This window comes from Schistocerca americana, chromosome 1 (assembly GCF_021461395.2).
Source record: "Schistocerca americana isolate TAMUIC-IGC-003095 chromosome 1, iqSchAmer2.1, whole genome shotgun sequence".
In the NCBI taxonomy this organism is placed as follows: domain Eukaryota; kingdom Metazoa; phylum Arthropoda; class Insecta; order Orthoptera; family Acrididae; genus Schistocerca; species Schistocerca americana.
Genome location: NC_060119.1, coordinates 50511899 through 50656077, shown reverse-complemented (window position 1 = coordinate 50656077; position 144179 = coordinate 50511899). Strand labels below are relative to the sequence as shown.

General features: G+C 41.7%; 1 protein-coding gene across 1 annotated transcript; it reads left to right on the top strand.

Annotated features, from left to right (window-relative positions):
• The first annotated feature begins 57512 nt into the window (after nucleotides 1-57512).
• Nucleotides 57513-133184, top strand: LOC124596497 (extensin-like). The gene is made up of 5 exons (XM_047135694.1): nucleotides 57513-57538; nucleotides 77741-77861; nucleotides 79502-79690; nucleotides 110041-110229; nucleotides 133050-133184. Exons 1-5 carry the CDS (start codon nucleotides 57513-57515, stop codon nucleotides 133182-133184), a joined length of 660 nt encoding a protein of 219 aa, XP_046991650.1.
• Nucleotides 133185-144179: the final 10995 nt, after the last annotated feature.

Below are 144179 nucleotides of genomic sequence, written 5' to 3'. Positions count from 1 at the left end.
TCACCCTCTCTGAAGGTGGTAGGGAGGGCAAAACCCAATTGTCGAAGCAGGTGATGGAAGCGGACTCCAGGGGGCAGCAGGGCAGACAGATACAACCCATACTGACGGTCGAGAGAATCGGCGAAGGAGGACTGATAATAGGGCTGGTCGGGCATTGACAATAGCTGGCAGGGATACTGACAAAGCAGTACGTCGCGCCAGTAGGTCAATGGTAATTCGGCAGCTTCAGCATAAAGACTCTCGACGGGACTAGTGTAGAAGGCTCCGGTCGCAAGACGTAACCCCCGATGGTGGATGGAGTTGAGACGGCGTAAGAGGGATGGCCGAGCAGACAAGTAGACGAGGCTCCCATAATCCAGCTTTGATCGGACTATGGGCCAATACAAGTGAAGCAGGACAGTGCGATCCGCTCCCCAAGATGAATCACTAAGCACTCTGAGGACATTAAGGAACGTGTACAATGGGCAGCCAAATAAGAGACGTGTGGAGACCAACGAAGTTTCCTGTCCAATGTGAGCCCTAGAAACTTAGTTGTTTCCACAAAAGGGAGAACAACGGGACCGAGATGTAAGGACGGCAGAAGGAACGCTCTATATCGCCAAAAATTGATACAAACCGTCTTCTCTTCAGAGAAACGGAAGCCATTTGCCACACTCCATGAGTATAGGCTGTCTAGACAACGCTGAAGGCAGCGCTCCAGGAGGCATGTTCTCTGGGCACTGCAGTAGATAGCGAAGTCATCGACAAAGAGAGAGCCCGAGACATTAGGTGCAATGCAATCCATAATTGGATTGATCGCGATGGCAAAAAGGGCTACACTCAAGATGGAGCCCTGAGGCACTCCGTTCTCCTGGAGGAAGACGTCAGACAATACGGAACCCACACGTACACTTAACTTTCGATCTGTTAAAAAGGAATCAATAAAAAGGGGCAGGCGACCGCGTAGACCCCACCTGTGCATAGTGCAGAGGATACCTCCTCTCCAACAGGTATCATAAGCCTTCTCCAAATCGAAGAACACAGCTACCGTTTGGCGCTTTCGCAACAAGTTGTTCATGATGAATGTCGACAAGGTCAACAGCGGAGCGGCGGTGACGAAAGCCGCATTGAACATTGGTAAGTAGCAGTCGAGATTCAAGAATCCAAACTAACCGAGCGTTAACCATGCGCTCCATCACGTTACAGACACAGCTTGTAAGAGAAATGGGGTGGTAACTAGAAGGAAGGTGTCTATCCTTCCCAGGTTTGGGTATAGGAACAACGATGGTGTCACGCCAACGCATGGGGACTTGACCTTCGGTCCAGACGCGATTGTAGGTACGAAGAAGGAAGCTTTTGCCTGCCGGAGAAAGGTGTGCCAGCATCTGAACGTGAATGGCATCTGGCCCCGGAGCTGAGCAACGGGACAGTGCAAGTGCACGTTCGAGTTCCCGCATAGTAAAGGGGGCACTATAAGTTTCCAGATTCTGCGAGTGAAAGGAAGGTTGCCGAGCCTCTTCTGCCTCTTTCCTGGGAAGGAAGGCAGGGTGGTAATGGGCGGAGCTTGAAACCTCCGCGAAAAAGTGGCCGAAGGCGTTGGAGACAGCCACAGGATCAACAAGGACCTCATTACCTGAGGTCAGGCCAGGTACCGAGGAGTGGGCCTTAATGCCCGACAGCCGGCGCAGGCCACCCCAGACGATAGAAGAGGGAGTAAAACTGTTAAAGGAGCTGATGAAAGAGGCCCAACAAGCTTTTTTGCTGTCTTTGATGACTCTACGGCATTGCGCTCGGAGTCGTTAGTATCCAATACAATTCGCCAACGTAGGATGGCGGCGAAAGGTGCGTAAAACACGTCGTCCAGCACGTGACGTGAAGAAGAGGTAGTACGAGGATTGGAACGTTCGGCAGCATTGATGATAACAGCCGTGAAGTATTCAACCTGACTGTCACAACTGAGAAAATCGTGGTCCGGAAAGGTCGCCAGGGAGGAGTAAAGTCCCCAGTCAGCTTTCGGTATGTTCCTGCTCGAAGGACGTGGGGATGGGGTGTGGTGCAGGAGACGAACGACACAGGGGAAGTGGTCGCTCAAATTGGTGTCAGAAAGGACATACCACTCGAATCGACAGGCAAGAGTGGTAGAACAGATCTAGAGGTCCAAGTGGGAGTAGGTATGAGTAGAGTCCGAGAGGAAAGTCGGGGCGCCAGTATTGAGGCAGACAAGATTGAGATGGTTGAAGACATCCGCCAAGAGGGAGCTTCTCTGACAGGATGCAGGAGAGCCCCAAAGGGGACGATGGGCATTGAAGTCGCCAAACAATAAAAACGGCGGAGGAAGCTGAACAATCAGGTGCATCATGTCAGCCCGACTAACTGCGGATGACGATGGAGTGTAGACAGTGCAAACAGAAAAAGTAAAGGCACAAAGAGTAATATGGACAGCTATTGCATGGAGTGGGGTGGTCAATGGGATGGGATGGTAATAGACATCGTCCCGAACGAGCAACATGACCCCACCATGAGCTGGAATACCGTCCACAGGGGTGAGGTCATAGCACTCCGAGGTATAGTGGGTAAAAGCAATACGGTCAGTTGGGCGCAACTTGGTTTCCAGGAGACCAAGGACGAGCGGACAGTGCAGGCAGAGGAGCAGTTGTAATTCCTCCCGATTAGATCGAATACCTCTTATGTTCCAATGTAACAAAGCCATCGCTAGTCAGAAAAAAGGGGGAATGAAACGGGGGAAGAGCTGGTCACCTCGACGGCCGCAGAGGGCCAGGTTATGAGGGAACAACGCTACAACCGGCGGGAGGCGGATCCTGTTCCATCGAGTCGTCGCCAGCTGCGGCCGCTGTCCTGGGTTGCGTAGGAGGGGCAGTATCATTCGCCGACGAGAGGCCAGCTGAGCGCCTGGCAGCAGAGCGTCCCAGCCAAACTGAGGACGGCTGGGAGCAGCGACTCATGGATGGAGCGTCAGACGAAACGCGCCGGGGTGGAGAGGGGGATAAAGACTTCTTCTTGGAGGCCTTCTTGGAAGTCTGATGAGGCACGGGGATGGTATGCTGGACCCGAAGAAGGTCCTCACGCGCGGGCTCCATTTTGGAATGCCGGACCTTGGAAGCCGGGGTCTGGAACATTTGCCCGATGGACGCCTGAGAAGAGGATCGCTTCTCAGGTGGTGGAGGGGGAGGAGGAGGAGGAGGAGGAGGAAGGGTGGCCCCTGGGGCAGAGGGGGCAGGGGCCACGAGGGAGGATGATTTGGAAGGGAGGGATTTGGGAGGCGGAGGCATAAACCCCAGATGGGGTGAGGAGGTGGAGGGGGGACAGGATAGGGGTGAGGATACTGTGCAAGGAGGCAACACGACTGAGGCCAACGATATTGCCAACGTCACGGGATGGAGGTGGTCATACTTCTTCCTGGCCTCAGAAAAAGAGAGATGATCCAAAGTTTTTAATTCTTGAATCTTCTTCTCCATCTGATACGCGGGGCAGTCTATAGATCTAGGTGAGTGGATGCCAGGACAATTGATGCACCGAGGTGGTGGAGTGCATGTATGTTCCTCACGAAGAGGACGTCCACAATCGCCACAAAGGGGCTCAGCCTCACACCGTGACGACATGTGCCCAAAGTGCAAACACCGAAAGCAGCGCATAGGAGGTGGGACGTAAGGTGGCACGTCGCACCGGTAGCACATCACCTTTACCTTCTCCGGGAGAATGTCCCCCTCGAATGCGAGGATAAAGGCCCCGGTGTCGATGCAACAGTTTTTGGGGCCGCCCTGGACTCGCCGCACGAAATGCACGCCTCAGCACTCCAGGTTGGCCCTGAGCTCCTCATCAGATTGCAGCAGGAGGTCCTCATGAAAAATAACCCCCTGCATCCTATTCAGTGCCAGATGCGGGACAATGGATACTGGGATGTCCCCTAGTCAGTCACATGCTGGAGTGCCGCCGACTGTGTGGCGGAGGTGGTCTTTATATGAACGGACCCCGAACGCATTTTACTGAGAGCCTCGATTTCCCCAAAGATGTCCTAGATGTGCTGGACAAAGAATATGGGCTTGGAGGTGGCGAACGTCCCCCCCATCGGTCCGAGAACAGACTAAATAGTGGGGGAAGTATATCGCCCCAAGCCGGCGAGCCTGTCCTTCCTCCCAGGGAGTGGCCAAGGGGGAAAGGGCAGGAGTACCAGAACCAGAGACAGTACCTTTCTTTTCAAAAGACTCGGCCGCAGATCGACCTGATACATTTTGACATTTCATCTACAAAACATCCGCCCCAATACCACCCACTCCAACCAGGGGCTCTCCCCACGGGCGCCACCCAGCCTCAACAAGGGCCACCTGGCAGGATGACCATTGCTGGGAGTCCTGATGCCCCAAGGAGACGGGCATCTACTCCTTGGCCGACGTGGGGAGGGTGCAGTTCAGGTATCGGCAGTACGATCCCTGTGTTGTCAGGGGGCTACAACCTAGAGGGTACATGACGACCCCACCACAATGGGCTGGCTACCGTGCTGGATTTCGGGTGCCATGGAAAGTCCATCATGATCGTAGGTGCAAATGGGGACGCACTATGGGCATAACTTGTGCAACCCATCAGGTGTTTAGGCCAAATTTGAGGAATAGTGGGTGTGGTTACAATGCAGTTACAATGCTGAGTGCCAAGGTCTTAGTGCACTGAGGACCAGTGATACACCACGTAAGGTGTCCTTCCCCAAAAGGCTCGTACTTCTGTAGAATTTGGAAAATGGAGGTCAAACCCCAAGGGGGACCATCACATGGAAGGCCGAAATGGTTGAAACTCCTTTTAGTCGCCTCTCACGACAGGCAGGAATACCTCGGGCCTATTCTTACCGCACACCCACAGGGGGAAGACTACTTGATTGTGGGAAGTTATTACTATGTGCAGTAGCACACCAGATGTCATTCAGATTTTGGGTAAAGAGAGATTTTGCATAGATCTGCATATCCACAGTTGGAATAATGGAAGGAAATGGCAGTAAGTATCTGCTTCTCTAGCCAAACGGTCAGCCAGTCCATTCCCTGGGTTGCTCAAATGACTTGGAACCCAGAGAAAGACATCTGAACAGGTGGCACACTCGTGGGCCAAGAGAAGGGCACGTATAGCAGAGACCGAAGGATGAGGTCGATGGCCAGCAGGCTGCTCGTTGGATCTGAACAGATTAAAACACTGTGGAGTGAGGCCTGAGATAAAAAAGGAGGGCTCTGTGAATTTCCAGAAACTCTGCTGTGAACACACTAATTGATCCTGACAAAAAATGGTGTTCTAAGGCAGTAGGAGACATGAAAGTGTATCCCACCTTATCTACTGCCTTAGAACTATCAGTGTGAAAAATTGTGGCACCCTAGAACACTCCAAGGATGGCACATACAAGACGGTGGAGAATTAAAGAGTTGACACGAATCTTAGGACCCTGGAATAGATCAGTCATAATTCATGGTCTAGTTACCATCCATGGGTGGGAGGGGTATGGGAGGAAAGATGTGAAGTACATTACAGCGAGTGGAGACGGGGATCCCGACATAAGGAAGTGATACGCATGCCAACCGGCAATCCCACACAAGAACGGGTGTCAGGAGGGAGACAGTCCTCAATGGCGAAGAGTACAGGATACATCGGATGGTCAGGGAATTGGCGAATGATGACTGATTAAGAAAGTAGTAGTTTGCTCAGTCATGTGTGTAGAGGGGGAATCCCCACTTCTGTGAGGAGACTATCAATGGGACTACTGAGAAAGCCAGCAATAGCCAGATGAACCCCACAATGGTGAAGAGGGTCAAGCAGTTTCAAAGTGGAAGGAGCTGCTGAGCCATAAACCTGACCACCACAACAGTCTGGAGAAGACCAGGCCACAGTAAAGATGGAGAAAAGTGACACAGTCTGCACCCCAAGATGCAAGGGCCAGGAGGTGGAGAGCATTAAGCTTCCATATACATACAGTATTTAGGTGGCAAATGAAGGGCAGCCATGTCAGCTGGTTATCAAAAGTAAGGCCCAAGAAACAGGACTGTGCTACAACATCGAGAAGCTGTTCACCTAAATAAAATTCTGAGTTGGGGTGTACTGTGAATCAGCGATAAAAATGCATTACCCACATTTTTTTGGGAGAATCCTGGAACCAATAGGAGGTGGCCCATGCAGAGGCCCATGGGATGGCATCTTAGAGCAGACACTCACCAGATGCTACTTACTGGGAGCTGCATCATATGCAAAAATCATCGACGTACAATGCCAGAGTAACCAGAGGCCCAATAGGGGTCACAAGCCCGTGGACTGCTAGGAGGAAGAGTGTGACACTTACCACAGAACCATGTGGGATACCATTCTGCAGAATTCCAGGGGTGCTGAGGGAAGTTCCAACTTGGAACCGGAAGAGCCGCTCAGAGGAAAACTCATGGATAAAAATCTGAAGGGGCACATGGAAGCCTCAGTCATGGTTGGTAACTAAAATGTGATGGCACCAAGCCATGTTGTGTGCCACATGTAGGTAAAAAGAAGACCACAACTAGGCACTGGTGGTGAGTAAAAGCCTGTTGCGTAACTTTTTCCAACCCAAGTAAATGATCAGTTGGAGATCATTTCACTTGGAAGCCACAGAGATATAGGGACAAAAGGCCCGGAGATTCTAGTACACAACATAATGTGTAGCTAACTATCCTCTTGAGTAGTTTACGTAGTACATTTGTCTGGTTAATTGGGTGGTAGCTGTCGAGGCCATTGGGTTCTTTCTGGCCTTAAGGACAAGGAGAACTATAATGTTTCATCATTGTGACAGAAAAGCAGCTGTGAACCTAATGCAGTTGAAGATAATAGACCATCTGGTTGCGGACAGAATATGGGCCAGCTGCCATGTCCCATGAAGAGGTAAGAGCCTGCTTGACTATAGCGCTCACTTAGTGTTGTGTGTTATGAACAGATTGGTTTGGCGAAGGGGGGGGGGGGGGCATAGTGAACACTGCATTTCTGCTGGAGAAATGTAGGAGGACAGGAAGACGATGCCAATACCGTCCCAAAGTGTCGTGTAGCAAGGTGTTCTGCGAGGACCGATGGATCAGTGCACAAATCACCGTTAAGGTTAAGGCAATGGAATACTGACTGTCGCTGGCAGCCAAGAACAGTACGGAGCTTGGACTGAACCTGCAATGAAGAGGCGTATGTCCCCGTAGGGGCACATATTTCTCCCAGCATTCCTTTTTACACTACTTAATAAGGTAATGAGCCTTCGCATGAACACACTTAAAAGCGAAGAGGTTCGTCTTTGAAATGTGTTGCTTAAAATGCTGCAGTGCATGTCAGCAGTTATAGACAGTGACTGTGACATCCTTGGCCCACCAAAGTACCCATCAACGATGAGGGGACATGTTGATGGGGGGGGGGGGGGGGGGGGGGGGGCGGCAGCAGTGTGAAGAACAGTGGCAGAGATGCCTTGCAGACCGCATCAATGCAATTCGACAGGGAGGTGTAGAGGTGCACAGCAGATGTATACAAAGGGCAATTGGCCCTGCGGAATTCGTAACTTGGGGGCCTGTCTGCCTGGCGGCAGCAGGGGAACAATAGAACCACTGGAAAGTGGTCACTGTCACAAACATCATCATGGGCTGACAAATGTAGGGAAGCAATGAGAGCAGGAGAGGTGATCGTGAGATTGATAGTGGTAAAGGTGCCATTAAGAGCATTGAATTGGGTAGGGGATCCCTCATTGAGGAGAGACAAATTCAGGTCCGTAATAAGCTGGTCAATTAGGAGACCCCTACCCATTGAAGTGTCACTCTCCCACACTGGGTGGTGGCTATTGAAGTCCCAAGGATGAGAAACGGGGTGTGAATTGCTGGATTAAGGTAGACAGTGCAAAGTAAGGAATTATTGTACCTGGAGGGAGGTCGACACTGCAAATGGTGATTGCCAGAGACATATGCACTCTAAACACTATAGCTTCCAGGTAGGTACTTAGTGGGATCCGGTGACTACGACATTGGAGTGAACCAAAGTGCAGATCCCACCAGATGCTTCCCTGGGGCCAGTACATTTCCGACAGAAGGTTGCATTTCTGGTAGGTGAGGATAGTAACTTTGGCAATTTCAGTGGATGACTGTGTGGCCAGAATCCAGATTACACAAAAAAAAAAAAAAAATGAGGATACCATGTCACTTGGTCAGTGGCCTTCACCTACAAGGGTGAGGTGACATCCGTAAATAAGATAAGATCTCAGGCACAGGTTGCAAGGCAGGAGGTGGCATTACTGGGGACAGCGGTTGGGGGGTGGGGGCACCTTGTCTTAGGATTTATGTTTCTTCCTGTCCGTTTTCTCCTCCTCCTATTCCTATTTCAGAGCTGGAGGAGGGTAGAGCACAGAGGGAGTACAGGTGACTGAAAGAGAGCGGGTGACCTTTGGATGAACAAACGCACTGTGAGTGATGGTAGGAGTCTTCCAGCCTGAACTGAGCTGGGCAAAGGGGCCTTGTAAGGGAGCCCAATCACTGGCAGGTGCCAGAGAAGGGGCGCACTTCTTCAGCTGGAGAGAGGGAGCAGACCCAGACAGGAGGTTGTGGCAACTGCATGGGTAGGGGGAGGGAGAGGGATAGGTGGATGGGGCTGGGCAAGGGACAGGTAGCAGGAGGAAATGAAGTAAAAGAGAGATAAGTTGAAGATAGTGACACTGGATGGAGTATCTCATACTTTTGGTAACCCTCAGTATAAGACAGGCAATTCGATGACTTGTATTCTTGGATCTCCTTCCTCTCTTATACGCCGGGCAAATTTGGCGAGTGAGGGGAGTGGCTTTCAGTACATTTGTCACACACAGGTGTCAGAACACAGGGGCTTCCCTCATGGAATGGTTGTCCACAGTGAGTGTACAGAGGGTCTACCATTCACCAGGAAAACATATGCCCAAATTGCAGCCACCAGAAGCACCGCATAGGTGGTGGGGTGTATGGCTTCACATCACAACTTCGGCACATAACCTTGACTTTCTCTGGGAGGGTATCCCCCAAAAAAGCTAGAATGAAGGCACCAGTATGGATGCGGTTGTCTTTGTGGCCCTTCTCCACATGCCAAACCAAATTCACACCTCTCCAGATTAGCCCAGAGTTCCTAATCCTTTTGCAGGGTGAGATCCCAATGAAAAATCACTCTCTACACCATATTCAGAGATTAGTGAGGGATAAAAGAAACTGGGACATTGCCAATATGATCACAGGTGCAAAGAGCTGCCGATTGGGTGGCAGAAGATGCTCTGATCAAGAAAGTTTTCCTCAATATTTTCCACAAAAACAATGGCATTGTGGCAATGAATGTGTCCCTGTCTGTCCTCGTACAGATGAGGTAATGGGGGAAGTGTATCATACAAAGATGGCTAGCCTGGCCATCCTCCCATGGTGTAGCCAGGGAAGCCGAGGTTGCTGGGTAACATGAAGCACCATTCAATGATTGTTCACCATTCAAAGAAGCAGCCGTTTGAGATCGGCCAGATCTTTGCAGCTCCATACGCTTCATGCATCAAGCATCCCCCAAATACCAGCCATTCTGACCATGGGCTCTCCCGAAGGGTGCCACCCACCCAAACCAAGGGCCATCTACCACGGTGGCTATAGGTGGGAGTTCTGATGCTCCAAGAAGACAAGCAACCACTCCTTGGCATACATGGGGAGTGAACAATTCAGGAATCAGGAGAGTGATTCCTGTGTTGTCAGGGATCTCAGCCAGATGGGTACATAACAGACCCATCACACAGACTGGCTATGTGTGCTGGTGACCTAGCTGGGTTGAAGGGGGCAACAGGGGGAAGGCAAGAGGAATCCACACTGCAGATGCCAGGGAGCGAGTTGTTCCCCAAATGGCTCACATTAAACAAAAACAGGAAATTTTGAAGTGGAGGTGAAACTCAATAGGGGACGTAAAAACCAAGAAACATGAATGAACAGGCAGAGGAAAGCAAATTGTAAACAATAAAGGAAACCAGGTGGATAGCCATGTCAAGATGAATCAGAGCACCAAGAAAGGGGTAGGAGAGGGTAACTGAGAGTGAGCAAGGATAGGGAGGGAGGGCAGGGTGACAAATGCGGACAGTAAGGAAGAATTGGCTGCATTAGCTCAGAGCCACATGTGCACCACGCATGAACTAACACGAAGGAACCGTAACCCCCTTGGGAAGGGGGTGGGGGGTATGGCTATTGTCTGCCTAGAGGGAATCAGAATGTAAAGTAGTGCAGGCATTTTAGTGACATTTTTGAGTCTTGTGGTAAATAATTATGAATTACAGGACACTGCTAAATAACCATTTGATACAGTTTGCAACACATACAATAACCCTAGACTGATTGCATCAGCACATCTGAAGAAGCTGTTACCATTTCTGTCAGCAACTGGGGAAGGTGCAAGTGAACTTAATGCACTACTTCAAGCAATATTCATGTGCTGATGGCATTACAACTAAATGTATCCTTTCAAGATGTAATTACATCACTGCTCTTTATAGAAAAAAGTTGACCAGTCTGTAACAACAAAATTTAAAACCCACCTGAGTTTCAATAGCTTTCTGACATTAGAATGGAGATGTGCTTTTCTCAAAAATAAATGCAAATCTGAAATTATCAAGGCTACAGTACTACCATGACACAGCACATATGGGAACAAACAGCGGACCACCTGCAATGTCAAGCACTTAGGGTGTTTGAGATGAATCTAGTCGCTGCTAGTGTTGCGTATGTCATGCGTCACTTGACTCAAGCTTTGCAGAAGTGCAGCAAATTCAGGCAAGCCACGTGTAGTGAACACAAACCTATAGTGATGCCGAACAAATTGTTCAACAATTGTTCAAAGGGTGATTGTAGGGCTTCTAGTTGCACTTATGTATGCCGTCATGCTTGTCAAAAAGGGCACCACACATTGCTACACACAGAAATAAAACACACAAGATGGAACAAGGAAGGATTGTCCTAGTGACATGAAACCCAAAAAATGGTATACATCCATCAAGTACATTGCATTACTGCTCACTTATAATCATCCGAGACAAACAAGTGCTGCTTACAACAGCGACAACATGGTTGATAGATAGTAGTGCCTCTGACTTCACGGATGGCACAGTAGAGTATACATTCAAGGAACAGGTGGAATCATATCAGAAACAAAGCAGCACGTCTCTGTTTAAGTTGACTTCTGTATAAACCTCTTCATTTCACCTTCTGTCTGGGATCAAGACAAGATGTCAGTTACCTTCAGCAAAATTAAACAGTGTGTTGGATTTGACACATATAAAACTTATCGATCTAGAATTTTGGTCACCTGGCAAGATCGACAAGTTGCTGGGAGCAAAAGTTTCTCTGTACATTCAGAAGGCGAGGACTATCTCCATAAGAACTGATCATCCAGTGCTTTAAGAGACAGAACTGTGTTGGATTATGTATGTGAAGGAGTATCAAATGGTAGAGCACAAAATGTTTTCAAGGTGGCCATTCATATTACGCTTTGTGAAAACTGACACCGACTTTCTTGAACAAACTGTGGAAGACAGAAGGATTAAATCATGTCTGAGTCGTAGCAACACTTGCACATGTGTGTTGGTTTGGTGGGTCCTGAAGAACGATTGGCGTGTGGACATGTGGCTGGCAAGTTGTTGCTTTTGGCAGACTCCCACTGTCCGGTGCAGGTCCCGAGATGCTGCTGAAGGTTGAATCAGTCATAAGGCCAGATAGCGGTGAGCTGCATGAAGACATACGGACATTGCAAGCAACCAGATTGGCAAGTAACTGGCTTACTCTGCAAGCTTAAATTTTATGGCTCCTCAATGATCACCTGAGTGTGTAGGATGCAATAATACCCTGGCTGGAATCCTGCAATGTATGGCTCCTTCACAACTGAGTGGAGTAAAGTGTTGTTCTTTTATATTTGTGTTATCTAAAATTGCATCTGTTACATTAATGCACCTATGAGTGACTGAGTGCATGCTCATCAGTCAGTGTTATTAATTACAATTTGTGTTCCAGGTAATATGTCATGCAAGTGTAAGAGTATTCCCTGTTGTAAGTCTCATGAAGGGAATCAATTGTAACGTGATCTATGTCAGAGGCAAAGTGATCTTGGTACATGTGTACACTTGAGTTATCTTATCAGCAGGTGCTGATATTTTCAATTCTGAATAACAGAAATTTTAAACAATGTCAATTACATTGCTAGTCACTTGTGCGTTTTGTTCACATTTTCTACTTCCTGCCCCTTCTTGTGTGAAGCTTTATTTGTGCAGAATTCTGTTCCCATTGATGTGTGTTGGCAGGGTAGCTTTGGCAGGAAATGTGTTCTTGTTCCCTGTGTCCAGAGCAGAGGCATGTTTGCCTTTTGCTATGGTGGCACCTCTGTTGTCGCACGGCGTCTGAGTTGACTGGCAGTCTGCTGCCCCTACCAGTCACTCGAGTGAAGCGAAGTTGCTCATCTGACATGCTCGATGTCAGAGTGCCACAATTTGGTCAGGAACCAGTAGTCTGTTCAATTCGGTGATTTTATTGAGCTCAGGAGGATAAGGTACATTTATAGAGTCTGAGGTTCCTGCTCATTATGACTAACTACTCGCTTAAATGTTGCATCCTTATTACCAATTCTAAATACATTAAGTTTAAAACCTGTTAGTTACCAGTGTAAACTGTCGACATTTACCTTGGTGCATAGTCATTAGCTAACTCCACTTGGGGAATTTGGCTGCTCATTCCTAGTTGACTGTGATAGCTCTCTGCTCTAGCTCTCAGCCTGCTCTGAATTTTTGACAAATGTATGTTTATTAAATGTCTTTTACTTCTCCCAGCACAACCTGTGATATATGAGCTATCAAATATGATGTTAGGTTTATTGAATTACTAAGCGACACAAGTTAAACATATGATACCCAAAGAAAAGAAGACCTCTCTATGAAGTGCACGAAAAATCTATTTAATGGTTCAGATAGTATTCTAATTAGATTTTTTTCAAGTTCATCTGGCTATGATAATAGCAAGAAGAGTGACTCCATTATCAGTTTACAAAGGTAATTGGCATGTAACTGCAATAACTAAATATTTTAGACAACTGTAGGTGGTAATTATCATGTTTACTGAATATCAACTGTGGTGTAACCGATCTCTTGGTTAATGTTACATATTTCTCAATGTCTATAGTACCAATGAATGATGGTTACTGCCAGAAAGTCATATTCCAGGTCAAATAGTGGGTTTAAACTTTTATTCACTTTCAGAATTTTTTCTCTTGCATGAAATCTGCTGCAAATACATGAACAATTTCTGCAGAGTGTGACAATGATAGTTCCTTCATCAGGCTTCAATGTACCTGCTGATTTGACTGGTTCATTCCATGCTATCTCATTCTTGTCCAGTGAAGTGCCATGCCCTAGATCTGTTGCACCCATTAGCCAGTATGCGAGTATTCTTTGAAAAATTTTTGTGACTGTTCAGTAGGTAATTACATTGTAATAATAGACCTGAGTTACCAGTGCAAATGGAGTTGCGAAGGTTGTGGTGTCAGGAAAGATTGGAGTGAAAAAAATAATAAGTATGAAGTGAAGATATATAGGATATGTAGAAAGGAGTTGATTAATTAAAATGGGGTGTGCAGGGCAGCCCACAGAAGGGCTAAAACCCATGGGCTAATGAAAACTGTGAGCACCCTGGAATGAAGCCAGGAAACAGAGGGGAGGGGGGGGGGGGGGGGGGGGTTCATTACATGCCAAAAAGCTAAACTTCTTTGCTGCTGGTGAAACTCACCCTCTCTCTGACAGTCTCAGTTGTGCTTCCTCTACTTTCACTCACCTGAGCTATAGGACGTTGGGCTTCGTCGGCAACAGGGCCTGATTGACAAAAAAGGAAATTGTGTGTTAATATAAAAAACACTTAATCTGCAAAAGTCAAACAAACAGTTAATAAATGAAGACTGTTTCAACATGACATTACAAAGAACAGAATCAATTATTTCTATCTTTTAGAGTGCCTAGTGATCAGTGAATAACTGAGCATCTAATCTAGTCAATTATGTACGACAGTGAAAATTACTAACCGAGTTCCACAAAGCCGGAACTTTATTCCAGTTGCAAGCTGGCTATCTGAATACTGCCAGGGGCAAATAAACTTTTATTGTCAACATTTCAAATAATTATTGATGAAATTTTATGATGTAAAATCCTGTAGTAATCTGCTTATTAAAATATACAATTTTATGTTACAGGGTTAACTCACTGTGGCAAGTTTAACGGTTAGGAACTGTGTGTATGACTGTATATGCAGCCTCACTCACTGCAAGCGTATGCTGACATTCTACTCATACAGTATTTGACTATGAGAGCACTTGGTGACTTGCAGAAAACTTCACCAAGAATTTCAAATTATCATTAACTTTTCTCAGGGATACCCCACATAAGGTAACAGCAAAAATGTTATCACCTACCACATTTTTGCTGTTCATGCAGTAAAATTGCACATCAAACACATACAATGTAATCCTCCTTTCTTTACTTACAGATGGATACACATAGCCAGGAGACTGTGTAGCAGATGATGTGGGTTGTTTCTCAGGTTCATTCTTCGTAAAGGTGAGGCAGGAAGAAATTTTATGAGTATGGGAACAGGATGGAGTAGAAGACATCATAGGAATGAGGTGGAAGTGTACCATTTGACTGGTACTTCACAATGCTGTCTTGAGACATTCAACAGAGCGCTGCCTGTTGCTCGCATGTTAATAAACCTGAAACAAACTCAGAGCAGATCATCTTGCCCGTGACAGCCATTGCATAGTTTCTGTATAGGGACCACATGACACTGGACAATTTTCCAGTATTCCTGTGCTCTTCACAGCCTTGATAGACCACTGCACAATGGCTCACCAGCCAACCCAAGTCCCAGACTTGACATCGTCTATCTAATTCTGAGTGCCATGTCTATATTAGTAAGAATGCAGCCCACAATATTGGCATCATTAGTGCAACCTACTCTTTAGATACCTACAACAGTGCCTATCAGTTGTTACAAACAGAGTGCTGAACTAGAGTTTCAAGAAATGTTCTCATATTATCAAACATCTTTCATTGGATCAGGGCATTCTTTACCTTGCCTTGCTTTAACATTCACAACTATTCCTCTGAGCACAGCAACATTGGAATCTAGGACATCATCAGTGCAGCTTGCAGTGCTCAGCTTAGCTCATATTAGTGACAACCTTACAGCATAACAGGACTATTGTGATGTTTTTTTGCACTAGGAAGCCATTTAACATGCCGAACATTATAATGTGCCTTCTGTGTTGCAATGAAGTTCTGATGTTCATGACAACCTGAGCACATTTCTCACCTTGTGCATGGATCATCCACAATAGGTGGGATGAATGACCATGAGAGTGGGTGGCAGATGGGGCAATGCAGTTCCCTACTGGACTCCCTGTAGAGAGGTGAGGCAGGAAGACAAACACATTGGTCTGGGAAAAGACTGTAGTGAAAGTCTTAATGGGAAATATATTAAGAGCAAAGGGACAGTGATACTGTACGTACATTATCTTCGGATACTTATTAGAAATTCTCTCCAAATGCGTGTGCACATTTCTCCTATGTGTTTCAGTTGTTTCTACTGCACTATTTTCTCCTAGCCTCTTAATTTCAGAGGTAATCAGCTCTCATATGTCATAAAGTAAAGCATAGAAACCTTATTCTTGCTGACTATTCTTCATAAATCCCCCTCTCTCCCAGTATTCAAAACACAGCTCCATAAATAATTGTAAACACTTAAATTATGCCAAGAAACTACTAAGACAGCGAAGACAAAATAAGGAAAACAATGCAATTGTCTCCAGTACACCATCTCATGAGGAGGAAGAAAAATAGTACATCGAAAAACGGTATCTGTACATTTGTGATGGCTAATCTCCAACTACAGTCAGGATTTTGACAGAGTCAGGTTTAATAGATACTTGCATTAATTAGCAAAGTTGTTTTGTAAGCTCTATTACTGCAATGCCAGCCATGTCATCCAGCCATAGATACTTAGCCTTAGCTGTGGTAGCTATTATAAATGTAAAAACGTAGCTTTGAATATAAAAGGAGTGATCAAAACACTAATTTTTCTGAACACACTAGTTACAAGACACAGACATCACTTCTCTTCAAGAATAAGTTATTAGTGAAAATATATGTCTAATAGTATATACCTAGCAAATAATGTCATAAAGATAAGTAATATCTTCACTGACTTTGCCACCCACAAAAAAGCAAAATCCTGGAAGTTATTTCTACAAAAGGAGTTCAGAAGACTTCTTGTGTTGGTGATATGAGTAGCACTGGAATGGAGACAAGGAAGGGTCTGAATGGGTGAGAAATTTGACTAATGAAGGTTAAAGCAAGGAGGGTTACAGGAACGTTGGATATACTGCAGGGAGAGTTCCTGGCCACAGTTTATCACTGGTCATTCTTGCAGAAAAACAGCTCGTTTCTTGTCATTCCCATGCTGAAATCAGCAAATTGGTTGCAGCTCAGCTTGTATATCACATGACTGGTTTCCCAGATATCCCTGCCTTTGGTGGGATATAAGATGTTTGTGACCAGACTGGAGTGGTGGTGGTGGAAAGATGTATGGGACAGGTCTTGCATTTACTTCTATTACAGTGATATGAGCCGTGAAGTAAGGGTTTGTGAGCAGGGATTGTGCTGGGATGGACGAGTATATTGTGTAGGTTTGGTGGACAGAGGAATACCACTGTGGGACGGGTGTGAAGGATAGTAGGCAGGACATTTCTGATTTCAGAGCACAATGACAGTTTGTAGGAACCCTGGCAGAGGATGTAATTCAGTTGTTCCAGTCCTGGGTGGTACTGAGTTACGAGGGGAATAATCCTCTGTGGCCAGATTGTGTGACTTTGGGGGTCATGGGAAACTGCAAAGATAAGACACAGAAGATTTGTTTTTGTACAAGGTTTGGAGGATAATTATTGTCTGAACACTTCATTGAGACCCCCGGTATATTTCGAGGGGGGCCCCTCATCACTGCAGATGTGGCAACCATGGGTGGATAGGCTGTATGGGAGGGACTTCTTGGTATGGACTGGGTGGTAGTTGTCAAAATGAAGGTATTACTTGCAGTTAGTTAGTTTGATATAGGCACAAACAGTGATGTAGCCGTCTTTGAAGTGTACATCAACACCTACGAAGGTGGCTTGTTGGCTTGAGAAGGTCCTGGTGAAGCAAAGGAGGAGAAGCTGTTGAGGTTCTGGAGGAATGCGTATAGGGTGTCCTCACTCTCGCTCCAGATCACAAAGATGTCTTCAATGAATCTGAATGAGGGGAGGGGTTTTAGGATTCTGGGTGTTTAGGAAGAACTTTTAACCCATACTTAATCACTCATATCCCTGTAATAGACCTAGATGCAAGACCTGTCCCATACATCCTACCACCACCACCACCACCACCACCACCACCACCACCACCACCACCACCACCTACGCCAGCCTGGTCACAAAGGTCACTTACCCCATTGAAGGCAGCGCTACCTGTGAAACCAGTCATGTGCTATATAAGCTAAGATGCAGCCATTGTGCTGCATTATATGTGGGCATGACAACAAACAAACTGTCTGTCCACATAAATGGCCACATACAAACTGTGGCAAGAAACAAGTTGATACCCTGCTGCTAAGCATGCTGCCCAACTTGACATCCTTCATTTCAACTCTACTATATAGTGAGTAGCGACTCTGTTTCATAATATTCTTTGTTTCAATTCACTTCTTCAGTTTTATGAGTCATTCACCTCAGTTGCGTCTAATTCTATTTCGTGTTTAATTTTAAATGAGCTATTTCTTCTTTACAATTTAATTATTTGATAGATTAAAAAATCTACTTGCCAAGCAGCAGCAGAAACAAACAAACACACACACACACACACACACACACACACACACACACACACACACACACACACACACACACACACACACACACACACACACACGAAAGAATGTGATGGGTGATTAGATGTTTTTATCTATCCAATTAACTTACACTGTTTGACAAGAGTGTGAACTTAGCAAGGGCTCATCACATGGGCATGCTACTGTTTTCTTTCTGTGAAATTATCATAATTAATTACAGTGGAAATTGCAAATACATTTTTAAATGTTATTCAAATCTGTAGATAATAGCAAAATCCAATTCTGACTGAAAATGTGTGTTGGTACCAGTAGCATGGATTCAGAAAATGTGCTTTGAAAAAAAGAAAAAAATACCTATTGGAGGTAGCAAATTTAGTTTTCAGTGTCAGTTCTGTAATTAGGAAGCCTGTCTTTCCATACTATGAAAAGGAATGTTGCTACTCACCATGTAGCGGAGATGCTGAGTCGCAGATAGACGCAACAGAGAGACTATTGTTGATGAAGGTCTTAATGGCAGTCTTTTTGTTGTGCCTATCTGCAACTCAGCATCTCTGCTATATGGTGAGTAGCAACCTCCCTTCCCATAATACTGTTACATTCCATCCTGAATTTTTCCTCTATCAACACTCTCATAGAAAAACACTTATGTATTTTTATGCCTGAAATGAAATAAGAAAATTTTACACAAGATTCTAATTTACCTGATGCTTTGTTCCTGTGGGAAGAAATACAGATGAAGCAAAAGCATCTAAAATCAGAGTGATGAACATTACCTTTTGTACAGAAAATGAAGCATTAGCAGACACTGTATTATTGATAAGTAATGTTTATTACATCCCTGTCCTCTACTCAATGAGAAGATTATGCACTTCAGTGTCCACATGTTCCACAATACAGGTTAACTTTCCATGCAACATGCAACCGAAGGTAGTGCACTCAATAGTGTCTCAACAATACGCTTTTTTAAACTACCACATTCTCTGATTCAACCTACTACATCACCAACAACAAAAAAACAAACTCTAGTTCCACCAGCAGTATCTCATGCAACACATAGTACCATAGGGCAAACAACTGGTAAAATGCCCCTATTGGAGCACATGTAAGATGAATATTTTCCTCTTTAAAATACTGACAGTAGAGTGAGGAACCAGCTGCCCCAGTCTACATTTTGCCTTCCTCACCAAACGTTTTTGCAATGTGAACATATTCCCACTGTTTTAACACGCAATTACCTAAATTCATTCATCCGGTCTCTCCCTCTAGTGAAGCCTTCATGCTCACCACCTCCCCCTCACTGTCACTGTCACTGTCTATGTATATGGCTCTCCCCCACTGTCTCATTTTTCTCCCACTGATTTACAGTATATCCCACTGACAATGTCACCTCTCTCAATTACACTGTCTGTTTTTGTCTTTCTTTGATAAGTTCACTGACTCCACAACTCCTTAACAGCTCAAAAATAATTGTGGGGCATCCAAGTTAGTTGTTTTTCCTTATACACTAGAGTGTAAGACCTCAGACCAAAATTTTCTCTCTCCCACACTTGTGTGTTCATGTATACCAAGAAGCTGATTTATGGTGTCCCTAAGTCTTCCTTTTTGTCTACACAGGCTCCTATCTCTTTTCCTCCCACTGATTCTATCTTCACAAATCTCTCCTCCTCTTTTACTGACACTGTCTCACTGACTACCAGTATCTCATTTACCTTTCTTTTTAAAGAAATTTCCATGATTTGAATATTACTTGTTCATTTGTTTACACAGTCATGATTTCAACTTTATACCCATTCTGAAGATCATGTTGAAAAATTAAGATTGTTTGACCAGTCTGTGAGTTACTGAAAAAATATACTTTTGGTCTTGTAAGGTGTGTTCTATTGCAGGATATGAGTATGTGTGAAAGATATGTGATGTGGCTGATATTGTGCACAGTTGAAAACTATAAATGGGTCTATAAAGTTAGAAACATGTTTTTTTTTCAATAACAGAACAACACAGCATGACATACATATTAACATTTCAACAGGCATTCAAGAATGGCTATGAAGCCAATGGCATTATTGTGCAAAATAAAAGCACACTCTTAAGTCAATTGATGGAAATTGGTTTTAAAACATCCCCTACCCCCACAATTGTGTCCCTCATGCTCATTCCCTCATTGTGGAGCATTTGAATGCAATGGAGAAGGTTCAACAATGAAGAATATGAGAACCACAAGCCAAATCAGAAAAATTACTGGTTGGCCTTATGTGCATCATCCACTTGCTTGTCATCGATTAGTGTGTGAACACCACTGATCATTCCTATCCTGCACCATTACTGATGACTAGAAAATGTGTCTTTGTGCTAATTTAAGGGAAGGAATAGAATGGAATGCTTTTGTCTAAACAAGGCAGCAATGCTACAAAACCACGTGATTTCTACTGTTGTGGATTAAGAAAGTTACCCCAACATTGGCAGACTGCAGTGATTAGTGGAGCAGATTATATTATTTATGATGACTTAAGTCTCCATTATGTATAGTGTGTGTTTTTTGAACTTGCAGAAAACATTACAGTCTTATGCACCAGCCTAAGATGTTCTGTTTGTCATGAAAGAGTTACTATGGAAATAAGCAGTGAAAGGCTAAGCCTTGAATAACATTTGCCACACTCCGTCCCTTTCTCAATCAGATAGATTTTCTTAAACCTGCAGGACAACTCTGTGCGGAGTTGTGGTGGACACATTGAGTGAGAATGTCAGTGAGGGGATGGGGTGGAGTGGCACAGGATGTAATATAGAAGGCACAGGGACAGATACAGGGATATGGACGGAGCTATGCTTGAGGAAGGCAGCACACGGGTAATGAGTAATGAGGGAGGGAGGATTGTGGAAGTTAAGGATGAGTTAAGGGGAACTCCCATATGTTTAAATTAGGGAAGTTGATATGGGAGTGGACGGGGTGACAGAATTGGAGATGGGTATCGAGTATGCAGTACACAGTTTGTGAAGCTACAACCAAGTCAGGCATTTTGTACTCAGTAGCATATTGTCAATGCGTAGTCAATAACCCTCATGGCAGGTTAGGGATAACTGGGGCACCCAGGCTATTTCACACGTCACATCAGTGAGGTTGCAAAATACTGATTCAGGAGAGAAGAAGGATTACAGGGACAATATTCTTCATTTCGAGACATGATGATGAGGTTTCAAATCACTGGACATGAATGTGGTTAACTTGATCCAGTCCCCAATAAGATTGGCAATTTTCCTCTTCAAGAAGCTCAACTATGCTGAGTGATTGTTTTATACATAAATATATTTATCTCAAGGTGATAATTTTAATATGAGCCACGACTACGGAATAAGGGGACTGTGATCTTAACATTGCTAATTATTGTAGTGTGCCAATTTGTAATGTTAGCTCACCTTTACAATGACTTATTTTAAAATGTCAATTTGGTACTTAGAAATTTGTCTTCTTTCTCTTTCATCACATTTCCCTCACAATCTACCACCGCATACATTTTAAACACAACTGCACATTTGTGACCAATCTTTTGTAGTTACAAAGGCACTGCCAATTTTCAGTATGAATTACGTACCATGTAATTAGCATCCAGTGTCAAATTCAAGCATAAAATTTTGAACAACTGTTTCACTGAAATACTTTAGCAAGAAAAATATGGAAAAAATACCGCATAAGAAAATATTAAAGCGATAACTTTAGCATGTAATTAAGCTACTGAAGAAAGCAAAAATCTCACCTGCCAGTACCTCCTCTGGGTGTACCTCTTCCTGTTCCTGCAAAAAAAAATTAAAAAGCTGAATAACTTTACATGAACTGAATTTAAGCATAAATGAAACACCTTCAAATGTGTCAGTGGTATGTCATCTCACTGCACATGCTCATCTCAGTGTTAGTAAGTTGGTAAATTATATAATGACAGATTACGAATCAGGTGCAGTGACAAGTAGATACATGTGAAATTTTATTAAAGTGCAATTGACGAAAACTGCATAATAATACAAATGAAGAATCACAAAATATTTCTATTTCAATTGAGCATAACTGTCTGAATTCACTAGAGCTGCCAGCTGCCACTTACAGCCACTGCCACAGTGCAGGACTAAGGAGCCCACAAAACACAAGTCAACATGGTGGGAATGTAGACTACAGCTGCTAGATCCATGAAGGCTGGTGCAAGGATAATGCCAGTGACTGAAATAGAAGTACAGAATAGTTTGCTGGAAAGAACACCCCTCAAATATGACCTGGTGGAGTAGTCTGAAGGATCATGGAAGGGGAAGTGAATAACAGACCATTATAAAATTACAGATCATAGAGATAGTGATAGGGTTTATTATGCCTATATCTGCTGCTACCAGGACAGAAATTTGAAATTGATTCTTGGTCCCAGAGAGCAACCTGAGGTTGCAACACAACAGAAGAGGGAGTGGAACAGTTAAAAGAACTAGTTAATTTAATCCAGCCAATTTCTTGCTATCCTGAAGGGTGTGACGACACTGTTCAAGCAACAGTTTGCAATGTCTGCAGTTTGCTTTCATAGAATGTTAAAAACATGTAGAGCACATCTCTGCATATGAGTTGAGTCACAACATGGCTCAGTCAAACAAGGGTCTGGGACACAGCACAGTAAAGATGAAGTGTGAGAATGGAACATTGTGTGGTGTTAATGATAGAATTTTTAAGATTTTCTACTTGGGCATCACAACTGGGGAAACAATATTTCCTGAAAGGTGCCAGGGAACAGCAAATCTCTAGAAATCCTTAGAAAGCTGCCATTTGGGTTGGCACGTAGGTGGGGTAGGAGTCAGAAAATGGATAGCTAATGGGAAATGGTCGCTTGAGTGCATAACAAAGACAATGATGAGATGATGGGTAAATTGGGCAGTGCACAAGAGGTCCAGATGGGGGTAGGAGTGCATGGAGTGTGAAAGGCAGGTGGATACTCCAACAATAAAGCAAATGAGGTTATGGTGACTGAGAAGGTCAGCCAAGAGGCACCTCTCCAACAGGTTCTGGGAGAGTCCCAAAGGGAATGGTGTGCATTACAGTCAACGAGCAGCCAAAAGGGGTGAGGGAGTTGGCCAGTAAGCATGAAGACTGTCCAGCGACACAGACTGAGTGAGGTATGCAAACAGTACATATGGAAAAGTTTAGGATAGGAAGTAAAATGCAGACTGGAATAGCTTGAAGCTGGGTTTCCAAGAAGACTATGAACATCATCCTTGATGAGCAGTATCACTCCACCCAATTACATTGAATCGGTCCTTGGATGATGCTGTGAGGTTAGGGGGATGTCACAGTAGACTGGAAATACGTGCGAGAGCTCAAAGCAGGTCATGAGGATTCAATTTTGTTTCCTGGAGGCAGAGAACAAGCAGAGGCTGTGATTACAAGAGCAGCCATAAATCCTCTTTGTTGGATCAAAGGCAGCAAACATTCCATTGGTGGATTGTCATGATTAGGAGAGGGGAGAAGGGAAAAATGCAGGGGTGTCACCTCAATGACTATTGAGTGGCAGCTTTTGAAGGCTCACTGCTACAGGGCAGAAGGGCTGGAGAATCAGCCTCTGTAAGATCTACAGAGGTGTTGGCATTCTCATTCTGTCTGTCCTTGAGGTCCATAGCAGAAAGACGCCTGGAGATGCATACCAGCTACAAGGTGGTCAGTCAGCAAAGGGTATCATTTGGCCACACCATCGAGGAGGAACTGTGAGCCAATACAGAAGCACATTGTTTGCCTTTGTTTGATTTCTTGGATCCTTTCTGGTTGGCATAGGAAGACTGAAATGTTTGTTGGCTGAAGGGACATAGAAAGTCTTTGTGGGAGTATTCATTCCATCCCTCCTGGGCTTTCAGTTGTGTAGCAGGTGACTTTGTCCCATGAGACAAAAGTTTGAGGCTTCTTGCACAGCTGGTGAGGAGGAGTAGGAGTAGGAGTAGGAGTAGGAGTAGGACGACGACGACGACACAGCTGCTATGACACTGGGTGATTCAACAACCACAGTGCTGTATTTCACATCACACATCTGGATGTCCACATCCTTCATGGAGTGAGATGTAACAGCAATGGTACTGTAACTGCCTGATGGTAGAACACAGGGTCACTGACTAGCCAACAATTTGCGAGTGATCTGGTAAGGCATCTTTTTCCTTGATCCAGACCTCCTGGACACCCAGTCATTGAGATACACGCGATAATCTCGGAAGGAGGTGGCATGATCACCATTGCAACTTGTGCAGCAGAGAGGGCAAGGTAGCCAAGTTACACAGTTGGCTGGGCGTTGCCATGACATTTGACTGTGGTCATAATGATGACACTGGTAGCAGTGCATTGGGTTTGGTGGTGTGCCATTTATGCAGACAGTAACTGCTTGTTTGTCTTGCCCTCCTAGAATGCAGTACAGTGGTTGGCTACGGCCTAGCATTTAGATCACATGACGTGTTTCACAGGTTGCCCACCACTGAAGGGATAGGTAATGTTTCTAGCTGGACTTCAGTAGGTGGAGTTGGTGGAGGGAGGATGTGTGGGATGTGTCTGCATCTAGATCTATTAGAAGGGTATGAGATAGGAGCTGCTGAAAAACACACAGTATTTGCGTGTTACAGAATATCAGTGAGGGCCCCAACCAACAAAAAGCATGAAATTGCACAGTGGGTACCAGCAATCAAACTCTGTTATATACACTGGTGCATGACATACAATAAATGGTTCCTTGAGAGATTGAATACCTAGCACCAATTTCGTATAACTCCAGACTTGCAGTACCTGAAAGAGCCTGCACAATATGTCATCGAAATATTGTGCATAAAATGTTGAAAACTCAGCAGGACTCCTGGAAGCACAGAACTAAACACTGACAAGGCTTCTCCATTAGACATTTTGAGGTACGGGCTAAGAGATGTTTATCTAAATATCAAAATTTTCTTGCAATATTTACGACACTCCTACTTGGCCTGGACAAGAGGAGGGGTTAGGCTTTGGCAATTCTGCCAAGGCTGCCAGACTACATTGATATGCAGGTCTGTAAATTAAGAACCACCACAAAAATTCAAGGCCTTTTAGAATTTCCACAAATGTAGCTGAAAGTAATTTAAGAAGGAGACGAACTGCTAATGGACCTCCTCAGACAAATGAGAATTGTCCAAATGATGGAGGGAGATATTTTTATTGTAACTACTACAATGTTGAAACCAAACTGGCCTCAAACTGCCCAGTGATTTCTTAACATATTCGGAGAAACAGCACATGTAACGAATGTTTTGTCAATTCTGTGGCTCAAAGAATATGTTTTTCACCTGTCTGCCACATATTTTTCTGTGCTCATTAAGGGCTTGAAGCCAAAATCATGATAGCAATGAAATGAACAGAAAGTAAAGAAATTCATAAATCAAGTAGTATATCACCCACCTCACAGAAGAACCAACACATTTGAGGTCAATCATTTTGTGTCAAAGCTGTCTCTTGAAATTGATGTCAACCCACCTCAGGAAGCTCCCAAGGGAAGCTAAAACATGGATATCTCACAACAAAATGTCAGAAAAAAAAATCAGTTAGGTCATGTACCTATTTCACAAGGAAGTACAATGGAAGTTATGAATTTGAAAGTAGTAAGGAAAGGTGACTTTGAAGTAAAACTTCTGTCTAACAAAGAACAAAGAAACTCACAAAGGTTACTAAAACATAATGCAGATAGACTCACTAACTAAGGAATCAGTTTAAGGCTATCAACATGAAATTAAAGTGACTAAGCATGGCAGCTTGCAAAAAGATATTCACAGCACCAAAAATAATTCAATGATAAAAAATAAAGGTAAAATGTGGTGGAATGAAATATGCAAAGAAACCATACCAGAGATGGATAAAAGATGAATAAGGCAAAAATGCTGAAAGAAAATTCTAGATCATGATCAATCTAAACAACAAAGAAAGAAAACTACCAGATTAATCAGAAATACCAAATAAAGCTTTGAGAAAGAGAAACTTTTGCAAATAGACAGAAATAAATCCCCTGTTTTTTATATCAAACTGTGAAGAACAAATTGAAGAGGTTTCAAACCGCAAATATGTTTCTAAAATAAAAACGGCCAAATTGGGTTAAATAATGCTTTCAAGATCTTTCATGACTTTCAAATCTCAGTTAGTAATGAAAATTGTGAAGAAGATTTACCACAAGCTATACAACAAACTGAAGAAGGAATTAACACCCTCAGAAATAAGAAAGATTGTGGAGAAGATTGTATTTTAGCTGAACTTTTGATATGGTCCTTGCCAAATAAGGCAAATTAGCTAAATTTACTCTTTGATGAAATCTGAAAAACATAAAAAAAAATATCCCAGAGGAGTGGAAAGTTACCTTGATACATCCACTGCATAAGAAAGATAATAAACAGGATGGAAACAACTACATAGTAACCTCTCTACTGTCAGTAGCAGCTAAGTATTTTCCAAAATTTTATCAAGCAGAATAAAAAACAACACTAGACAGCCATTAATGTGAATATCAAGCTTGCTTTAGATGAAGGGAAGGTCATGATCAGATCAAATATTTAATCTCAAGTCACTAATTCATCACCAATTACTAAATTCAAAAGATATTGTATTATGTTTGTGGAAAACAAGAAGGTTTTTGATTATGTTGACAGAAAAACTACAGATAAAATAATTTGAGGATTTGGTATAAGGTCTAAACTGACAAACCTAATCCATGAAACACTTACAGATGCCACTCTGTAAAGTAAATCTTATGGGAGAAATTTCACAGCCTTCAAAATAAAAACACATGTACCACAAGGTGACGGCCTGTACCCATCATTTTAATACTGTATTAGGGAAAATTGTAAGAATTTCTTACAAAGGATGTATTGAACTCAGCATTTTTCCAATAAGATTAGGAGGAGGAAGAAAAAGGGTCGAAATCAATTTGGAGGTGATTTTGTTATACCTGCCGAAAATGTGGCATCTGCTGTAACACAAACGAATTTCCTTGAGGAAATAGCCAGTAGAAGTGGCTTAAGGATTTCTACAGCATGAGGGGGGAGGAGGGGGGGATGTTAAGAATGCTAGAAAATCCTTTAAAACTGATGTGGTCCAAATAGATAGGTTCACTGTTAAGTTGATACATTATTGTCGCTCTAACCAACACAGGTTCCACGTCTCAAACTTGGCCCTGGACTGACTGTCTCAGGACCAGAAATCAGGCCCTTATACATTACCACAATGATAGGTACTGAAACTACACATTGTTTGAAGTTTAATTTACAGAGATTACAATTAAATCTTAACTCGTTAAATTGACTGATTACATCGAAAAATTCCGTCTTTTTAACAATTTCTTCTACTACAAGAGTTAGACAGAATTATTTGTTTAAATAATCAAATTGACAAATTAATGTATGCAAACAATACTTTGGACAAAGCTATTAATTACTTTGGGATTAAATAACAGATAATTTTGCCAACATGTTTCTGAATAGAGCCAAATAGATACTTTAAGATTACTAGTATTTTGTCTCCCAAATGTTTATAATTAGTACAGAATTTAGATTTGTTTATACATCAACAACAGAATTTAAGTTATGAAACAATTACTGATTTCACCTAATAATTGAAGATACCAACAAGGAATAGTCAAAATAAACTGGGAATTCAATTACATACATAAAATTAAGCACAAAATTTGATCTGATGTTAAGTTCTTTAAAACTGAGGGCCAATGTTTCTCTCTTATGAAAATGCAGATTATATTGACATATGTTAATAGTACTTAATTCAAAAGTGACAAAATGAATTTTAAGGAGGCAGATGGCAAAACAAGAATGGGAGTAAAACTATCCCAGCTTGCTTCATCACAAACACAAGACAGTAGATTTACAAATAAGATTTTTAAATAGCTGTGGGATAAGCAGTACAGAAATAGCTGGGTCAGTGAAGTAAAAAAAAAAAAAAATTAGAAAAAACTATATAAGGACAGAAGATGCTAACAGAGAAATCTTTCAGGAAGAAGTATTGAAAATAAAATTATTCCGAGGCAGGGTAGCTAAAAAGACTGGTTCAAAATGGTCTGCAAAGAGACAGAATATAGTGAACAAATGAAATCATAATGGAAGAAAAGGAAATAACAAACCGTGAGGATCTAAAATTGGAATGTGTTCCTCAGATGAACTATTCACAGGAGAAAAAAATAAATAAATAAAAAGTTTATCCATGAACTTTATACAAACAGGCTTTTTCTGTTTGTCAGTCACTGTTTTCTTTTCATTTCAAATAACATATTTCAGTCACAAGATGTCCTGTGTGTATTCCAGAAAGCCAAAAAGTTATAAAAGTAAGAAGATTATAGGTGATAAGAAATTTGCACTGTGCCAAATTTGTTCAAGAAAAGTTCTGTGCCAAACTTGAATGAAACAGCATGCATATTCAGTCAAAATCTGCACACCAAGTAGGAAGAAACATTCTTTAAGCCAGGGGAGGTGCAATTTTGGAATTAAGCAGAAGTATCATTCTGGGCACCATAATAGGAGAGCATCTGCAGCATATGTGAAAAGTAGCAAGGATGAACTTAGCACAAGAAGGGAACAAATGGCTACACCATACTTAATAGGGCTCTGTGAAGTTTATGTCTATGTGCTGGAGGGACTTTATATTTAGGCTCATCAGATAAAATGTCCAGGGAATCTGCTGATTTGATGAAGTTATTTAACACATCACAATGACTACAGAATTTAAGACATTTTTGGCCTTACCTCTGTTTGACCTACACAGCTCTATCATCATCTAGTGGAACAAAGGGATGATACTTTTTCAATGTTCTTAGAATTTACCTAACTTTCACCTGCAATAAAAATAGGAACTTGGAAAAACTGTCTCTTAAATGAGTAATGATGCTTTTTCTGCTGCCAACCTTGAGGGATTTCAATAGTTCCCAGGAGCTTGCTTTGTCTGTATCCATGTGCAGCCTAAAGTCACACTGATACTGGTATAAATATCCATAGAATTTAAGAAGTATCAGTTCACCCTCCCTTTTCCTTTGTATAGTTTGCACATTACAATGTCCTGAGGATGAGGGTACTGAATAGGTTTCAAGCCTAACCTTATTCAACTCCTGGGAGAGAACATCTTCTCAACATACATCATTAAAAGCTTTAAAAATGCATATTTTACTGTAATTGCTAGGATATTTCGGATGTTCTCAATGTATTGTGAGAAAATTTAGTGCACCATTGGGCATCCACTCACTGGAGGGAATATGTAACATCATGAGACTCAAAGCGCTTCTCGAATTTTCACGGATCATCCACCTGCTGTTCAATCACCAATACAAAACTGTCGTCTGTACTAGTATAATGTTTAATGAACAAAGTTTATGGCTCCGTGTTTATATATTTACATGTTATCTTTGGGAGCGAATTCAGCTGTCACAAAACACATTCATTGAGGCCAACGTACCTCGTAAGAGTGGTGTGCGTTTTCTGTATTATATCTATTGTTCCTAATTTATATAAATGGTATGCCCTCTGTTTGCTGATGACACTAGCTTGGTAGTAAAGAATGTTTTGTGGAATGTTGGTATTGTTTCAAGTAGTGCAGTTTGAGATATAGGTTCATGGCTTGTAGAAAATAAACTAATGCTAAATCACAGCAAAAATAAGTTTTTACAATTTCTAACAAAAAATTCAACAAAACCAGCCATTTTAATTTCACAGAATGGCTGTATGATTAGTGAAACTTAACAGTTCAGATTTCTATATGTTCAGATGGATAGTGAACTGTTGTGGAAAACTCGTGTTCAGGATCTTGTTCAAAGACTTAATGCTGGCATTTTTACTATTTGAATGGTATATGAAGTAAATGACAGTGTGACACAAAAATTAGTATACTTTGTTTATTATCATTCACTTATGAAGTATGGTGGTATATTTTGGGGTAATTCTTCCATTTCCCAAAGGATGTTTCGGCTCAGAAATGGGTGGTTCAGGCATTAAGTTGTATAAGCTCATGTTACTCCTGCTGACCCATGTTAATTAGTCTGGGTAATCTGACATAGGCCTCTCAATAAACACACATTCTTTGCTGTCGTTTCTTGTTAACAGTGTCAGCTTACTCCCAAGAATTAGCAGCTTTCACTCAGTTAACACTAGGAAGAAATCCAATCTGCCTATGGGGCACACTTTCTTGACTCTTGAGCAGAAAGGCGTGCAGTACACTGCGGCATCCATTTGCAGTAAGTTACCACAGGAATTCAAACCTCTTAGCAGTAATCCATGTAGTTTCAAATCAAAATTGAAGAGTTTCCTATCGTGTTGATGATTTCCTTGAAAAATTAAGCTGATTCCTGTGTTACATTCTTGATTGCATTTACATAAACTTATAGCTCCTCTTTTTTGGTTTCTTAAACATTTTATTTTATCTGGCATATTCCATGACCTTTAAGATTTGTACCAAATATTGGTCCTAGAAAACAAGGTGTATGAAAATTAAAGCACTTACTGGACGAAAGACTGTTTGCCACGGTCAATGCAAGATCTGAAACACCATCACAAGAGTTATCATTTGATTTTGTTTCAGGTACCAAGACCTATCTTAATATCACTGACAGCAAATCCCAAAGGACAAAAATAGCTAAACAGTTACTTTTACATCACACTGCACAATTTGTGACACATGTGTTTAAGTACATTAAGGTAGTTCCATTGAATTACTAACCAACACGTGTCAAACACAACAACCACTAAGACAAGTAGATCTCCCGAAGTAGTCTCTTGGTACTTATTTAGCAACCAGGAAAGTATTATCAGAAGACTTCAGGAAGTTTGTCATGCCATGATTATATGGAGGAGAATGAGTCACTTATCACTTGTGTTTATGATATTTGCTCAAAAATGAGAAAAACTCACTTCCAAACAGCAATAAGTAAGTATTTTAGACAACAGTAAGTGGTAGTTGTCATTCTGAAAGAATGTTAATTGTCATATTTAATGAGTAACAACTATGATATGACCTATTGATTTGGTAAATTGTTTACCTCACCATGTCTATAGTACTGATGAATAGTGGTCACCACCATAAAGTCTTTTTTAGTTCAAATGGCGGCTTTAAACTTTTATACACTTTAGGAGCTTTCTGTGCTGCACATGAGAACTGGTGCAGATTGATGTAGGATTTCTGCAGGGTGAGATGACAATAGTTGCTTTGTCGTTCTTCACAGTACATGATGATTTGAGTGGTTTACTCCCTACTGATGATATCTCTCCTTGGGTTAATTCCTTACTGTTTCATTCTGGTTCAGCATTGTGGATTCCCCCTAAATCTGTGAGCACTGTGACAACTACCATTACACAGGAGAACAAAGATGAAGTTGAGCTGTCATTAAGATTCTGCATACTAACCAATGACACACGACTTAACATTAATTATTAAAGAGAGTTACTTGTTTTAAATTAAGAGCCAGTATATGATTGGTCTTTGAGAAATGTTTTGGATCATTCAGCAGATAATTTAGACTTGAGATAGCATTTCAGTTTCCATTGGAAAAGAAGTTGTGATGTTTGTGGTGTCAGGAAACAAACTGGCATGGGAGATGTAATGAGAATGAAATGGAAATGAATAGGATATGAAGGAAGTAGTTTTTTTTTATTTAAGTAAGTGTGTAGAGTGCGTGGCAGTACAGAAGAGGAGGAAGTATTGTAATGGCTAAAAGGCCAAATGTAATGAACTTTGTGAGCACCTGAAAGGAGGCCAGGAAGTAGTGTGGTGTTAATTACAGGCCACAAAATCGAACTTTCTGCTACTGGTGAAACATACCATGGCTCCATCAGTTGTACCGGTGCTCTTTCCACTTTCACTCTCCTCAGCAATAGAAGATAGAACGCTTTGAATTGTACCTGATTGACAGAAAACATTTTGAGTTAATATAAAAAACTATCTGCAAAAGTAAAACAAATAATTGATTAACTAATAGTGTTTCAACATGGAATGATGATGAACAGAATCAATTATTTCAGTCTTGTAGAGTGCCTACTAATCAGTGAATAACTGAGCATCTAATCTACTCAATTATGTACAACAGTGAACATTAAAAAACCCTGTCTTTCTGGAACTCAGTTAGTGAAGTTGCAGGCTGCTATCTGAAGACAATCAGGGGAAAATAAACTTTCATTGTCAACACTTCACATAATTGCTGATCAAAATTTAAAATGCTGTAATAATCTGCTACTTAAAACATATAATCTTATGTTACATGGTTAACACACTGTGGCAAGTTTAACAGTTAGGAACTGTGTCTATGCCTGTATATGCAGCTTCACTCATTGCAGGCATATACCGACATTATATTCATCTGGTATTTGACAATGAGAGCACTTAGTGACTTCCAAAAAACTTCACCCATAATTTCAAATTATCATGAATCTTTCTCAGAGAGATCCCACAGAAAGCAATAGCAAAAATGCTTACCAATTACTATATTTTCATTGTTCTACTTTAAAATTGCCACATCAAATGCATACAATGTAACACGCCTTTCTTTACTTACAGATGGATACAAGTAGCCAGGAGAATGAGTGGCAGATGAGGTGGGGTACTTCTCAGGAGGATTCTTTGTAGAAGTGAGTCAGAAAGGAAAGATGATGAGTATGGCAACAGAATGGAGAAGGAGACATAACAGGAATGAGGTTGAAATGTGTGGTGTAGCATCTGGCTGGTGCTTCACAATCCCGCCTTATGCCCCACAATGGAGGGCTTTCAGTTGCTGGCATGCTAACAGGGCTGAAACTGAAACTCACACTCAGTGCAGCTCATCTTTCCCATGACAGCCACTGCATAGTTTCCACATTTGAGCCATGTGACACTGGGCTTTACAGCATTTCTCCATTGCACAGACTTTGTAGGTCAATTCACAGTGGCTCACTTGCCATTCAAAGTTCCAGACTCGATATCAAGTATCTGCTTCTGAGTGCCATGACTATATTAACAAGAATGCAGCCCACAATATTGGCATTGCCAGTCCAACCTACACTGTAGGTGCCTACAGGAGTGTTTCTGACTTATTACAGACAGAGGGCTCAAGTGAAAGCTTAAAGAATAGTTTTCATTTTAGCGACATCTTTTAGTGGATCAGGGCGTTCTCTACCTTGCCTTCACCAGAGAGCTGTTTCATTTGCTGCATGTTGGCATGTGCAATCTGTGTCGCAATGAAAAACTATTCATTTTGGCTATTCAGGAACATCTCTCTTTTTGGCTTTTTTTATTACTTTTTTGTCTCTGGAAACTTCTTACCAGTGTCTTGTGTTTCATTAGGTAGAGTTCATCTCTGTGTTCAAGTGCTTCTTGACAATGGTTGAATGGTTTTGCTCTATGTTCAAAAAACATTCTTCACATTTCCTTTGGGTTGCAGATGACTCTGCACAATTATTCTCCCATGTTCTGTGATTATTTGCCTTATAATTACTTGTTCTAACTTGTCTCTGTCTTGTGTCACTTCATTCCTTCATTCTCATGTTTTTCTGCCTGCACCGTTCCACCACACCGTTCCTCCCTAATGATGTCCTAGCCATTTCCTGTATTTTTCTTCCAGGTGTGCCTCCTGGATGGCATTGTTATCTCCTCCATGGGGATGAGAGTTGTCATATTTTTGCTGTTGTGACAGTATCAATTTTTCCTCTGAGTGCAACATCATTGGAATCTAGGACATCACCAGCGTAGCTTGCAGTGCTCAACTTACACCTTACAGAGTTCGTCTCATATTAGTGAGAACCTGAAAGTGTATCAGCACTGTTTTTAGCTTGCTTTCACTGGAAATCTGTTGCACTTGCCCAACATCATCATGCGTCTTCTTTGTAGCAATGAGGTTCTTATGTTTGTGACAAACTCAGCACATTTCTCTCCTTGTGCATAGATCATCCACAATAGGTGAAATGTATGACCACGAGTGTGGGTGGTAGATGGGGCAAGAGAGTTCCCTGCTGGACTCCCTGTAAAGAGGTGAGGCAGGAACACAAACAGATTGGTCTGGGAACAGACTGTAGTGAAAGTACTGATGGGAAATATTTTATGAGCAAGGCACTGGCACCAGAGATAAATCAAGAGAACAAGATGTTAAGATAAGTTTAGTGTTTAGTAAGAAATTACATTTACTCTACATTCTATCTCAATGAGTATTTTTTCTGTATCACCAATAATTCCTGACTATGCTATGTTTCATGTCAAACTTTCTGTAAGATAAAAATTAAATTGAATTAGTATAACAACAAAAAATAATCCATTTTTACAACATAATGTAATTGGATAGGAAAAAATCTACTCACCAAGCAGTTTTGTTTTGTTTGTTTCATTTGGCTTTAGGACACAAAAAACAACTGGGGTCATGCGCACCCAAGTCAAGACTATAGACCACGAACACAGAGAGAAGTTAAACAACTTCACATCTGTCCCAATTGACAGAACAGGAGACAGCTAAAACCAGGCACATGGAAACAAGGCAAAAAAAAAAAAAAAAAAAAAAAAAAAACATACAGAAATGGAGGTCCGAAACTAAAAATTAATTGGCCTTCATCATAGTGCTTCGGCGGATGAAAAGTAAAACGCAGTTGACAGCTCTCGCATCATTCTCTAAAATGGCTGATAAATCAGATGGCAAACCCAGGCTGGAATGTAAATTGTTAAAAAGGGCATTCCAGCAGGAAGTGGTGGACAGTTAAAATTTGGGGGTGATGAGAACAAAGTGGTGGGGTAGCTCCACTTAGCAAATGACAATGGCTAAAAAGGCTGTGCCCAATATGCAGCCCAATTAAAATAATCTCCACGGCAGTCATTCAAGGCACTGGCAGAGGCTTAATAAGCCAAAGCTTATTCTTGTGAAGGGATGAACACTGACAATGCCAAAGGGACAGCACCTCCTGACAGGTGGCAATACAGAGATCATTGGAAAGAATATAGGTAATTGCAGGCTGAGGTACAAGGACTGCAACCTTGGCAGCAGCATCAGCAACCTTGTTTCCTGGCAGACTGACATGACCAGGGACCCACAGGAACATGACACTGGTTCCACCAATAGTGAGCAAGTGACAGTTTACCTGGAACTGCTGCACTAAGAGATGAGCAGTGTACAGTGCACATAGACTTTGGAAGGCAGTGAGTGAGTCTGAGTGAAGGACACAATTGTGAAGGCTGTGTCCCCTATGTAATCCGTGGCCTGATACAAGGCAAAAAGTTTGGCTGTAAATACTGAGGAGTGTGCCGGCAGCCGATATCAAAAGACACGGGTGCCAATGACGAAGGCATACCTGACCCCATGATTAGTCTGAGACCCATCAGTGTATACAAAAGTACTATAGCGACATTCCATTCAAAGGTCATGAAACTGAAGGCAACAGATCAAGGCTGGAGTAGGGTTCTTTGGAAATGAAGGAAGGCCGAGATTAACATGGGCCACTTTGCAAAGGAAAGGTGATGAACAGTTCATACCCACTAGGAAAGTTGCCGGTAGTGTGAAGTTAAATCGCCATAGCATGTGGCGAAAGTGGACTCCAGGAGGTAACAGAAGAGGGACGAGTCCCGTACTGATGATCAAAGGTATCATTGAAGAAGGATGCATAGGCAGAGTGGCCATGCTTGGCAGACAAATGGCATGCATAATTGCTGAGGAGAAAGTAATGACAGTAGGACAGTTGTAGTTCAACATTGTCAGCATACAGACCCTAAACTGGGCTGGTGTAAAAGGTGTCCTTGGCCAAACAGACGCCATGATGGTGGATAGTGTTGAGACAGCATAAGAGGGATGGGTGTGCAAACTCCTAAACAAAGCACCCATAGTCGCATTTTGAATGGACAAGGGTCCGCAACAAACTGAGGAGAGTGGTTTGATCGGCACCCCACGAAGTATCATTGAGGACATGTAGGAGACTGGGGAACCTCGTACAGCTGCGGGCTGCCAGGTAAGACACATGGGAGGATCAATAGAGTTTCCTATTGATCATGAGCCTCAAAAATTTTGTAGTTTCAATGAATGGAAGAGCAACAGGACGAAGGTGTAGAGATGGTGGGAGAAATCATTTTTGCTGCCAGAAATTCATACAGATGGTTTTATCAGGGGAAAAGCGTAAGCCATTGTCAATGCTCCAGTAGTAAAGACTATCAAGACAGTGCTGAAGACACTGCTCAGTGAGACAGGTCTATGGAGAACTGCAATAGATGGCAAAGTCGACTACAAAAAGAGAACTGGAGATGCCTGGCGGGATACGGGCCATTGCAGGGTTAATGGTGATAAGAAAGAGGATGACACTCGGGGTGGAATACTGAGGCACACCATTTTCCTGGATAAAGATGTCCAACAAGGCAGAACCCACATGCAACTTGAAAACTCAGTCTTGTAAAAATACCTGAAGAAATCAGGGTTGGTGCCTACGGAAGCCCAACATTTTATGAGTACAGAGGATACCAGTTCTCTAGCAGGTGTTTTAGGCCTTCTCCAAATCAAAAAACACAGCCCAGTCTAGGATTTTCACAGAAAACCATTCATAAAATGGGTGGACAACGTAATGAGATGGTCAACTGCAGAACGCCACACTCTAAATCCACACTGAGCATCCATCAGTAAATTGTGAGATTCAAGCCACCACACGAGCCAGTCATGAATCATCCAAATTCCATCACCTTGAAAATGCATCTGGTACGATATATGGGGGTGAGGTGGGGGGGGGGGGGGGGGTAGCCAGAAGGGAGGTTTTTAGTGGAAAGCACTTGCCCACAAGAGAAAGGTGCTGCAACATCTGAATGTGGATGGTGTCTGGCCCTGAGGTGGAGGATCAGGATGAGCTGAGAGTATGATCTAGCTCTGTCATATTGAAGACAGGTTTGTAGCACTCACTCATGATTCCGAGAAGGGAAGTGTCTCACCTGAGCCCCCTCCAATTGTTTCTGATGGAGGAAGGTAGGGTGGTGGTAGGAAGAGCTGGAAACTTCTGCAAAATGGCATCCCAAGGTGTTGAAGATAGCAATAGCGTCCACAATGAGATCATCAGCTACTGTTAAACCAGAAAACTGGGAATGGATCTTTGTTCCAGAGAGCCGTCTGATGTTGGCCCACATGACACAGCAATGTGTGGTACTGATAAAAGAACTAGTGAATGAAATCCAGCTAGCTCTTTTGCTATCCTGAAGAACAAGATGACTCTTTGCATGCATGTGTTTATAATGAATGAAGTTTTCCAGACTAGGGTGGGGGTTAAAAATGTGGAGAGCACATCTACATGTGCAAACTGCATCGCAGCATGCCTCAGTCCATTAAGGGACTGGGACACGACATGGTAGAGAGGAAGTGTGGGGGATGGAACGTTCTTCAGCAGTAAGGATAACATATCCCAGTAAGGATAACATATCCCACAAATGTGGGATATTCGACCTAGTCATCAAAACTGGGAAATCTCATTCCTTGAAGGTTGCCAGGGAGGAAGGGAGGAGTAAAGCTGGCAGTTAGCCCTAGAAAGCTGTGATGGGGAAGCTGGGCAGTGTAGAAGGATAGGTCCAAATGGGAATAGGTGTGCGAGGAGTTGGACAGGGAAGTGGGTGCTCCAGTATTAAGGCACAGGAGAGGTTAAGTTCGTTAAGCAGGTCAGCCAAGATGGCACCTCTCTGACAGGTCCTGGGGAACCCCAAAAGGGATGATTTGCATTAAAGTCACCAAGCAGCAAAAGTGGGGAAGGTAGCGGCCAATAGTGACATACCCTATCATGTATTTAAGTGCCTGCCTCTCACTCAATGAAGCAGTCCGATATCCGCCTAAGTCTCTCGATATCTGGCTTACAGACATCACGTTTACTTGGCTTACTTCCATGTACCAGTGAACATTGTTGATTTTGTGAGGTTTTCACTTGTGACCCCGTTGCTTATTGCTTGTTGTTCTTGGTGTCTTTCTCTGTCATCTGTCGTCATGCTTGTCCTTCCTGTCCCATTCCCCCATTTTGTTTGTTCACGGGCTGCTCCCTTTCAGTTCCACCGCACTTTCCTTCACGGCCAATGCCACAACCACCCTCGTGAGTTGTTGTGACCCAGCCAACAGAGGCCAGTTATGTTGGGACTCCTCTTTGCCTGATGTGTCTATGGCATCTGTGTCTCCAGTCGCCGGTCGGGCGGTCCACTTCCATCTTGCCCACAGTCCTTTACCACACATTCTCGAGCTGAATGTTCCCACTACTCAAAAACGTGTATGCTGTGTGACAACGAGGGCCACATCCAATCGGCTTGTCGCAGTTGCTCGACCCGCTTCAGTCCTGCCCCTCCTGGGCTTCAACATACCATACATGCTCTGCAATCGATTGTCCCACTGGATGACCCATCGGTGCGGTAGCTTTTAGCTTTTCCTCACATTCAGCCTTTTCACGGAGGATGACATTTTCAGGTCAACACTGTGGCCACTGTCTCCATGATTAATATGGCAACATACATGCGACTGGGTTCTCTTGAGTTGTCACCTACCTCTCGGCAGTTGGTCACCTCCAGAGATGGTTCAATTCCCCTTCATGGGCAGTTCATTGTCCAGGCAATTTACAAACACGTTCCCCAGCTCCTTACCCTATTTGTCGTCTACTATCCATTGGCTTCGAATTTTGTTGACCTGGATGCATTTCAACTGTTTAACTTCTCAATTTCTGATGAAGTTGAGGTCGTTTCCACAGCTGTTCTTTTTCAGGACCTGGGCAATCTGTGCTCAGCTTCTGTGCCATTGTTTGTCACTGATCTCTGATGTGATTCAGATTTTCAGGCACACATCACACTTCGGCTGGAAGTGCAGCCTCACTTTTTCTGGGCCCCACCCCTTCCGGTCAAGTAGGAACTGTATCGGCTCCAGGTTACTGGCATTCTGGAGCCTGTGACTTGTAGTGCCTGGGCGAAACCTTTGGTGGTCATACAGAAACCCAATGGGTCCCTTCGGCTGAGTGGGGACATTGCGCTACTGTCAATGCTCAGTCCCTCATAGACACTTACCCCATTCCCTGACAGGAAGACCTTCTCACCAAGTTTGCCGAGGGAGAGAACTTTTCAAAGATCGACCTGGCTGAGGCATACCACCAGTTACCCTCAGATGCCAATTCCTGGAACATCATGATTATCAACATGCCTTTCTGATTGTACAAGTACAAGCACCTACCATTTGTTGACTATTCGGTGCCAGCCATTTTCCAGCAGTTCCTGGAGCAGCTTAGGCAGCCCTGCAGGAATTGTCTGAATGACGTCTTGGGTACAGGTCATTCCCGCCAGGAACACTTGCAAAACCTCAGTGCCTTACTTCACACTCAGCAGTCTGCAGGTTTACGCTGTCAGCTAGACATGTGATGTTTTTCTTTCAACCAGAAGTGGAATACTTAGGCCACTGGCTTAGCAAAGATGGCATTTGCCCTTCAGGTCAATGTTGTGGCCATTGAAGGCCCCCCCTCATCCCAAGGACTTATCTGAACTCCAGGTGTTTTTGGGCAAGGTTACTTGTCACTTGAAGCTCTTACCCCAGACTGCCTCTGTAGCTCAACCCCTAATTCACTTGTGTCACAAAGGGGTACATTTTGATTGTGACCAGGCTTTTCTCTGTTTAAAGGTGATGCTTAACTCTGCCCCTTGCCTTACTTCCTTCTTTACGGACCACCCCTTGGTTGTGGCAGCTGATGCATCAGCATACGGCATTGGGGCCCCCCCCTCATGCATCAGAATGTCAATGGCTCTGAACAGCCCATCACTTATGATCCTAAGATGTTTACCCCAGCACAACACAACTACTCCCAGATTGGAAGGAGGCCCTGGGAATAGTGTTCGGCGTCCAAAAGTTTCACAACTATCTCTTTGGAGCAAAGTTAACTTTCCTAACAGACCATAAACCCTTAGTTATGCTTTTTGGGCTCCACTCCCACATTCCAGAGTGGACGGCTCATCGTATCCAGCACTGGGCATTATTTTTATGGAATTACATTTACACCATCCAGTATAAGCCAACCGCCTATGATGCTAATGCAGACGCTTTGTCACATCTCCCAGCAGGTCCTGAAATTGTGTTTGACGAACAGATGGTCCTCTGTTTCCACATTGATTCCACCCACCAGGACATGCTGAATGCTCTGCTTCTTATGGCTGCTCACATTGCCACAGCTACATGCCGAGACCCTGTCTTGTGGCAGGTCCTCCGCTATGCGGTCCACTGGTAGCCCATCTATATTACTCATTGGATGTGGACCAACTTCAGCCCCTGGCACCCACTGTACCACAGTCTCTCCACGGTCGATGATGTCCTCCTGTTAGCCATGGCGTCTGATCCCATCAGGTGGACATCCCTCCAGATTTGTGGCATCAAGTGCTCAGTTTGTTACACTGTGGGCACTGGGGTATGTCCCACATGAAATTTTTGGCTCGTTCACACATGCATTGGCCAGACATCAATGATGATGTTGACCGGCTCATCCGTGGGTGCACTTTGCGTGCGCGTCACCAGGCAAGCCCCTCCTCAGTCATTTGCACCCTGGCTTGTACATCACCAGCCATGGCATCGCACCCATCTTGATTCTGAGTGCCCGTTTTTGGGGTCTGTGTGGTTACTTATCATTGACACCTACTCCAAATACCCATATGTTGACCGTGTGGCGGCCACCGCCAAGGAGGCCACACTCGTGGCCCTGGCCCAGGTTCTCACCACTGAAGGCCAATGGTATCAAACATATCCTCCAATGGTGCAGCAGAGAGGCTTGGCCACACGTTTATACAGCTGACAAAGGCAGTCTGAACATCTCCAACCACATCGGCCCTCACCCTGTTCTTGAGCACCTATCACACCACGCCAATTGACGGACGTAGTTCAGAGGAAATCCTCCATGGGTGACAGCCACAGACCCTGCTGCATTTGCTGATGCCATCCTCTTCCTGCCCCCGCTCTTGTCCCTCTCAGCATTACGGCCCCAGCACAGTAGTGTGGGCCTGCGTTTACAGGAGCAAGGCGGGTTGGACACCTGCCAGTCATCGCAACCCATGGGTGGTATGTGACATCAGTGCACACGCTGAAAGGGTTGGAGTGCCGCAATCATAACCAGCTCCGCCCACGTTCCCCTGCGGGACTCCCGCACCAACTCCTCAACCACTACCTCCTTCAGGTACACATGTGGTCCTTGAGTCACCACCACTGCCCCAATTGTTGCCTCCCTGCCAGCCTGACACCAGCCCTCCCCGCCCCCAGGTGGATCGGCATCTCCCTCAGCTGCCATGGCCTCTGGGTTGGCCATCATGAACACCTCAGTTGTCCTTTCCATGTACGAGTGGCCTTTGTCGATTTATGAGGTTTTCACTTGTGACACCGTTGCTTATTGCTTGTTGTTGGTCTTTGTGTCTCAGTATCTTGCTCAGTCATCTGTCGTTGCGTCTGTTTTTCCTTTCCTGTTCATCTGTCTTGTTTGTTTGCAGACTGCTCCCATTCGGTACCACTGCACTTTCATTGACAGCATACCTGCAGCCATTCCAGTCATGGTTACAACAGGGAAGATCAAAGCAAATCAGTAAGAAATTTGAAAGCTCAAAGCGGTCATGAGGGCACAATTTCGTTTCCTGAAAGCAGAGTACAAGGGGGTGCTTCAACACTAAAAACAGTCGCAAATCCTCATTGTGGGACTGAAGGTGGTGAATGTTTCATTGGAGAACAGTCATGATGAACAGACGTTGGGGTGTCACCTCGGCAGATGCTGAGTGACAGCCTAGGAAGAGGTGCTACTACAGAGTGCAGACACAGGAGGATCCTGCTCCATGGAGTCAGACAGAAACATCAGATCGCTTGTGCGGGCTGTCTGTGGAGTCCAGTGCCGAAAAACAGTTTTTAGTTAACATCGGCATCATGGTGGCTGGCCGGGCTAAGGTATTACGTGCCGACACCATCAAAGAGGATCTTCAGGGTGGCAAAAGGAGGACTGTTTGCCTTTGGAGGACTTCTTTGAGCCCTCCCAGTTGATGACTCCAGTGTTGTTTGGCTGGAGGGACAGAGTAAGTCTTCATGGGAGTACTCCTTCTGGCCTTTCCGGCCTACAGGTTGTGTAGCTGGTTGCTTGGACCCTTGAGGCAAGAGTTCGACGGTTTCTTGCAAAGCAGGACGGAGGGGTGGCGATGCTACCTTGACACTGGGCAATTTCATGTCCTCAGAGTTGAATTGGAGGTTGTATGTCAGCCTGGCCACGTCTTTCATGGAGTAAGGGGTAACAAAAACAGAAATAGATGCCAGACAGGAGAACACACGGTTTGTGACTACCCAGTAACTGGATAAGGCACCTTTTCCTTCAACTGGATCTCTCGAACAACGTGCACACCAAGATTCACTGGTCACTCCTAAGATGAATTCGCATGGCCGCATTTGCAGTTGATACAGCAGGGAGATAGAGGTGGACGATCACCCTCGTGCGCATCCCTACCACAGGTGACATGTGGCTGGTGTTGACAAGATGTTATAGAGTGGTTAAAATGATGACATTGGTAGCAGCACATTGGGTTTGGAATGTATGGCAATTTGGAAAGTTTACTGCTCAAGCACACACCCCACCCTGAGACTGGCCTACAGCAGGAGGAACGAGAGAATCCGACCTGTCAACACGGGGCTGGGAATTATGAGTCACCCAGTTACCTGTTATGCACAGATGCATGGGCCAGCCTTTAGGAGCACACAGGGAGCAAGAAGAGAAAAAGAGGACCCTCGAACACAGAAGCGGAGGAACAAGAGAAGGGGAACAGAGAAAGGAAAATGGAGCGGAAGACAAAGGTGAGATGTTTGTACATCAGTGACAGAATGCTGGACATTCCCAAGAATACCCCAGACATGTTCCCCAAGGGGAAAAAGAAGAGCAAGATGATTGACATACAACACAAAAGGGAAAAGGTACTGCAAAGCCTGGGGCCCCATGGTAGCCAAGAATGAACCCACCAAGGAATGGCGTGCCCCCGGAGGGGTGGGGGGGCAGTGTTACCAAGCTACCAACTGGTGGCATGAGAAAAACACACACACACACACACACACACACACACACACACACACACACACACACACACACACACACACACGTTTAACTTATACAAACATTTGGACCCACTCCACTTACATTACATTGCTAATAAAATTGGTTTGCTATATTTTTAGGTGGGGCTCATGTGCCTTGCCCCATGGCCACCCCTCACTCTCCGCAGTCCTGGTAGCAATGGCTGAGCAGTTTCTCAAAACCGCACACTCCTGTTGTCAACACTAAACAATACTGAAGGTCACGTAATGAGCAATGTCCACTGGACAGTGGACAACTGGAAGCAGGGGACTAGGAGTGAAGTGACAAATCATTCTATATTCCATGGCAATGTGACTGAAGGATTTGGGTTAGCTGAATGCTGGCTGAACTTTACCTGCCATCATCTTTAGTACCAACAATCATGTGAAGAGGAGGCAGTGTTACAGTATGCAATTCCTCATTGTTAACTTCTTGTCCTCTTATTGCACTTTAAAAAATGCTAAATTCAGAAGGACAATTATGTATTTGACGGTAGTGTACTGTCTACAGCAAAGGAAGTGTTCAGACACAAAGACTGACAATCAGCTCAACAATGCCGCCTGTCACTGAGCAGCATTGTGAGGCGAAGGTTTATGGACAATGACATTCCTGAAGTGAACTTGGGTGCCAATGTTCCAACCTGAAAGCAACGGATCATCTTTGGGACGAGTCATAATGGTGACATCATTCCAAACCTGATGTCCAACATCTCTACCTTCTTTGGGTTTAGCTCTCGAGGAAGAATGGGCTGCCATTCCTTCACAGAGGTTCAGACATCTCAATGGAAGTACAAACAGAAGAGTTCAAGCCACCGTAAAGGAGAAGGGTGGACACACTCCATCTTAATGTCCACTAATAGTTGTCCTGATACATTTGATTCACAAGCCTCCCACTGTGGGCTCTCACTACTACTCACCCACTGAGTGCCTGGCACCTCCAGCTCTCGCTTCTTTACTGGGTACGGCATCTTCCTCGAGTTGCCGCCGTCTTCCAGCAGCTGCAACTGTACACACAAAGAGGAAAGCATCTCTTAATAACTTTATTTACTGCTTTAGTGATGTGCTCCTTCTACAATTCCACATTATGGCTGCAATGACTGGAACATATGTTAATTTTAACACACACTGTTGACATACTGAGCCTCTAATCAATCTCAGAAGACATTACAAAGAAACAGAAAGCCACATTCATGGTCTGTGTAAAAAGGAAACTTTTAGACAGTGTCAATTAGCACACAACTTTCATGGAATATGCTTGTACATACCACTTCAAAGGAGTGATGCCTTCTTAATGAATGACATTTTAAAAAATGTCATTAATACAGTATGAAAATAATAACATAAAACAACCTGTCATATCATTCATTAGATTTATTTTCATTTTCTATATGGTGAATTTTCGACGTGGAACAATATGCACCTTCAGCACTGGAGAGTTTTAACAGCAGCTTTCAGTGAGAAACTATGTGCTTGGCTGTGTAAATAGGTACTCCGTGGGTCACCACATTGTCCTGCTGATGCATAGGCTTCCAAAGGGAAGTTATTTCAATAAATTATACATGAAGTGAGACACAGAAGAGGAATGTTGGAATTATAACAATTCTCTCTTTTATACTGAATGAATGAAAGTGGTCTTTTAGGGTGTGTGTATGTGTGTGTTCTATGACTGTTAAAAAACAACAACAACAACAACAACAACAACTACTACTACTACTACTACTACTACTACTACAATACCAATAATGTCTGCAGGAAAGATGAGTTGGAGAATCTTTGTTATCCTTCCAAACTCTGTGTCAGACATTTAAAAATTCTATAAAGGGCTGCCATGCTCCAATGTATTTACATCACAGATGAAAATGGTAAAATAAGTCCAAGCAATAACCACACCTGTAAATTACTAATAAAGTACTTTTATCAACTCTTGAACTGTAAACAACTAAATTGTTCCATCATCTTTCGGGACAGCGACAATTCTTCTTGTAATATTTAAGCTAGAAACCTCCCAGCAGTCTTCAAGGCGAGTCGGAGACTGAGTTCATAGCATTTGCGCATGCCTATTTATATGGAGAGTCATGTGATACAAAGCTGCTGAGGATTAAAAGCGCATGCGTCAAAGATATCAAAGTCGCAGCTACTGCACTAGTCAAAGTTAAGATTTATATAGCAAAGATAAACATATAAGCACAGAGTGCAAACAAAATAGTGCTGCTGCGAATCCACCGTGCTTGTAAATAAATAATTAATTTTTAAAAGAGGTAACATCTGTCAGAAGTGAAGATGCAGAAATTCTTTCTGAACAAAGGTGTGAAATAAGTGGTTTCCAAGCATTGTCAAGATGAAATCCTTCGTCATGGTTTAGCAGGTTGTCGGCTAGTTGTATTTCTACAGCTTCCTTAACAACTGAGTCCCAGAAAGATGAAGCAGTAGTTAAAATCTTAACATCTATATAATCCATGGCATGGCCAGTAGAAATGCAATGTTCAGTAACTGCCGATTTGTTGGACTGAAGAACACGTGTGTACCGCAGGTGTTCGACGCATCGTTCCTGTACAGTGCATGTGGTAGCCCTATGTAACATTTTCCACACTCACAAGGGATTTCATAAACTCCCACCTTTTGCAAGAGCAGATCATCCATAACAGATCCCAACAAGGCTGCAGTCTTAGCGGGTGGGCGGAATATCACATCCACTTTATGTTTCTTCAAGATTCTAGCAATTTTAGAAGAAATATCACCCATGTATGGGAGAAAGGCTGTAGATTTCACTTCACTTTCCACTTCCTCATTATTTTCCTGTGATTTTTCTGCAGTTTTTATTTGCAGGGCTTTCTTAATCTGCTGTTGCGAATAGCCATTTCTCTGAAATATCGCAAGAAGAATTGTTGAGCTGAGGTCATCCAACAATCTTCACAATTTTAAACCCATATCTGAACCAAAACAAATTTAAATAGTTGTTTCTCAGGGCAGCATTCTGGGCCCACTGTTATTTCTAGTTTATATCAATGACATACAGGCTCCAGACAGCCCAGCCAAAATTCTACTATTTAAAGATGACACGAGTATCATAATTAGTGATAAAAAAGAATCACTGTGTACTACAGCAGAAAAAATGCTCTCATACATACAGTCATGGTTTTATTCAAAAAGGGCTATCATGCTCCAATGTATTTACATCAGAGACAAAAATGGTAAAATAGGTCTAAGCAATAACCACACATGTAAATTACTAAGAAAGTACTTTGATCAATTCTTGAACTGTAGATAACTGAAGTGTTAGCTAGAATTTCCAGATATTTGATGAAAACATGGAAGCAGATCTACCACCTACAGCAAACAAACAAACAAAAACCCTGAAAAACAACAAAGCCAGTGGAGAAGAAATAAAATCATGTCAACCATAACTGGTGTCAAGCAGAAATGACAACTAACCCTCAGATTATGTCTGAAGAAATATGGGAAACAAAAGATTCCAGAAGACTGGAAAGTGGCTCCTATCCATCCTGTGCACAAAAAAGTCATAGGCATTATCTAAATAATTGCACAGGTATATATCTGTTGCCAGTGGGCTGTATTATATTTTTAACAATATTACTAAACAAGGTAGAAGTAACACTTGACAGCCATTTGGGAGAATATCAGAGTGGATTTAGAAAGATCGAATCTGGCTCAGAACAGAATTTCAACTTTTAGTCCATACGAATTTTAAGACATAGTTTTAACATTTACAGGTTTTAGAAAAGCATTTGATTGACAGGTAAACAGTGGGTAAAGTGACTCAAGAACTTGGCATTACACTAAACTAGCAAACCTTATTCGTGAAACACCCACACACTGAAGCATAAGTAAAGTTTTGGTGTGAAACACCTAAGGCACTCAAAATAACAGGTGAAATGCAGGGTGACAACATGTTTCCACACCACCTCAACTGCATCTTAGAGGAAATAGTAAGATAACTGAAACAAAAGGCAAAGAACATAAGCTGTCACAATGAGACTGGAGACTTCAGGAAAAAGAGATACTGAAATTCAGTGTCTAGTATTTGCAAATGATTATGCCATTCTTTATAAAAATATAACAAATTCGGAAATACAAATCAACCTCTTAGATGGAATACGTAACAAAGCAGCTTTAAAAGTTTCTGTAGGAAAAATCCTAGTAACAGATAATGAACAGATAAAGAGGGTTTATAAATTTAAATATTTGGGTAGAAAGATTCAAGGCAATGGCTTCAAAAATATTTGCTGTAGTCAAAATAGAATGTAAAATGGAGAAAGCATATGATATAAACATGAACATTTACAACAAGATGTGTGTGTCTAAAAATTTGAAAATACAGCACTACAGCACTGTAGTAAAACCAGAATGTCTCTATGCAAGTGAATGTTTAATGTTGAATTATGAGTTATACAAACTTCAAGTCCTAGAATTAAGAATCATTTGAAAAGTACTCAGACTGCTAGGAAATCCATGAGTATGAATATTAAGAAGTAATGAAGTATATTACAGCATAGGAAAAACAATTGAAATGCTGCAGAAGAGCTGACTATTATTTTTTGGACATTTATACAGAGTGAACAGCAACAGGTTAACCAAACAGATTGTTAAGCATCTTTGGGACAAGATGTCAACAACAGGACAGATTCAAGTAGTTAGGAAAGATTTGGAAAGAAATACAAGAAAAAGACCCAGCAGAATGATAGGATTGCAAGAAGAGAGTGTTGCAAATGGAAGCATTCCAAGGCAGGAAGAAGAAGAGGAAGACAGGGTCAGAATGGTCTGAGGAAGAAAAAAGGATAGATAGTGAAGACGAAGGAAACCTGGAAGAAGAACAAAGGAGGAAGCATTGAAATTAGTATGTGGTCATTAGATACCCCAAACAGAAAAACAAAAAGAAGAAGAATGTCTGTGATGTCATTAATATAAAACATCAATATCAAGGGCCCCACACACTTCCTTGGAGCACATCTACAGTTACATCTACAATGTTCCATACAGTTCTATGCAGTGTCCTATGTACCGATATATCTTCAGCCTTGTCACGAAGCTCATTTCATTTGTACATATTTTTTATTTAAACCACCCACCATCAATGCATTATGATGTTGGTACATCATTAGAACATTAAATGTTGGGAGCAAAAACAGAGAGACGTCTTAAGTGAACACTGTGCACTGTGTTATGGTTACTTATGCAGCCGATACCAATAATGTAAGAGTGAGCACACAATGTATGCTTTAAGTCAGCCTTTCCCATCATTGTGTTTTGTGTTGTTGGGGGCATTACATGTGATCTAAGACAAGTTCATATGCCTAGGGATCAAAGGATACAGTTGTCTTTTCCACCATTTTTACGAAGTACATTACCTTGTTCTCACTTAATGTGGACACATTCTTTTAGGTAAATTGTCATTCTATGAATATTATGTTGACACAAAGCACTGCTACATTTTAATTTATAATGGCTAAGTTGGCAAAATGAGAACAGTGGAGTTTATGAATATGTGGTTTCAATGGTAACGTTTTCACCATGTATGGGGATAATGCCATGGGACAGAGCATGGCAAGGAAAGATTTTATAATTTAAAGGATGATTGTTTTGACATTACTGACCCTCCATTTTCAGAAAGACCTTCAACATTTGATGAAGATCATCTGGATGCATTAATCCACGATGATGCACATCATTGAACTCAAGAACCAGAAAATGTGATGAAGTATGACCATTCCGTCACTGTGCAGCATTTGAACACGAAGGAGAAGGTTCAACAATAAATCATACGGGTACCACATGCCAAACCATATAAATCAGTGGTTGGCCGTATGTACATTACCCTCTTGCTTGTTCTTGATTAGTAGGTGAATACCACTGACCATTTCTAACCTGTATTGTTACTGATGACTAGAAATTTTGTTTTTATGCTAATGTAAGAGAAAGAACGGAAAGGAATGCTTTAGTCCAAACAGAATAGCAGTGCCACATAGACATTTGAGCATCCACACAAGATAATGTTATGGATATTGTGCAGAGGTACGGTGTTAGAATATTGCTGCAGGGTGTGGGAGCCTTACCAGGTGGGATTGACGGAGGACATCGAAAGGGTGCAAAAAAAGGGCAGCTCGTTTTGTATTATCACATAATAGGGGAGAGAGTATAGCAGACATGATGTGCGAGTTGGGATGGAAGTCATTAAAACAAAGACGTTTTTCATTGCGGCGAGATCTATTTATGAATTTTCAATCACCAACTTTCTCTTCTGAAAGCGAAAATATTTTGTTGAGACCAATCTACATAGGTAGGAACGATCATCAAAATAAAATAAGAGAAATCAGAGCTCCAATAGAAAGGTTTAGGTGTTCGTTTTTGCCATGCGCGGTTCAGGAGTGGAATGGTAGAGAGATAGTATGATTGTGGTTGGATGAACCCTTTGCCAAGCACTTAAATGTGAATTGCAGAGTAATCATGTAGATGTAGATGTAGGTGACCATGTGGTGTACTACGAGTTGCTTGCATAAGGTGCAACTTTCCTGTTGGTATTTTTTGTCAACAACAGACATCTTGCAGATATAGTTCCAGAAAAACATCCAGGAAGACTGTGTGAAGTGGTGCTATTCCACAGTAACAGTCACCAGCATTCTGCTAGACTGGCAACAAACACTATAGAACAACTGGGTTGAGAAGTCATTTTGCACCCACCTTTTTCATCTGATCTTGCACCCTCAGATTTCATCTTCTATGCTCTCTGTTCAGTGATCTTGACATACTTCCTTTAGGGTCAAAATACTCTTTGAACATGGCTCTTTGCTACAAAACCACATGATTTCTACAGTTGTGGATCCAGAAAGTTATCCCAACAGACTGAAGTGAACAGCGAAACAAATTATATTATTTATGATGATTTAAGTCTCCAGTATGTATAGTCTGAGTTGTTTTAACTTGTAGGAAACACTACAGTGTTATGCATCAGCCTAAGACGTTCGATTGGCCATGAAAGGGTTAATCTGGAAATAAGCAGTAAAAGGCTAAGCCAGGAATTACATTGTTGCGTTCTGTCCCTCTGCCAACCAGATAAATTGTCATAAACCTGCAGGCCAACTGCGTGAGGAGTTGTGGTGGACAGATTTAATGCAAATGTCATAGAGGGGATGGGGTGGCAGAGGGTGTAACAGAGGAGGTACAGGTACAGGTACAGGTACAGGTACAGGTACAGGTACAGGTACAGAGCTAGGCACGGGAAAGGGCAGTGTAGGGGTGGCTAGTACTGAGGGAAGGATTGTGAAACTTAAGTTAAGGGGAACTCCAAAATTTTCAAATTAGGGAAGCTGGTATGGGAGTAGAGGGGGCAAGAGGAGTATGAGATGGGTCTCGAGAATGCAGTACACAAGTTGTGAAGCCACCAACAAGTCAGCCACCTTGTACTCAGTAGCATGTTGTCACCGGGTAGTCAACAACACTCTTGGCAGGCGGGGGATTGAGATTAACTGTGGCACCCAGATGGATCAGGCTATTTCACACATCAGTCAGGTGGCAAAATTCATTACTACTTATCGTAGTGTGCCTATTTGTAATGTTTGCTTAACATTACAATGACAAATTTCTAAATGTCAATTTGGTACTTAAAAATTTGTCTTTTTTCTCTTTGACCACATTTCCCTCACAATTTACCACAGTACACATTTTCAATGCAACTGCACATTTGTAACCAATCTTTCGTAGTTACAATAACACCGCCAATTTTCAGTATGAATTATGTATGACATAATTAACATCCAGTGTTAAGTTATAGTATAGAGTTTTTAAAAACTGTTTCACAAAAATTATTTAGCACACCACCAATGGAATATTAATGTCAAAGAAAAAGATGAAAAATAAAGTACCACATAATAAAATATTAAAGTCGTAACTTTAATGTGTAATTAAGCTACTGAAGAAAGCAAATATCTCACCTGCCAACAGCTCCTCCATCCTCAACTTCTGCGGCATCTGCAAAAATATTAAGAAGCTGAATAACTTTACATCAACAGAATTTGAGTGTAAATCAAACATCTTGATATGTGGCAGTGGTTGTCTTCTCACTGCACATGCTCATTTTAATGTCAAGAAGTTGCTAAATTAAAATAGTGATGGAGATAAGGAATCAGGTGCTGTGGCATGTACATACATGTGGAATTTTATAAAAGTGAGATTGATGAAAACTGCATAATGATCCAAGTGAAGAACCACAAAATATTTTAATTTTAATTGTCTGAATTCATTACAGCTGCCATATACAGCCACTGTCACAGAGAAGGGCAAAGGTGCCCACAAAAAGCAAGGCAACATTGGTGTTTGGAGGCTGGTGTAAGGACACTGCCAGTGACCGAAATAATGGTACAGCTTAGTTTGCTGGAATGAACACCCCTCATGAAAGGGGAAAGGAATAACAGACCATTATAAAATTACAGACTGTCACAGTTAGGAGATAGAGAAATTATGTCATGTACAATTCTGATAGTGTCTCCATTGGATTTCAAGTTACTGAGAACCAGCAGATTCCAAAGCGTTGAGCCACAGCAGTTCACGTAGTACACGTCGCAAATGACATGCCATGTAGTGTAGCAGAGTTGTGGCAGCTTACAACTATGTGACTCACTTTCTTTTGTATTAGTAGTGTGATGTTGATAGGAAGCCATAAAGGCCACATGAATACCGAGAATCCTGATCGAAACACTTTAAACTATCTGCAAGTACTGTAATGACTGCATACCTACAAAACTGGAGGACACTGGCCTCAACAATACATTATGATTTTATGAGCTTTGTCTATTTAGGGGTGTACTAACCTGTTCCAGAGTGTTGTTGTGTTAGAGTAATTCTTCATCAAAGTTCATATTTTGGATTCCAACATGCTAATAGCTGCCCCAGAGGTAAGGAGGCTTAATGTGTCGAGGGTATGCCCACAGATACTTAACATGCGTGGCCAGCACATAAGTTTTCATTTCAATTGAGTCACACTACCCTGTTAGGGAGCTTCTTACAGATGCAAGCAGTTTGTTCAAGGTACATTGTTGGTTACGGTTTGGATAGTTATTTTCTATGTATTTTGTGTTTATTAGCACATGCTCAGTTAGCCCCCAAACTACACTGAATAGCTCTTGTTGTTCACACTGCTACAGCAGACTGCAATGTGATTGAAATATAGCACTGTAGGCATCCAAATCGCTATTGATGGCATTCTCCCGTAAAAATGCATCAGTGGCAACTGGCATCAGTGTATCAGCCTCACTGATTTGTACCTGCACACACAGAACAAGTGAGACTTGTGTGTTTCATAGTGAATGACTAGGTGGAAGCCACTTCATACTGTGGACAGTGTTAAGGTGATATGCAGAAAAGTATATCTAATTTACAAAGAAGATAGTGTAGGTGTCTTGAAGTGTACTATGTGACATTGGTAGCAATGATATACGGCATCATAAATCACAAATACTGTAACAGCCTAGCACATATTCATAGCAACACTGCAGAGAGCAACAATGACAGCATGAAGAACCAGCATAAAGGTGTGGGAGTTTAAACAATTGGAAAATTTTATATCCAGCAACTAAAGGAACTATATGCCAATTTGGATACACAGCTTAACCAACAAAACTATCATCAACAAGTGTGGTACTCAGTACTGATGACTTAACATCAGGCATTCCTGTCAGGGACTGCTGTTACAACTTTTACAAGAAACTAATGTAACATTTACACAAAATCCAACTGCAGTGCAAATTTGGATTCCTCGACATGCATAAGGCAAGTCCTACATCACTTGGATAGGAAAGGAAATTTCAAAACTGAAGTCTTTAAAGTAATCTGTAAGAGCACAGTTTGACAGAACTACAGGCAATGCATCATTATCCCATTTTGGTATATTCGAACATTTAATTGGGAAGCTGTTAGAGCAGTTGCTGTGGACAATTTTGAAGCAACTTTGTATTTTGGCCATGCATATCTCTGTGGTCATGGCTAACAGGGATGGAAGCTGATATTATGACAGCAGCAACACAATGTGACTAATGTGAACACATCCAATAAAGAGGAAACTGCAAATAAGAATTTTTTGTCGAGTAGTGACTTGAGTAAGAGCATAATTGGACTGGGGCAGCCCAACAACTAGGGTCCCAATGGCAGTCAAAACAAAGGAAATACAAGAAATTAAAATGGAAACAAAAAGTGGAAAAATAGGTAAAAACATCTGACTAAACACGTCCACAAATGTCCATAGCTCATTGAGGGGCTACGGCAGTGGTCTGGAATTAGTCCTCTGAAAGTGAACTAAATGGATTTTGGTCCACTCAGCTTGTGTCAGTTGCTAACAGGATGCGGCTTAAATTCCAGCACTGCAGCACCTTTGAGAAACAAGTACTTTTATTCACTCTGTGAAGGCAGTACAGAATTCTCTGACCAGTCATTTGCACAGAAGTTGCTGGTGATGACTGCACTGAAGTCATTCCATGTGGTACTGTGTTACAATCATTACTATATGCCTCCTACCAGATTTAAACACATGATAATGAATTTAATAATGGTTACCGAGAGCCAAGGATGCTTGCACAAGGTAGACCAGAGTGGAGAACTGCATCAAACCCCATTCGGACTGACAACAACAACAAGAACAAGAACAAGAACAAGAACAACTGCAGTCCATAAACTGAGTGAGTATGAGCCTAACACCAAGTGGTGCTTACTTTACAAACTGATTTTCTGCTACATCAGTTCCATACTGACTTCCCTCCTACCTCCCTCCCACCCACCCTACCTCCCTCCTTTCGCACTGCAGTTCTGCAAGTATGAAATGTCTGAGATGACTGGCAGTATAGTTACTTCCCACTAACCAAATCTATCACTCTTACTGAAGGGTGCAGTGATGTAAGACAGATTGTGATTTAGTAAGCAAATTGAGTGCACGGTCTTGCTATTGTTAGGTAGCACTGATTGGGACAAATGACTGACAGTCGAGATCAGATGGCCTCTAACAAAAGCTGTGTTTAGTCAGGCTGTGGAGGATGCATGGGGAAATTACATGATGCAGTGTCCACAGTTGCATTTTTCCTCCATTACATGAAGGAAGAACAATCCGTGGACAAAGTTCATTGCTGTAGCCCAGGATTCAGACAAGAAATAAACACGTTTTGTCCAACAGAAATTAAATGTCATATTGTTTCTCATTCTACATACAGCATGAGGAAACACATGTACTCCATCAAATAAATGCCCTGTTTTCTTATTTGGTCATGAGAGACTTTCCAATTTGTAATTTGCCTGAGTGTGTGTGTGTGTGTGTGTGTGTGTGTGTGTGTGTGTGAGAGAGAGAGAGAGAGAGAGAGAGAGAGAGAGAGAGAGAGAGAGAGAGAGAGAGAGAGAGAGAGAGAGAGAGAGAGAGGTATTTTGCACATTTTTGGCCGAGTCTGATAGGTGGCAATAGAGTGGGAGAGAGATCAATTTGACATAACAAAAAATAGCCCTAAAAAGGGGCACTCTTGATTTATTCATTTAATGTATATAGGCAGAGAGCAAGTAAAGAGAATGTAATACTCAAAATATTAAATTAAAATAAATTTATTTCAGGTACAAGGATAATGCCAACTAGAACTAGCTCAAATTTCCTTCTCTCATCTATGATATTTTTCCGTCACCAAGAGATTTTGTGCTGGCTCTCACTGGCAGAACACTGCACAGCAGAACAAGGAAAGGAAGTAAAATGTTCTCAGTCCATAACATTTTATCCAGAATGCCCCATTATTTCTGACTTCAGTCATTCACCCTGGCAATGAATCTGTGAGGCATTGGACCCATTTGTCAGAAGAGGCAACCCCACCGAGGCTTCAAAAAAAGCAGTCCAAAAGAGCATCAGCCATAAATGGTGTGTTTCACAGCCAGTTCTCTGTGTGTTCCTGCTACTTACACATACATAATTTCCATTGTGTTCAAGTGAGCAGTCTCTCACAGCCAGTCCATTACATTAATGTCTATCTTGGACAGCTGCAGTTGAATGAGCATACCTATACACATGTGAATATTCTTCCTGTAGCATGAGATTCCCTCCACAATATAGCATTCACACTAAATGCAGCACCACTTTCTTCAAAATGTGGGCATACGGCCCTCTACTGAGGAAGCATTCATGCTCCTCTCGGGGGAAACCAACGCCCCCTACGGGGGAAACCAACGCCCCCTATGGGGGAAACCAACGCCCCCTACGGGGGAAACCAACGCCCCCAGGAAACTGACAATCGGCTAGTACTACCTGTTGTCACCACTTATTTGCCATTATGTCTGGACCCTCGCGGCTGCTAATGTACTGTTTGGTCTTGGTAAGACAACTTATCTGTGAAAAGTACATTTTTACACATTGCATTCAGATGGAGCTCTGTGGCTGCCATCCAGTGTAACACATTTCCTCACTGAGTTCCTGTTTTATAGTGGATCATTGTGCGTGCAGTACAGCTTTCCTTGGTCCTCAACTAACTGCATCATTAGAACTGGGAAGTTGGTCACTCACTACAACTGCTTCGTATCTAGGGGAGGGATTAGTTGGCTCTTACAGGCAAGCTATGTGTTATCCTGCTGTGTGCTCAGTATCTTGAGCCAGGCATTCTGCTGATAGTGCCTCCTTCAACAAAATTCTTTAAAATTCTGTTTACAGTAGGGGTAGACTTCTGACATTCCAAAGATTCATCAATCACACAGGTTGATATTTTATCCAAAGTTCCCAATACTCAGGCAACTTCCATTCCCATAGTCACCCTTGGGGTGAATTTGTATAGCTTTAAAAATGCACGTTACTACCCCTTAACATTTGTCATGTCAACACAGGATACATAGAAATTCACGACTCTGCCAGATATGTGACAAGAATGGATGGAAAGCCAAATCATCTGCATACTGCAGACGTTTGCTGAACCCTGCACAGCTTACACTGAGGACAGGCCACATATTTGAACAAAATGTCCTTAAACATTTTTGCCATTTATCAGCATGACAAGAGAGGAATCAGCATTTGACTAATGTGCCATTTCTGATGACTAACACCTCTGACAATACCTCAGTAACAGTCATCCACTCACAAGCAGCACCACAGGAACATCACAGTCAAGCAAACATTAATGGTTTGAGTTGGAGCCAGGGCATGGGTAACAACAACCAAAGGTGTATTCATTTATTTCTTATGTCTGTTACTTGTAATTAGGGTCTCAGTGATGTTCTAAGACCTTCCATGACATCTTCCACTGATCTGTGCTGGCTGGGCTGTTTTGAGGGAAGAGACCAAACTGCGAGGTCATCGGTCTCATCAGTTTAGGGAAGGATGGGGAAGGAAGTCGGCCGTGCCCTTTCATAGGAACCATCTCGTCATTTGCCTGGAGCGATTTAGGGAAATTGCGCTGATCTGTGCCCGCAACTATTGCTGCTATGATGGTCTAACACAAGACTGCAACTCACCTCGCCATCATCTTCCTTATCTTCCCCTTCTCCCCATTCCCTTTTTCGAGCACGATATGCAGTACACTAGGACTCCCATATAAGACAAACATTGTGTGATGAAAACCTGAATAGTATTGTAAACCCCGTGAAGAAATTTGATCTCTTTATGCTGTAGAAATGTTTGTGGAAGTGCACTTCACAATGTTGATATTGTGCTGGACTATATACAAGCACTGTAATGGAAAGTGAAGTTATAGTTTGGCACATGTGACAGATGAGATCTGATGGAATATGATCAAATGTTTTGTTGCAGCACTTGGCTTACCTAGGCCTGCAACTGGATGATACTGTGAATCATTAGTTTTACTGTTTCTATTCTTTGCCATGAGATCTGGTTTGTGTTCAAATAATTATATCAAACTTGGCACCCATTCTACATCTACATCAGTAAAGGCACATAAGTGAGTACTTAAGATGCCAGCATCCGAGTTCAAATGCATCTGGAAGCTTTTAATTGTTGGCATTCTTTTTTCTGGTAGTTCATAATAGATCTAATAGATTATAGTTAATATTCTCTGACAAGTAGCTGACCCAGTAATGTTGATAACTAATTTGATAATGCTGCCTGCCCATTCATTAGAGCTTTAATGGCTGTATGTAGGTGCAAAAGTACATCATTATTTGTTCACACTTTGTCAAAGTACTCTGGGAAATTTTAACCACTGCTTTAAACATTTAAGGATGGTAAGTATTAAGTGTGGTTGTAGTAGTGTGTAACATTTCTTATCATGAACTGTTCAAGGTATCATGTTTCATTCTGTCTTTTAAGAAGAGCTCTTCAAATGTTGCTTTTGTTGTTGGTTATTTTCTCTATCATAAAACATTATAACTTTCATGACTTTAGCTACAGGTAGTTTAATAAATGTATCTGAAACAGAGTGAAGCCCATACGCAACAAGAGCAGCTATTTCATTACTCAGACACACAATTCCATTATTTGCATAAATGTCCAAAAAATCTGTCTCTCTTTCTAGCGAATTTGCAAAAACAATTAAAAAATGGAAATGTGTAACTTTGAACTCTGCACCTTCAAGTTACCATGCAATGCTTCTCTCATTTCACCATGGAGAATGGATTTGGGAAGAGCAGGTAATTTTGAGGCCTTAACCTTCATTCCAAAACATGCAGAGATATATTTTCAAGCTGCAAAATGAAGAATATGAGTGGCAGTGGAATACAAAAAACTTGTTTGTAAAACTGGTCTTCCATTCTTAGTTGCTTGAATGGTAGACAGTGAGCACTTAGAATCTGAATGCCAATAAATATACTAAGGCTAAGAGTGTGCTTATGTCAGTGATTTGAACCTTCTGAGAGTCAGGTCCATAACCTATGCAGTTAAGTAAGCGATCACTAGCATATGGGGCATACATGAATACTGAGTATCAGACACCTCACATTTACCACACCAATGACACTCATCTCCCCAAGATCAATCCCTGGTCTGGTTTTTACGGCACTATTGCCAAATGGTCTGATCTTTCCTGGCTTTTGTCTAATAAGGCACAATTGTTTGTTTGCTGATGAGTGTACACTGACCCCTACCTCAGCACCTCAATGCCCCAAGCCATCGCAATTTTCAGAAATGAATTTAACAATACCATAGAAAGCACACAGGCACGACAAAAAAAAAAAAAAAAAAAAAAAAAAAAACTGTAAGAAAGTGAGCTCTCAGTGAACAAGGCCTCTGTTATATATAGATAACATACACTCACATACTCACGCAAATGCAACTCTCACACACGTGATCACACTCTCTGGCAGCTGAAGCCAGGCTGCGAGCAGTTGCACATGATGAGACAGGCAATCATGTGGGGGTAAGGAGGAGGCTGGGACAGGGTGTGGGAGGGTAACAGGGTAGGGGTGGGCAACAGTAGACTGCTGGAGATGACCTGCAGGAGACAGGACATAATAAGGTTAAAGGCAATAGCAAAGAGGGTCACACTCAAAACAGTACCCTGAGGCACACCAACTTCCTGGTAAAGGTGTCTGACAAGGCAGTACCAACATTCCTTGAAAAATCAATACTTTAAAAATACCTGAAGGACATGGGGCATGTGGCCTCAGAAGTGCCACATGTAGAGAGATCAAGAATACCCATCCTTCAGAAGGTGTTTCAGGCTTTCTGCAAATTTAAAAACACTGGCAGTGTCTGATATATCCACAGAAAACCATTCGCGACACACGTTGACAAAGTGATGAGATGGTCAGCTGCAGGACGGCCTGATCAAAATCCGCACAGTAAAGTGGTCAGTGAATTGCCACACTCTAGTCACTATACCAGCCAGGCATGAATTACATGTTTCATCAGTTTGCAAACACAGCTTGTGGGAGAAATGGGGCAGTACCTAGAAGGAAGGTATTTTTCCGTACTGGGCTTGGGTATGGGTATGGGAATGACAGTGTCTTTATGCTGGCATCTGGCAAACGGCGCCCTCTGCCCAGATGCAGTTGTACATAAGAAAGAGCAAGTGCTTGCCCACAAAAGAAAGGTTTAGCAACATCTGAATGCAAACATCGTCCAGCACTGTGTTGGAGGATCGATAGGAAGTGAGAGCAAGTTCTCGCCCCCTCGTACTAAAGGCAGCTTGTAGCACTCTATAATCTGCCAAAATAAGGGTACTACCCAAGCCTCCTCCACTTGTTTCTGGTGGAGGAAGGCAGAATGATAGTGGGTGGAGCTTGAAATCTCAACAGAATAGCAGCCCAATGGATCTTTGTCCTGCAGGGCCCATACAACAGATGAGGTAGTGGAACTGTTAGAAGAACTAGTTAAGGAAATCCAGCTAGATTTTTGCTATCCTGAAGGGTGCAATGACACTGTGCATGCAACTGTTCATAATGAATGCAGTTTGCCATCATAGAATGATGGTTAAAAACATGGAGAACACATCTCTGCATGTGAGTTGAGTCACAACACAGCTCAGTCAATCAAGGCACTGGGACATGGCACAGTAAAGATGAAGGGCAAGAATGGAATATTGTGTGGTGGTAATGATGGCATTTGTAAGATATTCTACCTGGCCATCACAACTGGAGAAATTATGTTACTCAAAGGGTGCCAGGGAACAGTAAATCTCGAGTCATCCCTAGAAAGTTGCCATTTGGGTGTGCATATATGTGGCGTAGGAGTCAGAAAATGGATAGCAAATGGTAAATGGTTGCTCGAGTACGTACTAGAGACAGTGATGAGATGATGGGCAAATTGGGCAGTGCAGGAGATTTCCAGATATGGGTAGGAGTGCATGTAGTATAAAAGGAAGAGGGGTACTCCCACGATAAGGCAAATGAGGTTAAGGTGACTGAGAAGTTCAGCCTAGAGGGCACCTCTCTGTCAGGTTCTGGGAGATTTCCAAAGGGAATGGTGTGCATTACAGTCAACGAGCAGCAGAAAGGGGTGAGGGAGTTGGCCAGTAAGCTGGATGAAGAGTGTCCACGACACCGAATGACTGAGGGATGTAAACAGTACATATGGAAAAGTTCAGGAGAGGAAGTAAAACGCGGACAGGAATAGCTTCAAGCTGGGTAGTCAGGGAGAAATGTTGACTTTGAACGTCCTTCCATATGAGCAGCATGACTCCCCTCTCTCCTCCTACGATATGGAATGCCATCTTTGGAGAGAGGGAGTCAAAGCAGACTGGGAAGAAATACAAAAGCTCAAATCAGTCAGGAGGATGCAATTTTGTTTCCTGCAGGCAGAGAACTAGCAGAGGCTGCGATTCCAAGAGCAGCCACAAGTCATCTTTTTGGATTAAAGGCCACCAATATTCCATTGGAATAATGTCATGATTAGGAAAGAGGAGGAGGAGGGAAGAAATGGAGAGGTGGCACCTCAGCGGCCATTCCTGTGTTACATTCTTGACTGCATTTACATAAACTTATGGCTCCTCTTTTTTGGTTTCTTAAACATTTTATTTTATCTGACACATTCCTGACCTTTAAGATTTGTGCCACATATTGGTCCTAAACAACAAGATGTATGAAAAAAAACCACTTACTGGATAAAGGACTGCTTGCCATGGTAATGGGAGCTGGAAGTAAGTCAATGCAAGATCTGAAAGATCACAAGAATGATCATTCAATTCTGTTTAATGTACCAGAGACCTATATTAATGTTACTGAAAGCAAATCCCTAACAACAAAAGTAACTAAACAGTTACTTTGAAATCACACTGCACAATTTGTGATGCACGTGCTCAAGTACACTAAGGTAGTTTTATTGAATTACTAATCAACATCTGTCAAACATAACAAACACTATGACAAGTATACCTCTCAAAGTAGTTCACTTGGTAGTTATTTCACAAGCAGGAAAGTATTTTCAGAAGAGTTTAGGAAGTTTGACAGGTCATGAATGTATGGAGGAGAATGAGTCTGATATAATTCTAGAAAGGTATTTTGAAACGTGTTTGCGATTCCGAGTACCTGTCATTTGTGTTTGTGATATTTGCTCAAAAATGGAGAAATCTCAGTTCCCAACTGCAATCAGTAAGCATTTTAGACAACAGTAAGTGGTAAGTGTCGATTTTAAGGAATATTTATTGTCATGTTTAATGAGTATCAACTATGGTGTAACACATCGCTTTAGTAAAGGTGTACATTTCACAATAACTATAGTACCGATGAACAATGGTCACCACCACAAAGTGATTTTTTTTTTTTTTTTTTAATTCAAATGATGGCTTTAAACTTTTATACCCTTCTCTGTTGTGCATAATGTGGTGTCACCACCAGACACCACACTTGCTAGGTGGTAGCCTTTAAATCGGCCGCGGTCCGGTAGTATTCGCCGGACCCACGTGTCGCCACTATCAGTGATTGCAGCCCGAGCGCCACCACACGGCAGGTCTAGAGAGACTTCCTAGCACTCGCCCCAGCTGTACAACCGTCTTTGTAGTGATGGTTCACTGACAAAATACGCTCTCATTTGCCGAGACGATAGTTTAGCATAGCCTTCAGCTACCTCATTTGCTACGACCTAGCAAGGGGCCCATATCAGTTACTATTGATATTGTGAATCATGTACCATCAAGACAGACGTTCATCATTAATGGATTAAAGTTAAGTATTCCACCAGCTAAGTCAGTTTTTCTAAATTCTAATTTCCTTGTCCTGTTCCAGACCTCACGTCAACCTGCGTGAGTTAAAACGCATGCATTTTGGCCTCCTCTAGTAACACCTGCCAACCACAACACACAAAATCTAGTGGAGATTGATGCAGCATATCTGGAGGGTGGGATAACGATAATTAGTTTATCGTTCTTCACAGTTCATGATGATTTCAGTGTTTTATTCTATCATGATGATGATGATACCTGGTTAGGGGGCACTCAATGGCGTGGTTATCAGCATCCACACAAATCCCCAAATTTTACATGGTCCAGCCATGCCACTTTCACAAATGATGATGGCAACACAAACAACCAGTCCATGGGTTTATTCCTTGCCGTCTCATTCTTGTTCAGCAATGTGCCTTCCCCCTAGAACTGTCAGCATCATGACAACTGCCATTACATCAGGAGAACGAAGATGAAGTCGAGCTGTCAGTAAGATTCTGTACACTAACCAATGACACATGACTTGACATTAATAATTAAAGAGAGTTACTTGTTTTAAATTAAGAGCCAGTATATGAGTGGTCTTTGAGATATTTTTTGGTTCATTTAGCAAGTAATTTAGACTTGAGATAGCATTTCAGTTAACAGTGCTAAAGAAGTTGCAAAGTTTGTGATGTCAGGAAACAGACTGCCATGGGAGATGCAATGAGACTGAAATGGAGATGAATAGGATATTAATAAAGGAGTTTATTTGATTAAGCAAGTTGGTAGTGTGCAGAGTAGCTCAGAATAGGAGGAAGTATTTTAACGGTTCAAAGCCCTGAGCTGATGAAATATGTCCTCACCCTGGGAGGAGGACAGGAAGCAGTGTGGGGTTCATTACATGCCACAGAACCAAACTTTATATGCTACTGGTGAAAATCACACTTGCTCTGCCAGTCTAATACGTGCATCCACTACTTTCACTCACCTGAGCGATGGGACGCGTGCCTTCCTCCTTAGCAGGGCCTGATTGACAAAAAAAGAATTTGCGTGTTAATATAAAAAATACTTTATCTGCACAAGTAAAACAAACTAGTGATAAACAAAGTGTGTTTCAACACGACCTGATAAAGAACAGAATCAATTGTTTATATCTTTTAGAAAAAGTACGGATCAGTGTATAATTGAGCATCTAATCTACTCAATTATAAACAACCATCAATATTACCGAGTTCCAGAAAGCCAGAACTTTATTCCGGTTGCACGCTTGCTATCTGAAGACTGGCAGGGACAAATAAATGTTTATTGTCATCATTTCACATAATTATTGATCAAATTTTAAAATCTGCTTAATAAAACATACAATCTTATGTTACACAGTTAACACAGTGTCACGTTTAACATTTAGGAACTGTGTGTAAGCTTGTTTATGCACCTTCACTAATTGCATTCATGTACCGACATTATATTCATCCAGTATTTGGCAATGAGAGCACTTGGTGTTTTGCAGAAAACTTCACCAATAATTTCAAATTATGATGAATTTCTCTCACAGATACCCCACAGAAAGTAATAGCAAAAATGTTTATCACTTACCACATTTTTGCTGTTTGTGCAGTAATAATGCCACATCAAACACATTCAATGTAACACTCCTTTCTTTACTTACAGATGGGTACAAGTAGTGAGGAGAATGAGTGGCAGGTGAGGCAGATTATTTCTCAGGTGGATTTTTTGTAGAGGTGAGACAGAAAGAAAATCTGATGCATATGGGAACAGGATGGATTAGGAGACATAATAGGAATGAGGTGGAAGTGGGTTGTGTAGCATCTGGCTGGTGCTTTACAATCATGCCTTATGCCACACAACAGAGGTATGTCAGTTGCTGGCATCTTAACAGGCTTGAAACTGAAACTCACCCTCAGTGCAGCGGATCTTGCCAATGACAGACACTGCACGGTTTCCGCCCTGGAGCCATGCGACACTGGACAACTTAACAGTATTTCTCCGCTACATAGCCTTTGTAGGGGAATGTACAGTGGCTCACCAGCCAACCCAAGTTGCAAACTCGACATCAACTATCTACTTTGGAATGCATGACTATATTAATAAGAATGCGGCCCACAATATTGGCATTGCCAGTGCAACCTACAGCAGTGTTTGTCAGTTGTTACAGACAGAGTGCTCAACTGGAAGCTTCAAGAATAGTTTTCATATTAGTGGCAATCTTTTCATGCATCAGGGCATTCTCTTCCTTGCCTTCATCAGAAAGTTGTTTCATTTGCTTCATGTTGGCATGTACCATCTGTGCCGCAATGAAACACTCTTCCTCTTGTCCACTCAGGAACATCTCCCTTCTTGTGCTTTTATAATTAACTTTTTGTCTCTGGAAGATTTTTACCAGTGTCTTGTGATCCATTAGGTAGCCTTCATCTCTGTGTTCAAGTGCTTCTGCATAGTGTTTGAATGGTTTTGCTCCGTGTTAAAATGCCTTGTGCCACTTCTTTCTTTCATCCTGGTATCTTTCTACCTGCACCATTCCACATCATCATCCCTCCTTACTGATGTCTTGGCCCAATTTCTGTATTTTTCTTCCAGGTGTGTGCCTCATGGATGCCACTGCCATCTCCTCCATGGGGATGACAGTTCATACTTTTGGCTGCTGTTACAGTCAACACTTTTCCTCTGAGCACAGCAACATTGGAATCTAGGACATCATCAGTGCAACTTGCAGTGCTCAATTTAGCTCATATTAGTGACAACCTTACAGCATATCAGGAGTATTTTTATGTTGCTTGCACTAGGAAGCTGTTTCACTTGCCCAACATTATCATGTGCCTTCTGTGTTCCAATGAAGTTCTAATGTTCATGGCTACCTGAGCACATCTCTCTCCTTGTGCATGGATCATCCACATTAGGTGGGACATATGACCACGAGTGTGGGTGGCAGATGGGGCAAGGCAGCTCCCTGCTGGACTCCCTGTAGAGAGGTGAGGCAGAAAGATGAACAGATTGGTCTGGGATCAAACTGTAGTGAAAGTCTTGATGGGAAATATTTTATGAACAAAGGTACTGGCACCAGAGAGAAATCTAGTGAACAGGAAGTGATACTGTATTATCAGCCATTCTCTCCAAAAGCATTGACACATTCATCCCACATGCTTCAGTTGTTTTCACTCTACTATACACTCCCAGCACCTTCATTTCAGAGGTGATCAGCTTTCATATGTTATAAAGTAGATCATAGAAATCTTATTTCTGCTGACTGTATTCTTCATAACCACCCTCCCCGTAATTCAAAAGACAGCTCCATAAATAATTGTAAACAATTAATTCCAAGAAACTATTGAGACATTCAAGACAAAATAAGGAAAAGAAAACAAATGTCTCCAGTACACTATCTCACGAGAAAGAAGAAAAACAGTACATCAAAAGAACAGTATCTGTACATTTGTGGTGGTAGATTTCCAACTACAGTCACGATTTTTATATGATTTTCATTAATAAAGACATGCATTAATTTTAGTTACAAGACACAGACATCAGTTTTCTTCAAGAATGGGTTATCAGTGAAGATACATGTCAAATAGTATATACCTAGCAAATAATGTAACAAAGATAAATAATATCTACACTGTCTTTGCCATCCACAATTAAGCCAAAGATAGGAAGCTCCTTCTACAAAACATACTGTACTCACTTCTGTACCAACAAAGAAAAAAAAACACATTCTAGCATCACCTGTCAGCTTCTGGGTTTTAATTGTACATAAACTGAACAACAGATTACAGTACACAATGAAATGGAACATTCCTATGGTTGTGCAGATTCTGAAACAAACATTTTGGCAGGACCTTTATGTCTGATTGACCACAGAAAGGTTAAGGGAGCCCCTGAAAATGTTAGTATCAAATAACTTATGGTAGTGCTGAACGCATCAGCTATGACCATTTATAAACTAGATTCACACCCCAATATTTCCATTTAAGTTACTACCCTAATAGGTTGTACAAAAATGTTCAGTTTTGAAATACAAATCATCCTCTGTTTCTTCTACTCACATCATTCATTCATTCATTCATTGGAGTCCCACTGTTTGATTAAGCCTCTTCCCTGGCTTCTCCTGGTATTCTGGTCTCAAGCTACAGGCATTGCAGCTTGTAGTCCATGTAGCCTGATATCCACTCAATGCCTCTCACCAGACTGTCACCTCAATGTTCCCCCCACTCACCTCTCTAGGATAGGAGCATGTAATTGTCTTATCCTATCTGTCACTCACTCCATCACTACATTTGTCACTCATCTCCACTACCTCCCCACTACGTCTCCTACTCCTGCCTGTTCCCTGTCCATTTTTCTGTTTCCTTTTCCCTCCCTGTAATTCTCAGCACACATATTTCCACAGCTATATAGGTAAACTTTGTATTTCTGTAAGTCAGTAAATACTCGCCCCAAATCAAAGTCCTCAATATTCAAAAACATAAATATAATAAAATATATTGTGATTTCTGGATTCTAATTCAATTGTGAATGGTGAACTGACTAAGGGGTTGCAGAAATCACATAGATAAGAACTATAAACCCACTATCCAATCAAAATACCTGGGCACCCTTATGTAACGGGCAACTGAGCATTTTAATTCAATGAGAGGTGGAGCTACTATTATAGGAAGTGAAATGATAATTAAATGGACACCCTAGCTGCAAACAGGCGGTGATGTACTTCATTGGGGAAATGTTGAAAATGTGTGGCCCGACCGGGACTCGAACCCGGGATCTCCTGCTTACATGGCAGACGCTCCATCCATTTAATCATCATTTCATTTCTAGCAAAGCTGCATGGTTATCCATGGCAATTGTTCTTTCGGCAACAGATACTGCCGTCATATATATTATAGGAAGTGGCAGGTAATACTGTTTTGTAAGCAGAATTCATCAGTCAGGGATCTGAGTACACTGAACATGGACTTTTCTTTGCATTACACCTGAATAATTAACACAGGGATGAATTTTAGCCCTTCCAAACTTGCCCAAGTCAGCTGTCAGCGATGTGACAGTTAAGTGTAAATGTGAAGGAACAACCAATGCTACATTAAGTCCAGGCACACAGAGTATGCTGATGGACAAGTGCTTCTATCATTGTGGTAGGAAATAGTAAAAACCAGCTTGCAGTTAGCTGCTGCAGTCACTCTTCAGTTTTGAAGTGCAGCTAGGAGCCCGCTAAGGAAATGGCTGTGTACATGGAGTTAGAAAAACTGGTTACAGTGGCTGAGCAGCTTCTGGAAACAACATTTCTGTTCAACATAAAGTCACACTGACTGTAGCATAAAAACCCATGACTGCTGTTGAGTGGATGAGTGGAAACGAGATTTGGAGTGACAAACAGTGCTATACTCCGTGGGTATCTGACGGAAGAATTTGAATGGAGTGACTACTCAGTGAACATTATCCGCCATTAACTATACTGCCAACAATGCAGTGCAGAGCAGGCAGTGTAACAATATGCAATTTCTCCTCTTTAACTTGTCCTCCCCTTATTGTACCGAGCGAGGTGGCGCAGTGGTTAGCACACTGGACTCGCATTCGGGAGGACGGCGGTTCAATCCCGTCTCCGGCCATCCTGATTTAGGTTTTCCGTGATTTCCCTAAATCATTTCAGGCAAATGCTGGGATGGTTCCTTTGAAAGGGCACGGCCGATTTCCTTCCCAATCCTTCCCTAACCCGAGCTTGCGCTCCGTCTCTAATGACCTCGTTGTCGACGGGACGTTAAACACTAACCACCACCACCACCACCACCACCTTATTGTACTTCAGGATATGATAAATGCAGAAGGGTAAGTACATATTTGACAGTATTGTGTACTATACACAGCAGAGGAACAGTTCACAGACAACGACCAATTTGATCAGCTCAACACTTGTACCTCTCATGTATCAGCATTGTTAGGCAAAGGCTTATAACCAGTGGCATTCCTGAAGAAGGCTTGCCTGCCGATGTTCCAACCTGAAAGCAATGGATCGTCTTAGGGATTAGTTAAAAATGGCATTTTCACTCCATACCCTGTGTCCAATATTTCTACCTTGTCTGGTATCAGCTATCAAGGAAGAATGGGCTGGCATCCACCCACAGAGATTTCGAAATGTCAAAGTGTCCCCAGAAGAGTTCAAGTCCTCAAAGGAGAACACAAAATCTTCATGTCCACTAATAGGTGTCCAGATACATTTGATTCTCTAGTGTACAAAGCAGGAATGTAAGCCTGCCACAGTGGGCTCTTACTCTTACTCACGGGCTCTTACTCACCAGGTGACTTCGCTGCACCTGCAGTACTGGGTCCAACCTCTGGTGACCGTAGCCGCTGTTGTTCTGCACTGGATACTATTGTACACACAGAGAGAAAACATCTTTCAAGTACTTTATGTTCACTTTAGTGACATGCTCTTAAATTATGGCTGCAATTGAGGGTAAATTTGCGTATTTTATCATGGACAATGATGTACTGAGGCTATAACCAATCTCAGAAGCCATAGTTACAAAAAGAAATCCACATTCATGGCATATAGGAAAAAAAATTTAAAAAACTTTGGACTGTGTTCACTGGGCACCATGTTCACAGACTGCGCTTGTACGTACCACTCCAGAGGAGAGATGCACATATCAATGACTTCTTATCAATGAATGCCATTTTGAAAGAAGTTTTGTGTACACATTATGAAAAGAGCAATAGAAAACAACATGTCAAACATAAACGTACAGATATTGTTCATTAGTGTGATTTCTATTTTGTGTGTGGTGACTTACATCAGGGGACAATATGCACCTTCAGCACTGTACAGCTATCGCAGCAGCTTTGGGTGCCAAACTACATGTGTTAAAATAAGTATTCTGTGGGGTCACCACACTGTCCTGTAAAGCAATAGGCTGCCGATGGAGTTATTTCAACAACTGATGTATGTTGTGAGACACAGAAGAGGAACCTTCAAAATTATTGTGAGTGTCTCTTTTATACTGAATGAAGGTGATCTTTTAGTGTAGTTCACGAGTGTGATGATGAAGGGAATAAATAATTTGTTAAGTCAAAAGTGACATAGTAAGTTATTTATTTAAATGTGATGCGTCAAAGGCATCAATTTTGAATTTTAAAGTAATTATAACAGAGTTTGAGAAGAAGTATAGAAGATAAGGTACAGAATATAATACATCATTGTATTAAATAATTACACCACATGACACCTGACTGCAGTGTTAGGGGACAAACGACATGAAAGGGAAGCTGTGTTGACAGAGGAGTGAGACAAGTGTCAGAGTCCTGCACAACTGAGTAAGCGAGCACAAAATGTGAGATCAGGAGACCACAGCCTAACTTGATAGGCTGCCCACACCACCTGTCATAGACATGCACAGAAGTTGTGACTGAGCCTTATACAATGTACAGATATAGTTTAAGTCCTTTTGGTCACACACATTATAAACTTGCCAGTCAGTACTATAGGCAAAATGTCAAAGGTGGTGGTGTATGCATTTATCTAAATCCCAAGCTTAAATTTAAGATAAGATATGAGGCTAAACCATTAATCATAGAAAAGAAAGTAATTGTTGCAGCAATTCGCAGATCACCATCTGGAGATACTGAAGTCTCTCTTAAGAATTTGGAAGAAATGCTAGACATTTTTCTCAAATGAGAACTCTGCCATAATTCTTTGTGGTGACTTTAATATTAATCAATTGGTCCAGAGTTCAGTAAAATACTCGTTTTTAGACATACTAAAAGCTTCAACTTGTTTCCCCACGTATCAGCTCCCACTAGAACAACAGATTCCAGTGAAAGCCTAATAAATAACATCCTCTCAAATGTGGTCACACATGAAGTTGCAGTTACAAATGTGAATATAGGATTATCAGATCATAATGCACTAACCTTTAATCTCACTGCAACTCCCAAGGAGGGGAAAATAAAAAGGAGTACAAACGATTTTTCTCTACTGAAAATTGTAATCAGTTCAAAAATAATGTTAAAAATGCAATTTGGCCAGAGGTCTTGGCACAAACAAACACAAAAGATGCTTACAATACATTTGCTTCCACTTTTATGGCATACTTTGAAATGTGCTTCCCAAAAAAGCTTTTGAGTTACAGATCATCTGGATCCAAAGGGACCTGGAGTACATCCGGAATTAAAACATCAAGTGAAACCATGATATTACTAAGTTTAAAGTTAAAAACATGTCATGATCAGCAGTTTGTTGAGTATGTGAGAACATACAAACAGACTTACCGCAAAGTAATATCAAAAGCAAAATTATTAAGTAATGATAGATTAATAAGGCAGGCTAGTAACAAGTCCAGCATGATGAGGTAAAAAAAAAAGAAAAAAAATTTGGGTCAAACTAAAGAACAGGAAATCCATCTTAAAAATAATGAAAGTATCCCCATAGAAAAAACGCCATGGCAAACAATGTAAACAATTATTTTGTTAATATTCCCCTTACTTTAAGCAACAATTAACAGTGATGTCTCCAATGGTAAATACCAGCATGATGGCAATCCCATCAGACGAGCATTAAGTTCTAAAAGTCATTAAATGCTTGAAATCCAAATTGTCCTCTGGTTTGGATGATGTACCTGTATCAATAATTAAAAAATTGTTCCACGTGTTGTCGAACCTATAGTGCACATAGCAAACTTGTCCCTTAGTGAAGAGATATTTCCGGATAAAATAAAATCTCTAAAGTGATACCTCTACACAAAAATGGTGACAGACATAAAATAGAAAATTACCAACCTATATCTCTTCTCCCATACTTCTCCAAAATACTTGAGGAATTTATGAAAATCAGGGTTACAAAATATCTAGAAAAACATAAACTAATAAATAACAGTCAACATGGCACAGTACAGAAACAGCCATATTGCACAGCAATAGTAAGAAATTTTGAGTCAAATAAACAGGTTGTTGGAATTAATCTAGATTTAGCCAAAGCCTTCAATACTGTGAACAATGTAATATTACTAGGGAAACTTGAAGCAATATGCATCAGGGGTACCGTTAAAAATTGGTTTGAATCCTATCTGCAAAACAGATCACAAGTTGTTGAGCTGAGGTCATCCAAGAATCTTCACAATTTTAAACCCATATCTGAACCAAAACAAATTTAAATAGTTGTTTCTCAGGGCAGCATTCTGGGCCCATTGTTATTTCTAGTTTATATCAATGACATACAGGCTCCAGATAGCCCAGCCAAAATTCTACTATTTGCAGATGACACGAGTATCGTAATTAGTGATAAAAAAGAATCACTGTGTACTACAGCAGAAAAAATGCTCTCATACATACAGTCATGGTTTTATTCAAAAAGTGATATCATGCTCCAGTGTATTTACATCAGAGACGAAAATGGTAAAATAGGTCTAAGCAATAACCACACATGTAAATTACTAAGAAAGTACTTTGATCAATTCTTGAACTGTAGATAACTGAAGTGTTAGCTAGAATTTCCAGATATTTGATGAAAACATGGAAGCAGATCTACCACCTACAGCAAACAAACAAACAAAAACCCTGAAAAACAACAAAGCCAGTGGAGAAGAAATAAAATCATGTCAACCATAACTGGTGTCAAGCAGAAATGACAACTAACCTTCAGATTATGTCTGAAGAAATATGGGAAACTGAAAAGATTCCAGAAGACTGGAAAGTGGCTCCTATCCATCCTGTGCACAAAAAAGTCATAGGCATTATCTAAATAATTGCACAGGTATGTATCTGTTGCCAGTGGGCTGTATTATATTTTTAACAATATTACTAAACAAGGTAGAAGTAACACTTGACAGCCATTTGGGAGAATATCAGAGTGGATTTAGAAAGATCGAATCTGGCTCAGAACAGAATTTCAACTTTTAGTCCATACGAATTTTAAGACATAGTTTTAACATTTACAGGTTTTAGAAAAGCATTTGATTGACAGGTAAACAGTGGGTAAAGTGACTCAAAAACTTGGCATTACACTAAACTAGCAAACCTTATTCGTGAAACACCCACACACTGAAGCATAAATAAAGTTTTGGTGTGAAACACCTAAGGCACTCAAAATAACAGGTGAAATGCAGGGTGACAACATGTTTCCACGCCACCTCAACTGCATCTTAGAGGAAATAGTAAGATAATTGAAACAAAAGGCAAAGAACATAAGCTGTCACAATGAGACTGGAGACTTCAGGAAAAAGAGATACTGAAATTCAGTGTCTAGTATTTGCAAATGATTATGCCATTCTTTATAAAAATATAACAAATTCAGAAATACATATCAACCTCTTAGAAGGAATACCTAACAAAGCAGCTTTAAAAGTTTCTGTAGGAAAAATGTTTTAGGGCGAACATAAAAAAATGACCCAGATATCCTAGTAACAGGTAATGAACTGATAAAGAGGGTTTATAAATTTAAATATTTGGGAGGAAAGATTCAAGGCAATGGCTTCAAAAATATTAGCTGTAGACAAAATAGTATGTAAAATGGAGAAAGCATATGATATAAACATGAACATTTACAACAAGGTGTGTGTGTCTAAAAATTTGAAAATACAGCACTACAGCACAGTAGTAAAACCAGAATGTCTCTATGCAAGTGAATGTTTAATGTTGAATTATGAGTTATACAAACTTCAAGTCCTAGAATTAAGAATCATTTGAAAAATACTCAGGCTGCTAGGAAATCCATGAGCAGATTGTTAAGCATCTTTGGGACAAGATGTCAACAACAGGACAGATTCAAGTAGTTAGGAAAGATTTGGAAAGAAATACAAGAAAAAGACCCAGCAGAATGATAGGATTTCAAGAAGAAAGTGTTGCAAATGGAAGCATTCCAAGGCAGGAAGAAGAAGAGGAAGACAGGGTCAGAATGGTCTGAGGAAGAAAAAAGGATAGATAGTGAAGACGAAGGAAACCTGGAAGAAGAACAAAGGAGGAAGCATTGAAATTAGTATGTGGTCATTAGATACCCTAAACAGAAAAACAAAAAGAAGAAGGATGTCTGTGATGTCATTAATATAAAACATCAATATCAAGGGCCCCACACACTTCCTTGGAGCACATCTACAGTTACATCTACAATGTTCCATACAGTTCTATGCAGTGTCCTATGTACCGATATATCTTCAGCCTTGTCACGAAACTCATTTCATTTGTACATATTTTTTATTTAAACCACCCACCATCAATGCATTATGATGTTGGTACATCATTAGAACATTAAATGTTGGGAGCAAAAACAGAGAGACGTCTTAAGTGAACACTGTGCACTGTGTTATTGTTACTTATGCAGCCGATACCAATAATGTAAGAGTGAGCACACAATGTATGCTTTAAGTCAGCCTTTCCCATCATTGTGTTTTGTGTTGTGTTGTGTTTCAATGGTAACGTTTTCACCATGTATGGGGATAATGCCATAGGACAGAGCATGGCAAGGAAAGATTTTCTAATTTAAAGGATGATTGTTTTGACATTATTGACCCTCCATTTTCAGAAAGACCTTCAGCATTTGATGAAGATCATCTGGATGCATTAATCCACGATGATGCACATCATTGAACTCAAGAACCTGAAGATGTGATGAAGTATGACCATTCCGTCACTGTGCAGCATTTGAATACAAAGGAGAAGGTTCAACAATAAATCATACGGGTACCACATGCCAAACCATATAAATCAGTGGTTGGCCGTATGTACATTACCCTCTTGCTTGTTCTTGATTAGTGGGTGAATACCACTGGCCATTTCTAACCTGTATTGTTACTGATGACTAGAAATTTTGTTTTTATGCTAATGTAAGAGAAAGAACGGAAAGGAATGCTTTAGTCCAAACAGAATAGCAGTGCCACATAGACATTTGAGCATCCACACAAGATAATGTTATGGATATTGTGCAGAGGTACGGTGTTAGAATATTGCTGCGGGGTGTGGGAGCCTTACCAGGTGGGATTGACAGAGGACATCGAAAGGGTGCAAAAAAGGGCAGCTCGTTTTGTATTATCACGTAATAGGGGAGAGAGTATAGCAGATATGATATGCGAGTTGGGATGGAAGTCATTAAAACAAAGACGTTTTTCATTGCGGCGAGATCTATTTATGAATTTTCAATCACCAACTTTCTCTTCTGAAAGCGAAAATATTTTGTTGAGACCAATCTACATAGGTAGGAATGATCATCAAAATAAAATAAGAGAAATCAGAGCTCCAACAGAAAGGTTTAGGTGTTCGTTTTTGCCATGCGCTGTTCAGGAGTGGAATGGTAGAGAGACAGTATGATTGTGGTTGGATAAACCCTTTGCCAAGCACTTAAATGTGAATTGCAGAGTAATCATGTAGATGTAGATGTAGGTGACCATGTGGTGTACTACGAGTTGCTTGCATGAGGTGAAACTTTCCTGTTGGTATTTTTTGTCAACAACAGACATCTTGCAGATATAGTTCCAGAAAAACATCCAGGAAGACTGTGTGAAGTGGTGCTATTCCACAGTAACAGTCACCAGCATTCTGCTAGACTGGCAACAAACACTATAGAACAACTGGGTTGAGAAGTCATTTTGCACCCACCCTTTTCATCTGATCTTGCACCCTCAGATTTCATCTTCTCTGCTCTCTGTTCAATGATCTTGACATACTTCCTTTGGAGTGAAAATACACTTTGAACATGGCTCTTTGCTACAAAACCACATGATTTCTACAGTTGTGGATCCAGAAAGTTATCCCAACAGACTGAAGTGAACAGCGAAACAAATTATATTATTTATGATGATTTAAGTCTCCAGTATGTATAGTCTGAGTTGTTTTAACTTGTAGGAAACACTACAACGTTATGCATCAGCCTAAGACGTTCGATTGGCCATGAAAGGGTTAATCTGGAAATAAGCAGTAAAAGGCTAAGCCAGGAATTACATTGTTGCGTTCTGTCCCTCTGCCAACCAGATAAATTGTCATAAACCTGCAGGCCAACTGCGTGAGGAGTTGTGGTGGACAGATTTAATGCAAATGTCATAGAGGGGATGGGGTGGCAGAGGGTGTAACAGAGGAGGTACAGGTACAGGTACAGGTACAGGTACAGGTACAGGTACAGGTACAGAGCTAGGCACGGGAAAGGGCAGTGTAGGGGTGGCTAGTACTGAGGGAAGGATTGTGAAACTTAAGTTAAGGGGAACTCCAAAATTTTCAAATTAGGGAAGCTGGTATGGGAGTAGAGGGGGCAAGAGGAGTATGAGATGGGTCTCGAGAATGCAGTACACAAGTTGTGAAGCCACCAACAAGTCAGCCACCTTGTACTCAGTAGCATGTTGTCACCGGGTAGTCAACAACACTCTTGGCAGGCGGGGGATTGAGATTAACTGTGGCACCCAGATGGATCAGGCTATTTCACACATCAGTCAGGTGGCAAAATTCATTACTACTTATCGTAGTGTGCCTATTTGTAATGTTTGTTTAACATTACAATGACAAATTTCTAAATGTCAATTTGGTACTTAAAAATTTGTCTTTTTTCTCTTTGACCACATTTCCCTCACAATTTACCACAGTACACATTTTCAATGCAACTGCACATTTGTAACCAATCTTTCGTAGTTACAATAACACCGCCAATTTTCAGTATGAATTATGTATGACATAATTAACATCCAGTGTTAAGTTATAGTATAGAGTTTTTAAAAACTGTTTCACAAAAATTATTTAGCACACCACCAATGGAATATTAATGTCAAAGAAAAAGATGAAAAATAAAGTACCACATAATAAAATATTAAAGTCGTAACTTTAATGTGTAATTAAGCTACTGAAGAAAGCAAATATCTCACCTGCCAACAGCTCCTCCATCCTCAACTTCTGCGGCATCTGCAAAAATATTAAGAAGCTGAATAACTTTACATCAACAGAATTTGAGTGTAAATCAAACATCTTGATATGTGGCAGTGGTTGTCTTCTCACTGCACATGCTCATTTTAATGTCAAGAAGTTGCTAAATTAAAATAGTGATGGAGATAAGGAATCAGGTGCTGTGGCATGTACATACATGTGGAATTTTATAAAAGTGAGATTGATGAAAACTGCATAATGATCCAAGTGAAGAACCACAAAATATTTTAATTTTAATTGTCTGAATTCATTACAGCTGCCATATACAGCACTGTCACAGAGAAGGGCAAAGGTGCCCACAAAAAGCAAGGCAACATTGGTGTTTGGAGGCTGGTGTAAGGACACTGCCAGTGACCGAAATAATGGTACAGCTTAGTTTGCTGGAATGAACACCCCTCATGAAAGGGGAAAGGAATAACAGACCATTATAAAATTACAGACTGTCACAGTTAGGAGATAGAGAAATTATGTCATGTACAATTCTGATAGTGTCTCCATTGGATTTCAAGTTACTGAGAACCAGCAGATTCCAAAGCGTTGAGCCACAGCAGTTCACGTAGTACACGTCGCAAATGACATGCCATGTAGTGTAGCAGAGTTGTGGCAGCTTACAACTATGTGACTCACTTTCTTTTGTATTAGTAGTGTGATGTTGATAGGAAGCCATAAAGGCCACATGAATACCGAGAATCCTGATCGAAACACTTTAAACTATCTGCAAGTACTGTAATGACTGCATACCTACAAAACTGGAGGACACTGGCCTCAACAATACATTATGATTTTATGAGCTTTGTCTATTTAGGGGTGTACTAACCTGTTCCAGAGTGTTGTTGTGTTAGAGTAATTCTTCATCAAAGTTCATATTTTGGATTCCAACATGCTAATAGCTGCCCCAGAGGTAAGGAGGCTTAATGTGTCGAGGGTATGCCCACAGATACTTAACATGCGTGGCCAGCACATAAGTTTTCATTTCAATTGAGTCACACTACCCTGTTAGGGAGCTTCTTACAGATGCAAGCAGTTTGTTCAAGGTACATTGTTGGTTACGGTTTGGATAGTTATTTTCTATGTATTTTGTGTTTATTAGCACATGCTCAGTTAGCCCCCAAACTACACTGAATAGCTCTTGTTGTTCACACTGCTACAGCAGACTGCAATGTGATTGAAATATAGCACTGTAGGCATCCAAATCGCTATTGATGGCATTCTCCCGTAAAAATGCATCAGTGGCAACTGGCATCAGTGTATCAGCCTCACTGATTTGTACCTGCACACACAGAACAAGTGAGACTTGTGTGTTTCATAGTGAATGACTAGGTGGAAGCCACTTCATACTGTGGACAGTGTTAAGGTGATATGCAGAAAAGTATATCTAATTTACAAAGAAGATAGTGTAGGTGTCTTGAAGTGTACTATGTGACATTGGTAGCAATGATATACGGCATCATAAATCACAAATACTGTAACAGCCTAGCACATATTCATAGCAACACTGCAGAGAGCAACAATGACAGCATGAAGAACCAGCATAAAGGTGTGGGAGTTTGAACAATTGGAAAATTTTATATCCAGCAACTAAAGGAACTATATGCCAGTTTGGATACACAGCTTAACCAACAAAACTATCATCAACAAGTGTGGTACTCAGTACTGATGACTTAACATCAGGCATTCCTGTCAGGGACTGCTGTTACAACTTTTACAAGAAACTAATGTAACATTTACACAAAATCCAACTGCAGTGCAAATTTGGATTCCTCGACATGCATAAGGCAAGTCCTACATCACTTGGAGGGGAAAGGAAATTTCAAAACTGAAGTCTTTAAAGTAATCTGTAAGAGCACAGTTTGACAGAACTACAGGCAATGCATCATTATCCCATTTTGGTATATTCGAACATTTAATTGGGAAGCTGTTAGAGCAGTTGCTGTGGACAATTTTGAAGCAACTTTGTATTTTGGCCATGCATATCTCTGTGGTCATGGCTAACAGGGATGGAAGCTGATATTATGACAGCAGCAACACAATGTGACTAATGTGAACACATCCAATAAAGAGGAAACTGCAAATAAGAATTTTTTGTCGAGTAGTGACTTGAGTAAGAGCATAATTGGACTGGGGCAGCCCAACAACTAGGGTCCCAATGGCAGTCAAAACAAAGGAAATACAAGAAATTAAAATGGAAACAAAAAGTGGAAAAATAGGTAAAAACATCTGACTAAACACGGCCACAAATGTCCATAGCTCATTGAGGGGCTACAGCAGGGTCTGGAATTAGTCCTCTGAAAGTGAACTAAATGGATTTTGGTCCACTCAGCTTGTGTCAGTTGCTAACAGGATGCGGCTTAAATTCCAGCACTGCAGCACCTTTGAGAAACAAGTACTTTTATTCACTCTGTGAAGGCAGTACAGAATTCTCTGACCAGTCATTTGCACAGAAGTTGCTGGTGATGACTGCACTGAAGTCATTCCATGTGGTACTGTGTTACAATCATTACTATATGCCTCCTACCAGATTTAAACACATGATAATGAATTTAATAATGGTTACAGAGAGCCAAGGATGCTTGCACAAGGTAGACCAGAGTGGAGAACTGCATCAAACCCCCATTCGGACTGACAATAACAACAACAAGAACAACTGCAGTCCATAAACTGGGTGAGTATGAGCCTAACACCAAGTGGTGCTTACTTTACAAACTGATTTTCTGCTACATCAGTTCCATACTGACTTCCCTCCTACCTCCCTCCCACCCACCCTACCTCCCACCTTTCGCACTGCAGTTCTGCAAGTATGAAATGTCTGAGATGAGTGGCAGTATAGTTACTTCCCACTCACCAAATCTATAACTCTTACTGAAGGGTGCAGTGATGTAAGACAGATTGTGATTTAGTAAGCAAATTGAGTGCACGGTCTTGCTATTGTTAGGTAGCACTGATTGGGACAAATGACCGACAGTCGAGATCAGATGGCCTCTAACAAAGCTGTGTTTAGTCAGGCTGTGGAGGATGCATGGGGAAATTACATGATGCAGTGTCCACAGTTGCATTTTTCCTCCATTACATGAAGGAAGAACAATCTGTGTACAAAGTTCATTGGTGTAGCCCAGGATTCAGACAAGAAATAAACACGTTTTGTCCAACAGAAATTAAATGTCATATTGTTTCTCATTCTACATACAGCATGAGGAAACACATGTACTCCATCAAATAAATGCCCTGTTTTCTTATTTGGTCATGAGAGACTTTCCAATTTGTAATTTGCCTGAGTGTGTGTGTGTGTGTGTGTGTGTGTGTGTGTGTGTGTGTGTGTGTGTGTGTGTGTGTGTGTGGGTGAGAGAGAGAGAGAGAGAGAGAGAGAGAGAGAGAGAGAGAGAGAGAGAGAGAGGTATTTTGCAACATTTTTGGCCGAGTCTGATAGGTGGCAATAGAGTGGGAGAGAGATCAATTAGACATAACAAAAAATAGCCCTAAAAAGGGGCACTCTTGGTTTATTCATTTCATGTATGTAGGCAGAGAGCAAGTAAGGAGAATGTAATACTCAAAATATTAAATTAAAATAAATTTATTTCAGGTACAAGGATAATGCCAACTAGAACTAGCTCAAATTTCCTTCTCTCATCTTTGATGTTTTTCCGTCACCAAGAGATTTTGTGCTGGCTCTCACTGGCAGAACACTGCACAGAAGAACAAGGAAAGGAAGTAAAATGTTCTCAGTCCATAACATTTTATCCAGAATGCCTCATTAATTCTGACTTCAGTCATGCACCCTGGCACTGAATCTGTGAGGCATTGGACCCATTTGTCAGAAGAAACAACCCCACCGAGGCTTCAAAAAAAGCAGTCCAAAAGAGCATCAGCTATAAATGGTGTGTTTCACAGCCAGTTCTCTGTGTGTTCGTGCTACTTACACATAACTTCCATTGTGTTCAAGTGAGCAGTCTCTCACAGCCAGTCCATTACATTAATGTCTATCTTGGACAGCTGCAGTTGAATGAGCAGACCTATACACAAGTGAATATTCCTCCTGTAGCATGAATTCCCCTCCACAATATTGCATTCACACTAAATGCAGCACCACTTTCTTAAAAATGTGGGCATACGGACTGCTACTGAGGCGGGGAAACCGACGCCCCCGGCGGGGAAACCGACGCCCCCGGCGGGGAAACCGACGCCCCCGGCGGGGAAACCGACGCCCCCGGCGGGGAAACCGACGCCCCCGGCGGGGAAACCGACGCCCCCGGCGGGGAAACCGACGCCCCCGGCGGGGAAACCGACGCCCCCGGCGGGGAAACCGACGCCCCCGGCGGGGAAACCGACGCCCCCGGCGGGGAAACCGACAATCGGCTAGTACTACCTGTTGTCACCACTTATTTGCCTTTATGTCTGGACCCTCGCGGCTGCTAAACTACTGTTTGGTCTTGGTAAGACAACTTATCTGTGAAAAAATACATTTTTTCACATTGCATTCAGATGTTGCTCTGTGGCTGCCAGCCAGTGTGACATTTCCTCACTGAGTTCCTGTTTTATAGTGGATCATTGTGCGTGCAGTACAGCTTTCCTTGCCCTCAACTAACTGCATCATTGGAACTGGGAAGTTGGTCACTCACTACAACTGCTTCGTATCTAGGGGAGGGATTAGTTGGCTCTTACAGGCAAGCTATGTGTTATCCTGCTGTGTGCTCAGTGTCTTGAGCCAGGAATTCTGCTGATAGTTTTTTTTTTTTTTTTTTGTGGTTTTAGGGCGCACAACTTCAATGGTCATTAGCGCCCTGACTACTCTAAGAATGCACCGCGAGGCACAAGTTGACCACAACAACTAAAAGGGAAAACACGATAAAAGACAGACTGACAGGCATAGGATTAAAAAACAGCATCATCAAATGTCCTTAGCGAGGTTTGTCAAATTGATAAAACGAAGAACACGAGCAGCTGCTCGTGGGTCATCCGCTAAAATGGCATCGAAAGTATTTGGCAGGTTAAGATCGAGGCGCAGTGTGTTAAGATCTGGACAGGACATTAAAATGTGTCTAACCGTCAGCAAGTGCCCACATGGGCAGAACGGCGCCGGTGCAGCCGTCAGCAGATGGCGATGGATGAACCGGCAGTGTCCAATTCTTAACCGGGCTAAAACGACCTCCTCCCGCCGAGAAGGGCGTGAGGAGGACGTCCAAGCCACGGGAAGAGGTTTTAAGGCCCGAAGCTTGTTGTCGGTAAGTGCAGCCCAATCGGCATGCCACAGCGACACAACGCGCCGACAAATCACCCTGCTAAAATCGGACGAAGGGACACAACAAGAAGCTGTCCGAGGCTGGAGGACCGCAGCCTTGGCCGCGGCATCTGCAGCTTCGTTCCCAGGGATACCGACATGGCCAGGAACCCACATAAAGCTAACTGGAGAACCGACGTCCGCCAGCTGCTGAAGAGAGCGTTGGATCCGGTGTACGAAGGGGTGAACCGGGTACGGATCACTGAGGCTCTGGATGGCGCTCAGGGAATCTGAGCAGATGACATAAGCAGAATGTCGGTGGCGGCAGATGTAAAGAACAGCCTGGTAGAGGGCAAAGAGCTCAGCTGTGAAGACCGAACAATGGCCATGGAGCCGGTATTTGAAACTTTGTGCCTCGACAATAAAGGAACACCCGACCCCGTCATTGGTCTTAGAGCCATCTGTATAAATGAAAGTCATGTCGATGAACTTCGAACAAAGTTCCAAAAAACGGGAGTGGTAGACCGAACTGGGAGTGACCTCTTTTGGGAGCGAGCTGAGGTCAAGGTGAACGCGGACCTGAGCCTGGAGCCAAGGTGGCGTGCGGCTCTCGCCCACTCGAAAGGTTGCAGGGAGGGAAAAAGTAAGGTGTTGAAGGAGGCGACGAAAGCGAACGCCAGGGGGTAGCAGGGCAGAGACATACAACCCGTATTGACGGTCAAGAGAGTCGTCAAAAAAGGAACGATAAGACGGATGGTCGGGCATTGACAGTAGCCGACAGGCATACCGACAAAGCAGTATATCGCGCCGGTAAGTGAGTGGCAATTCGCCAGCGTCAGCATGAAGACTCTCTACGGGACTTGTATAAAATGCTCCGATCGCAAGTCGTAAACCCCGATGTTGTATGGAGTTGAGGCGGCGTAAGATGGATGGCCGTGCAGAGGAGTATACAAAGCTCCCATAATCCAGCTTGGAGCGGACGATCGACCGATATAGACGAAGTAGGACGGTTCGATCCGCTCCCCACGACAGACCACTGAGAACACGGAGGACATTTAAAGAACGGGTACAACGGGCAGCCAAATATGACACATGTGGAGACCAGCTAAGTTTCCTGTCAAATGTAAGGCCTAAAAATTTGGTTGTCTCCACGATTGGGAGAGCAACGGGACCGAGTCTTAAGGACGGTGGGAGAAACTCTTTGTATCGCCAGAAGTTAATACAGACCGTCTTCTCGGCAGAAAAACGGAAGCCATTGGCGACACTCCAGGAGTAAAGACGGTCAAGAGAACGCTGAAGACAGCGCTCCAGGACACGTGTACACTGCGCGCTGCAATAGATGGTAAAATCGTCCACGAAAAGGGAGCCTGATACATCAGCTGGGAGGCAATCCATTATTGGATTGATCGCGATGGCGAAGAGAGCGACGCTCAAAACTGAGCCCTGTGGCACCCCATTCTCCTGGCGAAAGGTGTCAGACAGGACAGAACCCACACGTACCCTGAACTGTCGATCCATTAAAAAGGAACGAATAAAAAGAGGGAGGCGACCGCGAAGGCCCCATGTATGCATGGTGCGGAGGATGCCCGCCTTCCAACAGGTGTCGTAAGCCTTCTCCAAATCAAAGAACACAGCCGCGGTCGGGCGCTTCCGCAAGAAGTTATTCATAATGAAGGTCGACAAGGTAACCAGATGGTCAACAGCAGAGCGGCGCCTACGAAATCCACATTGTACATTGGTAAGTAGGCGTCGAGACTCGAGCAGCCAAACCAATCTAGAGTTAACCATTCGCTCCATCACTTTACAGACACAGCTGGTAAGCGAGATGGGTCGATAACTGGAAGGCAAGTGCTTGTCCTTCCCTGGCTTAGGAATCGGGACAACAATAGACTCGCGCCAGCATGCGGGAACATGTCCCTCAATCCAGATGCGATTGTATGTACGAAGAAGAAAACCTTTACCCGCAGGAGAAAGGTTCTTCAGCATCTGAATATGAATAGAATCTGGCCCTGGAGCAGAGGACCGTGATCGGCCAAGTGCGTTTTCGAGTTCCCGCATGGTGAATGGGGCATTATAACTTTCACAATTCGAGGAGCGGAAGTTAAGTGGCCTAGCCTCCTCTGCCTGTTTGCGGGGGAGGAAGGCAGGGTGGTAATGAGCGGAGCTCGAAACCTCTGCGAAAAAGCGGCCGAAGGCATTGGAGACAGCCTCAGGGGCCACAAGGACGTCATTCGCGACCTTCAAGCCAGAAACTGGTGAGTGGACCTTAGTGCCAGATAGCCGGCGCAGGCTACCCCAGACAACAGAAGAAGGAGTAAAACTGTTGAAGGTGCTTGTGAAAGCAGCCCAGCTGGCTTTCTTGCTTTCTTTGATAATACGACGACACTGAGCACGTAATCGTTTATAATTGATACAATTCGCCACTGTAGGGTGGCGTTTAAAAGTGCGTAAAGCACGTCGACGGGCACGCAAAGCGTCTCTACATGCTGCGGTCCACCAGGGGACCGGTCCGCGACGTGGAGAAGAAGTAGGGTGAGGGATGGAATATTCAGCAGCAGCGAGAATGACTTCCGTGAGGTGTGCGACCTGACGATCGCAGCTTGTAAAGGTTTGATCCTGAAAGGTCGCCCTGGAAGAGAAGAGCCCCCAGTCTGCCTTGGAGATGGTCCAATTAGAGAAGCACGGAGAGGGGGTATGCTGCAGGAGATGGATAACACACGGGAAGTGGTCACTCGAATATGTATCAGAAAGTGCATACCACTCAAACCGGCGTGCAAGTTGGGGAGTACATATAGAGAGGTCTAAATGGGAATAGGTTTCAGATGTGTCCGAAAGAAAAGTAGGGGCGCCAGTATTGAGGCAGACAAGATCGAGCTGGTTGAAAAGGTCTGCTAACAAGGAGCCCCTCGGGCAGGATGCTGGAGAGCCCCAAAGGGGATGGTGGGCATTGAAGTCTCCAGTTAACAAACATGGTGCAGGTAGCTGAGCAATAAGTTGCATCACGTCTGCCCTGGTAACGGCAGATGACGATGGAGTGTAAACGGTACAAAAGGAAAACGTAAAAGTGGGGAGAGTAATGCGGATGGCAACTGCCTGCAGGCCGGTGTGCAACGTGATGGGATCGTAGTAAATATCATCCCGGACCAGCAACATAACCCCTCCATGAGCTAGGATACCTACCACAGGGGGTAGGTCAAAACGCACAGAGGTGTAGTGTGCCAAGGCAATTTGATCTCATGGGCGTAGCTTCGTTTCCTGGAGGGCTACGACGAGCGGACGGTGCAAACGGAGCAGCAACTTCAAGTCCTCTCGGTTGGAGCGAATGCTGCGAATATTCCAGTGAATAAGTGCCATCGTAAGAAAAGGAAGATGAGAGAAGTGGTCACCTCGAAGGCCGCTTAGGGCCTGGCTTCGAGCGAGCACTGCCGCCGCTATCAGTAGGCGGACAGTCATCGTCCATTGGGTCTATAGGGTCATCGGCCATCTCGGGAGGATGGCCGGGAGGGGGAGCTTCCTCCGCCAGTGAACGGCCAGATGTACGGCGACCAGCGGTGCGGCCAGGCGAAACGGATGACGGCCTGGGGCGGCAGCCGCTGGGTGGCGCAAGAGAAGAAATGCGCCGTGGCGGGGAAGGAGAACTGTGCTTCCTATGCGCCTTTTTGGAAGGACGTGTAGTGGAAGTACCGGTCGAAGGCTGTGAGGTCGAGGTACGGAGGAAGTCTGCACGGGATGGTTCCTTCTTGAAGGCCCGTGCATCTGACTTCGGTGTCTTCGTCTTAGCAGAAGCTGAAGAAGGTGCTCGTGTCTGTGGGGTGATGGGAGGAAGAGGAGACGTCGACCGCGCGATCTTAGCACTGGCCGAACGGACGACCGTGGTGCTGAAGGTCAGATCGCATGTCTGGGTTGCTACCTCCCGGGTAGTCCGAGGAGAGGCGAGGACAGTACTGTATTTCCCCGCTGGGAGCAGCGTGGGCTTCCTAGTAGCCAATAGCTTGCGAGCAGCCGAGGTGGACACTTTCTCTTTGACCCGAATTTCCTGGATACAGCGTTCTTCCTTATAGACAGGACAGTCGCGGGAGGATGCTGCATGGTCACCCTGACAGTTCACACAACGAGGAGACGGAGGTGGACAGTCACCCTCATGGGCCTCCCTGCCACAGGTGACACATTTAGCCGCATTGGAACAAGACTGTCGAGTGTGATTGAAACGCTGACACTGGTAGCAGCGCGTAGGTGTCGGGATATAGGGGCGAACAGAAATAACCTCGTAGCCCGCCTTGATGCGCGATGGCAGCTTAACACTATCGAAGGTCAAGAAAATTGTCCGGGTCGGTACAAGGTCATTGTTGACCTTTTTCATGACCCTATGGACAGCCGTCACGCCCTGCTCAGCGAGGAATGATTGAAGCTCCTCGTCAGTCAATCTGTCGAGGGAGCCAGTATAGACCACACCACGAGACGAATTCAAAGTTCGGTGGGCCTCCACCCGGACAGGGAACGTGTACAGGAGGGTGGCCCGAAGCAGTTTTTGTGCCTGAAAGGCATTCTCAGTTTCTAGTAATAAGGTGCCGTTACGCAACCTGGTACAGGATTTGACAGATCCGGCTATGTTATCTACGCCCTTCTGAATAACGAAAGGGTTGGCAGAGGAAAAATCCTTTCCGTCCTCAGTTCGAGAAACTACTAGGAACTGTGGGGCAGGCGGTAGTACTTTTGACACTGTTGGCTGGTCACGTTTCCGTTTGTGGGTCGAAGTCAAAAGCGATGGAGTAGAATCCATTGCGGAGGAATCCCCCATGATTGCCAGCGTCTCCGATGGCGCGCTCCTTCCTTGTGGGGACCCTCTCAGAGGGCACTCCCGCCTTAGGTGAATGTTTACACCTCAGGTCACACCTCCCGAGAAACAGACGGAGGGACCAATCGGCATGGTCAGAAGGTATCAGCTCAGGCAATCACCCCTCCCCGGGCCTGGCCTTTACCAGGGGGTACGCGCGTGCCTTACATGTCTACCCAGGGCGGGGACTTACGCGTTACCCCGTCACCGGCTACGTGTGCGAACGCGTGGGTCGGCCTTCAGGCACGCACAGGGAGGAAGGAAGAAGAGGAAAAAGAAGAGAGAGAGGGAGAAAGAGGACAGACTGTCTCAAACGCCGAGGCGGATACCAGAGAAGGCAAGGAGAAGAAGGCCATGAGAAAGCAAGGGCAAGAAGGCAATAAGAAGGCAAGGAGAAGAAGGCAATGAGAAGGCAAGGAGAAAAAGGCAATGAGAAGGCAAGGAGAAAAAGGCAATGAGAAGGCAAGGAGAAGGCAAGGGAAAGAGTAAGGAAGACAGTGAGGTGGAGAAGAGCAAAGAAAGGAACCAACAAAAGGAAGGAAGAAACGAGAAGTGAAAAAACCAAAAGGACCACGATGATAGGTCGTGGAACCGTCCGTCTCCGGACGCAGGCGCGAACTACCCCCGTGAGGGGGATGGACTCCTTTTAGTCGCCTCTTACGACAGGCAGGAATACCGCGGGCCTATTCTAATCCCCGGACCCGCAGGGGGGTCTGCTGATAGTGCCTCCTTCAACAAAATTCTTTAAAATTCTGTTTACAGTAGGGGTAGACTTCTGACATTCCAAAGATTCATCAATCACACAGGTTGATATTTTATCCAAAGTTCCCAATACTCAGGCAACTTCCACTCCCATAGTCACCCTTGGGGTGAATTTGCATAGCTTTAAAAATGCACGTTACTACCCCTTAATATTTGTCATGTCAACACAGGGTACATAGAAATTCACGACTCTGCCAGATATGTGACAAGCATGGATGGAAAGCCAAATCATCTGCATACTGCAGACGTTTGCTTAACCTTGCACAGCTTACACTGAGGACAGGCCACATATTTGAACAAAATTTCCTTAAACATTTTTGCCATTTATCAGCATGACAAGAGAGAAATCAGCATTGGACTAATATGCCATTTCTGATGACTAACACCTCTGACAATACCTCAGTTACAGTCATCCACTCACAAGCAGCACCACAGGAATATCACAGTCAAGCAAACATTAATGGTTTGAGTTGGAGCCAGGGCATGGGTAACGACTACCAAAGGTGTATTCATTTATTTCTTATGTCTGTTACTTGTAATTAGGGTCTCAGTGATGTTCTAAGGCCTTCCATGACATCTTCCACTGATCTGTGCCCACAACTATTGTTGCTATGATGGTCTAACACAAGACTGCAACTCACCTCGCCATCATCTTCCTTATCTTCCCCTTCTCCCTGTTCCCGTTTTCAAGCACGATATGCAGTACACTAGGACTCCCATACAAGACAAACATTGTGTGATGAAAACCTGAATAGTATTGTAAACCCCGTGAAGAAATTTGATCTCTTTTTGCTGTAGAAATGTTTGTGGAAGCGCACTTCACAATGTTGATATTGTGCTGGACTATACACAAGCACTGTAATGGAAAGTGAAGTTATAGTTTGGCACATGTGACAGATGAGATCTGATGGAATATGATCAAATGTTTTGTTGCAACACTTGGCTTACCTAGGCCTGCAACTGGATGATACTGTGAATCATTAGTTTTACTGTTTCTATTCTTTGCCATGAGGTCTGGTTTGTGTTCAAATAATTATATCAAACTTGGCACCCATTCTACATCTACATCAGTAAAGGCACATAAGTGAGTACTTAAGATGCCAGCATCCGAGTTCAAATGCATCTGGAAGCTTTTAATTGTTGGCATTCTTTTTTCTGGTAGTTCATAATAGATTTAATAGATTATAGTTAATATTCTCTGACAAGTAGCTGACCCAGTAATGTTGATAACTAATTTGATAATGCTGCCTGCCCATTCATTAGAGCTTTAATGGCTGTATGTAGGTGCAAAAGTACATCATTATTTGTTCACACTTTGTCAAAGTACTCTGGGAAATTTTAACCACTGCTTTAAACATTTAAGGATGGTAAGTATTAAGTGTGGTTGTAGTAGTGTGTAACATTTCTTATCATGAACTGTTCAAGGTATCATGTTTCATTCTGTCTTTTAAGAAGAGCTCTTCAAATGTTGCTTTTGTTGTTGGTTATTTTCTCTATCATAAAACATTATAACTTTCATGACTTTAGCTACAGGTAGTTTAATAAATGTATCTGAAACAGAGTGAAGCCCATACACAACAAGAGCAGCTATTTCATTACTCAGACACACAATACCATTATTTGCATAAATGTCAAAAAAAATCTCTCTCTTTCTAGTGAATTTTCAAAAACAATTAAAAAATGGAAATGTGTAGCTTTGAACTCTGCACCTTCAGGTTACTGTGCAATGCTTCTATCATTTCACCATGGAGAATGGATTTGGGAAGAGCAGGTAATTTTGAGGCCTTAACCTTTATTCCAAAACATGCAGAGATATATTTTCAAGCTGCAAAATGAAGAATATGAGTGGCAGTGGAATACAAAAAACTTGTTTGTAAAACTGGTCTTCCATTCTTAGTTGCTTGAATGGTAGACAGTGAGCACTTAGAATCTGAATGCCAATAAATATACTAAGGCTAAGAGTGTGCTTATGTCAGTGATTTGAACCTTCTGAGAGTCAGGTCCATAACCTATGCAGTTAAGTAAGCGATCACTAGCATATGGGGCATACATGAATACTGAGTATCAGACACCTCACATTTACCACACCAATGACACTCATCTCCCCAAGATCAATCCCTGGTCTGGTTTTTACGGCACTATTGCCAAATGGTCTGATCTTTCCTGGCTTTTGTCTAATAAGGCACAATTGTTTGTTTGCTGATGAGTGTACACTGACCCCTACCTCAGCACCTCAATGCCCCAAGCCATCGCAATTTTCAGAAATGAATTTAACAATACCATGGAAGGCACACAGGCACGACAAAAAAAAAAAAAAAAAAAAAAAAAAAAAAAAAAAAAAACTGTAAGAAAGTGAGCTCTCAGTGAACAAGGCCTCTGTTATATATAGATAACATACACTCACATACTCACGCAAATGCAACTCTCACACACGTGATCACACTCTCTGGCAGCTGAAGCCAGGCTGCGAGCAGTTGCACATGAGTAAACAGGCAATCACGTGGGGGTAAGGAGGAGGCTGGGACAAGGTGTGGGAGGTTAACAGGGTAGAGGTGAGCAACAGTAGATTGCTGGAGATGACCTGCAGGAGACAGGACATAATAAGGTTAAAGGCAATAGCAAAGAGGGTCACACTCAAAACAGTACCCTGAGGCACACCAACTTCCTGGTAAAGGTGTCTGACAAGGCAGTACCAACATTCCTTGAAAAATAAATACTTTAAAAATACCTGAAGGACATGGGGCATGTGGCCTCAGAAGTGCCACATGTAGAGAGATCAAGAATACCCATCCTTCAGAAGGTGTTTCAGGCTTTCTGCAAATTTAAAAACACTGGCAGTGTCTGATATATCCACAGAAAACCATTCGCGACACACGTTGACAAAGTGATGAGATGGTCAGCTGCAGGACGGCCTGATCAAAATCTGCACAGTACAGTGGTCAGTGAATTGCCACACTCTAGTCACTATACCAGCCAGGCATGAATTACATGTTTCATCAGTTTGCAAACACAGCTTGTGGGAGAAATGGGGCAGTACCTAGAAGGAAGGTATTTTTCCGTACTGGGCTTGGGTATGGGTATGGGAATGACAGTGTCTTTATGCTGGCATCTGGCAAACGGCGCCCTCTGCCCAGATGCAGTTGTACATAAGAAAGAGCAAGTGCTTGCCCACAAAAGAAAGGTTTAGCAACATCTGAATGCAAACATCGTCCAGCACTGTGTTGGAGGATCGATAGGAAGTGAGAGCAAGTTCTCGCCCCCTCATACTAAAGGCAGCTTGTAGCACTCGATAATCTGCCAAAATAAGGGTACTACCCAAGCCTCCTCCACTTGTTTCTGGTGGAGGAAGGCAGAATGATAGTGGGTGGAGCTTGAAATCTCCGCAGAATAGCAGCCCAATGGATCTTGGTCCTGCAGGGCCCATACAACAGATGAGGTAGTGGAACTGTTAGAAGAACTAGTTAAGGAAATCTAGCTAGATTTTTGCTATCCTGAAGGGTGCAATGACACTGTGCATGCAACTGTTCATAATGAATGCAGTTTGCCATCATAGAATGATGGTTAAAAACATGGAGAACACATCTCTGCATGTGAGTTGAGTCACAACACAGCTCAGTCAATCAAGGCACTGGGACATGGCACAGTAAAGATGAAGGGCGAGAATGGAATATTGTGTGGTGGTAATGATGGCATTTGTAAGATACTCTACCTGGCCATCACAACTGGAGAAATTATGCTACTCAAAGGGTGCCAGGGAACAGTAAATCTCGAGTCATCCCTAGAAAGTTGCCATTTGGGTGTGCATATATGTGGCGTAGGAGTCAGAAAATGGATAGCAAATGGTAAATGGTTGCTCGAGTACGTACTAGAGACAGTGATGAGATGATGGGCAAATTGGGCAGTGCAGGAGATTTCCAGATATGGGTAGGAGTGCATGTAGTATAAAAGGAAGATGGGTACTCCCACGATAAGGCAAATGAGGTTAAGGTGACTGAGAAGTTCAGCCTAGAGGGCACCTCTCTGTCAGGTTCTGGGAGATTTCCAAAGAGAATGGTGTGCATTACAGTCAACGAGCAGCAGAAAGGGGTGAGGGAGTTGGCCAGTAAGCTGGATGAAGAGTGTCCACGACACCGAATGACTGAGGGATGTAAACAGTACATATGGAAAAGTTCAGGAGAGGAATGTAAAACGCGGACAGGAATAGCTTCAAGCTGGGTAGTCAGGGAGAAAGGTTGACTTTGAACGTCCTTCCATATGAGCAGCATGACTCCCCTCTCTCCTCCTACGATATGGAATGCCATCTTTGGAGAGAGGGAGTCAAAGCAGACTGGGAAGAAATACAAAAGCTCAAATCAGTCAGGAGGATGCAATTTTGTTTCCTGCAGGCAGAGAACTAGCAGAGGCTGCGATTCCAAGAGCAGCCGCAAGTCATCTTTTTGGATTGAAGGCCACTAATATTCCATTGGAATAATGTCATGATTAGGAAAGAGGAGGAGGAGGGAAGAAATGGAGAGGTGGCACCTCAGCGGCCATTCCTGTGTTACATTCTTGACTGCATTTACATAAACTTATGGCTCCTCTTTTTTGGTTTCTTAAACATTTTATTTTATCTGACACATTCCCGACCTTTAAGATTTGTGCCACATATTGGTCCTAAACAACAAGATGTATGAAAAAAAAACCACTTACTGGATAAAGGACTGTTTGCCATGGTCATGGGAGCTGGCAAGTAAGTCAATGCAAGATCTGAAAGATCACAAGAATGATCATTAAATTCTGTTTAATATACCAGAGACCTATATTAATGTTACTGAAAGCAAATCCCTAACGACAAAAGTAACTAAACAGTTACTTTGAAATCACACTGCACAATTTGTGATGCATGTGCTTAAGTACACTAAGGTAGTTTTATTGAATTACTAATCAACACGTGTCAAACATAACAAACACTATGACAAGTATACCTCTCAAAGTAGTTTACTTGGTAGTTATTTCACAAGCAGGAAAGTATTTTCAGAAGAGTTTAGGAAGTTGGATAGGCCATGAATGTATGAAGGAGAATGAGTCTGATATCATTCTAGAAAGGTACTTTGAAATGTGTTTGCAATTGCGAGTACCTGTCATTTGTGTTTGTGATATTTGCTCAAAAATGGAGAAATCTCAGTTCCCAACTGCAATCAGTAAGCATTTTAGACAACAGTAAGTGATAAGTGTCGATTTTAAGGAATATTTATTGTCATGTTTAATGAGTATCAACTATGGTGTAACACATCGCTTTGGTAAAGGTGTACATCTCACAATGCCTATAGTACCGATGAACAATGGTCACCACCACAAAGTGATTATTTTTTTTTTTTAATTCAAATGATGGCTTTAAACTTTTATACCCTTCTCTGTTGTGCATAATGTGGTGTCACCACCAGACACCACACTTGCTAGGTGGTAGCCTTTAAATCGGCCGCGGTCCGGTAGTATACATCGGACCCGCGTGTCGCCACTATCAGTGATTGCAGACCGAGCGCCACCACACGGCAGGTCTAGAGAGACTTCCTAGCACTCGCCCCAGCTGTACAACCGTCTTTGTAGTGATGGTTCACTGACAAAATACGCTCTCATTTGCCGAGACGATAGTTTAGCATAGCCTTCAGCTACCTCATTTGCTACGACCTAGCAAGGGGCCCATATCAGTTACTATTGATATTGTGAATCATGTACCATCAAGACAGACGTTCATCATTAATGGATTAAAGTTAAGTATTCCACCAGCTAAGTCAGTTTTTCTAAATTCTAATTTCCTTGTCCTGTTCCAGACCTCACGTCAACCTGCGTGAGTTAAAACGCATGCATTTTGGCCTCCTCTAGTAACACCTGCCAACCACAACACACAAAATCTAGTGGAGATTGATGCAGCATATCTGGAGGGTGGGATAACGATAATTAGTTTATCGTTCTTCACAGTTCATGATGATTTCAGTGTTTTATTCTATCATGATGATGATGATACCTGGTTAGGGGGCACTCAATGGCGTGGTTATCAGCATCCACACAAATCCCCAAATTTTACATGGTCCAGCCATGCCACTTTCACAAATGATGATGGCAACACAAACAACCAGTCCATGGGTTTATTCCTTGCCGTCTCATTCTTGTTCAGCAATGTGCCTTCCCCCTAGAACTGTCAGCATCATGACAACTGCCATTACATCAGGAGAACGAAGATGAAGTCGAGCTGTCAGTAAGATTCTGTACACTAACCAATGACATATGACTTGACATTAATAATTAAAGAGAGTTACTTGTTTTAAATTAAGAGCCAGTATATGAGTGGTCTTTGAGATATTTTTTGGTTCATTTAGCAAGTAATTTAGACTTGAGATAGCATTTCAGTTAACAGTGCTAAAGAAGTTGCAAAGTTTGTGATGTCAGGAAACAGACTGCCATGGGAGATGCAATGAGACTGAAATGGAGATGAATAGGATATTAATAAAGGAGTTTATTTGATTAAGCAAGTTGGTAGTGTGCAGAGTAGCTCAGAATAGGAGGAAGTATTTTAACGGTTCAAAGCCCTGAGCTGATGAAATATGTCCTCACCCTGGGAGGAGGACAGGAAGCAGTGTGGGGTTCATTACATGCCACAGAACCAAACTTTATATGCTACTGGTGAAAATCACACTTGCTCTGCCAGTCTCATACGTGCATCCACTACTTTCACTCACCTGAGCGATGGGACGCGTGCCTTCCTCCTTAGCAGGGCCTGATTGACAAAAAAAGAATTTGCGTGTTAATATAAAAAATACTTTATCTGCACAAGTAAAACAAACTAGTGATAAACAAAGTGTGTTTCAACACGACCTGATAAAGAACAGAATCAATTGTTTATATCTTTTAGAAAAAGTACGGATCAGTGTATAATTGAGCATCTAATCTACTCAATTATAAACAACCATCAATATTACCGAGTTCCAGAAAGCCAGAACTTTATTCCGGTTGCACGCTTGCTATCTGAAGACTGGCAGGGACAAATAAATGTTTATTGTCATCATTTCACATAATTATTGATCAAATTTTAAAATCTGCTTAATAAAACATACAATCTTATGTTACACAGTTAACACAGTGTCACGTTTAACATTTAGGAACTGTGTGTAAGCTTGTTTATGCACCTTCACTAATTGCATTCATGTACCGACATTATATTCATCCAGTATTTGGCAATGAGAGCACTTGGTGTTTTGCAGAAAACTTCACCAACAATTTCAAATTATGATGAATTTCTCTCACAGATACCCCACAGAAAGTAATAGCAAAAATGTTTATCACTTACCACATTTTTGCTGTTTGTGCAGTAATAATGCCACATCAAACACATTCAATGTAACACTCCTTTCTTTACTTACAGATGGGTACAAGTAGTGAGGAGAACGAGTGGCAGGTGAGGCAGATTATTTCTCAGGTGGATTTTTTGTAGAGGTGAGACAGAAAGAAAATCTGATGCATATGGGAACAGGATGGATTAGGAGACATAATAGGAATGAGGTGGAAGTGGGTGGAGTAGCATCTGGCTGGTGCTTTACAATTCTGCCTTATGCCACAAAACAGAGGTATGTCAGTTGCTGGCATCTTAACAGGCTTGAAACTGAAACCCACCCTCAGTGCAGCGGATCTTGCCAATGACAGACACTGCACGGTTTCCACCCTGGAGCCATGCAACACTGGACAACTTAACAGTATTTCTCCACTACATAGCCTTTGTAGGGGAATGTGCAGTGGCTCACTAGCCAACCCAAGTTCCAGACTCGACATCAACTATCTACTTTGGAATGCATGACTATATTAATAAGAATGCGGCCCACAATATTGGCATTGCCAGTGCAACCTACAGCAGTGTTTGTCAGTTGTTACAGACAGGGTGCTCAAATGGAAGCTTCAAGAATAGTTTTCATATTAGTGGCAATCTTTTCATGCATCAGGGCATTCTCTTCCTTGCCTTCATCAGAAAGTTGTTTCATTTGCTTCATGTTGGCATGTACCATCTGTGCCACAATGAAACACTCTTCCTCTTGTCCACTCAGGAACATCTCTCTTCTAGTGCTTTTATAATTCCTTTTTTGTCTCTGGAAGCTTTTTACCAGTGTCTTGTGATCCATTAGGTAGCCTTCATCTCTGTGTTCAAGTGCTTCTGCATAGTGTTTGAATGGTTTTGCTCCGTGTTAAAATGCCTTGTGCCACTTCTTTCTTTCATCCTGGTATCTTTCTACCTGCACCATTCCACATCATCATCCCTCCTTACTGATGTCTTGGCCCAATTTCTGTATTTTTCTTCCAGGTGTGTGCCTCATGGATGCCACTGCCATCTCCTCCATGGGGATGACAGTTCATACTTTTGGCTGCTGTTACAGTCAACACTTTTCCTCTGAGCACAGCAACATTGGAATCTAGGACATCATCAGTGCAACTTGCAGTGCTCAATTTAGCTCATATTAGTGACAACCTTACAGCATATCAGGAGTATTTTTATGTTGCTTGCACTAGGAAGCTGTTTCACTTGCCCAACATTATCATGTGCCTTCTGTGTTCCAATGAAGTTCTAATGTTCATGGCTACCTGAGCACATCTCTCTCCTTGTGCATGGATCATCCACATTAGGTGGGACATATGACCACGAGTGTGGGTGGCAGATGGGGCAAGGCAGCTCCCTGCTGGACTCCCTGTAGAGAGGTGAGGCAGAAAGATGAACAGATTGGTCTGGGATCAAACTGTAGTGAAAGTCTTGATGGGAAATATTTTATGAACAAAGGTACTGGCACCAGAGAGAAATCTAGTGAACAGGAAGTGATACTGTATTATCAGCCATTCTCTCCAAAAGCATTGACACATTCATCCCACATGCTTCAGTTGTTTTCACTCTACTATACACTCCCAGCACCTTCATTTCAGAGGTGATCAGCTTTCATATGTTATAAAGTAGATCATAGAAATCTTATTTCTGCTGACTGTATTCTTCATAACCACCCTCCCCGTAATTCAAAAGACAGCTCCATAAATAATTGTAAACAATTAATTCCAAGAAACTATTGAGACATTCAAGACAAAATAAGGAAAAGAAAACAAATGTCTCCAGTACACTATCTCACGAGAAAGAAGAAAAACAGTACATCAAAAGAACAGTATCTGTACATTTGTGGTGGTAGATTTCCAACTACAGTCACGATTTTTATATGATTTTCATTAATAAAGACATGCATTAATTGTAGTTACAAGACACAGACATCAGTTTTCTTCAAGAATGGGTTATCAGTGAAGATACATGTCAAATAGTATATACCTAGCAAATAATGTAACAAAGATAAATAATATTTACACTGTCTTTGCCATCCACAATTAAGCCAAAGATAGGAAGCTCCTGCTACAAAACATACTGTACTCACTTCTGTACCAACAAAGAAAAAAAAACACATTCTAGCATCACCTGTCAGCTTCTGGGTTTTAATTGTACATAAACTGAACAACAGATTACAGTACACAATGAAATGGAACATTCCTATGGTTGTGCAGATTCTGAAACAAACATTTTGGCAGGACCTTTATGTCTGATTGACCACAGAAAGGTTAAGGGAGCCCCTGAAAATGTTAGTATCAAATTATTTATGGTAGTGCTGAACGCATCAGCTATGACCATTTGTAAACTAGATTCACACCCCAATATTTCCATTTAAGTTACTACCCTAATAGGTTGTACAAAAATGTTCAGTTTTGAAATACAAATCATCCTCAGTTTCTTCTACTCACATCATTCATTCATTCATTGGAGTCCCACTGTTTGATTAAGCCTCTTCCCTGGCTTCTCCTGGTATTCTGGTCTCAAGCTACAGGCATTGCAGCTTGTAGTCCATGTAGCCTGATATCCACTCAATGCCTCTCACCAGACTGTCACCTCAATGTTCCCCCCACTCACCTCTCTAGGATAGGAGCATGTAATTGTCTTATCCTATCTGTCACTCACTCCATCACTACATTTACCACTCATCTCCACTACCTCCCCACTACGTCTCCTACTCCTGCCTGTTCCCTGTCCATTTTTCTGTTTCCTTTTCCCTCCCTGTAATTCTCAGCACACATATTTCCACAGCTATATAGGTAAACTTTGTATTTCTGTAAGTCAGTAAATACTCGCCCCAAATCAAAGTCCTCAATATTCAAAAACATAAATATAATAAAATATATTGTGATTTCTGGATTCTAATTAAATTGTGTATGGTGGACTGACTAAGGGGTTGCAGAAATCACATAGATAAGAACTATAGACCCACTATCCAATCAAAATACCTGGGCACCCTTATGTAACGGGCAACTGAGCATTTTAATTCAATGAGAGGTGGAGCTACTATTATAGGAAGTGAAATGATAATTAAATGGACACCCTAGCTGCAAACAGGCGGTGATGTACTTCATTGGGGAAATGTTGAAAATGTGTGGCCCGACCGGGACTCGAACCCGGGATCTCCTGCTTACATGGCAGACGCTCCATCCATTTAATCATCATTTCATTTCTAGCAAAGCTGCATGGTTATCCATGGCAATTGTTCTTTCGGCAACAGATACTGCCGTCATATATATTATAGGAAGTGGCAGGTAATACTGTTTTGTAAGCAGAATTCATCAGTCAGGGATCTGAGTACACTGAACATGGACTTTTCTTTGCATTACACCTGAATAATTAACACAGGGATGAATTTTAGCCCTTCCAAACTTGCCCAAGTCAGCTGTCAGCGATGTGACAGTTAAGTGTAAATGTGAAGGAACAACCAATGCTACATTAAGTCCAGGCACACAGAGTATGCTGATGGACAAGTGCTTCTATCATTGTGGTAGGAAATAGTAAAAACCAGCTTGCAGTTAGCTGCTGCAGTCACTCTTCAGTTTTGAAGTGCAGCTAGGAGCCCGCTAAGGAAATGGCTGTGTACAGGGAGTTAGAAAAACTGGTTACAGTGGCTGAGCAGCTTCTGGAAACAACATTTCTGTTCAACATAAAGTCACACTGACTGTAGCATAAAAACCCATGACTGCTGTTGAGTGGATGAGTGGAAACGAGATTTGGAGTGACAAACAGTGCTATACTCCGTGGGTATCTGACGGAAGAATTTGAATAGAGTGACTACTCAGTGAACATTATCCGCCATTACCTCTACTGCCAACAATGCAGTGCAGAGCAGGCAGTGTAACAATATGCAATTTCTCCTCTTTAACTTGTTCTCCCCTTATTGTTATTCAGGATATGATAAATGCAGAAGGGTAAGTACATATTTGACAGTATTGTGTACTATACACAGCAGAGGAACAGTTCACAGACAACGACCGATTTGATCAGCTCAACACTTGCACCTCTCATGGATCAGCATTGTTAGGCAAAGGCTTATAACCAGTGGCATTCCTGAAGAAGGCTTGCCTGCCGATGTTCCAACCTGAAAGCGATGGATCGTCTTAGGGATTAGTCATAAATGGCATTTTCACTCCATACCCTGCGTCCAATATTTCTACCTTGTCTGGTATCAGCTAGCAAGGAAGAATGGGCTGGCATCCACCAACAGAGATTTCGAAATGTCAAAGTGTCCCCAGAAGAGTTCAAGTCCTCAAAGGAGAACACAAAATCTTAATGTCCACTAATAGGTGTCCAGATACATTTGATTCTCTAGTGTACAGAGCAGGAATGTAAGCCTGCCACAGTGGGCTCTTACTCTTACTCACCAGGTGACTTCGCTGCACCTGCAGTACTGGGTCCAGCCTCTGGTGACCGTAGCTGCTGCTGTTCTGCACTGCCTACTATTGTACACACAGAGAGTAAAACGTCTTTTAAGTACTTTATGTACTGCTTTAGTTAAGGCTGCAATTACGTGTAAATTTACTCTTACTCACCAGGTGACTTCACTGCACGTATGTCCTCAGCCCCAGTACTGGTTCCAGGCTTGGGTGTCCGCAGCCGCTGTGGTTCTGCACTGGATACTATTGTACACACAGAGAGGAAAACATCTTTCAAGCACTTTATGTTCACTTTAGGGACATTCTCTTAAATTATGGCTGCAATTGAGGGTAAATTTGCGTATTTTATCATGGACAATGATGTACTGAGGCTATAACCAATCTCAGAAGCCATAGTTACAAAAAGAAATCCACATTCATGGCATATAGGAAAAAAATTTTTTAAAAAACTTTGGACTGTGTTCACTGGGCACCATCTTCACAGACTGTGCTTGTACGTACCACTCCAGAGGAGAGATGCACATATCAATGACTTCTTATCAATGAATGCCATTTTGAAAGAAGTTTTGTGTACACATTATGAAAAGAGCAATAGAAAACATGTCAAACATAAACGTACAGATATTGTTCATTAGTGTGATTTCTATTTTGTGTGTGGTGACTTACATCAGGGGACAATATGCACCTTCAGCACTGTACAGCTATCGCAGCAGCTTTGGGTGCCAAACTACATGTGTTAAAATAAGTATTCTGTGGGGTCACCACACTGTCCTGTAAAGCAATAGGCTGCCGATGGAGTTATTTCAACAACTGATGTATGTTGTGAGACACAGAAGAGGAACCTTCAAAATTATTGTGAGTGTCTCTTTTATACTGAGTGAAGGTGATCTTTTAGTGTAGTTCACGAGTGTGATGATGAAGGGAATAAATAATTTGTTAAGTCAAAAGTGACATAGTAAGTTATTTATTTAAATGTGATGCGTCAAAGGCATCAATTTTGAATTTTAAAGTAATTATAACAGAGTTTGAGAAGAAGTATAGAAGATAAGGTACAGAATATAATACATCATTGTATTAAATAATTACACCACATGACACCTGACTGCAGTGTTAGGGGACAAACGACATGAAAGGGAAGCTGTGTTGACAGAGGAGTGAGACAAGTGTCAGAGTCCTGCACAACTGAGTAAGCGAGCACAAAATGTGAGATCAGGAGACCACAGCCTAACTTGATAGGCTGCCCACACCACCTGTCATAGACATGCACAGAAGTTGTGACTGAGCCTTATACAATGTACAGATATAGTTTAAGTCCTTTTGGTCACACAAATTATAAACTTGCCAGTCAGTACTATAGGCAAAATGTCAAAGGTGGTGGTGTATGCATTTATCTAAATCCCAAGCTTAAATTTAAGATAAGATATGAGGCTAAACCATTAATCATAGAAAAGAAAGTAATTGTTGCAGCAATTCGCAGATCACCATCTGGAGATACTGAAGTCTCTCTTAAGAATTTGGAAGAAATGCTAGACATTTTTCTCAAATGAGAACTCTGCCATAATTCTTTGTGGTGACTTTAATATTAATCAATTGGTCCAGAGTTCAGTAAAATACTCGTTTTTAGACATACTAAAAGCTTCAACTTGTTTCCCCACGTATCAGCTCCCACTAGAACAACAGATTCCAGTGAAAGCCTAATAAATAACATCCTCTCAAATGTGGTCACACATGAAGTTGCAGTTACAAATGTGAATATAGGATTATCAGATCATAATGCACTAACCTTTAATCTCACTGCAACTCCCAAGGAGGGGAAAATAAAAAGGAGTACAAACGATTTTTCTCTACTGAAAATTGTAATCAGTTCAAAAATAATGTTAAAAATGCAGTTTGGCCAGAGGTCTTGGCACAAACAAACACAAATGATGCTTACAATACATTTGCTTCCACTTTTATGGCATACTTTGAAATGTGCTTCCCAAAAAAGCTTTTGAGTTACAGATCATCTGGATCCAAAGGGACCTGGAATACATCCGGAATTAAAACATCAAGTGAAACCATGATATTACTAAGTTTAAAGTTAAAAACATGTCATGATCAGCAGTTTGTTGAGTATGTGAGAACATACAAACAGACTTACCGCAAAGTAATATCAAAAGCAAAATTATTAAGTAATGATAGATTAATAAGGCAGGCTAGTAACAAGTCCAGCATGATGAGGTAAAAAAAAAAGAAAAAAAATTTGGGTCAAACTAAAGAACAGGAAATCCATCTTAAAAATAATGAAAGTATCCCCATAGAAAAAACGCCATGGCAAACAATGTAAACAATTATTTTGTTAATATTCCCCTTACTTTAAGCAACAATTAACAGTGATGTCTCCAATGGTAAATACCAGCATGATGGCAATCCCATCAGACGAGCATTAAGTTCTAAAAGTCATTAAATGCTTGAAATCCAAATTGTCCTCTGGTTTGGATGATGTACCTGTATCAATAATTAAAAAATTGCTCCACGTGTTGTCGAACCTATAGTGCACATAGCAAACTTGTCCCTTAGTGAAGAGATATTTCCGGATAAAATAAAATCTCTAAAGTGATACCTCTACACAAAAATGGTGACAGACATAAAATAGAAAATTACCAACCTATATCTCTTCTCCCATACTTCTCCAAAATACTTGAGGAATTTATGAAAATCAGGGTTACAAAATATCTAGAAAAACATAAACTAATAAATAACAGTCAACATGGCACAGTACAGAAACAGCCATATTGCACAGCAATAGTAAGAAATTTTGAGTCAAATAAACAGGTTGTTGGAATTAATCTAGATTTAGCCAAAGCCTTCAATACTGTGAACAATGTAATATTACTAGGGAAACTTGAAGCAATATGCATCAGGGGTACCGTTAAAAATTGGTTTGAATCCTATCTGCAAAACAGATCACAAGTTGTTGAGCTGAGGTCATCCAAGAATCTTCACAATTTTAAACCCATATCTGAACCAAAACAAATTTAAATAGTTGTTTCTCAGGGCAGCATTCTGGGCCCATTGTTATTTCTAGTTTATATCAATGACATACAGGCTCCAGATAGCCCAGCCAAAATTCTACTATTTGCAGATGACACGAGTATCGTAATTAGTGATAAAAAAGAATCACTGTGTACTACAGCAGAAAAAATGCTCTCATACATACAGTCATGGTTTTATTCAAAAAGTGATATCATGCTCCAATGTATTTACATCAGAGACGAAAATGGTAAAATAGGTCTAAGCAATAACCACACATGTAAATTACTGAGAAAGTACTTTGATCAATTCTTGAACTGTAGATAACTGAAGTGTTAGCTAGAATTTCCAGATATTTGATGAAAACATGGAAGCAGATCTACCACCTACAGCAAACAAACAAACAAAAACCCTGAAAAACAACAAAGCCAGTGGAGAAGAAATAAAATCATGTCAACCATAACTGGTGTCAAGCAGAAATGACAACTAACCTTCAGATTATGGCTGAAGAAATATGGGAAACTGAAAAGATTCCAGAAGACTGGAAAGTGGCTCCTATCCATCCTGTGCACAAAAAAGTCATAGGCATTATCTAAATAATTGCACAGGTATGTATCTGTTGCCAGTGGGCTGTATTATATTTTTAACAATATTACTAAACAAGGTAGAAGTAACACTTGACAGCCATTTGGGAGAATATCAGAGTGGATTTAGAAAGATCAAATCTGGCTCAGAACAGAATTTCAACTTTTAGTCCATACGAATTTTAAGACATAGTTTTAACATTTACAGGTTTTAGAAAAGCATTTGATTGACAGGTAAACAGTGGGTAAAGTGACTCAAAAACTTGGCATTACACTAAACTAGCAAACCTTATTCGTGAAACACCCACACACTGAAGCATAAATAAAGTTTTGGTGTGAAACACCTAAGGCACTCAAAATAACAGGTGAAATGCAGGGTGACAACATGTTTCCACGCCACCTCAACTGCATCTTAGAGGAAATAGTAAGATAATTGAAACAAAAGGCAAAGAACATAAGCTGTCACAATGAGACTGGAGACTTCAGGAAAAAGAGATACTGAAATTCAGTGTCTAGTATTTGCAAATGATTATGCCATTCTTTATAAAAATATAACAAATTCAGAAATACATATCAACCTCTTAGAAGGAATACCTAACAAAGCAGCTTTAAAAGTTTCTGTAGGAAAAATGTTTTAGGGCGAACATAAAAAAATGACCCAGATATCCTAGTAACAGGTAATGAACTGATAAAGAGGGTTTATAAATTTAAATATTTGGGAGGAAAGATTCAAGGCAATGGCTTCAAAAATATTAGCTGTAGACAAAATAGTATGTAAAATGGAGAAAGCATATGATATAAACATGAACATTTACAACAAGGTGTGTGTGTCTAAAAATTTGAAAATACAGCACTATAGCACAGTAGTAAAACCAGAATGTCTCTATGCAAGTGAATGTTTAATGTTGAATTATGAGTTATACAAACTTGAAGTCCTAGAATTAAGAATCATTTGAAAAATCCTCAGGCTGCTAGGAAATCCATGAGCAGATTGCTAAACATCTTTGGGACAAGATGTCAACAACAGGACAGATTCAAGTAGTTAGGAAAGATTTGGAAAGAAATACAAGAAAAAGACCCAGCAGAATGATAGGATTTCAAGAAGAAAGTGTTGCAAATGGAAGCATTCCAAGGCAGGAAGAAGAAGAGGAAGACAGGGTCAGAATGGTCTGAGGAAGAAAAAAGGATAGATAGTGAAGACGAAGGAAACCTGGAAGAAGAACAAAGGAGGAAGCATTGAAATTAGTATGTGGTCATTAGATACCCCAAACAGAAAAACAAAAAGAAGAAGAATGTCTGTGATGTCATTAATATAAAACATCAATATCAAGGGCCCCACACACTTCCTTGGAGCACATCTACAGTTACATCTACAATGTTCCATACAGTTCTATGCAGTGTCCTATGTACCGATATATCTTCAGCCTTGTCACGAAACTCATTTCATTTGTACATATTTTTTATTTAAACCACCCACCATCAATGCATTATGATGTTGGTACATCATTAGAACATTAAATGTTGGGAGCAAAAACAGAGAGACGTCTTAAGTGAACACTGTGCACTGTGTTATTGTTACTTATGCAGCCGATACCAATAATGTAAGAGTGAGCACACAATTTATGCTTTAAGTCAGCCTTTCCCATCATTGTGTTTTGTGTTGTTGGGGGCATTACATGTGATCAAAGACAAGTTCATATGCCTAGGGATCAAAGGATACAGTTGTCTTTTCCACCATTTTTACGAAGTACATTACCTTGTTCTCACTTAATGTGGACACATTCTTTTAGGTAAATTGTCATTCTATAAATATTATGTTGACACAAAGCACTGCTACATTTTAATTTAAAATGGCTAAGTCGGCAAAATGAGAACAGTGGAGTTTATGAATATGTGGTTTCAATGGTAAAGTTTTCACCATGTATGGGGATAATGCCATAGGACAGAGCATGGCAAGGAAAGATTTTCTAATTTAAAGGATGATTGTTTTGACATTATTGACCCTCCATTTTCAGAAAGACCTTCAGCATTTGATGAAGATCATCTGGATGCATTAATCCACGATGATGCACATCATTGAACTCAAGAACCAGAAGATGTGATGAAGTATGACCATTCCGTCACTGTGCAGCATTTGAATACAAAGGAGAAGGTTCAACAATAAATCATACGGGTACCACATGCCAAACCATATAAATCAGTGGTTGGCCGTATGTACATTACCCTCTTGCTTGTTCTTGATTAGTGGGTGAATACCACTGGCCATTTCTAACCTGTATTGTTACTGATGACTAGAAATTTTGTTTTTATGCTAATGTAAGAGAAAGAACGGAAAGGAATGCTTTAGTCCAAACAGAATAGCAGTGCCACATAGACATTTGAGCATCCACACAAGATAATGTTATGGATATTGTGCAGAGGTACGGTGTTAGAATATTGCTGCGGGGTGTGGGAGCCTTACCAGGTGGGATTGACAGAGGACATCGAAAGGGTGCAAAAAAGGGCAGCTCGTTTTGTATTATCACGTAATAGGGGAGAGAGTATAGCAGATATGATATGCGAGTTGGGATGGAAGTCATTAAAACAAAGACGTTTTTCATTGCGGCGAGATCTATTTATGAATTTTCAATCACCAACTTTCTCTTCTGAAAGCGAAAATATTTTGTTGAGACCAATCTACATAGGTAGGAATGATCATCAAAATAAAATAAGAGAAATCAGAGCTCCAACAGAAAGGTTTAGATGTTCGTTTTTGCCATGCGCTGTTCAGGAGTGGAATGGTAGAGAGACAGTATGATTGTGGTTGGATAAACCCTTTGCCAAGCACTTAAATGTGAATTGCAGAGTAATCATGTAGATGTAGATGTAGGTGACCATGTGGTGTACTACGAGTTGCTTGCATGAGGTGAAACTTTCCTGTTGGTATTTTTTGTCAACAACAGACATCTTGCAGATATAGTTCCAGAAAAACATCCAGGAAGACTGTGTGAAGTGGTGCTATTCCACAGTAACAGTCACCAGCATTCTGCTAGACTGGCAACAAACACTATAGAACAACTGGGTTGAGAAGTCATTTTGCACCCACCCTTTTCATCTGATCTTGCACCCTCAGATTTCATCTTCTCTGCTCTCTGTTCAATGATCTTGACATACTTCCTTTGGAGTGAAAATACACTTTGAACATGGCTCTTTGCTACAAAACCACATGATTTCTACAGTTGTGGATCCAGAAAGTTATCCCAACAGACTGAAGTGAACAGCGAAACAAATTATATTATTTATGATGATTTAAGTCTCCAGTATGTATAGTCTGAGTTGTTTTAACTTGTAGGAAACACTACAGTGTTATGCATCAGCCTAAGACGTTCGATTGGCCATGAAAGGGTTAATCTGGAAATAAGCAGTAAAAGGCTAAGCCAGGAATTACATTGTTGCGTTCTGTCCCTCTGCCAACCAGATAAATTGTCATAAACCTGCAGGCCAACTGCGTGAGGAGTTGTGGTGGACAGATTTAATGCAAATGTCATAGAGGGGATGGGGTGGCAGAGGGTGTAACAGAGGAGGTACAGGTACAGGTACAGGTACAGGTACAGGTACAGAGCTAGGCACGGGAAAGGGCAGTGTAGGGGTGGCTAGTACTGAGGGAAGGATTGTGAAACTTAAGTTAAGGGGAACTCCAAAATTTTCAAATTAGGGAAGCTGGTATGGGAGTAGAGGGGGCGAGAGGAGTATGAGATGGGTCTCGAGAATGCAGTACACAAGTTGTGAAGCCACCAACAAGTCAGCCACCTTGTACTCAGTAGCATGTTGTCACCGGGTAGTCAACAACACTCTTGGCAGGCGGGGGATTGAGAGTAACTGTGGCACCCAGATGGATCAGGCTATTTCACACATCAGTCAGGTGGCAAAATTCATTACTACTTATCGTAGTGTGCCTATTTGTAATGTTTGCTTAACATTACAATGACAAATTTCTAAATGTCAATTTGGTACTTAAAAATTTGTCTTTTTTCTCTTTGACCACATTTCCCTCACAATTTACCACAGTACACATTTTCAATGCAACTGCACATTTGTAACCAATCTTTCGTAGTTACAATAACACCGCCAATTTTCAGTATGAATTATGTATGACATAATTAACATCCAGTGTTAAGTTATAGTATAGAGTTTTTAAAAACTGTTTCACAAAAATTATTTAGCACACCACCAATGGAATATTAATGTCAAAGAAAAAGATGAAAAATAAAGTACCACATAATAAAATATTAAAGTCGTAACTTTAATGTGTAATTAAGCTACTGAAGAAAGCAAATATCTCACCTGCCAACAGCTCCTCCATCCTCAACTTCTGCGGCATCTGCAAAAATATTAAGAAGCTGAATAACTTTACATCAACAGAATTTGAGTGTAAATCAAACATCTTGATATGTGGCAGTGGTTGTCTTCTCACTGCACATGCTCATTTTAATGTCAAGAAGTTGCTAAATTAAAATAGTGATGGAGATAAGGAATCAGGTGCTGTGGCATGTACATACATGTGGAATTTTATAAAAGTGAGATTGATGAAAACTGCATAATGATCCAAGTGAAGAACCACAAAATATTTTAATTTTAATTGTCTGAATTCATTACAGCTGCCATATACAGCCACTGTCACAGAGAAGGACAAAGGTGCCCACAAAAAGCAAGGCAACATTGGTGTTTGGAGGCTGGTGTAAGGACACTGCCAGTGACCGAAATAATGGTACAGCTTAGTTTGCTGGAATGAACACCCCTCAAGAAAGGGGAAAGGAATAACAGACCATTATAGAATTACAGACTGTCACAGTTAGGAGATAGAGAAATTATGTCATGTACAATTCTGATAGTGTCTCCATTGGATTTCAAGTTACTGAGAACCAGCAGATCCCAAAGCGTTGAGCCACAGCAGTTCACGTAGTACACGTCGCAAATGACATGCCATGTAGTGTAGCAGAGTTGTGGCAGCTTACAACTATGTGACTCACTTTCTTTTTTATTAGTAGTGTGATGTTGATAGGAAGCCATAAAGGCCACATGAATACCGAGAATCCTGATCGAAACACTTTAAACTATCTGCAAGTACTGTAATGACTGCATACTTACAAAACTGGAGGACACTGGCCTCAACAATACATTATGATTTTATGAGCTTTGTCTATTTAGGGGTGTACTAACCTGTTCCAGAGTGTTGTTGTGTTAGAGTAATTCTTCATCAAAGTTCATATTTTGGATTCCAACATGCTAATAGCTGCCCCAGTGGTAAGGAGGTTTAATGTGTCGAGGGTATGCCCACAGATACTTAACATGCGTGGCCAGCACATAAGTTTTCATTTCAATTGAGTCACACTACCCTGTTAGGGAGCTTCTTACAGATGCAAGCAGTTTGTTCAAGGTACATTGTTGGTTACGGTTTGGATAGTTATTTTCTATGTATTTTGTGTTTATTAGCACATGCTCAGTTAGCCCCCAAACTACACTGAATAGCTCTTGTTGTTCACACTGCTACAGCAGACTGCAATGTGATTGAAATATAGCACTGTAGGCATCCAAATCGCTATTGATGGCATTCTCCTGTAAAAATGCATCAGTGGCAACTGGCATCAGTGTATCAGCCTCACTGATTTGTACCTGTACACACAGAACAAGTGAGACTTGTGTGTTTCATAGTGAATGACTAGGTGAAAGCCACTTCATACTGTGGACAGTGTTAAGGTGATATGCAGAAAAGTATATCTAATTTACAAAGAAGATAGTGTAGGTGTCTTGAAGTGTACTATGTGACATTGGTAGCAATGATATATGGCATCATAAATCACAAATACTGTAACAGCCTAGCACATGTTCATAGCAACACTGCAGAGAGCAACAATGACAGCATGAAGAACCAGCATAAAGGTGTGGGAGTTTAAACAATTGGAAAATTTTATATCCAGCAACTAAAGGAACTATATGCCAATTTGGATACACAGCTTAACCAACAAAACTATCATCAACAAGTGTGGTACTCAGTACTGATGACTTAACATCAGGCATTCCTGTCAGGGACTGCTGTTACAACTTTTACAAGAAACTAATGTAACATTTACACAAAATCCAACTGCAGTGCAAATTTGGATTCCTTGACATGCATAAGGCAAGTCCTACATCACTTGGAGGGGAAAGGAAATTTCAAAACTGAAGTCTTTAAAGTAATCTGTAAGAGCACAGTTTGACAGAACTACAGGCAATGCATCATTATCCCATTTTGGTATATTCGAGCATTTAATTGGGAAGCTGTTAGAGCAGTTGCTGTGGACAATTTTGAAGCAACTTTGTATTTTGGCCATGCATATCTCTGTGGTCATGGCTAACAGGGATGGAAGCTGATATTATGACAGCAGCAACACAATGTGACTAATGTGAACACATCCAATAAAGAGGAAACTGCAAATAAGAATTTTTTGTCGAGTAGTGACTTGAGTAAGAGCATAATTGGACTGGGGCAGCCCAACAACTAGGGTCCCAATGGCAGTCAAAACAAAGGAAATACAAGAAATTAAAATGGAAACAAAAAGTGGAAAAATAGGTAAAAACATCTGACTAAACACGTCCACAAATGTCCATAGCTCATTGAGGGGCTACAGCAGTGGTCTGGAATTAGTCCTCTGAAAGTGAACTAAATGGATTTTGGTCCACTCAGCTTGTGTCAGTTGCTAACAGGACGCGGCTTAACTTCCAGCACTGCAGTACCTCATGAGCAACAAGTACTTTTATTCACTCTGTGAAGGCAGTACAGAATTCTCTGACCAGTCATTTGCACAGAAGTTGCTGGTGGTGACTGCACTGAAGTCATTCCATGTGGTACTGTGTTACAATCATTACTGTATGCCTCCTACCAGATTTAAACACATGATAATGAATTTAATAATGGTTACAGAGAGCCAAGGATGCTTGCACAAGGTAGACCAGAGTGGAGAACTGCATCAAACCCCATTCGGACTGACAATAACAACAACAAGAACAACTGCAGTCCATAAACTGGGTGAGTATGAGCCTAACACCAAGTGGTGCTTACTTTACAACTGATTTTCTGCTACATCAGTTCCATACTGACTTCCCTCCTACCTCCCTCCCACCCACCCTACCTCCCACCTTTCGCACTGCAGTTCTGCAAGTATGAAATGTCTGAGATGAGTGGCAGTATAGTTACTTCCCACTCACCAAATCTATCACTCTTACTGAAGGGTGCAGTGATGTAAGACAGATTGTGATTTAGTAAGCAAATTGAGTGCACGGTCTTGCTATTGTTAGGTAGCACTGATTGGGACAAATGACCGACAGTCGAGATCAGATGGCCTCTAACAAAGCTGTGTTTAGTCAGGCTGTGGAGGATGCATGGGGAAATTACATGATGCAGTGTCCACAGTTGCATTTTTCCTCCATTACATGAAGGAAGAACAATCTGTGGACAAAGTTCATTGCTGTAGCCCAGGATTCAGACAAGAAATAAACACGTTTTGTCCAATTTGCCTATGTGTGTGTGTGTGTGTGTGTGTGTGTGTGTGTGTGTGTGTGTGTGTGTGTGTGAGAGAGAGAGAGAGAGAGAGAGAGAGAGAGAGAGAGAGAGAGAGAGAGAGAGAGTGAGAGTGAGAGTGAGAGTGAGAGTGAGAGTGAGAGTGAGAGTGAGAGTGAGAGTGAGAGTGAGAGTGAGAGTGAGAGTGAGAGTGAGAGTGAGAGTGAGAGTGAGAGAGAGAGAGATAGATGTATTTTGCACATTTTTGGCCGAGGCTGATGGGTGGCAATAGAGTGGGAGACAGATGAATTTGACATAACAAAAAATAGCCCTAAAAAGGGGCACTCTTGGTTTATTCATTTCATGTATGTAGGCAGAGAGCAAGTAAAGAGAATGTAATACTCAAAATATTAAATTAAAATAAATTTATTTCAGGTACAAGGATAATGCCAACTAGAACTAGCTCAAATTTCCTTCTCTCATCTTTGATGTTTTTCCGTCACCAAGAGATTTTGTGCTGGCTCTCACTGGCAGAACACTGCACAGAAGAACAAGGAAAGGAAGTAAAATGTTCTCAGTCCATAACATTTTATCCAGAATGCCTCATTATTTCTGACTTCAGTCATGCACCCTGGCACTGAATCTGTGAGGCATTGGACCCATTTGTCAGAAGAAACAACCCCACCGAGGCTTCAAAAAAAGCAGTCCAAAAGAGCATCAGCTATAAATGGTGTGTTTCACAGCCAGTTCTCTGTGTGTTCGTGCTACTTACACATACATAACTTCCATTGTGTTCAAGTGAGCAGTCTCTCACAGCCAGTCCATTACATTAATGTCTATCTTGGACAGCTGCAGTTGAATGAGCAGACCTATACACAAGTGAATATTCCTCCTGTAGCATGAATTCCCCTCCACAATATTGCATTCACACTAAATGCAGCACCACTTTCTTAAAAATGTGGGCATACGGACTGCTACTGAGGCGGGGAAACCGACGCCCCCGGCGGGGAAACCGACGCCCCCGGCGGGGAAACCGACGCCCCCGGCGGGGAAACCGACGCCCCCGGCGGGGAAACCGACGCCCCCGGCGGGGAAACCGACGCCCCCGGCGGGGAAACCGACGCCCCCGGCGGGGAAACCGACGCCCCCGGCGGGGAAACCGACGCCCCCGGCGGGGAAACCGACGCCCCCGGGAAACTGGCAATCGGCTAGTACTACCTGTTGTCACCACTTATTTGCCATTATGTCTGGACCCTCGCGGCTGCTAAACTACGGTTTGGTCTTGGTAAGACAACTTATCTGTAAAAAATACATTTTTTCACATTGCATTCAGATGTAGCTCTGTGGCTGCCAGCCAGTGTAACATTTCCTCACTGAGTTCCTGTTTTATAGTGGATCATTGTGCGTGCAGTACAGCTTTCCTTGGCCCTCAACTAACTGCATCATTGGAACTGGGAAGTTGGTCACTCACTACAACTGCTTCGTATCTAGGGGAGGGATTAGTTGGCTCTTACAGGCAAGTTATGTGTTATCCTGCTGTGTGCTCAGTATCTTGAGCCAGGCTTTCTGCTGATAGTGCCTCCTTCAACAAAATTCTTTAAAATTCTGTTTACAGTAGGGGTAGACTTCTGACATTCCACAGATTCATCAATCACACAGGTTGATATTTTATCCAAAGTTCCCAATACTCAGGCAACTTCCACTCCCATAGTCACCCTTGGGGTGAATTTGTATAGCTTTAAAAATGCACGTTACTACCCCTTAATATTTGTCATGTCAACACAGGGTACATAGAAATTCACGACTCTGCCAGATATGTGACAAGCATGGATGGAAAGCCAAATCATCTGCATACTGCAGACGTTTGCTTAACCTTGCACAGCTTACACTGAGGACAGGCCACATATTTGAACAAAATTTCCTTAAACATTTTTGCCATTTATCAGCATGACAAGAGAGAAATCAGCATTGGACTAATATGCCATTTCTGATGACTAACACCTCTGACAATACCTCAGTTACAGTCATCCACTCACAAGCAGCACCACAGGAATATCACAGTCAAGCAAACATTAATGGTTTGAGTTGGAGCCAGGGCATGGGTAACGACTACCAAAGGTGTATTCATTTATTTCTTATGTCTGTTACTTGTAATTAGGGTCTCAGTGATGTTCTAAGGCCTTCCATGACATCTTCCACTGATCTGTGCCCACAACTATTGTTGCTATGATGGTCTAACACAAGACTGCAACTCACCTCGCCATCATCTTCCTTATCTTCCCCTTCTCCCTGTTCCCGTTTTCAAGCACGATATGCAGTACACTAGGACTCCCATACAAGACAAACATTGTGTGATGAAAACCTGAATAGTATTGTAAACCCCGTGAAGAAATTTGATCTCTTTTTGCTGTAGAAATGTTTGTGGAAGCGCACTTCACAATGTTGATATTGTGCTGGACTATACACAAGCACTGTAATGGAAAGTGAAGTTATAGTTTTGCACATGTGACAGATGAGATCTGATGGAATATGATCAAATGTTTTGTTGCAACACTTGGCTTACCTAGGCCTGCAACTGGATGATACTGTGAATCATTAGTTTTACTGTTTCTATTCTTTGCCATGAGGTCTGGTTTGTGTTCAAATAATTATATCAAACTTGGCACCCATTCTACATCTACATCAGTAAAGGCACATAAGTGAGTACTTAAGATGCCAGCATCCGAGTTCAAATGCATCTGGAAGCTTTTAATTGTTGGCATTCTTTTTTCTGGTAGTTCATAATAGATTTAATAGATTATAGTTAATATTCTCTGACAAGTAGCTGACCCAGTAATGTTGATAACTAATTTGATAATGCTGCCTGCCCATTCATTAGAGCTTTAATGGCTGTATGTAGGTGCAAAAGTACATCATTATTTGTTCACACTTTGTCAAAGTACTCTGGGAAATTTTAACCACTGCTTTAAACATTTAAGGATGGTAAGTATTAAGTGTGGTTGTAGTAGTGTGTAACATTTCTTATCATGAACTGTTCAAGGTATCATGTTTCATTCTGTCTTTTAAGAAGAGCTCTTCAAATGTTGCTTTTGTTGTTGGTTATTTTCTCTATCATAAAACATTATAACTTTCATGACTTTAGCTACAGGTAGTTTAATAAATGTATCTGAAACAGAGTGAAGCCCATACACAACAAGAGCAGCTATTTCATTACTCAGACACACAATTCCATTATTTGCATAAATGTCAAAAAAATCTGTCTCTCTTTCTAGTGAATTTGAAAAAACAATTAAAAAATGGAAATGTGTAGCTTTGAACTCTGCACCTTCAGGTTACCGTGCAATGCTTCTATCATTTCACCATGGAGAATGGATTTGGGAAGAGCAGGTAATTTTGAGGCCTTAACCTTCATTCTAAATCATGCAGAGATATATTTTCAAGCTGCAAAATGAAGAATATGAGTGGCAGTGGAAAACAAAAAACTTGTTGGTAAAACTGGTCTTCCATTCTTAGTTGCTTGAATGGTAGACAGTGAGCACTTACAATCTGAATGCCAATAAATATACTAAGGCTAAGAGTGTGCTTATGTCAGTGAATTGAACATTCCGAGAGTCAGGTCCATAACCTATGCAGTTAAGTAAGCGATCACTAGCATGAATACTGAGTATCAGACACCTCACATTTACCACACCAATGACACTCATCTCACCGAGATCAATCCCTGGTGTGGTTTTTACGGCACTATTGCCAAATGGTCTGATCTTTCCAGGCTTTTGTCTAATAAGGCACAATTGTTTGTTTGCTGATGAGTGTACACTGACCCCTACCTCAGCACCTCAATGCCCCAAGCCATCGCAATTTTCAGAAATGAATTTAACAATACCATGGAAGGCACACAGGCACGACAAAAAAAAAAAAAAAAAAAAAAAAAAAAAACTGTAAGAAAGTGAGCTCTCAGTGAACAAGGCCTCTGTTATATATAGATAACATACACTCACATACTCACGCAAATGCAACTCTCACACACGTGATCACACTCTCTGGCAGCTGAAGCCAGGCTGCGAGCAGTTGCACATGATGAGACAGGCAATCATGTGGGGGTAAGAAGGAGGCTGGGACAGGGTGTGGGAGGGTAACAGGGTAGAGGTGAGCAACAGTAGATTGCTGGAGATGACCTGCAGGAGACAGGACATAATAAGGTTAAAGGCAATAGCAAAGAGGGTCACACTCAAAACAGTACCCTGAGGCACACCAACTTCCTGGTAAAGGTGTCTGACAAGGCAGTACCAACATTCCTTGAAAAATCAATACTTTAAAAATACCTGAAGGACATGGGGCATGTGGCCTCAGAAGTGCCACATGTAGAGAGATCAAGAATACCCATCCTTCAGAAGGTGTTTCAGGCTTTCTGCAAATTTAAAAACACTGGCAGTGTCTGATATATCCACAGAAAACCATTCGCGACACACGTTGACAAAGTGATGAGATGGTCAGCTGCAGGACGGCCTGATCAAAATCTGCACAGTACAGTGGTCAGTGAATTGCCACACTCTAGTCACTATACCAGCCAGGCATGAATTACATGTTTCATCAGTTTGCAAACACAGCTTGTGGGAGAAATGGGGCAGTAACTAGAAGGAAGGTATTTTTCCGTACTGGGCTTGGGTATGGGTATGGGAATGACAGTGTCTTTATGCTGGCATCTGGCAAACGGCGCCCTCTGCCCAGATGCAGTTGTACATAAGAAAGAGCAAGTGCTTGCCCACAAAAGAAAGGTTTAGGAACATCTGAATGCAAACATCGTCCAGCACTGTGTTGGAGGATCGATAGAAAGTGAGAGCAAGTTCTCGCCCCCTCGTACTAAAGGCAGCTTGTAGCACTCGCTAATCTGCCAAAATAAGGGTACCACCCAAGCCTCCTCCACTTGTTTCTGGTGGAGGAAGGCAGAATGATAGTGGGTGGAGCTTGAAATCTCCGCAGAATAGCAGCCCAATGGATCTTGGTCCTGCAGGGCCCATACAACAGATGAGGTAGTGGAACTGTTAGAAGAACTAGTTAAGGAAATCTAGCTAGATTTTTGCTATCCTGAAGGGTGCAATGACACTGTGCATGCAACTGTTCATAATGAATGCAGTTTGCCATCATAGAATGATGGTTAAAAACATGGAGAACACATCTCTGCATGTGAGTTGAGTCACAACACAGCTCAGTCAATCAAGGCACTGGGACATGGCACAGTAAAGATGAAGGGCGAGAATGGAATATTGTGTGGTGGTAATGATGGCATTTGTAAGATACTCTACCTGGCCATCACAACTGGAGAAATTATGTTACTCAAAGGGTGCCAGGGAACAGTAAATCTCGAGTCATCCCTAGAAAGTTGCCATTTGGGTGTGCATATATGTGGCGTAGGAGTCAGAAAATGGATAGCAAATGGTAAATGGTTGCTCGAGTACGTACTAGAGACAGTGATGAGATGATGGGCAAATTGGGCAGTGCAGGAGATTTCCAGATATGGGTAGGAGTGCATGTAGTATAAAAGGAAGATGGGTACTCCCACGATAAGGCAAATGAGGTTAAGGTGACTGAGAAGTTCAGCCTAGAGGGCACCTCTCTGTCAGGTTCTGGGAGATTTCCAAAGAGAATGGTGTGCATTACAGTCAACGAGCAGCAGAAAGGGGTGAGGGAGTTGGCCAGTAAGCTGGATGAAGAGTGTCCACGACACCGAATGACTGAGGGATGTAAACAGTACATATGGAAAAGTTCAGGAGAGGAATGTAAAACGCGGACAGGAATAGCTTCAAGCTGGGTAGTCAGGGAGAAAGGTTGACTTTGAACGTCCTTCCATATGAGCAGCATGACTCCCCTCTCTCCTCCTACGATATGGAATGCCATCTTTGGAGAGAGGGAGTCAAAGCAGACTGGGAAGAAATACAAAAGCTCAAATCAGTCAGGAGGATGCAATTTTGTTTCCTGCAGGCAGAGAACTAGCAGAGGCTGCGATTCCAAGAGCAGCCGCAAGTCATCTTTTTGGATTGAAGGCCACTAATATTCCATTGGAATAATGTCATGATTAGGAAAGAGGAGGAGGAGGAAAGAGATGGAGAGGTGGCACCTCAGCGGCCATTCCTGTGTTACATTCTTGACTGCATTTACATAAACTTATGGCTCCTCTTTTTTGGTTTCTTAAACATTTTATTTTATCTGACACATTCCCGACCTTTAAGATTTGTGCCACATATTGGTCCTAAACAACAAGATGTATGAAAAAAAAACCACTTACTGGATAAAGGACTGTTTGCCATGGTCATGGGAGCTGGCAAGTAAGTCAATGCAAGATCTGAAAGATCACAAGAATGATCATTAAATTCTGTTTAATATACCAGAGACCTATATTAATGTTACTGAAAGCAAATCCCTAACGACAAAAGTAACTAAACAGTTACTTTGAAATCACACTGCACAATTTGTGATGCATGTGCTTAAGTACACTAAGGTAGTTTTATTGAATTACTAATCAACACGTGTCAAACATAACAAACACTATGACAAGTATACCTCTCAAAGTAGTTTACTTGGTAGTTATTTCACAAGCAGGAAAGTATTTTCAGAAGAGTTTAGGAAGTTGGATAGGCCATGAATGTATGAAGGAGAATGAGTCTGATATCATTCTAGAAAGGTACTTTGAAATGTGTTTGCAATTGCGAGTACCTGTCATTTGTGTTTGTGATATTTGCTCAAAAATGGAGAAATCTCAGTTCCCAACTGCAATCAGTAAGCATTTTAGACAACAGTAAGTGATAAGTGTCGATTTTAAGGAATATTTATTGTCATGTTTAATGAGTATCAACTATGGTGTAACACATCGCTTTGGTAAAGGTGTACATCTCACAATGCCTATAGTACCGATGAACAATGGTCACCACCACAAAGTGATTATTTTTTTTTTTTAATTCAAATGATGGCTTTAAACTTTTATACCCTTCTCTGTTGTGCATAATGTGGTGTCACCACCAGACACCACACTTGCTAGGTGGTAGCCTTTAAATCGGCCGCGGTCCGGTAGTATACATCGGACCCGCGTGTCGCCACTATCAGTGATTGCAGACCGAGCGCCACCACACGGCAGGTCTAGAGAGACTTCCTAGCACTCGCCCCAGCTGTACAACCGTCTTTGTAGTGATGGTTCACTGACAAAATACGCTCTCATTTGCCGAGACGATAGTTTAGCATAGCCTTCAGCTACCTCATTTGCTACGACCTAGCAAGGGGCCTATATCAGTTACTATTGATATTGTGAATCATGTACCATCAAGACAGACGTTCATCATTAATGGATTAAAGTTAAGTATTCCACCAGCTAAGTCAGTTTTTCTAAATTCTAATTTCCTTGTCCTGTTCCAGACCTCACGTCAACCTGCGTGAGTTAAAACGCATGCATTTTGGCCTCCTCTAGTAACACCTGCCAACCACAACACACAAAATCTAGTGGAGATTGATGCAGCATATCTGGAGGGTGGGATAACGATAATTAGTTTATCGTTCTTCACAGTTCATGATGATTTCAGTGTTTTATTCTATCATGATGATGATGATACCTGGTTAGGGGGCACTCAATGGCGTGGTTATCAGCATCCACACAAATCCCCAAATTTTACATGGTCCAGCCATGCCACTTTCACAAATGATGATGGCAACACAAACAACCAGTCCATGGGTTTATTCCTTGCTGTCTCATTCTTGTTCAGCAATGTGCCTTCCCCCTAGAACTGTCAGCATCATGACAACTGCCATTACATCAGGAGAACGAAGATGAAGTCGAGCTGTCAGTAAGATTCTGTACACTAACCAATGACACATGACTTGACATTAATAATTAAAGAGAGTTACTTGTTTTAAATTAAGAGCCAGTATATGAGTGGTCTTTGAGATATTTTTTGGTTCATTTAGCAAGTAATTTAGACTTGAGATAGCATTTCAGTTAACAGTGCTAAAGAAGTTGCAAAGTTTGTGATGTCAGGAAACAGACTGCCATGGGAGATGCAATGAGACTGAAATGGAGATGAATAGGATATTAATAGAGGAGTTTATTTGATTAAGCAAGTTGGTAGTGTGCAGAGTAGCTCAGAATAGGAGGAAGTATTTTAACGGTTCAAAGCCCTGAGCTGATGAAATATGTCCTCACCCTGGGAGGAGGACAGGAAGCAGTGTGGGGTTCATTACATGCCACAGAACCAAACTTTATATGCTACTGGTGAAAATCACACTTGCTCTGCCAGTCTCATACATGCATCCACTACTTTCACTCACCTGAGCGATGGGACGCGTGCCTTCCTCCTTAGCAGGGCCTGATTGACAAAAAAAGAATTTGCGTGTTAATATAAAAAATACTTTATCTGCACAAGTAAAACAAACTAGTGATAAACAAAGTGTGTTTCAACACGACCTGATAAAGAACAGAATCAATTGTTTATATCTTTTAGAAAAAGTACGGATCAGTGTATAATTGAGCATCTAATCTACTCAATTATAAACAACCATCAATATTACCGAGTTCCAGAAAGCCAGAACTTTATTCCGGTTGCACGCTTGCTATCTGAAGACTGGCAGGGACAAATAAATGTTTATTGTCATCATTTCACATAATTATTGATCAAATTTTAAAATCTGCTTAATAAAACATACAATCTTATGTTACACAGTTAACACAGTGTCACGTTTAACATTTAGGAACTGTGTGTAAGCTTGTTTATGCACCTTCACTAATTGCATTCATGTACCGACATTATATTCATCCAGTATTTGGCAATGAGAGCACTTGGTGTTTTGCAGAAAACTTCACCAATAATTTCAAATTATGATGAATTTCTCTCACAGATACCCCACAGAAAGTAATAGCAAAAATGTTTATCACTTACCACATTTTTGCTGTTTGTGCAGTAATAATGCCACATCAAACACATTCAATGTAACACTCCTTTCTTTACTTACAGATGGGTACAAGTAGTGAGGAGAATGAGTGGCAGGTGAGGCAGATTATTTCTCAGGTGGATTTTTTGTAGAGGTGAGACAGAAAGAAAATCTGATGCGTATGGGAACAGGATGGATTAGGAGACATAATAGGAATGAGGTGGAAGTGGGTGGAGTAGCATCTGGCTGGTGCTTTACAATTCTGCCTTATGCCACACAACAGAGGTATGTCAGTTGCTGGCATCTTAACAGGCTTGAAACTGAAACTCACCCTCAGTGCAGCGGATCTTGCCAATGACAGACACTGCACGGTTTCCACCCTGGAGCCATGCAACACTGGACAACTTAACAGTATTTCTCCACTACATAGCCTTTGTAGGGGAATGTGCAGTGGCTCACTAGCCAACCCAAGTTCCAGACTCGACATCAACTATCTACTTTGGAATGCATGACTATATTAATAAGAATGCGGCCCACAATATTGGCATTGCCAGTGCAACCTACAGCAGTGTTTGTCAGTTGTTACAGACAGGGTGCTCAACTGGAAGCTTCAAGAATAGTTTTCATATTAGTGGCAATCTTTTCATGCATCAGGGCATTCTCTTCCTTGCCTTCATCAGAAAGTTGTTTCATTTGCTTCATGTTGGCATGTACCATCTGTGCCACAATGAAACACTCTTCCTCTTGTCCACTCAGGAACATCTCTCTTCTAGTGCTTTTATAATTCCTTTATTGTCTCTGGAAGCTTTTTACCAGTGTCTTGTGATCCATTAGGTAGCCTTCATCTCTGTGTTCAAGTGCTTCTGCATAGTGTTTGAATGGTTTTGCTCCGTGTTCAAATGCCTTGTGCCACTTCTTTCTTTCATCCTGGTATCTTTCTGCCTGCACCATTCCACATCATCATCCCTCCTTACTGATGTCTTGGCCCAATTTCTGTATTTTTCTTCCAGGTGTGTGCCTCATGGTTGACACTGCCATCTCCTCCATGGGGATGACAGTTCATACTTTTGGCTGCTGTTACAGTCAAGACTTTTCCTCTGAGCACAGCAACATTGGAATCTAGGACATCATCAGTGCAGCTTGCAGTGCTCAATTTAGCTCATATTAGTGACAACCTTACAGCATATCAGGAGTATTTTTATGTTGCTTGCACTAGGAAGCTGTTTCACTTGCCCAACATTATCATGTGCCTTCTGTGTTGCAATGATGTTCTAATGTTCATGGCTACCTGAGCACATCTCTCTCCATGTGCATGGATCATCCACATTAGGTGGGACATATGACCACGAGTGTGGGTGGCAGATGGGGCAAGGCAGCTCCCTGCTGGACTCCCTGTAGAGAGGTGAGGCAGAAAGATGAACAGATTGGTCTGGGATCAAACTGTAGTGAAAGTCTTGATGGGAAATATTTTATGAACAAAGGTACTGGCACCAGAGACAAATCTAGTGAACAGGAAGTGATACTGTATTATCAGCCATTCTCTCCAAAAGCATTGACACATTCATCCCACATGCTTCAGTTGTTTTCACTCTACTATACACTCCCAGCACCTTCATTTCAGAGGTGATCAGCTTTCATATGTTATAAAGTAGATCATAGAAATCTTATTTCTGCTGACTGTATTCTTCATAACCACCCTCCCCGTAATTCAAAAGACAGCTCCATAAATAATTGTAAACAATTAATTCCAAGAAACTATTGAGACATTCAAGACAAAATAAGGAAAAGAAAACAAATGTCTCCAGTACACTATCTCACGAGAAAGAAGAAAAACAGTACATCAAAAGAACAGTATCTGTACATTTGTGGTGGTAGATTTCCAACTACAGTCACGATTTTTATATGATTTTCATTAATAAAGACATGCATTAATTTTAGTTACAAGACACAGACATCAGTTTTCTTCAAGAATGGGTTATCAGTGAAGATACATGTCAAATAGTATATACCTAGCAAATAATGTAACAAAGATAAATAATATCTACACTGTCTTTGCCATCCACAATTAAGCCAAAGATAGGAAGCTCCTGCTACAAAACATACTGTACTCACTTCTGTACCAACAAAGAAAAAAAAACACATTCTAGCATCACCTGTCAGCTTCTGGGTTTTAATTGTACATAAACTGAACAACAGATTACAGTACACAATGAAATGGAACATTCCTATGGTTGTGCAGATTCTGAAACAAACATTTTGGCAGGACCTTTATGTCTGATTGACCACAGAAAGGTTAAGGGAGCCCCTGAAAATGTTAGTATCAAATTATTTATGGTAGTGCTGAACGCATCAGCTATGACCATTTGTAAACTAGATTCACACCCCAATATTTCCATTTAAGTTACTACCCTAATAGGTTGTACAAAAATGTTCAGTTTTAAAATACAAATCATCCTCAGTTTCTTCTACTCACATCATTCATTCATTCATTGGAGTCCCACTGTTTGATTAAGCCTCTTCCCTGGCTTCTCCTGGTATTCTGGTCTCAAGCTACAGGCATTGCAGCTTGTAGTCCATGTAGCCTGATATCCACTCAATGCCTCTCACCAGACTGTCACCTCAATGTTCCCCCCACTCACCTCTCTAGGATAGGAGCATGTAATTGTCTTATCCTATCTGTCACTCACTCCATCACTACATTTACCACTCATCTCCACTACCTCCCCACTACGTCTCCTACTCCTGCCTGTTCCCTGTCCATTTTTCTGTTTCCTTTTCCCTCCCTGTAATTCTCAGCACACATATTTCCACAGCTATATAGGTAAACTTTGTATTTCTGTAAGTCAGTAAATACTCGCCCCAAATCAAAGTCCTCAATATTCAAAAACATAAATATAATAAAATATATTGTGATTTCTGGATTCTAATTCAATTGTGAATGGTGAACTGACTAAGGGGTTGCAGAAATCACATAGATAAGAACTATAAACCCACTATCCAATCAAAATACCTGGGCACCCTTATGTAACGTGCAACTGAGCATTTTAATTCAATGAGAGGTGGATCTACTATTATAGGAAGTGAAATGATAATTAAATGGACACCCTAGCTGCGAACAGGCGGTGATGTGCTTCATTGGGGAAATGTTGAAAATGTGTGGCCCGACCGGGACTCGAACCCGGGATCTTCTGCTTACATGGGAGACGCTCGATCCATTTAATTACCATTTCATTTCTAGCAAGGCTGCATGGTCATCCAAGGTAATTGTTCTTTCAAGAACAGATACTACCATCATATATAGTTAAAATACGGCTTCCCGGACATTGACCTTCTTGTGCGAACGCACACGATATGCCCAAACTCCAACGGGACTTGGTAGATTAATCTGCCACAAGTAATGAGTATGATCAGCAAACATCTGTTAGGCACACTACGAATGTAGTGGTGTGGATATGTTGGGAATGTGGATCTCACAGTGAGTGTGCAAGGGATAAGTCCCTGCAGACGCACTATCCTCCGTGCCCGCGGTGGCTCAAATGGATAGAGCGTCTGCCATGTAAACAGACGATCCCGGGAATGAGTCCAGGTCGGGACACACATTTTCAACATGTCCCCAATGAAGTACATGACCGCCTGTTTTCAGCTAGGGTGTCCATTTAATTATCATTTCATTTCTAGCAAAGCTGCATGGTTATCCATGGCAATTGTTCTTTCGGCAACAGATACTGCCGTCATATATATTATAGGAAGTGGCAGGTAATACTGTTTTGTAAGCAGAATTCATCAGTCAGGGATCTGAGTACACTGAACATGGACTTTTCTTTGCATTACACCTGAATAATTAACACAGGGATGAATTTCAGCCCTTCCAAACTTGCCCAAGTCAGCTGTCAGCGATGTGACAGTTAAGTGAAAATGTGAAGGAACAACCAATGCTACATGAAGACCAGGCACACACAGTATGCTGATGGACAAGTGCTTCTATCATTGTGGTAGGAAATAGTAAAAACCAGCTTGCAGTTAGCTGCTGCAATCACTCTTCAGTTTTGAAGTGCAGCTAGGAGCCCGCTAAGGAAATGGCTGTGTACAGGGAGTTAGAAAAACTGGTTACAATGGCTGAGCAGCTTCTGGAAACAACATATTTCTGTTCAACATAAAGTCACACTGACTGTAGCATAAACACCTATGACTGCTGGTGAGTGGATGAGTGGAAACGAGATTTGGAGTGACAAACAGTGCTATACTCTGTGGGTGTCTGACGGAAGAATTTGGATGTGGTGACTACTAAGTGAACATTATCTGCCATTACCTCTACTGCCAACAATGCAGTGCAGAGCAGGCAGTGTAACAATATGCAATTTCTCCTCTTTAACTTGTTCTCCCCTTATTGTTATTCAGGATATGATAAATGCAGAAGGGTAAGTACATATTTGACAGTATTGTGTACTATACACAGCAGAGGAACAGTTCACAGACAACGACCAATTTGATCAGCTCAACACTTGTACCTCTCATGGATCAGCATTGTTAGGCAAAGGCTTATAACCAGTGGCATTCCTGAAGAAGGCTTGCCTGCCGATGTTCCAACCTGAAAGCAATGGATCGTCTTAGGGATTAGTTAAAAATGGCATTTTCACTCCATACCCTGTGTCCAATATTTCTACCTTGTCTGGTATCAGCTATCAAGGAAGAATGGGCTGGCATCCACCCACAGAGATTTCGAAATGTCAAAGTGTCCCCAGAAGAGTTCAAGTCCTCAAAGGAGAACACAAAATCTTCATGTCCACTAATAGGTGTCCAGATACATTTGATTCTCTAGTGTACAAAGCAGGAATGTAAGCCTGCCACAGTGGGCTCTTACTCTTACTCACGGGCTCTTACTCACCAGGTGACTTCGCTGCACCTGCAGTACTGGGTCCAGCCTCTGGTGACCGTAGCCGCTGTTGTTCTGCACTGGATACTATTGTACACACAGAGAGAAAACATCTTTCAAGTACTTTATGTTCACTTTAGTGACATGCTCTTAAATTATGGCTGCAATTGAGGGTAAATTTGCGTATTTTATCATGGACAATGATGTACTGAGGCTATAACCAATCTCAGAAGCCATAGTTACAAAAAGAAATCCACATTCATGGCATATAGGAAAAAAAATTTAAAAAACTTTGGACTGTGTTCACTGGGCACCATGTTCACAGACTGTGCTTGTACGTACCACTCCAGAGGAGAGATGCACATATCAATGACTTCTTATCAATGAATGCCATTTTGAAAGAAGTTTTGTGTACACATTATGAAAAGAGCAATAGAAAACAACATGTCAAACATAAACGTACAGATATTGTTCATTAGTGTGATTTCTATTTTGTGTGTGGTGACTTACATCAGGGGACAATATGCACCTTCAGCACTGTACAGCTATCGCAGCAGCTTTGGGTGCCAAACTACATGTGTTAAAATAAGTATTCTGTGGGGTCACCACACTGTCCTGTAAAGCAATAGGCTGCCGATGGAGTTATTTCAACAACTGATGTATGTTGTGAGACACAGAAGAGGAACCTTCAAAATTATTGTGAGTGTCTCTTTTATACTGAATGAAGGTGATCTTTTAGTGTAGTTCACGAGTGTGATGATGAAGGGAATAAATAATTTGTTAAGTCAAAAGTGACATAGTAAGTTATTTATTTAAATGTGATGCGTCAAAGGCATCAATTTTGAATTTTAAAGTAATTATAACAGAGTTTGAGAAGAAGTATAGAAGATAAGGTACAGAATATAATACATCATTGTATTAAATAATTACACCACATGACACCTGACTGCAGTGTTAGGGGACAAACGACATGAAAGGGAAGCTGTGTTGACAGAGGAGTGAGACAAGTGTCAGAGTCCTGCACAACTGAGTAAGCGAGCACAAAATGTGAGATCAGGAGACCACAGCCTAACTTGATAAGCCGCCCACACCACCTGTCATAGACATGCACAGAAGTTGTGACTGAGCCTTATACAATGTACAGATATAGTTTAAGTCCTTTTGGTCACACAAATTATAAACTTGCCAGTCAGTACTATAGGCAAAATGTCAAAGGTGGTGGTGTATGCATTTATCTAAATCCCAAGCTTAAATTTAAGATAAGATATGAGGCTAAACCATTAATCATAGAAAAGAAAGTAATTGTTGCAGCAATTCGCAGATCACCATCTGGAGATACTGAAGTCTCTCTTAAGAATTTGGAAGAAATGCTCGACATTTTTCTCAAATGAGAACTCTGCCATAATTCTTTGTGGTGACTTTAATATTAATCTATTGGTCCAGAGTTCAGTAAAATACTTGTTTTTAGACATACTAAAAGCTTCAACTTGTTTCCCCACGTATCAGCTCCCACTAGAACAACAGATTCCAGTGAAAGCCTAATAAATAACATCCTCTCAAATGTGGTGACACATGAAGTTGCAGTTACAAATGTGAATATAGGATTATCAGATCATAATGCACTAACCTTTAATCTCACTGCAACTCCCAAGGAGGGGAAAACAAAAAGGAGTACAAACGATTTTTCTCTACTGAAAATTGTAATCAGTTCAAAAATAATGTTAAAAATGCAGTTTGGCCAGAGGTCTTGGCACAAACATACACAAATGATGCTTACAATACATTTGCTTCCACTTTTATGGCATACTTTGAAATGTGCTTCCCAAAAAAGCTTTTGAGTTACAGATCATCTGGATCCAAAGGGACCTGGAGTACACCCGGAATTAAAACGTCAAGTGAAACCACGAAATTACTAAGTTTAAAGTTAAAAACATGTCATGATCAGCAGTTTGTTGAGTATGTGAGAACATACAAACAGACTTACCACAAAGTAATATCAAAAGCGAAATTATTAAGTAATGATAGATTAATAAGGCAGGCTAGTAACAAGTCCAGAATGATGTGGTAAAAAAAGAAAAATGAAAATAAATTGTGTCAAACTAGAGAACAGGAAATCCATCTTAAAAATAATGAAAATATCCCCATAGAAAAAAAGCCATGGCAAATAATGTAAACAATTATTTTGTTAATATTCCCCTTACTTTAAGCAACAATTAACAGTGATGTCTCCAATGGTAAATACCAGCATGATGGCAATCCCATCAGACGAGCATTAAGTTCTAGAAGTCATTAAATGCTTGAAATCCAAATTGTCCTCTGGTTTGGATGATGTACCTGTATCAATAATTAAAAAATTGCTCCACGTGTTGTCGAACCTATAGTGCACATAGCAAACTTGTCCCTTAGTGAAGAGATATTTCCGGATAAAATAAAATCTCTAAAGTGATACCTCTACACAAAAATGGTGACAGACATAAAATAGAAAATTACCAACCTATATCTCTCCTCCCATACTTCTCCAAAATACTTGAGGAATTTATGAAAATCAGGGTTACAAAATATCTAGAAAAACATAAAGTAATAAGTAACAGTCAACATGGCACAGTACAGAAACAGCCATATTGCACAGAAATAGTAATAAATTTTGAGTCAAATAAACAGGTTGTTGGAATTAATCTAGATTTAGCCAAAGCCTTCAATACTGTGAACAACGTAATATTACTAGGGAAACTTGAAGCAATATGCATCAGGGGTACCGTTAAAAATTGGTTTGAATCCTATCTGCAAAACAGGTCACAAGTTGTTGAGCTGAGGTCATCCAAGAATCTTCACAATTTTAAACCCATATCTGAACCAAAACAAATTTAAATAGTTGTTTCTCAGGGCAGCATTCTGGGCCCATTGTTATTTCTAGTTTATATCAATGATATGCAGGCTCCAGACAGTTCAGCCAAAATTCTACTATTTGCAGATGACACGAGTATCATAATTAGTGATAAAAAAGAATCACTGTGTACTACAGCAGAAAAAATGCTCATACATACAGTCATGGTTATATTAAAATAAGCTGACATTAAATAGAAAGAAAACGAACTTTATACAGTAAGGGAGAAAGTGACAAGGGGAAAATATGTGCCTTATGCTGGATAGCAAAGAAATAGAAAAAATCTGCACCACGAAGTTTCTGGGAATGCGAATTGACCAAGATTTTAACTGGAATGAATACAGTTTTTATATTACTCAGGAACTTGGCTCAGCATGTTTTGCCTTAAGAATAATATCCAAGGTATGTAGCAAGGAATATATTAGAGCGGTGTACTTTAGGTATTTCCGATCAGTTGCTAGCTGTGGCACAAGCTTTTGGGGAGAAAACCAGGTCAAGACTAAATGACATTTTTATTATGCAAAAAAGAGCTATTCGTATCATGACACACAGCCCACCACAAACTCACTGTAGACCCTTATTCAGACAACTGAAGATACTGACAATACCATTGATATATATCTTTAAATGCCTGGAAATGGTCAGTAAAAATAACTGCGATCTCCAAATCAACTCAAGCTACCATGATCACAATACAAGGCATTGTAAAGACTTCCACATTCCCTATGTAGCAAAAACTAGAAGTCAGAAACATGTTAGGCAATTAAAGAATTGAAAGGTAAAAATAATTAAAGCATTAAGTAAAAAAAAAAAATACTTGATGGAAAAATGCTACTAGAGTAAGCAAAGACCTGTCTCAGACTGTGGATTGAAACCTGTACTTACTTTTTAAAAAATTTAAACTAATTTAATTGTGTTTTCAACTTCATAATTATGGTACTTATGAAAAATCTGTTAATCATCTGTAATACATTTTGTGTACAAGGCGTAGTTCATGGTCTGTGATTGTTTATCATGAGCACGTACTTTTGTTTTTGTGTAATAAGTTCTTGTACACTACTTATGTACTATGTGTATGTAATTTGTTTGGCTGTTTGTATATGTCCGTCCATTTATTTTGTGTATGTGTTGTTATGAGTTACGTGTGATCAAATGACAAATCCTATATCACGTGTGTGATCTATTGGACGCTAAATTAATTAATTAATTAATTAATTAATTAATTAATAGACATCCAAAGGAACAGACACCACACTTTTATAAATATTCATGCCTGATGTAATATTGGCCTTTCAGTCCAAATGCACTGCAATGTCAGATATCCCACAGAAATATAGTAGACCCGCAAGCAAAGAAGGCTAATATACAGGGTACACTACTGTGGAGATTTGGGTTAGGAAGGAAACAGACTGATACCCAGAGTGCAAAAGAAATTTTCATGTGTCACTATTCAGTTGTTTCAATGTGCTATTGCAGTAGAAGTCAAATTTCTTTCATCAGGCCTCGATAATGTTTCACTCCGAAGACATTCAATATGTCTATAATGCTTGGCTACATCCAGTAATGTCTTCTCATGTTTGTGTAAATAATCCTGCAACATGGGACAGCCAATGCAGTGAGCAGTAAGACTGGAATCAATGCATACACATTGAGGAAGTAAATAGGGGGGATCTAATCAGTGAAGTATAGAGTACAATTTGATTGGTTAGCGATGGAAACATCACGTCTAGTAGGTACGTATTCCACATATACAGCTTTGCATTATTTTGTTTCCAGTCAGGAACCACTCATTTAAAGCAACACATTTGTGATAAAACCCACACTGACACAGCTCCTTCAGAGATAGCGGAAGTAATAAACAACAGTATAGCACAGAAGTGTGTTGCAATGTGTGCCAAAGACACGAGTCCTCAAAGCTGTATCTGATGAAGGTTGCAAAGAACTAGGCCAATGATTAACACATTTAGGTGCACAGTATATAGAATTCTGTAGTTCAGATGCCATACTGCATGCCATCTCTTGTGAACTTTGTTTTCTTTACACCTAAATTTCTGGATTTAGGAGCACACAAGTAAATGCTATGAAAATCAAAGGAGAGTAATGCTGTTTAGAACATTTCACTGGACATGTTTCATTATTTTCTTACTGTCTCCAACCAGGATACCAGAACAATAAAACTTTTTGGAAAACTGCAAAAGGATTTTTTGTTTTGTTCTGATCTCTATGTTGTTTGTTATAATTGAAAATTGAAGTAATCACTGAATAAAACAGGATTCTCAGTTTTTTACATTTATTAACCTTCAAAATAAGCAAGGTGTTCCACCAAAATAGCAGGGTTCTCAGTGTTCCATAACCGCCATAAACCACTCTGAACTAGAATGATCACACCATTCCCCTCCCCACCCTTTCCCATGTGCTGAAATCACAATAATTTGTTTCAAGACAAAATTATCATAAACACTAAAAATCAGATAATGTGACTCAATTGTGGAACATCTGCAGTGCTTACCATAATCAGGGTCCCTGGCGAGCACACGAAGTATAATTAATTTCTTAAGCTGCTTTACTCGCATTTCCTTCTCATCTATCTCATTAATTTCAGAACAGCATGCTTCACAGAGCATTCCTTTTCTGTCAATTTCTACATTCCTCATATGTATAATTTCAGCCAGCCTCTGGCTGAAGCTAATTCTGCTGGTGTTGGTGAGGGCAGTCATGGGAGTCCCTGTAATTCCCACCACTTCACGGCATAAGAAGCAGCTGCTTGAAATGGCTGGTAGATGTTCTTGGAACTGGAAGTAAAAGCATACACAAACCTGTGTTAAGTATTTGTCAATATTCATTTGTGTTACATTGGACTACAGTACTGCATACCCTAAAAGGAGTGCCTGTAACTACTATAACCAGTTATATTTGTGACAGTCTTTTTGTTGTGCCTATCTCCAACTCAGCATCTCTGTTTAATGGTGAGTAGCAACTTTCCTTTCCAGGTCAACTTGGGGACAAGCTACTTAATTTTAGGTGTATGTGTAATGCTTGTGCTCTAATATGAAAAGTCACAGTGAACTACTTATCCAATTCTTTGACATGAGCTCTTCTATCCTACGGTGTTTTAACTACTCCATTGAAACTCCACATTTTGGAAGACACACCACAGTCCACCTCTAAGTTTACACTGGAGCAGTAGGTGACTATTTCATTCTTCTTGCAACAAAATTCAATCATATGAGGCTCATCACGTAAATATACATTTCACATGGCAATCTAGCACATAGTCAGTTAGCTTGAGCATCAATATGAACTGCATAAAAGAACATGTTTGACCTGCTGCTGGAAGGTATGTTGCTGCTCACAGTGTTCATCCTCACACAATAGCCACACTGAAGACAACCTTGGAAGAAAGTGGCACTATCTCCCACTTTGGAGGTCAGTAAGACAACCCTGCAGTCGTCATATAGGCTAAATCAGTAAATATAAATGAAATATTGAAATCATCTTTAAAAATTCAGTCAATGCCAATGACAAATTGGGACAGGCAGTACAAAGTTTTCATGATCTCAGATGAGAATCTGAATGCAGAAGAGAGACAGGAGGCCAAATGGAGGAGTAAAACAACAAACTGGTAGTGTGAGAGAGCTGACAGGAAAACAAGATCTAAATCCTGTCAGAGACACTGATTTTATATGATGGTACTTACTGTCTTTCAATGTCCTGCCTCTTCACTAAGTTTGAAAAGGAATTTCAATTTCTTGAATCTTAGTTAGAGAAACATGACACCATTGAATGAATATATCCAAGCTTAACAACTTATACGAACTAAACACATTTTTGCAGTAAGAATTAATGTTTTGTGGATTTACTAATGTGCTAGTAATTCAAATCATCTTATATTATTCATTAAAAAGACAATATTCAGAATTAAAATCAGTTATATTGCTACAAGTCCAATTGTGATGAAGAAGTAAGATGGATCAGCATAGATCTGCTTGGTTTTCCTGAAAGTCTGTAAGAGGGGTGGCCCGGAGGCAGATGGCTAACAATCTAATGCCATGCAACTGTCACTTACAGTACAATGCTGATTTATAATAAACTTAGTCTTCAGTGCATGTGTCAAGAGTAACTGTTATGCAGAGAATTCAAGGCTGTTCAGCAATACTGTCGTTGTTAAAAGGCAAAGGACTGATAATTAAATATTTATTGCAAAATATATTCCAATTTGCTCAATTTTACCACTACAATGTAATAGAACAAATATCTTATTTCAGTTTATGAACTATTTTACTTTTAAATTATCTATGTATGTCATTTAGCCAAGTACATCATTCACATATTTTTTCCTTTACTCTTCCCCTAAAAAATGGTTATAGTAAAAGGATTTTAAGCCATAAGTTATGGCCACAAAGGGGCAAGAAGGTTCTGAAAATACAGATCAAAAGGTGCCAATGGAATTACTTTATTTGATTTACATCAGCTACATTAACTATTTTTGTCCCATGTCCAGGGTTCTGTTATATCAGATTACACAAATCACTTCAGTTTTCACTTCAAGTCATGGACACTGAGTTCAATAGTTCCTTATACATGAAGAAACACTGCTTCACTTCTAAAGAACCCAATTGTGCATTTCCTGTCAGCACTCATAAAGGGAGCCCAGTCAAAGCTGCAAAAGGTTTCCACATCTGAAATCTTCATTAAATTCAATTTGAATTTGAATTTGTTTTTAGAAACCCCATCAAGTATGTTCTTAACACTTTGATTGTTTTATTTGTTTTATTCTAGGGCATAAGAACAACTAAGGTCATATGTGCCCATGTCAGAGCATCTGAAAACTAAGACAAAAGAGAAGTTAAAAGTAAGTGCACGTTAAGTCGAATCTACAGAAGAGAGACAGTTAAAACTGAAAAATTCCTTGTGGAGAAAGTTGCATAAAATTTTCCATAGAGACAACAGAGGTCCTGAACTAAATATTAAATGTCATTTGCTGTATTGCTACGATAGATTAAAGGTAAGACAGGATCAACCGCCTGTGGAGCTTTCGCTAAAATGGGTAATAACTCAGGCAGCAAACATAAATGAGAAGATAAATGGTTGAAAAAAGGGAATTCTGTCAGGAAATGCCAAACTGTCAAAGGCTGATGACAAGCAGATGGACTTTGCTGGAGCTTGTTCCCATGAAGGGGGGACCAGTGGTGATGCCCAAGGGTACCACCTGCGGACTGATGGCAACACAGAGATCATCAGACGGTATGGAAGAACTAACAGGCTGAGGTAGTCTGTTGCCTTGGCAGCAACAAGAGAAGCTGTGTTTCTGATCAGACCGACATGACCAGGTACCCACATAAACATCACAGTAGCTCCATAAAGAGTGAGCAAGTGGAAGCTTTCTTGAACAAGTTGCACTAAGGGATGGACCTTGTGCAGCACTGGGGATCTGAAGGGATATGAGAGAACTGGAGCAGATAACAATTGAAAAGCCTGTGTTGCCAAATGTAATGCGTGGCTTGATACAGAACAAAGAGCTCTGCTGTAAATACTTAGCTGTGTTTTGGAAGCTGGTACCGAAATTTGTCAATGCAAATGACAAAGGCACACGTGATACCACAGTCAGTCTTACTGCCATCAGTGTACACAAATGTGCTATTGCTACGTTCTGTGCGAAGGTTGAGAAACTTATGCAATAGATCAAATCTGGATTAGTGTTCTTATGAAGTCTGGAGTGAACACAGGCTGCCCCAAGAAGCCGAGGTTGGTAAAGTGTCAGGTAGCATGTATTTAAGCATGCTGGAGCAGCAGCCAAAAGGGAAGTAACAGAAGAAGGATGCACCTAACACTGGTGGTGAAAAGAATCATCAAGAAAGAGGGGAGAGGATGGGTAGCCAGGCATGGCAGACAAACATCATGTGCACCTGTTGAGGAGAACATCACACCAGTATGACTGTGGTAATTCGGCAGCTTCTGCATTCATACTCTCAATTGGGCTAGCGTAAAATGCTTCAGCAGCCAAACAGATGCCATGATGGTGCAAGATGGATGCATAAAAAGAACACCAATAGCCTAGTTTTGAATGGACAAGGGATCTGTTGGACTGGAGGAGGAAGGTCCAATCCACTCCCCAGGAAGTGCTGTTGATGGGACATTGAGGGACAGGGTATAGCAGGCAGCCAAGTAAGATGTGGGAGGACTAAGAAAATTTCCTATCAAGCATGAGCCCCAGGAATTTCACAGTTTCAGCAGACAGAAGAGCAACAGGCTCAAGATGTAAAGACAGTGGAAGAAACCCATTGCACTGCCAGAAATTCCTACAAACCGTTTTGTCAGTGGAAAAACAAAAGCCTTTGTCAATGCTCCGTGAGTAAAGACAATCACTGAAGACGCTGCTCAATGAGACCAGTCTGTGGGAGAATGCAATAGATCGAAAAATCATCAATGAAAAGGGAGCCCGATATGCCCTGCGAGATACAGGCCATAACAGTATCAAAGGTGACAGCAAGGAGGACAACACTCAGGACGGATCCCTGAGGCACAGCATTTTCCTGGATAAATGGGGTTGACAAGCAAAACCCTTATGTACCTTGAAAGTTGTCTTTTAAAAATTCCTGAAGGGAATGGTGCAGGCAGCCTCAGAAGCCCCATGTGTAGAGAGTACGGAGTATACCAGTCCTCAAGCAAGTATTTTACATTTTCTCCGGGTCAAAAAATGCACGTACAGTGTTATTTCCGCAGAAATGACACGGGTTGACAAGGTTATGAGATGGTCAACTGTAGGATGGTGTGTTGGAAATTCACATTGTGCAGTGGTTAGTAGATTGCGAGACTCTAGCCGCCACACCAGGCACCCAGCTCTGACTGGACATCACGTTGTATAACCCCACTAGATATCAAATTATGTTTGCAATCGACAAACTATGTGGCTGTGCGGTCCTTGGTGTTTTCCACGTTAGCAGGTCATCCTTACCCTATCCCACACTACTTACCAGCAAAAATGTGAGATTACTGTCACAAAGACAAATTGAAATGTTGGTTTGTCCATTCTTGAACCATTCCCTAATCTTTCTGTTCTCGCACTGTAGCTCACTAAGCAAATTCTGGTCAGCACACTGAGCTTGTTGCTATCTAGGCCTTAACTCTCCTTCATTTTGGTTTCTCAGTTTTCAAGCAATGCTCACCACCAGCATTACATTAAATTCTGCTGAGTAGACAGTTAACTATTCAACATCCTTTCCAAAGAAACTACAATGAAATGTTATACGATAGTGTCAAGACTGTAGTGAAGTAATTTTTTCAAAGTAATTTGACAAAGATGTGTGTAAATGATTTTTTACAGCGTAATACAGTTATGAAGAGCTTCCCAGAGGGCACAGTCAGTCATCAGAGCATACTGATGACAGCCAACCTCTCACTACTGACATGGGAACTATTGCAAGTTCATACACCTACAGCCAACTACAAACATACTTAAAACATGGTGACACACCCCTCCAAGTGGCCATCGATAGTATTCACCCATAACAACACATATTTAACTGCTAGCATCAGTGTACTGGCCTCACTGCATTGTAACTGTACGCACAGTACAAACGAGGCCGCTGCTGTATTTGGTAGTGTATCAACAGATGGAAGTCATTTAAACCGTAACTCAAGAGGTGACTTTTCTGTAACGTATGCCACGAGCTCCACAGCTCATGGTCTCACTGTAGCGTTCTCACTTCCCAAGCATTGGGTCCCAGGTTTGATTCCCGGCGGGGTCAGGGATTTTTCACCTGCCCCGAGATGTTTGGGTGTTGTTGTGTCCCCATCATCATCATCATCATCATCATCATCATCTCCCCATTACAGTTGGAGGAAGGCAATGGCAAACCACCTCCATTAGGACCCTGCCTAGTATGGCAGTGCAGGTCTCCTGCATTGTTCCCATGTGCTCTGTCATGAAGCATGGGAAATTTTTTCCATTTCATACCACAAGGAGGGGTCTCTGGGAGCCCGATGTTTAAACTGGGATCAAGGCAAAAATGATTTGAAATTTTTAATTTATGCTACATAACATTTATTTTTACAATTAAATAAGTGTTGTCTAAATGCTTCTAGTTTGTTTTACTGCTCTAAACAAAGCCTGCAGCATTTGACTATTCATCACACAAAAGCATATAATTTTGTGTGGTTCATTTAAATAGTACGCATAATGAGACTGTTAGAGTAGTGAGTGTTACATCCCGTAAAATTATACAATCTCCGTAGGAAATAAATTTACAAATAAAACTAATGTCCAGGGTTTAAAATTGCACATAAAAAGTCCACCTGATAGGGACAAAAAACCTTTTTCAAACTGAAATTAATTGCTAGGAACAATTTTTTCTTATCACCACTCCACTAACACGTTCCTCCATAGACCAACTAACAACTACTACCACACAGGCCATCATGCGCTCTCCAGTGGATAGCTGGGAGAAGTCCTGGGCTGCAAATTGATAAATCAATGGCCGAGTAACTACCATGAGCCACAATGAAATGTGTGGTGGACCCAGTATGTAAGAGGAGGAGGTCGAATTGCAACAGTAAAGTTTTGAGATCTCTGACCTTGCCAGTGAGCGTAGTACCAACCCACAAGGGGTTATGGGCATTAAAATCTCCCAGAAGTAGGAGAAGTTTAGAGAGTTGATCAATCAGTGCAACTAATACATTCAGGGGTACTGCACCATCTGGAGGAAGGTATACATTGCAGACAGTTATTTCCCACATCATCCTTATTCTGACAGCCAGAGCTTCAGCTACAGACCAAGTTTAGGACATAAATGCCAATTCCACCTGACACTATTGTAGTCACTATGGTTCATGTAATATCCCTTATATCTGTGGAAGGCAGGAATCTGCATTTCTGGGAACCATGTTTCCTGGAGAGCAATGCAGGTAGCAGGTGTAAAGTGCAACAGTTGCCGTAGCTCTGCCACCACTGGAGGATGACATCGTGAGACTGGGAAGGCATGGAACATTTAATGAGGCAGTTTACGCCTCAGAGTCATGCGCTGCCTCTGATTTATTGCCTGAGCAGTCTATATCCATTGTGTCTGAGGTTCTGGCGAGATCTAGGTCCTCAGCAGACACCAAAACCTCCACCCCATCCTCAGCCACAGAGCTTGTAGGTAGCAGTGGTTTGGGTGCCACCACAGTTTCCTTGGTCTTGGGAGTTTTCATTTTGGAAATCTCTCGCTGCTCCTTGGGTTTCCCTGGCTGGGAGGACTTCACTGGCTCAGTCTCCGGGACTGGGTATGAGCATGAAGCCCTACAGCCAGCTGCTTTTGGGCTCTTCAGACACTGGCGGGTGTCATCTTTCCCACTAGAAGAAACCTGGGAATGGAGTGTCCCAGGGGACCCTTCCTAGTGAGAGAACCCGAAGACGACTTACGCTCCTCCAGCTTAGAAATGGGGACGGATGTCCCTGATGGTTGAGGGGGTGTTGCTCCTGAAGTAGGTGGTGCAGGAGCAACTGGGACAGAAATGCCCCCCACTGTCAAGGGGGCAGGTGTACTCTTCTGGCTCCGAGAGGTGACCTGGGTTGGCGGAGCTGATGGTGTCAAAACTGTTGTAGCGGCAGCATAAGACGATGTCATACGCACAGGCAGCAGATGTTCAAATTTTCTCTTAGTCTCAGTGTAGGTCAGTTGGTCCAGGGTCTTGTACTCCATGATTTTCCTTTCTTTCTGGAGAATCCTGCAGTCAGGGGAGCAAGGCAAATGGTGCTCTCTGCAGCTGACATAGATGGGAGGCGGGGCACATGGAATATTGGGATGTGATGGGCGTCCGCAATCTTGGCATGTTATGCTGGAAGTACAGCAGGAAGACACATGACCAAACTTACAGCACTTAAGGCACCGCATTGGGTGAGGGATATAGGGCTTTACATCACACCGGTACACCATCACCTTGACCTTCTCGGGCAACATATCACCCTCAAAGGCCAAGTTGAAGGAACTGGTGGCAACCTGATTATCCTTCCAACCCCAGTGGACACACTGGATGAAATATACACCTCGCTGCTCTAAATTGGCGTGCAGCTCATCGTTGGACTGCAAAAGAAGGTATCTGTGATACCCTGCACCATATTTAAGCTCTTATGGGGCGCGATGGCTACAGAAACATTCCCCTCCATGTCAGAAGTGAGTAACTCCCGTGGCGTGGCAGAGGACTCTGTTTTGATCAAGACTGACACAGATCTCATTTAAGCCCTCCACCTCCCTGAACTTGTCCTCTAAATGCTCAACAAAAAACTGAGGCTTCATCGTCATGAAAGTTTCCTCATCAGCTCTTGAACATACAAGGTACCGGGGCGAATAAAATCCGCTGCCATCTTTAGCCTGATGTTCCTCCCATGGTGTGGCCAGGGAGGGGAATGATTTGGGGTCATACTTCTGTGCATTTAATCGAGTTCGTCATCGCTTAGAGACTGCTGGTGTTTCACCACCAGCAAGAGATGATGGACTACACTTCATCACGTGTGATCTGCCCTGATGCCACCCACTCCAACCAGGGGCCCTCCCCATGGGCACCGCCTAGCTGCAGCAAAGGCCACCTGTCAGGATGGCCATTATCGGGAGTCCTGCTGCCCCAGGGGGCTGGGCGTCTACCCCTTGGCATACACAGGGAGTTAACGGCGCAGGCATCATCAGCAGAGCAATCCCTGTGTGGTCAGGGGACTACAACAAACAGGGTACATGGTGGCCCCACCACTACGGACTGGCTACCATGCTGGCTATCAGGTGCAAAGAAGTCCATGTTCATTGTCGATGCAGAAATCGATGCTGCATAGTGAATTGTGGAAAATGCACGCAGGAAGGTGTCCTCTCCCATGAGATGGAGAATGGGCAGGACTGCAATGCGACGACAAGGAAGTGTGCTAAAGATGTCAATGCATGATGGACACGATACGCCTTGTAAGGTGCCCTTCCCCAATTGGTTCGCTCTTTGAAAAAATTTTGTAGAATGGAGGTCAAACCTTGTTTAGATTGAAGTCAACTGGTAGGTATTTCTGCTTAATGGAAGTCTCTCTAACAAAGAAACCACATTCTACAAAGCTTGGGTATCCGATTAATGAGGGAATTAGTATATTTCATCAAAATATACAAGGTATTAGAGATGAAGTTAGTGAACTGCTTATAGATGTTGACTCTGAAATTATTGGTATATCTGAACACTTCTTAAATAAGGAGATAATTCAGAGACTTCCTTTACCAGGATACAGGTTGGCTGGCAGCTTTTCTAGGAGCTCTTTGCGGTGTGGGGGAGTAGCCATGTATGTAAAAAACGGTATCTCATTTGAGTCAATTGATGTTTCAAAGTACTGCACTGAAAAGGTGTTTGAATGTTGTGCAGGTGTGGTTAAATTTAGTGGAGCTAAACTTCTTGCTACTGTTATTTATAGATCCCCAGACTCCGATTTCACAACATTTTTGCTAAAGCTAGAGGAGGTTCTTGGTTCACTTTATAGGAAATACAAGAAGTTAGTTATATGTGGTGACTTCAATATTAATTGTATAAGTGATAATTCATATGATCTTATGCAAACCATATTCTTTCCAATGAGAGTGCAGGGGAACAGTAGAACAACCATAGACAATATTTTTGTTCATTCGTCATTATAAGAAGGGCATTCTGTTAGCAAAAAGGTGAATGGCCTTTCAGATCATGATGCACAAATTTTAAGTCTAAAAGATTTTTGTGCTGCAACGCATGTTAAATATAGTTACCAACTTTTTAGGAAAGCTGATCCAGTTGCTGTACAGACTTTTGTAAACCTTATCAAGGAACAAGAGTGGCAAGATGTTTATAGTGCTGATACAGTAGACGATAAATATAATGCTTTCCTCAAGACTTTTCTCGTGCTCTTTGAAAGTTGCTTTCCATTAGAATGTTCAAAACAGGGTACTAGCACAAACAGGCAGCCTGGGTGGCTGACTAATGGGATAAGAATATCTTTTAGAACAAAGTGGCAATTATATCAAAACGTTGGAAACAGTCAAAATCTAAGTGCAGCAGCCCATTACAAACAGTATTGTAAGGTGCTTAAAAAAGTTATTTGGAAGGCAAAAAGTATGTGGTATGCAGATAGAATAGCTAAGTCTCAGGATAACATTAAAACCACATGGTCAGTCGTAAAGGAAGTGGCTGGTCTGCAGAGACAGGTCGAGAATATAGAATCAGTGCGTAGTGGGGATGTCCGTGTTACTGATAAGTCGCATATATGTACAGTTCTTAATAATCACTTTCTGAATATAGCAGGTGAACTAAATAGAAACCTAGTCCCAACAGGGAATCATATAGCGCTCTTAGAAAAAAGTGTTCCGAGACTGTTACCTGAAATGCTCCACCATGATACTGACAAGAGGGAGATTGAGTTAATAATTAAATCACTAAAGACCAAGAACTCTCATGGATATGACGGGGTATCTAGCAGAATACTGAAGTATTGTTCCACGTATGTTAGCTCAGTACTTAGCCATATCTGTAACTTTTCCTTTAGGAGTGGTCGGTTTCCTGACCGATTAAAGTACTCAGTAGTGAAGCCACTTTATAAAACGGGAGACAGGGATAATGTTGACAATTATAGACCTATTTCTATGCCATCGGTGTTTGCTAAAGTTATCGAGAGGGTTGTATATTCAAGGTTACTGCAGCATTTAAATTTACATAATTTGCTGTCAAATGTACAGTTTGGATTTAGAAATGGCTTAACAACTGAAAATGCTATAGCCTCTTTTCTCTGTGAGGTTTTGGACGGATTAAATAAAAGGTTGCAAACGTTAGGTGTTTTCTTTGATTTAACGAAGGCTTTTGACTGTGTTGACCACAAAATATTACTGCAGAAGTTGGAACATTATGGAGTAAGGGGAGTAGCTTACAATTGGTTCGCCTCCTACTTTAAGAACAGAAAGCAGAAGGTAATCCTCCGCAATATTGAGAGTGGTAATGATGTTCAGTCCCAATGGGGCACTGTTAAATGGGGTGTTCCCAAGGGTCGGTGCTGGGGCCACTGCTGTTTCTTATTTATATAAATGATATGCCTTCTAGTATTACAAGGTGATTCAAAAATTTTTCTGTTTGCTGATGACACCACCTTGGTAGTGAAGGATCTTGTGTGTAATATTGAAACATTATCAAATAATGTAGTTCATGATATAAGTTAGTGGCTTGTGGAAAATAATTTGATGCTAAATCACAGTAAGACTCAGTTTTTACAGTTTCTAACTCACAATTCAACAAGAACTGACATTTTAGTCAGACAGAATGGGCATGTTATAAGCGAGACGGAACAGTTCTAGTTCCTAGGCATACGGATAGATAGTAAGCTGTTGTGGAAAGCCCATGTTCAGGATCTTGTTCAGAAACTAAATGCTGCTTTACTTACCATTAGAACAGTATCTGAAATAAGTGACATTTCAACACGAAAAGTAGTATACTTTGCATATTTTCATACGCTTATGTCATATGGTATTATTTTGTGGGGTAATTCTTCTGATTCAAAAAGGGTATTTTTGGCTCAAAAATGAGCTGTTTGAGCTATGTATGGTGTAAGTTCGAAAACCTCTTGTCGACCCCTATTCAATAGTCTGGGAATTTGGACACTGCCCTCACAGTATGTATTTTTATTAATGTCGTTTGTTGTTAGCAATATTAGCTTATTCCCAAGAGTTAGCAGCTTTCACTCAGTTAATACTAGGCAGAAATCAAATCTGCATGTGGAATGCACTTCCTAGACTCTTGTGCAGAAAGGAGTGCAGTATTCTGCTGCATCCATTTTCAATAAGCTACCACAAGAACTCAAAAATCTTAGCAGTGGCCCAAACGCTTTTAAGTCTAAACTGACGAGTTTCCTCATGGCTCACTCCTCCTATTCTGTCAAGGAGCTCCTGGAATAGCTAAAAAATTAAGCAAATTCCAGTGCTACAGTCTTGATTTTCTTTATTTAAACTAACGACTTGTCGCCTGAATATATTTCTTATATTTCATTTTATCTGTTTCTACAATTGTGTTATAATTTCATGTATTGACTCGTTCCATGACCATGGAGACTTCTCCTAAATGTGGTCCAATGGAACAATAAATAAATAAACCCTACAGGGGACCATCACATAGAGGCTGAAATGTGTGAAACTCCTTTTAGTCACCTCGTATGACAGGCAGGAATATCTCGGGTTCTAGCCCCCAGACCCACAGAGGGGCTGGTCTGTTCTGATACTCCGTAAGCTCGAATTTCCCCTCCCCCCCCCCCTTTCATTAAACGGCAATGCAGAAAGCTATGAAATGCCCTACTGAAGTCAAGGAACATAACATCAGCATGAGCGCCATTGTCCACTGCGCTGTGATCTCGTGGAGACACAGAGCCAGCTGAGTTTTGCACGATCTGTGTGGAATCCATGTTGATTTTCTTCCAAGAAGTCAATTTTTTAGCGTAAAACATGTTCCATAATTCTACAACAGATTGACATCAATGATATAGGTCTATAATTATGTGGATCTGTCTTACAGCCTTTCTTATTAAACAGGAATGAGCTGCAATTTTTTCCAGTTGCTAGGTACCTTTCATTGTTCAAACGATCTATGATGAATTACTGCTAGGAAGGGAGTAAGTGCTTTTGCATAATCTTTACAGAATCTCACAGGTGTCTCATCTGGTCCTGCAGCCTTTCCACTACTAAGCAATTGTAGCCGCTTTTCAATACCGCTATCAATTATCTCAATATCTCCCATTTAATTTCAACGTTCGCACAATGATTGAAAGGATGGACAGTGTTATGATCTTCCATGGTGAAACAACTTTGGAAGACTGAATTCAGTATTTTGGCCTTCTCTTTGTTATCTTGCGTTTTGGTGCCAGTGTGGTCACTGAGAGAATAGTAGATGATTTTGACCCAGTTACTGATTTTACATACCAAAATCTCTCATGGTTTTTACTCGGGTTGGTTGACAACATCTTACTTTTGAAATCATTGAACACTTCTCTCATTGCTCTCCTTATGCTCATTTTTGCTTCATTCAGCTTTTGTTTGTCAGCTAGGATTTTACTTCTCTTGAATCTGAGATGAAGTGCTGTTTGTTTACATAGCACTTTTCTAACATGGCTATTAAACAATGATGGATCTTTCCAATCCCTTAAAACCTTACTCAAAACATACTTGTCTAGGGCATATTGAATGATGCCTTTGAATTTTTTCCATTTGTTCTCCAGCTCTTCATCCTCATCACTGAATATTTGTTGCACACTGCTGAGTATCTTGAAATTTGTATCCTGTCTGCCTTGCCAAAGAAATATATCTTCCTACCTTTCTTGACATTCCTTGTATGACCTGTCGTCATAGATGCTGTCTCAGCCTTGTCGAAGTGGGCAGAGGAGTTGACAGATTTTCAGAGCACTCTCTTGTCCTTGAGTACGAAGCTGCTCCTAAAGGCGAAAGAATCAGCAATGATCAATGTCATGAGGATGCAGAAGACAATGGAAACCTCTGTATTAAATACATGTAGCGTGAATTCACAGAACATGTGGCCTGTAACAGATAGTGTCATGATCTCTCCAATGCCAAAATATTCTGGACTAGTCCTCCATTCGGATCTCCAGGATGGGACTGTCAAGGGGGAGGTGACCATGAGAAAAAGATTGAATGATCAATTAAAGGATAACATCCTGCATCCCACGGCATGGAATGTAAGAAGCTTGAATGTGGTAGGGAAGCTAGAAAATCTGAAATGGGAAATGCAAAGACTCAATCTAGATATATTAGTGGTCAGCGAAGTTAAATGGAAAGACAAGGATTTCTGGTCAGATGGGTATAAGGTACTATAAACAGCGGCAGAAAATCGTATAATAGGTGTAGGATTCATTATGAATAGGACGGTATGGCAGAGAGTGTGGAATAGTGAACAGTTCAGTGATAGGTTTGTTCTTGTCAGAATCGACAACAAATTGACACCAGCAACAATAGTTCTGGTATACGAGGTGCGGCTAGAAAAAAACCATACTGCTGCTGGAAAAAACATTTATTTACAATTATTTACAATTTCATGTTATCTCCTTCAATGTATTCTCCTCCTCGGTCTCTACACCGCTCCATACGAATTTTCCACTGTTCATAGCAATGCTGCAGATCATTTTCAGTAAGTCCATACATTACTTCAGTCGCTTTTTCTTTTACTGCTTCAACAGTCTCAAATCTAGTTCCTTTCAAAGCTGACTTGACTTTAGGGAAAAGAAAAAAGTCACAGGGGGCCAAATCAGGTGAGTAGGGTGGATGATCTAAGATGGGAATGTTGTGTTTTGCCAAAAATGTCTTCACTGACAACACACTGTGAGCTGGGGCATTGTCTTGGTGAAGGATCCGTGACTTTTTTCTCCACAAATCGTTCCGTTTTCTCCGTACTCGCTCATGTAGGGTAGCCAGGACGCTAATGTAGTAATGTTGATTCACTGTTTGTCCCTCTGGTACCCAATCAATGTGCACAATCCCTTTGATGTCAAAAAAAACAATCATTGCCTTGAATTTCGATTTTGACATTCGTGCTTTTTTTTTGTCGTGGAGAACCAGGAGTTTTCCAATGCATCGATTGGCGTTTAGTTTCGGGATCGTAAGTAAAGAACCACGATTCATCGCAAGTAATAACATTTTGTAAGAAGGTGGGATCACTTTCAATGTTTTCCAGGATGTCAGAACAAATCATTCTTCGGCGTTCCTTCTGTTCAATTGTGAAACACTTTGGAACCATTTTTGAACACACTTTGTTCATGTTGAAACTTTCATGAAGAATCTGCCTAACACTTTCCTTGTCAACTCCTGTTAACTCAGACACTGCTCTGATTGTTAAACGGCGATCTTGTCGAACAAGTTTACCGATTTTTTCAATGTTTGCATCAGTTTTTGCTGACAATGGTCTGCCAGTGTGAGTGTCATCACTGGTGTCTTCGCGGCCATCTTTAAATCGTTTAAACCACTCAAACACTTGTGTTCGTGATAAACAATCATTCCCGTACACTTGTTGTAACATTACAAACGTTTCACTTGCAGATTTTCGTAGTTTGAAACAAAATTTGATGTTAACACGCTGTTCTTTCTGTACACTCAACATTTTCTGATGCACAGTACACTCAACTACTTAAAACAGACGCCACGGGGAGACTGTGTGCAGGAGGCAGATGAAACTCTAGCAGTAGGTGGAGCGAGAGTCACGTGACAGGCCACGCGACTTTCAGCCTTATTGCATTCGTTTTATTGTTTCACCAGTACTAGTCCGTTTTTTTTTCTAGCCACACCTCGTACGTGCTGATGCCACAAGCTGAAGATGAAAATACAGAGAAAGTACATGAGGATGTTGAAAGGGCAATACAGTACATTAAGGGAGATGAAAATAAAATAGTCATGGGGGACTGGAATGAAGTTTTAGGGGATGGAGAAGAAGAAAAGGATACAGGAGAATATGGGCCTGGGACATGGAGAGTTAGAGGTGAAAGACCAATTGAGTTCTGTAATAAATTTCAGCTAGTAATAGCAAATACTCTGTTCAAGAATCACAAGAGGTGGTGGTATACTTGGAAAAGGCATGCAGATAAGGAAAGATCTCAGGTAGATTACATCATGGCAATACAGAGATTCGGAAATCAGATACTGGACTGTAAGGCATACCCAGGAGCAGGTACAGACTCTATCGAAATAGTGATGAAGAGTAGTCTGAAGTTCAAGAGAATAGTCAGGAAGAATCAATACTCAAAAAAGTGGGATACAGATATACTAAGGGATGATGAGATGCACTTTTAAGTTCTATAAGGCTATAGACAGCACAGTGAGGAACAGCTCAGTAGGCAATACAGCTGAAGAGGAATGGACATCTCTTAAAAGGGCAATCACAGAAGTTGGAAAGAAGAACAGAGGTACAAAGAAGGTAACTGTGAAGAAACCAGAGTACGGAAGAAATACTTTAGTTGATCAATGAATGAAAGAAGTACAAAAAGTTCAGGGAAACTCAGGAACATAGAGATACAAGTCATTGAGGAAGGAAATAAATAGGAACCACAGGGAGCTAAGACAAAAAGGCTCCATGGAAATTCCGAACAAATCAAAGAAGTTCAGCATACAGGAAAGTCAAAACAACCTTTGGTGACACAAAAAACAAGGGTAATAATATGAAGAATGCAATGGGAATTCCACTGTTAAATGCAGAGGTGAGAGCAGATAGGTGTAAAGGGTACATTGAAGGCCTCTATGAGGGGAAAGATTTTTCAGATGTGATAGGAGAACCATAAGTCAATTTAGAAGAGATAGGGTATCCATTAATAGAATCAATTTAAGACGGCTTCGGAAGACTTAAAATTAAGTAAGGCATAAGGGACAGATAAGATTCCATCAGAATTTCTAAAATCATTGGGAGAAGTGGCAACAAATTGACTGTTCACATTGGTGTATAGAATGTATGAGTCTGG

Bases quoted from the DNA above. Each gene is read 5' to 3' on its own strand.
- LOC124596497 (XM_047135694.1), top strand. From the start codon at position 57,513: ATGGAGAATGGATTTGGGAAGAGCAG. The intron at 77,862-79,501 runs GTACTGTGTTAC...ACTGCTACTGAG, and splicing joins CACTGAAGTCATTCCATGTG to GCGGGGAAACCGACGCCCCC. The intron at 79,691-110,040 runs GCGGGGAAACCG...ACTGCTACTGAG, and splicing joins CGGGGAAACCGACGCCCCCG to GCGGGGAAACCGACGCCCCC.